The sequence below is a fragment of the Mirounga leonina genome, unplaced genomic scaffold (genome assembly GCF_011800145.1).
Source record: "Mirounga leonina isolate KUSES-001 unplaced genomic scaffold, KU_Mleo_1.0 Mir_127, whole genome shotgun sequence".
Classification (NCBI taxonomy): Eukaryota; Metazoa; Chordata; class Mammalia; order Carnivora; family Phocidae; genus Mirounga; species Mirounga leonina.
In genome coordinates this window covers 67788643-67932821 of record NW_023270316.1, presented here as the reverse complement: position 1 = coordinate 67932821, position 144179 = coordinate 67788643, and the positions used below count along the sequence as shown (strand labels likewise).

The 144179-nt window shown below is 38.2% G+C and overlaps 1 long non-coding RNA gene across 1 annotated transcript; it reads right to left on the bottom strand.

Moving 5' to 3' along the window:
- Positions 1 to 24818: 24818 nt before the first annotated feature.
- Positions 24819 to 114340, bottom strand: LOC118009519. Its single transcript, XR_004678957.1, has 3 exons — positions 113568 to 114340; positions 25934 to 26009; positions 24819 to 25024 (listed from the first exon to the last, which is right to left on the bottom strand). It is a non-coding gene; the product is annotated as an uncharacterized LOC118009519 (long non-coding RNA).
- Positions 114341 to 144179: the final 29839 nt, after the last annotated feature.

The following is a 144179-nucleotide window of genomic DNA, read 5'->3' as shown; positions in this document are numbered from 1 at the left end:
CTTTCCACAAAGATTTCCAGAAACCTGACTCACATCCAGAAACCCAAACCCTGTGGGCGGGCGGGGGGGGGGGGACTACTACGTCACCACTTCCGCCTCGCCAGGCCAGCAAACGTGCAAAAATGGAGAAAGACGCACACGCCAGCGGCGACTACGTCCCCGAAAGTGCGCACGCGCATGGCGAGGCCCCGCCCCTCACGTACCCCACCTCCCCCAGACCCGCGCTCCCGCCTTGGAGAGGCGCGCGCCACAAGGCAGCCCTCGCTGGCACCGCCCGGGGCTTCCGCCCCGAGGCCCGACGGTCGCTGTTCGGTTCCGGTCCTAGCTCCGCCCTCACGCGGGAACTCTCCAGAAGTCTTAATATCCGGGACCAGAGGCTGGCGCCAGCGAGCATTTCCGGCGAAGGACACGAAGGAAAGGATCCGGTGACGCCTCTTCCCGTCCCCGTAGTCACCCAGGCTCCGGCTCTCGGTGCGGCAGCGCCATCTGGTGCCGCATCTCCCGCTGCCCGCGGAGGGGGCGCGCGCACCTTTCTCTCGGAACCTTCCAGAGAAATCGCGGCCCCGGCGTTTCTTTCTCTCGCCCCCCGGAAGGGAGGCACCCGAGTCTCCGCCCTGCCCGGTTCCCGCGCAGGAGGTACTTCGCAGGACTCTGAAGAGGAGGAGTAGCTTTGTATTCCCAAGATGGAGAGGAAGCGGATTTCTTTCTCTGGTTTTAAGCCCAGAAAAAATGTTTCTCTGTTTTTGTTTCCACATGCCTTGTTCCTGAACTATTCCCAATCATCCCCGCATGAATTTCTTAGTCTGTCAGGAATGGGGTCCTCTCTTTCCCACTTGGTGGGAAGATGGCTCAGGCTCTGTGGCTTAGATTGTCCTCTGATATAAAAGCTTTTTGTTTCTTTTCACGTACTAAGTCGCTGTTGTAAAAGCGTGCAGTGTACGGGTTTGGAGCCCATCAAGAAGCGTAGAATTTAGGGGATAATTTGTTTTAAAAGCAGGCTAGAATCACTAAATTCTACTCCTGACACTGTTACACTATATGTTAACTAGAATTTTTTTTTTAAGATTTTGTTTATTTATTCGACAATGGGAGAGTCCAAGCAGGGGAAGCAGTAGAGGGAGAGGGAGAAGCAGGCTTTTCCCGCTGAGCAAGGAGCCTGACATGGGGCTCGATCCCAGGACCCTGAGATCATGACCTGAACCAAAGGCAGACGCTTAGCCATCTGAGCCACCCAGGCGCCCCTGTTAACTAGAATTTGAATAAAAACTTGAAATATTAAAACAACAAAAAAAGGGCAGGCTAAGGAAATTTCCCAGAGCCTCAGAGATGCTCAGGCTGAATATAGATTTGTTTGCATAGTAGATTTCTTTTAGATAACCAGAGAGGAAACAATTTCCCCAAAGTCAACAAAATGGAGGTAAATTCTTCCCTGATCATGAATCCTTAGGTGACAACCTAGATTTCCCTGGAAGCTTAGAGGCCTGACAGTATTAGGTAGCTAGCATGAGATTGTTCTTGGTGTTTTATTGGAATGGCATTTTAGCTGAATAAAGTGAGAAAAGTTTCCTTTAGAATTTGTACATTAGCGCCTACTTGACTGCTCCACTGTGCATTTCTTCTGTAATAGAGCAGTGGTTCTTAAACTTGAGCATCCATCAGAAGTCCCTGAAAAACTTACTAAAACAGATTGGCCTTAACCTCCGAGTTTCTAACTGGCAAGGACTGGGAGTAGAGCTGGATAATTATAGCTTTGATAAATTCTCCCCTGATATTTAAGGTGTTGGTACTTGAACCACACCTGGAAGAATTTAGAGTTCAGGATTGCTTTGTCATTAATGCTCTTTGCTATTACAGGACAGACAGTGATGATACTAGAACTGGAGAAATGTGTAGGCCTTTGACCCCTTTGCTGGAAAGTAGTAAGTTAAGCTCTAGAACCGGGAAAGTTCTACATAAATGAATATTCCCACATTAAAGCGACCATTACGTATAAATGTTCTGTATATGATCATGTGATAGAGGGTGCTGTAGTACCAGGTATACTAAATATTTCAGTTATTCTGCAGTAATTTGTGTCCTTCACATTAGCTGCTAAAAGTCAGTAAATCAGAAATTACTAGAATTAAGGACAGAATTGTTTCAACAAACATTCTAATTTTATCCTCTGGAAGATGCCAGGCTTTTTCAAAGTCCTTTTGCATCTCCCCAAGTTCCCTTATTTCTCTGAATCCTGTATCAACTCCACTTAACTTCACCCACACCATGCCATTCACAAATGGACACAATGCTTTCATTGGTAAAAATGGCCCTCTCTTTTGTAAAAATGGCTTACCTAATCTTTTCTGCAGGCCTTTTCCTCTTAATTCTGTCAAATCCTAACTCTGCCACTGCATTTGACCCTGACACAGTACGGTGCACCACACACTGTTCTACTCTTGCTCCTAAGTGAAATACAAATTGTTAGGTTTGTTATGTTCATAGCTGAAATTATTTCTAAAATCAGTTAAAAGTTTAGAATGTTTGCTGTAGTATGACTGCACTTACTATAAAAATAACTGATAAACCTTTGATTTGTAAATTTGTGTATCTAAAGATCAACAAAGACCAGGGCTCCTGGGTGGCTCAGTCGGTTAAGCATCTGCCTTTGGCTCAGGTCATGATCCCAAGGTCCTGGGATTGAGCCCTGCATCAGGCTCCTTGCTCAGTGGGGAGCCTGCTTCTCCCTCTCCCTCTCCCTCTCCTATTCCCCCTGCTTGTGCTAACTTGCTCGCTCTCTCTGTCAAATAAATCTTAAAAATAAAGATCAACAAAGACCACTGAAATGTTGCTTTTGCAGTAATTTAGTAAGGTTTTTATGAATCAAAAACAATTTTAATAACATCACTGAAGTGATTAAAGGAATGAATTCATTGTAAGCTTTGAGGAATCAATCCATAGTCTAAAATGTAATTTATCACAAAATTACATCAGATCAATGAGATTGTACTTTATATGTTTTTATGAAATCAGATACATTAATCACACGTGCTTGTTTTTCTGTATATTTTAGGTCCATCCACTACATTATCTATTTTGAGCTCTATGTCAGACACTGGGTTCCCTAAATCAGTCTTGTTCTAAAGCAAATTCATGGCTTTGAGAGCTCTCTTCATGGAAAAATGCAAGGCTCATTTTTTTATACTTACATATGAATGAGCCCAATTTCATAGATTCATTTTTACTGACAACTCTGTGCTTCTTAGTAGTAACCTGCTGAATAAGTTATTAAGGCTTACTAAATGTGGTATTCATAGACTAAGATTATTGCATTACCACAAATAACTGGGAATTCTAATTCAGTACTCCACTCAGTTGTGTGGTGCCACCAACTCTTGGCACCTTTACAGACTCTTACTCTATATGCACGCATGCAGGCAGTTGGAATTTCCATAATCCTCAAGAAGGTTGCTTTCCTGCCAGTGTATCATTAGTGTTATATTGAGATGTGTTAACTATTCTTAATTATTGCTATTCTTCCACTAACTACCTTTTTTAGAATTATGTAAAGTTTTATATTTGTGAACTGATTACTTTTGTAATTGCCAGGGGTTATCATTTGACTATTTTCTACTTCTCATTTTTTTAAAATTATTACTGTTTTGTCCACTGGACTCTAGTCCTTTTCTTTTCCCCTAAAACATGAATGAACCTCCATCAGAAAAAGGAAGAAAAAAAAAATAAAAGGTTGAGAACACCTGTCCTAAAACCATGGTATTCCCCTAAGAGTCCTAGTACTTTGTATCTGAGTCATTGATTAACCATTTAAACCAAGGAAGGAAAGGCACATGTACTGTGCCTTATTTTAAATGAACCTTGTTACAAATTCACTCACGATAAAGAGGTGTGATATAAAACCCAATTATTCATTAGAAATGCTACCTGTTGTATTTGAGGAGCATTATTAAATAACCCTACTTTGTTGACTAAATGTAATTAGTAATTTATAACATTTATTTATTATGGCTATTAATGTCACCATTTATCATGGCTAATTTTGTCAGTAAGCGTCATGTGAGATGATGTAGTTTACTTTCAATCAAGGATTGGTGGAGTTTGACATAGTAATTACATTTGGACTCCAGTGTCGGATTTGCTTTCAAAAATATTTTCTATCGATTACTTTCAGGTTCCATTTTCTTTTTTTTTTTTAATCTTTTCTCCACTTTCTAAAAACATAATACCTAAATGGATGTGTAATGAGTATCTGTGAAAGAAGCATTTCTCCAAGGAGAAATTTTGAAGTAAGTTGATTCAGCTCTTTCACTGTCTTAACTTCTTTAGGTATCTTTTTATCAATGTTATTTTTGCTGCAATCAATAGCCTTGTTAATACTTTGCATTTTAGCCTAACACTACTGATATTCACGTTTTTACTCCATATTGGGACAATTTTTTTTTTTTTTTGTACACTGGCAATATATAATACAGTCACTGGCAATTGAATCTCTGTAGCCTTAATACTGCCTTTTTATGGTGTTTGAGTGGCAGTTCTTAAACTTTCTAATCTTGGCTTGTTGTGTTTTAAATCTCATTCAAGCTGCCTATCATTTCTTTTAAGTTATTCTTTGGAAGTAAATTTGAACTAATTGTTCTGCTGTACTCATTTTAATGGCTATTATCCCTGATGGTGAGCTACATTTATTATTGTATTGTTAAAATAATAGCATTTCTTATTTGTAATCAATTAAATACAAGACTAACATATCGTACATGTTTCAGTGATAATTGATATAATTTGATATATGGATAAAGTAAATTAACTCTTTTAAAGTTTAAGTACTAATGCAGATCATACATTTATTGTAATAGCACATTTAGAGCCCTTGACATTTGATATGGATAAAATATTTTAATATCTTAAGTTTACTGTACTAGTTTGAGCAATGCCAATTATTAGTACTTTGGAAAAAGCAAAAATCCAAGGTATTTTTATATGACTTTTAAATACTACCACAAAAATAGCCATTTTCTGGTAGATCGTTTTCAGTTGTTACGATAAACTTATTATTAGTATTTCAGCCATGTATGGATCAGAATTAGTCATTTACACTACTGAATTAACTGTATCTAGCTCTTCTTCAATAGCTTTGATGTTTTAGTTATATATAGCCATTGTATCAACTCCACTGTCTTAAAAGTTTCCATACCAGATGAAATACAGTCCTATTAAGCAGATTTCTAATATTAAACACTGTGTTGAGTACAATAATGTCTCCCCAACTATAATTCCTATTGTACAAAATTCTACAAATGTGGATTTGTATACTTGTACTTTTTCCACAAATGTGAGAATTTAGGGTATTGTATTTGTGAACATGAGTAATTTTTCTTGAGGATAATTTTTAAAATTACAATAAAAGCATGGGATCCTGGGAAGAGAAAAAGGAGATAAAATATATAGAAGAGCAAGTGTATGTAGATACTTTTGTAATGTAATCTTAGGAGAAATATAGGGAACTGAGGCAAAGTAAACCAAAGGAGAGGAATTGAGACATGTGAAAGCTTTAGAGGTAGAGCAATGTTCTGCTATGGTCATTTCTAAACTGGTATTAAGTTATCTTAAGCATAAAACAGTGCATTAGAAAATTTTGAAGAATATCTCACAGTATACTGGCATTTTCTCCTTCAATTATCCTAAGCTAAAAAAAGGTAACTGATTCATAAAAAACACTGATTATTTGGTGGAGATCCAAGGGAAAATGCTTCTTATAATTTATATTTACAGCAAGGCAAAAACACATTCATAAGGAATTTTGAAAATTGAACAGTGCAGATTATTACTGTTTAAAAATACTGAAAATGCCAGCAGTTGATTTTCTTTAATGAGTTGTCTGTCATCATTTTAGGTTCACTTATTACTACAATTCCCTAACCCTGCTTTACCTATAAGGTCTTAAATACTTCATTCCTGTTTTCTCTTACAATTAACAGATTTTAGGAGTATAATTTCTCATGTTGATAAGTAATGCTAGTGAAGGGATAAAGTTAAAACAATTCTAATACTTGACAAAAATAATTATAAATATGAATGTTTACTCCAATGCCCTAAATACAGTATGCCCAAAGAATATTGTATATTAAAGAATTATATTTTTTTATTTGAAATGAGTAAAATACACATTCGCCAAATAAATTCTAGGTAGAACAAAGTAATATATGTAAAGAAAGCAAAACCAAAAATCAGAAGAAAATGCAGATGAATATCTAATCTCTAAATACAAAAGAACCTTTTTTAAAAAACTTTCTTATTTTACAGAGAGAGAGAAGTGTACACGTGTGCATGAGCTAGGGAGGGGCAGAGGGAAAGAATCTCAAGCAGACTCCCTGCTGAGCACAGAGCCCAACACGGGGCTCAGTCTCAGGACCCCAAGATCATGACCTGAGCCAAAATCAAGAGTTGGAAGCTTACCCAACTAAGCCTCCCAGGCGCCCCAGGAAAGGACCTTTTTTAATCACAAAAGAGATCAGAAATCAAAGGAAAGACAACTGATAATTCTTCCCAAATAACAGTGTTAAAGTCTGTGTGTTAAAATCTATAAAACAAATAATAATTAGAAGTTTGTCCTTAGTATGTCAATCCATTTTTAAAAACTTAATATATTGACTAATTTTATTTTTCTTTTTGTAGTGCTAGTGCTTTCTGATTTTTCTATAATGAAATGATGCGTAAGAATTATAAAAAATTGTAAATTGCTTAAATCTGCTCACTAAAAAGTCTCTTGGAGTGTATAATGAAATAAAATCCAGTGGTTTATTACTTATAAGACATGCATTTAAAAATTATTCAGAAAAATTACAAATGAAGCAGTGAGCATACTTAAATCATACTAAAAGATGGATCAGTATTAATGTCAGATTAAGTAGAATTTGTGGCAGAAAGCAATGCATAGGATAATTTTAAAATACTATAGTACAGAGATATACCATAGAGTAAAAAAATTAGTTAAAGCAAGGGGAACTGAGACTTTTGGAAGTAGAAAATAGAATTGAGAAAGAGGACAGAGCAGGCTCCAGCAAAACTGATGAATGAATTTGGAAGCCATTCTTAACTGGAACCACTGGTTGAAGAAAATCCAAAGGTACAAGGCTCGTCACTTACTAAAAGTAGAACACTGCATAGAAAGCTTAATGACACAACATACCAATTTCATGAAAAGGACTAACGTTATCTCTGTTGGGTGAACTAAGGAAAATGTGATATGATGCCTGAATCACAAAGTAATGGCTCAGGTAAATGATTTGCATGTAGGTAAGGTTTTGCAAAATCAAGTCTTTCAGAAAATAGCAGAGAGAGGTAACCAGCAGACGTGATACTGGATATTTGTGGTACATTTTGATTAAACCAACTATAAGTTTGTGATGTCTTTTATTTTTTAAAAGGTATTCCCAGGAATGCTTAAAAAGATTATACTCTCTTGTGCTATACAATAAACAAACAGAAAATTCAACAGTTTGCTGTTTTAATATACATCTTCTTAACTGTTAGTCTATTCTCAATTACACAAAAAATAAATGACAGAATTTTTAAAACATAATTAAGATAGCTGGGTGGCTCAGTCATTAAGCGTCTGCCTTCGGCTCAGGTCATGATCCCAGGGTCCTGGGATTGAGCCCCGCATCGGGCTCCCTCCTCCGCAGGAAGCCTGCTGTCCCTCTCCCACTCCCGCTGCTTGTGTTCCTGCTCTCGCTATCTCTTTCTCTGTCAAATAAATAAATAAAATCTTTTAAAAAACCCCACATAATTAAGATAGTAGAATATCTATAGCTGGGGCAGCATACCTAATTGATATATTACTTAGTCACCAAGATACCTCAATAAATTCTCTAAAGCAGAAGCCAGTAATTAGCATTCTCATAAAATGAAATAAACCAGGCCAATGAATCTTACAGTGTGAACCCCAGTGAGACTTCAACATTACCTGGGAACTTGTTAAAAATACAAATTCTAGATCCCTGCTCCAAACCTATTGAATTAGAAGTTCTGAGAGTAGAGCCTATGTTTTAAAATTTAAAAATCAGTGTTTTAACAAGTTCTCCAAGTGAGCCCTGATGGTTGTTAAAGTCTGAGAAGCACCAAACTTGATAAAGAAATGAAAATTTAAACAAAAATCTAAGATTGTTGGAATTAAGAACCATAATTCCAAAAAGGAAACAATACAAAACAGATTCCAGTGAATGTTATCCTGTGAAACTCCTCTGTGCAGAGGTACAGTGTTAGACACGAGGTTATTAGTGAACAAAGGAATAGAAATATAGCCCTCACTGAGTTTTCACTTTAATGGAATTATGTAATACTGCTAAACTTAAATTCATAGCTAGATTTTTATTTTATGAGCAAAACTAATTTTATTAAATAATTCAGAAAATGAAAAAGCAAGAGGAAGACAAGTAAAAATAAAAGCAGTAATAGCAAATGTATTAGAAAATAAGAAACAGTGAACAAATCACAAAACAGTGAATTTAGAAAATCCCAGTAAAAATGAGAAATGATAGAGAAGTTATAACATGTAGAAAACATGTTAAATATATACATATTATTTATCACTGTCAAATTTGAAAATTATGAAGTGAATGACTTTTAGAAAAAACAGAACTTAAAAATTTAATGATATTCTATCAATAACAAAAATTTTGTTTTATGTTATCAAATTAATTATTTCCCCCAAAAGCCTTCAGTTATAAATGGTGCTGGTGAAATCTCTTATCTTTAAGAGGAATAGATAGTTCCATATTTAGAACATAGAGGAAAAAAAAGATGCAGTGATTAATCCATATTACCAACTAGAAATTGGGTTGGAGACAAAAAAGACTATATTTGCAACCTAGAGGATTCTCAGGGGCATAGCTTATTACTTTCATGCCCAATAGTAAAAGTCAATGTAAAACTATAGCAACCAAGAAAAGGCAGAACAAATGAGGATGCACACCCTTCAGGAATGAAGGTTTGGGTCATTCAGGTAAAGAATTCAGAGCAGTCAAGGTTTGGGTAGAGAGTAAGGGGAAAATGGAATGGGTAGTTAAAGACGGAATCCATAGATATTATCTACAACCTTGAGACAATTACAGAAATTAGTATATTTTTTCCTCTTCTTGCTATATGCAATGTTTACTTGTAAACACTTTCTTCCCTTTCTTTTTTATTTTATATACAAGCTGTTGGAAGCTAACACTATAGTCTTTGAGTAACAGAATATTCCGTGAAACTGTGGCCGAGTTTGAGGAGTTAGTTCTGTATCCTGTGTTGAACACAATAACTGTTGGGACTTGGGACATGTACTTCCTCATTTAGGGGAAAGGGGGAGGGCTTCCTTACTTGCAACATGTATAGCTGTATTTTGTTAGTTGGAAATATATTTTGTTGCTATATGGAAATTCAGATGTGTGTAGAAAGTTGCATGTGGAACTGAATGGCCAAAGGAATGAAGTGTGCCCATTATTAATATATTGCCTCTCAGTTCCAAATTCCTCTTCCTTTCCTGTTCTATGAAAATGAATTTGGAATCTTTATTTTTTTTTTCTTTGCCAGCTGTCAATAAGCCTTGTCAGGAGATGGTGCTGGAAAGACATTGCAGGAAGAAGGCGTTTTCCTTTCTGTTTCCATTGGGCTTACTTGGTAGTAGCCTAATGTGTGGTTTCTCCAGCTCCCACTCCTGCATCGCAGACAGCTTTTTCCAGCACACATCTCCTATACTGAATGGCAGTCAGCATCCAGTATATGGCCAGCATAGACCCCCAGAAATGCTCATTGGGCAATTTTGTAGGAGAGTGCCTCCAGGGAGATACTTCCTTATGAAGAGATTTTGCCAGAATCTTAAAGGGGGATTTCCATCAGGTTCTGCCCATGCAGCTCCAGAGTGACTTCTCTGCTATTCAGTGACCTATGGTCAAGCCTACTTCAACCAGAACTGGATCTCACCTGTGTTTGGTTGCGGGGGTGGGGTCTTTCTTGGGGGCTCTAATATCAGCTCTATGCATAATGGCTTCTTCTTAATTCTCTAGTCCTGCATTTTTTAAGAGTTCTATTTACTTTTTATGAGTCAATTCCTCATTACTTGAATACACAGCTCTAGGTAATAATTCTTTAAATTTTTTCAAATTACTATATGGCTTTTCTCTCCAGGTAGTATGCAACCTGAAGAACAGAAAGAAAAATGAACAGAGTCTCAAAGACCTGTAGGACACAGGAACATACACACATGTATTGAGAGCCCTAGAAGGAGAGAGACAGAAAAGAATGTGTGGGTTACAAAATGTGTGAACCAAAGATGACCAAGTACTTTACAAATTTTTTTTTTTTTTAATTTTTTTAAAAGTGCCACAACCCCACCCCCGCCCAGCCCGGTCCCTCAGCCCCACCCGGGCCCGCCCCCGGCGCCCCGGCCCGCCCCCGGACGTGACGAAAAAGCACTTTACAAATTTGATGATGAACATTAATATACAATCCAAGAAGCTCAATAAACTCCAAAGAGTGTTAACCCAAGTAAATTTATACCAAGATACATTATAGTCAAACTGTTGAAAGACAAAGAGAGCATCTTGTGTTTAGCAAGAGAAAAGTGACTCATCACATAACAGTGGAACCACAATAAGATTAAGAGCTGACTTCTCATCAGAAATTGAGGCCAGAAGGCAGGAGAATGACATATTCAAAGAAAAAACTGTCAACCAAAAATTCTATATTTGGCAAAACTACCCTTCAAAAACTGAAGGGAGAATGAAGACATTCTCAAATAAAGACAGAGAATTTGTTGTTACCACATCTGCCTTACAAGAAATACTAAAGCAAATCCTTCAGGCTGAATGGAAATGACAACAGATGATAACTTGAATCCACATGAAGAAATAAAGAACACTGGAAAAGGTAATTACATGGAAAGACATGGAGGAAACTTAAATGCAAATTATTAAATGGAAGAAGCCAATCTGAAAAGGGTATATACTGTATGATTCCAACTATATAACATTCTGGAAGAGGCAAAATAGGAAGATCAAAAAGATCAGTGGTTGCAGGGGTCAAGAGGGGATGAATAAGTAGAACACAGGGATTTTTAGGGCAGTGAAAATATTCTGTATAATATTATAATGATGGACATACATCACACATGGGTCCGAACCCATAGAAATGTGTAACATCAAGAGTGAACCCTAAGGTAAACTATGGACTTTGGGTGATTATGGCGTGCCAATGTGGGTTCATCCTTGGTAACAAATGTATAGCTCTGGTGGGGGGATGTTGATAATGAGGGAGACTATGCCTGTGTGGGGGCGGGGGCTCTATGGTAAACCTCTGTACCTCCCTCTCAAATTTAGGTTGTAAACCTCAAACTTCTCTAAAATGTAGTTCTAATATGGGGGGGGGGGGGAATTTTGTAATTTACTTAATTACATAGGTAAATGTAAAGAACTACAGAAATACTACCTAAATACTTATAATACTATATAAATACTTGTAAAGACAAATATTTTTGTCTTTCCTCTTAAATGATTTAAAAGACAATTGCATAAAACAATAATTACAAGACTGTTATTGAGCTTATATAATGATGTGATGTATGGCAATAATAACATGAAGGGAAAAGAATTATACCTATGTTAGAGCAAAATTTCTATATTTCACTGACATTAAGTTATTAATCCGAAGTAGATTGTGATTAATTATAGTAGATTGTAACAAATTACTGGTTATTTGAAGGCCAAGAGCAGCCACCAAGGAAACAACTAAAAAAAGTCTTAAAAAATGAATTAAAATAGTATACTAGGATGTATCTATTTAACATAAACAAACACAGTTAAAGAGGAATGGAGGACAAAAATTACTTGAGACATTGAAAAACAAATAGCAAAATAGCAGAAGTCCAGCTATATCAATATTTTCATTACATGTGTGTAGATCAAAGGGCAGAGATTGTCAGAATGTATTTAAAAAACATCCAATGGTAGCATGTGCATGCCATTTTATAAAAATAAAAGAGTCAAGATTTTTAAAAGGCAACTACACTAAAAACTTATTTTGTACTAAAGGTTGAAATACCATTTCATTTGTAGTACAGAAACGAAGTAGAACTTTGAGAGGAAAAAAGACATGGTTTCCAAATTATAACACTTTTTCACTCATAATCTTTCTATGCAAAACTTGGTCCCTCTGTGACCTTGGGAAAGGTACTTCTCTATGCCTTAGCTTCCTTATTTGTAAATTGAGAATGATAATTATGGTACTCACCTCACAGGGTTGTTAAGCTTAAATCATTTAATATGTTTTAAAAGACTTAGAAAAGTGCCTGGAAAATACTTGAGACAATAAATATTTGTTAAATAACACTTGAAAAGTAATAATCCCTACTAAAGCATATTTATATATTTTCTTTTAAAATGTTGCACTGTTGCTAAGGTACATTTTCAGTTTGCTTTTAACTATTTGTGTATATTTCTTGAAATTAAAAAAAAACTAGCCTATCTTTATGGTAGAGAGAAAGAAAGGAGGGAAGAGGGGACTAAAGAAGGAAAGAAAGAAAAAAGAATACTAAGTGTTTTTAAGAAAAAGATTAAAAATTTTGACCTTTGTCATAAGATAACAGTACAATGATTTTTCTCACTTTCTGGTTTCTATTGGACTATATGACCTGTTAGGGCCTGAAAATGAAAGTAAGTAAAATAAAAACTCTCATGTAATTCTTAATATTTAGTCTGTGGAATAATATAAAATGGTTGTTGTAATAGTCTATATACTAATATAAAGTTACTGCTATTATCAGCCATGGGATTCACTCAATATTAGAGTTTTGTTTTTAGCTCTCAGTAAACTTCAGATTCAATGTCATTTTCTAACCAAGTCACTCATGTAGAAATTAGCACATACCCTAAGGATTAAAAACAATAAAATGTTAAATATAATAATAGGTGACTTTTTAACTTTATGTTTCTAGGCATCTGATAAGCATGTTTATAACATGATAGATTTGTCATTTAAATTTTGTTTCCCAGAAAACAATCTTTTTAGGTGATTTGAAAGACTATTGAGTTTCTTAATTTTCTCTATGTTCACAAGCTAGAAAAGAGGTTTGAAAATGGTTTTGAAGTCTAATACTCTTAGAGAATTATATTAACCTAATACATTTACTTATAATATTTCTTTATAATGTTGTTTTATTCCAAAAGTACCACCTGTTTTTTTTTTTCAAAAGAAGTTCCATTTAAGCACAAAACATGAAATTCAGATACATCTCAGCTTTGAAAGAATTTGAATACAATTAGAATATAACAAAGTTAGAGAATAGAGAAGGTACCTCAAAATATCATATATTTGGTGTTATGAACTGAATGTTTGTGTCCTCCCCAAAAATCATATATTGAAGCTCTAAACCTCCACTGTATTCAGAGGTGAGGCCTTTGGGAGGTAATTAGGTTTAGATGAGGTCATGAGGGTGGAGCCCCCATGATGGGATTAGTGCCCTTATTAGAAGATGAAAAGACCCCAGAGCTGCTTCTCTCTGTCTTATAAAGATATAGGCAGAAGACAGCCATTTATGAATCAGGAAGAGAGCCCTCACCAAACACTGAACCTGATGGAGCCTTGGTCTTGAACTTTACAGCCTCCAGAACTGTGAGAAATCAATGTCTGTTGTTTAAACCACCCAGTCTATGGTATTTTGTTACATCAGCCTGAGCTGGCTAAGACATGTAGATATTATTTTCAGGTTCTGGAAGCTCAATATAAAATAAGAAAGTTAACCAGCATTATAGCTGATATCCTAAGAATAGTATATATTTCCTTACTTATCTGTCCACACAGCTACACTATAACTTTTAACAATTTTTTTTTTCTCTAACAGAACTTTAATTTGGTTTGGAAACTTAAATTCAAATTCATAGGTCTTAGTGTAGGCTTTTTTTTTTTTTTTTTTTTTAGAGAGAGACAGTGCATGAGTGGGGGTGAGAGGGGCAGAGGGAGAGAATCTTTAGCAGGCTCCATGCCCAGCATGGATTCCCAACACGGGGCTGGATCTCAGACCCTGAGATCATTACTTGAGCTGAAATCAAAAGTGGGACGTTTAACCGACTGAGCCACCCAGGCGCCCTGGTGTAAACTTTTTTTAATGGCCAAAACAGTCCCTCTATAGATTTTCAAAGCATAGTATCTTAAGGACACAGGGGAAATTATTTTAAAGGAAAGAAGATTAGCCTTCGGAAGAAGAAAGGCCTGGGTTTTTTTGTTCGTTTTCCCCTTTCCACAAAATCTAGGGTGGCAAAAAATATGGAAAATGCCACCTCAAAATATGAAAGGACTGAACATAACAATCCTGCAGACCCCTGGTCACAATAAAGAGGTCATTTCACGTGTCATAAAAATTGTTGCCAAATAAAATTGAATAGGTCTTGGCAGTAGCATCCCAGAGAGAACCAATCACCTTTGTGAATATGTAACTAAAGAATCCATTCGTAAGCACACAAGCTATCCACCATTTAAAAAAATTCTTAAAACACCTCATTGTACATCTTTAACTTAAATATATATATATTTATTTAAATAAACATAAATATATATATATTTCAGAATCAGCAACATTATCAGGTAAGTTTTAGCTTGTATTGTTATGCTTTGATTAAACTGAAAGGATCTGGAGACACAAAATCAGGGCCCTTCAAATAAAGCCCCACACAATTAAATGCAATCTTGCGTTTCGGTTCAGATCTTTCCATACCTAATCTGCAAACTGTTGACAACAGCTCAACAGACTTACATTCTTTGTACTGATAGCATATTTTTCTTAATGCCTTGAGTGTTAAGTATTAATAAACTTTTAGGAAGTGTCAGTTCTCTTGGGGGCTACTGTTGCCACTGCTATATTAAAATATGTTTAAGGGGCGCCTGGGTGGCTCAGTTGGTTAAGCGACTGCCTTTGGCTCAGGTCATGATCCTGGAGTCCCGGGATCGAGTCCCGCATCGGGCTCCCTGCTTAGCAGGGAGTCTGCTTCTCCCTCTGACCCTCCCCCCTCTTGTGCTCTCTCTCAAATAAATAAATAAAATCTTAAAAAAAAAATAAAATAAAATATGTTTAAGAATCTTTTATTTCTATGCTACCTCCATTACTTTTTCCAGTTCCTTGCTATAAAGTCCATAAGCTTGTAAGTAATTAATACAAATAAACTTAAAAGGATTTTTTTGGGGGGAGGGTCTGGATTTCTAACATATAGATGTTAGCTTTGCATGAAGCTGAAATCCTGAATGTTGTGAATTTAGTTCTAAAAATGAAAAAGAGGAAAAAGGAAAAAAAAATGGGCCATAGGAGTCATTCTAGAGTTTAAAATCTTTGCAGAAGACCTGGACGTTTTTTGTCACACTGATAAAAATTATTTACTTGAATCCTCTTATTCTGTTCATTTTACAAGTATTGTTTATTTCCAAATTGAAGATATTTTCCCCCCGATAGCCTCTGTGTGTAATCCCTGTGACTGCTAGAAATACTCTTATCTTGTTATTTTTAAATTACATTACTTAGACATGTTTCTTTTCCTCCATTACATTTCGTATCTTTTTAAAATGTCTTTGTGAGTGACATTACATGGGTATTACAAATTGGATTTAAGAGCACTGTGCCAGCGTACCTGACTGAAATTCTGTACTGCCTTCTGCCAATGTATCCAGTTTAATACCATGAAGAGCCGCGAAACTTAAGACCGCTCTTCACTTTAAATCTTTCTAAATTAGTTGCTTTTCAGAGCTACCTTCTTATCCCTTGCAGTCCAAAAGCATCAAAATATCATCCTGTAATGCTTTTTTGTATAAGACAGAGATGATTTTACAGCATTAGTCTAACAATTCCAAAAGTGTCATCATTTTTTGATAATTCCTGCACCTGGGGGCCATTATTGTACCACATAATGTGACTAATGCTCTGTTGTTTCTTTCTGTTTAAACCACAGCCACAAATCGAAGGATAACACATTTTGGCTTTCAGTATTCTCAGTCAGTCTGAAAGAAATGGTCATCTTTTTCTACTTTAGCAGCTTAACATCTCACTTCAAATTTTTCAAACTATTCCATAGCTGAGATCACATTTCTATTGCTCTCTGAGGATAATTGAATGTTACTTGCTTCTGGACTTCATTTCCGTGTTTCCTTCTCCTATGATACCTAGAGCCAGTGTAAATTTGGTGGTTAATGCATGTAAGTGGTAATTTTTGAAGATAAAATATTCAAATTTGGAAACTGAAATCTTCACATTAATTTTAGCTACTTCCTTCCTGCTTTTTTTTAAAACTGAGAAGTTTTAAATATCATCCATAATATTTTTCATGACCTTGCCCTCAAGACTCTGACCTCTATTTATTCTTCAACATGGCTGCCTACATCTCTTCACTTATATGGCCTCGCTTATATTTTTCTCTTTACCTAGAATAACCTTCTTTCATTCCCACATGTCCAATGTCTGTCCAACACTTAGGCCTGGGTCAAATGGTACTTCCTCCATGAAGTCTTCCAAGATTCTCCACAAAAAAATAATGTCTCTTTTTATTCTGAAATTATATAGTACTTTATATATATTTTATATATATATATAATATACATATTTTTATATATACTTTTTTATATATACTTTTAATTTCACACGCTTATTAATTAGGAACACTTTTAAAATATGCACCACTAAACTCTCCAAGGCCCAAGGATCTCATCTTATCCATCCAGGAGAACTAAATTATTAATATTTGTTTGTTGAGTAAAGAAATTATGTAGATAGCAAAACAATGTTAATTTTATGAGTAAAAGAACAAACTTACCTAAATTGGTTCATTTAAAAAAATGATACCATGTTTTATAAGTATGCTATATAATAAGATTAAAATATCAACTTATGAGGCGTGTGGGTGGCTTAGTTGGTTAAGTGTTTGCCTTCGTCTCGGGTCATGATCCCAGGGGCCTGGGACCGAGTCCACTCAGGCTCCCCGCTCAGCGGAGAGTCTGCTTCTCCCTCTCCCTCTGCCGCTCCACCTGCTCATGCTCTCTCTCTCTCTCTCACAAATAAATAAATAAAAATTCTTTTAAAAAATATCAATTTATAACTATAAGTAAAATTATATAAATTTTAGAGGATTTCCTAGCATGATAGTTGGGAGTTGAGAAGAAAAAAAAAAAAAAAAGCCAAGGAAACACTTGTCACCAAGGCAAAATTATATTGAGCATAAGCGTTGCAGGAGCTGTAAAGAATAAATGTGGTAAGATATTGCTAAGGGTTATTTCACTGTGGTTTACTGAAAAAAAAAATTAAATTACCTTTGCTACTTTTGGTCATAATTCTTAAAAAGATTTTTAAAAGGTGTATTTTGACAAAGTATGTAACTACTTGGTGACTTTAAAAAGAATGACTTGGGCCTCCTAACCCAGGAATGGAGAGAACATGAACACATAGGCTCATGCAAGTTTCTCGCTCGGCCCAGGACTCTGTCTCTAAAAGGATCAAAAGAATATGTCATAGATGGGCATCATTATTGTCACTGACATCAACCAACAGCTCTTCTCATCTCTTTTCTTCTCTACCTAATAAGTATTTTCCCGTTTCTTCATCCTTCAAAGCCCAAATCAATGCCACCTGCTTTGGAAGGCTTTCCCAAGCCAAATGAATTACTTTCTCCTTCTGTGCTTTTAAAGCACTTGTCCCTATATCTGTTATGGAATGTACCATGATATTTATGCCTCCTCATCTTCTCTAACTGCCTGGACTCAGAGACAATGTCTGGTTTTCTGTGCAAGTCCAACTGTTGGCACAGTTTCTGGAATTTGTGAAGACATTGGATAAGCAAAGAATTTCCCCTTTCATTCAATTCTTGAAAATTATTAGTCAAAGTAACCTCGGAGAAATGAGAAATCTACCAGGTCAGAGACCCCCTGATTCCCAAATGGAAGTCTTTTGTTGAATTAGGTGGTAAGAGGGTCCACTGCCCTCGGGTACTACCTATTACTACGTAGTCTTTGTTGTGTCCAAATTCCATCCTTTCCTGGTCTGCTTCTTATTTTATTGAGCTTAGAGCAGTTCTGTTATCACCTACCATATTGTATAGGTTCTAGCATGTACACTAAATAATTCTGTATTTTGGCTTTAGTTGTTTTCAGCTTCTTCTCAGTTGTCTACTCTAATTGTTCAGTGGTTTCTTATTCCTCTACATCTTAAGCAAGACACTGTATGCCCTTCCAGTATTCTCACAGTGCAATTCTTCCACTTTACTGCACTCATCGGGTTTTCTCTCATACTTTCTTTAAGCTTCTCTTGGTCATGGTTTAACTGTATATTGCTGAAGCAGTTCCACCCTGCCTGGTATCTACACCCACCACTGTACTCGTTGCTCCAACAAAAAAATACAAAAACCCAACTTTTTATAAAATACCTAACAAATATTCTGATAAGAATACAAACACAAAATAAAACTGACAATAGCTTAATTTTAACTGGAGAGCGAGGTGAAGAATGATGGCATTTTTGTGAAATAGCTATTAGTGACCCAGGGAAAATTGGATCTCAGTACAAATAATAAACAAAATATAACTGACAGCAGCTGAGACTGCACAAGGCAGAATCTGTTGCAGACTATAAATCAACAGAAAAATCAAACCTTGGTAATATTTAGATCATAGAAAATGGAATTTCATAGAAATAATGGCCAAAAGAACAAATTTACAGTGGTGAATCTATAATTGAGAAAACTTACTATGGACAAAAACTATTCTGGGAATCAAATCTTCATGTAATTTATATAGGAAAGTGATAGTAATGGACCATTTCAGAAAAATAAAAAGGAAAATGACAAAAAAGGAAAATGGTGCAATAACTTTGTGTAGAGATTGGATTTATTGGTTAAAAATTAGATTAATGAAATTTGCTCTGGAATATTTTTTTCATTAATGTCAGTATGCTTTTTATTGAAACACTTGTAATTATAAACATGGTCAGAACATCCCCGATTTTAAAATACTGGGTCAAAGTGCCTCGTGTGCCTCTTGTGACTGATGTCCCCCCTCTTAAAATCACTGATGCTTCGCTTAGAAGTCTGTATGTAAAGGGGGTCATATGTCACTAATTACTAGTAAAATGTCAAAATGTATTTATGGGTTTACATTTCTTCTTTAGGAAAGATACTAGTATTTAGGAATATTTTGGGGTCACTATTTAAATGAATAGTTAGTATATTTTAAAGAATGAGGTGTCCAGGAGAAAACAACTGAGACACTAAATTTGCTATGCTGAATGAACATTATTAACTTATAAGCATTAGTCCTGGGCAGTTGTTCCTAGTCACCTACACTATGAACTCTTATCATGATGAGTATTTCTCTGGGACTCCTACTGTTTGCTTTGGTACTTACAGTAAATAAAGATAAAGACAAAGAGAGGCAGCTCAGGCTTGTGGAGAGGTAGCAAACAGGTTATGAATCACCTGGGGTGATTCCCTGCAATGGCAGGGAAACCATTACGTAGCTCACCAAGGTCTAATGACTTCTGTCAAGTTCTGGAAGATGATTAGCACACTCCTGTGGCAATTGTTCATTAATAAAATGCTGGAAAGAAGAGCTCTGAAACTTTTCTTAAATATTTCTGTCCTCGAGATATCGAACATTTAACAGAAATAGTATAGTACCAGAAGTAATCTATCAATTTAATTTCATTTGTGATCCAATCCAGCTTCTGTGCTGTGGTGTCATCTGTCGGCACAAAGCTGCTCTCTGCCACCAGGCACCAAATAATTGAATAAGAATTCATTTCTCAGGTTGTGGAATTTATCAGAAAGTCCCAGATATGAATGACTGTATTAAAGTGAGTGCAATAAATGTATAAGGTTGTCTATTTGCTATATTTATAAGGCCTAAACATAAATTGCAGAATTTACATGTAGCTGTATATTTATCCAAGGGAGATTTTTTAACCTACATTTCAGAAAGATTTATTTGATTATGGGTATACAGTTACAACACATACACAACCCATTTAGTGATGAGGTGTTCCCTAGTTATAGTAGGATTGCATAACCACCAAAATTCAGAATAAACTGAATAAGAGATGTATTTGAGCTTTATTTTTGGACAGAATTATTCTAATGATATATTAAGCTAAATAATTGAGTTTTCCTATAGGTCTGCCTTATAATTTTTATTAACAACCAATAACCATTACTCCCCTAAAAGAAATCACAAATATAACAGTGTAGGAGAGGACAGATATGAGAATTTCTCATTGGGCAGACTAGTCATTCTGATTTAACTGATTGCAAATAGCATAAAGGTCAAGTTTATATGGCATTTGGTCTAGAAAATCTACATATGAAGGAGGGGAGAATGTTAATTTACATACACAGTCTGTTAAATCGATAGTTTAAAAAGATCAAATCCTGCATCCACCAACCAATCTTATATATATCAGTGTTATTCTTTGTCAAAAAGCAAGAAGGGCAATGTAAACTTCAGTGCTACTTCCTATTTACCTCTCTCTGTTAAAAGTGTAAAACGGTTGAATACTTTGATGAGCAGTTTGGCAATATTAAATATGAGTTGTAAATATATGTAAATGTCATGATACCAAGAGCTTATGCAAATTAATAGGGGAAAAACATCTCTGGAAAGCCTTCTCTAAACCCATTGCTTGGGCTAAATGTTCCAAATAGATAACTTACTTGTAATTAAAGGAGAGTCTAGGGGTGCCTGGGTGGCTCAGTCAGTTAAGCTTGGTTTTGGCTCAGGTGATGATCTTAGGGTCCTAAGATGGAGCCCCACATGGAGTCCCTAAGAGGGCTCCCCTGCTCAGAGAGGAGTCTGCTTCTCTTTCTCTCTCTCCCTCTGTCCCTCCCCCTGCTTGTGCTCTCTCTATCTCTCTCTAATAAGTAAATAAATCTTTAAAAAAGGGAGCGTCTAGTTTAATTATGGGAATGGTTTTGAGGAAATTTTAAAGATTTAATGATTTTATATAATAATTAGACATGAAGTTAAAAGAAAAAGGCATTAAATGAGGAAAAAGTGAACAGAAAGTTAGCTTCAGCATGTAGAGGTGACATCTCAACTGGAAGAAAGGTTAAAAAAACCTGCATCAGTAAGGAAACAATAATTACACAAGTAATTCATTATGAATTTAAATTGTAATTGATTTGCATTATTTGACTTTCAAACTATAATATATAGTATAAATTATACAGATTATTTTTGTACTGTATTTATTTTGGTCATGATGAAATGGCAACAGAGTAAATTATTAACTAAACTTTCAGACAAATATTAATTTTCCTTTTGGTCAACAGGTTAAGATACAGATAAAACAGATAAAGAGAGTGCTGCTTGTTTGTGTAAAAAATTGCTATCCACAAAGAAAAAGAGAGAGAAAAGAGAGAGATAAACCAAGAAACAAGACTCCTAACTATAGAGAACACACTGGTGGTTACCAGAGGGGAGCTGAGTGGATGAAATAGGTGGAAATAGGGGGAAATAGGTGATGGGGATTAAGGAGGGCATTTGTCATGATGAGCACCAGGTGATGTCTGGAAGTGTTGAATCACTATATTGTACACCTGAAATTTAACACTGTATGTTAACTATACTGGAATTGAAATAAAAAATAAAAAAATGAAACTTAAAATAAATAAAAACTGCTATTCAGAGAAGAAATCAGCATGTGGCTATTTCTAAGCACAAGTTTAGAGTCATGAATATTCTGTTTCAGTGTCTCTTTGGAAGCTAGGCTTCCGTCTGGCACTGTGCATCAGTAAAGGGATCTGTGAAAGAGCATGGGACAGGGGCGCCTGGGTGGCTCGGTCTAAGTGTCTGACTTCCGCTCAGGTAAGATCCCAGGACTGACACTGAGCTCCTGCTCAGCAGGGAATCTGCTTCTCTCTTTCCCTCTGCCCCTCCCCCAACTCGTGTTTTCTCTCTCTCTATAAATAAATAAAACCTTAAAAAAAAAAAAAAAAGCATAGGAAGGAAGCCACGATCTCTAAAATCCCAGCTACTGGAGTAGTTCTCAAGCATGTTAGATTACTTGGGGATTTGACTTTTCTGTCAGTTGGATGGTAATACCATCGATGCTTGAAATATGAATAGGTGATTTAAACTTTATAATTTATGTTACCAATTTTACCCCCATATAAAACCTTACTAATGATCTTTCTTCCCTTCACTTTTCTTGACAAAAGTATTACAATGTATTTAAACTGGGAAGGTGGAGGAGCCGTCCTTCAAACATTTGTAGTAATCTTCCTGTCATTAGATAACTACTCATCACTAGATGGATTGCTCTTCTGTTCACTTTTGTCCTTACCTAGCGTGCTCCCAAAACATTCACTGAAACTCTCTTCATGATGTAAATCTTTCTTACTTTGGGGGAAAGCTCCTGACTGGGGTTCCTTTACAAGTTTCACAGGGGCAGCTGTGGGAAAACATAACCCCCAGCTCCCTTCCTCTCCGGGGACTCTTCAATGAGGTGGCAGTCACCTCACATATCCTGAGTTCACTACGGCAGCTAGGGTTATACAGTCATGGTTGGAAAGAAACGTGCTGGGATTTGTTTTGGATTTTCCTCGGCAGCTCTGACTGGTAGATGCGTAGAAAGACATGGCTATCAAGGGAGGACATATAAAGATCATCTTCTACTGCTCCTAAGGTGGTAAATGATGTGCTGCCACGACTTGTCTCTTTTGTATCACTCATGACGCTCGTATATACCCCCAGGCATCCTGAGAGTTGGAGCCATTGTGCTGCACCTTGCTCCTTGCTCCGGGAGCTCCTCCTCCTAAGGAGGAATCCTTTGGTAGAGATCCCAGCTCCCATGGATTGGCAGGAATTCTCAGGCTGGTGTCAGATAGCTCCTTCTGGGCACATTTTGAAGTTTCTGGGCATTTAGCAGATACATCAGGAGAAGACATCTGCTTCTTTCTGAAGAGTTGAGATTCCATTCTGATGAGTTTTATGCATTAGAGAATGACTAGAATTATCTTCATTTTTGGTTGGTTCAGCCATTATAATTCACATTCTGTCCTAATCACCCAGGTGAGAAACTCCTCACAAAATGAACCGCGAATTCAACTTACCTTAAGGTTATTTTCCTTTTGAGATTAAATGAGAAATATCTAATGTGTAGATAGTTAAAAATTAAGTGTGGTAGTTGTTTGTAGTACCTGTATTTTTCTGCAGACCTTCCATCGTATACTGGTTACATAACCCAAATGCCCAATGCTAGGACTCAGAGGGGCTTGGGTAGCTGCAGGGCCACACTCTCACCCACCGCGGCCAGTAATGATTCTGTGTTCAAGTCCACCAGGTCTCCACAAGACACGAATGGGTTCTAATGTGGGCAGTGGGCTCTTTTACCTTTTTCCCTCCTTCCAAGAGATGAGGATGCTATGCAGGAGTTCAGAAACGAGATGTGGTCTGGTCGATAGTAGGTGCCTGCCAGCCATAGAACTAACCTGCCTCTGCAATATGACTGGATGCTGTGAGAAGGAGAAGATTTAAGTGGACCCAGAAATATTCCTCTTCCAGGAATAGGCCCTATAGGCTCTAAGAACAGGGGAAATATGAAGAAAAACTCAGTGTAAGCATGGTTGAGAAAGAAAATAACGAGGGGGGTGGTTATTAGACCAATGTTCCGAGGACCTGACATTAGCAGCTTACTGGGAAACATCAAAGCCTAGTAAATATTAATTGAATTGCACAGCAAAACAGAGAAAAGAACTGTATATTTCCTCAAATAAGCAAGCAGGGTGCTAAGTCTCTCTCTCTGTCTGTCTCTCCCTCTCTCCCCTACTGCCTGCAGAGTAACATCCTCATCTTCAATTGTTAATTGTTCCTACTTTCTCTTTTTGGGTACTGGAGTTTCTTTCATATAATACAACTTTTTCAGATGGCTCTGGGTTACAAAGTACTTTTCTTTTATTTATTTATTTATTTATTTATTTATTTATTTATTTTTTAATTCATGAAAGTCAGAGAGAGAGGCAGAGGCAGAGGGAGAGAAGCAGGCTCTGCACTGAGCAGGGAGCCCGATGCGGGACTCGATCCCAGGACCCTGGGATCATGACCTGAGCCGAAGGCAGACGCTTAACCGTCTGAGCCACCCAGGCGCCCCATACAAAGTACTTTTCTAAATATCTTCTATACTATTTTATAAATATAAGCTGTAACATGTTAAATGACCTGGGACATACATCCCATTTCTACATTATTATGACAAAGAATCATGGCTCTGTGGCCTCTGCTCTCTTTCCCAAGTTATACTGTATTCCTTTGGGTCCTAATAGTGAAAAGTGGGGGTACTGGGATTCCTGCCTAATTACAAGAATAATCTAGACTGGGTAATGCATTTACATAAGAAAACATCTCAGCTCATAAACTGTAAGTACAATCTCTATCCATAAAGAAAAAAAATGTTACCATTTGGAGTCACATAAAGGTTAGAAGTCCCTGGAAAATGTGTACCTTAGTTAAGTATCTGACATCATATATGTCAACGTATTTATTTACAGATCTTTTTTAAACAAATGTCTATGAGGTCAATACACCATTGTATTGATGCTTTATATACATAATAAGCCCTAAAGAGGGCTTACTGGTCAATGTATTCTATTAAATAAATAACCTGTATTTAAAAAGTTTAAGAGTTGCAAAGAAAATACCTTGTTTAAAGAGTTACAAGAAAAATAATAATACCTTGAGATATAATTGTCTTTACTTTTCACATTTTTCTTATGTATTTTCATAAGGATTTTTTCTTTTTTTCTTTTCTTTTATTTTTTTTTAAAGATTTTATTTATTTATTTGAGAGAGAACACATGAGAGGGGATAGGGTCAGAGAAGGATTTTTTCTTTTTATTATTCTACAATACAATAAAAGTCATATGCACAAAATATATATTCAGATTAGCAATTTCAGCCTCTTTTTCAAAGATAATATCAAATTAAATCAAAACTTTTGCCTCTTGATCTGTTTCCTACTTGATTGCTTCCTTGTTCGAATGCCCTGAAGAGGTATAACAGAAAAAAATCTGAAGGGATCTGAGCCTAGAATGACTTTATGTAACATTTATCAAACAGCTACAAAAAATATAAACTATAACCTTTGTAGAATTTTTATGTGAGAAAGAAAACCAACAAGATAAAAGAATTGTAATATTGATTTTTCAACCAATGTGAAATAAATTTAGTTTCATGGAATTGTACACCATTTACACAATTAAATAGGTTGCACTTAATTTTTCATTTATTGGTTCATATTTATTAGTTTGCCGCCCCCACCTACTTTGTAAAACCTTTGAATGGAGTGACCTTATTCTATAAAAGGCAAAGATATCAAGTAATGAGATTCATTTTTATGTGTGGCAAACGGAAATATGTCACATTACATTATAATCATGCATACTATATTTAGTTCATCCTGAGGTGAATAAACAAACAAACAGCACGTATATGAACTAACGCTACTTAGGAATAGCAATTTTATTTCAGCAAATGCAGGTTAAGCCCAATTTTGCCCTGAGCTCTTAAAGGGAAAACACATGAGTATTCATCCCATTATAAAATATGTAAAACATTGTTGAAATCCCCATTAGCTTAGGAATCCTAATGGTTGAAAATCTGGGTGTACCTGTATATGCAAAAATCTTAATTTTCCTAAAAGTCACTGCACACCTCCAATAACAATTAGGTTGTATTATGGTGACAGATGTTAAAGTTTTGTTGGGCATGTTATTTAAAGTAAACAGGTATTCTGGGAGATGTTTCAGGCAGCAAAGGCAGATAATCTCTGAATGGTATCTCATAAGAATATCAAATGTTTTAACTGAAATACACTGTTTCTTTATGAGTTCAATTGGGCAAACTGGATTGAGAAAATATCTAGATGCAGGGCACCCTCTTGGCCTGGCTTTACCTTTATTATCTTACCACCAGCGTCCTGGGGTCCTGCTTTCAGCCACCTGTTTCCCAAAGTGCATTGTAGATAAAACCTGTGGGCAAGAACAATATTTGTATATGTATGTATATAATGCATTAGAAAAAAAGAGGACTCATACAATTGTGATCAGAGTAATTAGCTGAGGTTATGATTAAGTTAAAAAAAAAAAGCTGTCCTTAAAAATATTAAGTGAGTAATACTACAGCTGGTACAGGGATGTGACAAAAATCATGAAGGTTGCCTGCCAAATGGGAGAAGCTTGGGGAACCCTGGATGAGAGGCATGAGGGCTGGTGCGTGAAGGACGTGATGCGGTGTCTTGCTTCACTGAGTACACAGCAGAAAACTATAATTAGCGAAAGCACCATAAAAGGCAAGTGCTTCTCCAGTAGTAAATGTTATCTTTCCTAAATGCCGACAAGTTTGTCACATTGATATGAAATATGGAAAAAAGGCAACGTTTTTACTCTGCGACAGAACATAATAGGTGAAAGCACAGATCATTCCAGAGAGAGGACTTTGGCCTCATTTTTATGCAGGAGATTTTGACATCAAAGAACCACTTCTGATATTTATCAGATTTTAGGTACTTTCAAACTTTCAATCAAAAAAGATTATTTCGACTCTACTTAAAGATATGGAAAAGTAATGAAAGAAAAAGGAACAAACTATAGTAGAGACACGTTTCTAAACTTGATAGAGTTATTTACTTAGGGATGCAGACCCAACTAGCACAGATTGTTACATTTTCGATCTAAAACCACTGTTTTCACAGTGATGGTACATATACCTACATATTTTGTAAAGATAAATATTTGCCTCTAATATATAAAAACAACCCCCAAAGGTCCTAAGACAGTATGTCTGAAGTATAATTATTTAGAGGAATTATTTTTAAATGAAAATCACCATTAAATCTCAGGTTTACTCTCTGAATATATTGCCATGTTGAATGTTTACATGACTTTTAATGAGATTATTGTACGTTTATTATCTTATATATTAAATACTGAATAGGAATTTTGCACTGTAGTTTATAAAAATACCGGCTTCCAGTATAACCTCTGATGGATGTCTTCCCTTGTTTAGCGCTTCTGTTTGAAATGGAAGCTTGGATAGTAATAGGGGCAAGAATGAACCAGCCTATACAACTTGTTCCCAATCTCCCTTTCACCTTGGCTTCCTACCACCACATCAGGCCATTTCAGCACATTGCAGCTTATATGTGCTTGGCCAAGTGACTTTGTGCATTATGTTACCTAGTTTTAACTTAATTAAACTTCACATAGGGAGAAGCGAATAAAAAGGATCCTGTAGAGAAACCAGCAAATGCAGACAACGCTGATAAGCACAAGTGAACAAGAAAATGTCTAAGTGGCCCTGCTCCTTATGATGCTAGGAGCTCTAACTCAACTCCATTAAGGGATAAAATTCATCCTATTAGTTCTTACAGGAACCAATCCAGCTATTTTTAGAAATTTTCAAGATCATCTTAAAGATGGTTTTTTACCCATTATCATTAACAAAGAACTTCACTCCTAAGTTCACTTAGCTAATGATAGCATACAACCATCAAAATCGGCCAATCATTTATTTAAAAAATTTTTTTTAAAGATTTTATTTATTTATTTGAGAGAGAGAGAGACAGCAAGCAAGAAAGAGCAGGAGAACCAGAGGGAGAAGCAAATTCCTGCTGAGCTGGGAGCCCAAGGAAGGGCTTGATCCCAGAACCCTGGGATCATGACCTGAACTGAAGGCAGATGCTTAACCAACTGAGCCACCCAGGTGCCCCTAAATTAGCCATTCATTTAAAATAGTACTTAGTTCCTCCTTAATTCCACTATTTTAAAAATTTCTATTTTTGCACTTGTTTTATACTGTATATAATAATTAGTAATAAGTGGCATAATATGTAAATAAACACATTAATATCTGTTGGGGATATATTTCTAAATGTTTCACTAATAGGGATAGGCTATCAAAAATGTTTGGAAAATATGGGTAGTGGGTTGACACCTGCAGTTTGTCTTGTTTTAGTTTTGGAAGTCCCTAATATTCATTTCACATAAATCATATCAAGGATTTAGTTGCTCTCAGTTTTTGAAAGATGGGACTAATGTATGTTTTGATAACATCTTTCAAAATCAACTGTCAAACAAAATTTCAGCATATTGGGTAAATTTGAGTTTAGCTGTCAAACTTCCTCGTCTAATCTACACAACCAGCAAATTCATTTCAGGTCGGCACCAAGATTTTTGCAATTAATCCCACTGCCACCTTCTCCCTGCTGCTTTCAATCAGAGGAGGCGGGGAATTCTACAAGAAAAACCTTAGCTAGATCTGGTCATTTCTTTAAAATACAGCTCATTCTTAGGATCCAAATAAAAAAAAAAACTGAGTGGTCAATAAAACTATGTGGTGGAAACATTCAGAAAAGAAGAGATTTAGATTTATTTTTTTTTTAAGATTTTATTTATTTTATTTGAGAGAGGGGGGAGGGTCAGAGGGAGAAGCAGACTCCCTGCTGAGCAGGGAGTCCAATGCAGGACTCGATCCCGGGACTCCAGGATCATGACCTGAGCCCAAGGCAGTTGCTCAACCAACTTAGCCACCCAGGCACCCCGAGAGATTTAGATTTAAAATGAAAAATCATTACTTTTTTTCTGAGTCAATAAGCAATATCAATTATTTTAATTAACTTAGCACTTCATGGATTGCAAAAGTGCTTTCACATTTTCTATGCTCACTTGTGTTCTTTTTTTTTGTTTGGAAGAAAATAAAATGTGTCTATGGGTTAAGAAAAATGTAGAAAGCTTACAGTTGGAAAGTTCTCCCCAAAGCTGTTTTTATTCACTGAGTTATTACAGTTTCTTCTTAGTGTTATATTCATACTATTGCCAATCCTTTCTTTACTACAGCTGAGTAAATAGTTGGCCAGCCCAGTGAGCTCTGGAGCAATGGAATTTATATACTTGTTCCTTTATGACTGTGCCTGTGGTGCCACCATTGAACTCAAAATCTGAAAGAGATGAGCAGACATCCTCCCCTGACTGACCAAAATCCTATCTTTGGGGAGATGGGGAAACAGATACAAAGAAGGCCACAGCACCCCATCCTCAACTGCTATGCTTTTGCACATGCCATTCTTTCTACCTGGAATGTCCCTCTCCCTCCTTGACAGCCACAGCTCAGGCAGAACGATGTGGATAGGGCTAATAGTGCTAAGAAATCAATATGGGACTGATACCTTCAGTGGCTTGAGATAGTAGGTCTGTTCCCAATGTATTTTGATTCTTCCACAGCATCTAGCTCAGTCGGAGCCTTAACTCCTTATTGAATGAATTAATGAACTCGTCAGTAGATTAATACTCTTAGATCAGTTAAGAGAACACATTGTTTCTACACCAATTGGCTATTTTTACTTCAAATATTTTGAATTATTGTTGGTGCTGCTCTTTTGATGGTTGCTAATCAATTAAGCTGCCCTCAACTAGCTAATTCTCTCATTAAGAAAAATGAAAACTACGTATCAGTTATCCACAGTACTGATGGTCTATTCCTTAAAAGTTATTCTTCACAGTAACAAATTTTGAAAGGAATTTAGAATTTTTTCACCAAAAATAGGGTAAAAAACAATACAGTGAGAGAGATTTAAATTAGACATACAATAATAGGCTCAGAGTTACAAACTTCAACATAGTTTCATGGAATTCAGTGGAAACCTCTTCTCTGGAGGGCACTTATGAAAGCATTCTTAGTGATTTTAATATTTTAATGCTTTAATTGCTGGTTTAAAACCATCAGCTGTAATGTCCACTATAGCCAAACTATGGAAAGAGCCAAGATGTCCATCGACAAATGAATGGATAAAGAAGATGTGGTATATATATATACAATGGAATATTATGCAGCCATCAAAAGGAATGAGATCTTGCCATTTGCAGTGACGTGGATGGAACTGGAGGGTATTATGCTGAGCGAAATAAGTCAATCAGAGAAAGACATGTATTGTATGATCTCACTGATATGAGGAATTCTTAATCTCAGGAAACAAACTGAGGGTTGCTGGAGTGGTGGGGGGTGGGAGGGATGGGGTGGCTGGGTGATAGACAATGGGGAGGGTATGTGCTACGGTGAGCACTGTGAATTGTGTAAGACTGCTGAATCACAGACCTGTACCTCTGAAACAAATAATACATTATATGTTAAAAAAAAGAAGATAGTAGGAAGGGAAAAATGAAGGGGGGGAAATCAGAGGGGGAAATGAACCATGAGAGACAATGGACTCTGAGAAACAAACTGAGGGTTCTAGAGGGGAGGCGGGTGGGGGATGGGTTAGCCTGGTGATGGGTATTAAAGAGGGCACGTATTGAATGGAGCACTGGGTGTTATACGCAAACAATGAATCATGGAACAGTACATCAAAAACTAATGATGTAATGTATGGTGATTAACATAACGTAATAAAATTTAAAAAAAAGAAAATAAGAAGTGAAGTAAAAAAAAAACCATCAGCTGTCTGATGGCAACTAGATGTACTCATCTTTAAAATCGTCCCTTAAAATCCTATTATTCAATGACAACAATACCCAGCATCTCTTTCAAATTTCACATTTTACAAAAAGCCCTTTCAAATATATTTTATCATAGAATCTGTCACAATACTGATGTGATATCCACCACAATGCTGTGCATAACTGTTTCCATTTCTTTAACTGCAGAAGCTGATTATTGATTAAATAATTTGCATAAAGTACTACAAGCATGTACAACACAGAACTTGGATTCAAACTAAACTATACCAATTCCACCTAGGTTATATTTGATCATGACAGTGGTGATTGTGGTGGTGACAGCCTCTAGTCTACAAAACAAGTAGTTCACAGTAAGATAGGCTTTCAGTCTCTAAAATGTTTTACCTTAGTTATAAATATTACAGCATAAAATATCAATTGTTTCATCTGTTGCATTAAAAAAACCCAAGAATCTCATCAGGTACTAAAAAGGGAAGGGATCTGTGCATTTTCCTATTTGTAAATTTTACCCTAAAAACATAAAGGGAATTCTTTATAACCAATAATGTCATGAAGCAAGAGCTGGTAAATAATCAGAGTTATCGATAATAATATCAGCTCCTGAATAGACAGTGCAGAAATAGACCCACATAAATATAATTAGCTGATCTGTGACGAAGGAACAAAAGTAATTCAATTGAGAATGGATCGTCTTTTCAACAAATGGTGCTGGAAAAACTGGACATCCATGTACAAAAAACTGAATTTAGACATGGACCTTATACCTTTCAAAAATATTAACTCAAGAAGGATCATAGACCTAAATTTAAAATGCAAAACTATAAAACTCCTAGAAAATAACATATGAGACAATCTAGGTGACCTTGGCTTTGACGATGACCTTTTAGATATAACACCAAAAGCATACTTGATGAAAGAAAATATTGGTAAGTAAGTTACAAATTCAAAACTTCTGCTCTGTGAAAGACATTGTTAAAAGAATGAAAAGATAAGCTCCCCCAATCTTTGCAAAACACATATCTGATAAAGGCCTGGTAGCCCACATATACAAAGAACTCTTAAATTCAACAATAAGAAAACCAAAAACCCAATTGAAAATGGGCAAAGAATCTGGGCAGATACTTTATGAAAGAAGATGCAGAGATGGCAAATTTTCCTAAGTCTATGAAAAGATGCTCAGCATTATCTGTCATTAGGGAATTGCAATTAAACCAACAATGAGTTACTACCAAATACCTATTAGAATGGCTAAAATCTAAAACACTGACAACACAAGTGCTGGTGAGGGTGTGGAGTAATAGGAACTCTCATGCATTGCTGATGAGAAAGAAAAATGGTGCAGCCACTTTGGAAGACAATTTGGTGGTTTCTTACAAAACAAAATATACTCTTACCATATAATCCTGCAATTGTGTTCCTTGGTATTTACCTAAATGAGTTGAAAACTTAAGTCCACACAAATACCTGCATGAAAATGTTTATTTTAGTTTTATTCATTGCCAAAACTTGGAAGCAAACAAGATATCCTTTGGTAGGTGAATGGATAAATAAGCTGTGGCACATCTAGACAATGGAATATTACTCAGTGATGAAGAGAAATTAGCTATCCAAAAAAAAAAAAAAGAAAAGAAAAGAAAAGAAATAAACTGTCAAGCTATGAAAAGACACAGTGAAGGGGCACCTGGGTGGTTCAGTTGATTAAGCTTCTGACTCTTGATTTTGACTCCTATCATGATCTCAAGGTCATGAGATTGAGCCCTGCATCCTGGAACCTGCTTAAAATCCTCTCTCCCTTTTCCTCTACCTCTCCCCACCTCTCTCTCTCTCTTAAAAAAAAAAAAAAAAAGACACAGAGACAACTTACATACATCTTGCCAAAATGAAAGAAGGCAATCTGAGCAATGTGCATACTTTATGATCCCACCCATATGACACCCTGGAAAAGAAAAAAGTATGGAGACTATTGAAAGATCAGTGCTTGCCAGGGATTCAGGGCAAGGGATAGATGGATGAATTGGTGAAGCACAGGGGATTTTTAGGGCAGTAAAACTATTCTGTATGATACTGTAATGGTAGATATATGTCATTACTCATTTGTCAAATCCACAGAATGTACAATAGAAAGAGTAAGCCCTAATGTAAGCTGTGGACTTCAATTAATACTAATGTTTTATTATTGACTCATCAATTGTAACAAATGTACCACACTGATAAAAGATGCTGATGAAAAGGGAAATAGTGTTAGGGTCAGGGAAGGAGGGAGATGGAATATATGGAAACTTTGTAACTTATGGTCAGTTTTTCTGTAAACCTAAAATTGCACTAAATTGTAAAGTCTATTAATTTTAGAATTTATTTTAAAAACCACATATAAACAATAACAACAAAAAGAACTCCACATTTACAAAGGGTGTGAAGGAGGTAAATAGTAAAAATCAAAAGAAGGAAATCAACTTGATTCAAGACCAGCTTGCATCAAATTTTTATCTTTAGCTGTAAACAAGATAGACTTACAGTATCATGATTTCAGGATTAGAAAATACACATACATATATACTTCTCCAACTCTCCTAGGGGAACACAAAAAGGTATCAAAACAATAATAATTAAATGGATACTTCTTAAGAAGCCCAGCTTTAATATTCTCACGAAAATGATAGTTTTGGGGCGCCTGGGTGGCTCAGTCAGTTAAGCGGCTACCTTCGGCTTGGGTCATGATCCCAGGGTCCTGGGATCGAGCCCCGCATCGGGCTCCCTGCTCAGTGGGAAGCCTGTTTCTCCCTCTGCCTGCCACTTCCCCTGCTTGTGCTCTCTCTCTGTCAAATAAATAAATAAAATATTTTTAAAAAATGATAGTTTTGATGGCTTTCAGGACATTATTTACACTCTCCTGTTTAATTTAGTACTTGTTAACCAAGTTTAAATACATAGAATTTGAGTTCTTAAAAATACATCATAAACATGAGAAAATTCTCTGGACGATTAATTTTTAAATTAGCCTTTTTCCTCATGCCCATTTTCACCACAGTTTAGCTTTTGAGAACAGAAGGATGATTGTCAGACTATTTTGGTATTCAGTATTTATCAATCCATCATTAGAATTCTGGTCCTAAAATATGACAATTATAGAAGAACTTCCCTGTAGACAATCACACGAAGCTTTTCAGACCATAATCCTGGAGGGGATCTGTGAACCTTTTTTTTTTAAGATTTATTTATTTATTTTAGGGGCACCTGGGTGGCTCAGTTGGTTAAGCGTCTGCCTTTGGCTCGGGTCATGATCCAGGGTCCTGGGATCGAGCCCTGCATCGGGCTCCCTACTCAGCGGGGAGTCTGCTTCTCCTCCCTCTGGCCCTCCCCTGGCTTGTGCTCGCTCTCTCTCTCTCTCAAATAAATAAAATCTTTTAAAAACAACAGATTTATTTATTTATTTGAGAGAGAGAGAGAAAGAGAGCGCACATGCTTGAACAGGCGGAGGGGCAAAGAGGGAGGGAGAGAAAGAACCCCAAGCAGACTCCACACTGAGCATGGAGCCTGATGCTGGGCTTGATCCCAGGATCCTGAGATCATGACCTGATCCAAAATCAGGAGTCTGTCATGCTTAACCAACTGAGCCACCCAGTCACCCCTGTGAACCTCTTAATAAAGACCTTTGAAAAGTTCTCAAATCAATGTATTTCTCTAGAGGGCTTGTGCCCAGTGGGTACAAGATCAATTCTATAATCTCTTCTGGTAGTTTTTATAATAAAATAATCCTATTACATCCTACATAAAAATAAGATTTTTTTTTCAAACAGATATTCAACAATATCTGTTTGAATTTGTTAGGCTTCAGTGAGACTTGTTTTCTGTTGCATTGTCAAACTGGTGGTTTGGTTTATGTACTCTTCATCCTATTTATATGTACTATACACAGTCTCAAACTATGAATACTTAATAATATAAAGTAACTAATTTATTTTACAGAACAATTCAGGAGGAATTATTATTTTTAATGCTAAAGCATCTTGTGGAAAAGATAACACATATTGATAAATAAATGATTTGATAAAAAGTTGTATTTGATTTCAACAGTAGTAGACACATACATAGTAATGGTACCTATAGAAGGAAAGACTGAATGGATGAATAAATATATACTCCTAAATTTAATAAAACAGTAAGGGAAGGTTACTAACATTTGTCGAGCACCTACCATGTACTAGGTGCTCTTTGTACCTTATCATTTAACAGCACAACCAACTATCAGTACACAAACAATTACAGATGAGAAAATCGAGTCTGAGAAAGGCTAAGTAACCTGTCCGAGGTTACACAGCTATTATGTGGGGAAGCTGAAAGACAAATCTGGAATGTTTTTTACTCTTATTCTCATGCTTTTATTTGCCCCATGTTGCCTCTGAGAGATGAAGACTGGAGATCTGAACACTTGAAATCATGACATCCTCAAACATGGATAAAAGTCCTCTCTTCTCCAAGTTTTTCTTCTTCTTCTTCTTCGTCTTTTTTTTTTTTTTAAAGATTTTATTTATTTATTTGACAGAGAGAGAGAGAGAGAGACAGAGTACAAGCAGAAGGAGAAGAGAAGCAGGCTTTTCACCAAGCAGGGAGCCTGATGCGGGGCTCGATCTCAGGACCCTGGGATCATGACCTGAGCCGAAGGCAGATGTTTAACGGACTGAACCACCCAGGTGCTCCTCCAAGTTTTTCTTTTAAGATTGTATTTATTTATTTGAGAGAGAACGAGAGAGAAAGAGAAAGAGAGAGAGGTGCAGGGGAGGAGCAGAGGGAGAGGGATAAGCAGACTCCAAGCAGAGCGTGGAGCTGGACTTGGGCCTTGACTCTAGGACTCTGAGATCATGACCTGAGCCAAAACCAAGAGCTGGACACCCAACCAACTTAGAAACCCAGATGCCCCTCTCTTCTCTAAGTTTTGCCCAACAGAAGAAGGCAGAATTAAGAGCATGCCAACAGTCCTTAAAATACTGCAGAGGGCTCTGACTTCCCTTTGGTGCAACACAGCAGATGCACTACAATGTCCAGAGTACCCTGACATGGGCCCCCAACCTAACCTCCTTCTCACAAAAGTTTCTGACTGAGCTTTGAGAAATATTTTCATTTTCAAAGAGAAACTTGTTAATCTACATTTATTTCTAATTGACATAGAACGGAGGTGAGATTTTTTTTTTTTTTTAAGATTTCATTTATTTATCCGACAGAGAGAGACACAGCGAGAGGGAACACAAGCAGGGGGAGTGGGAGAGGGAGAAGCAGGCTTCCCGCCGAGCAGGGAGCCCGATGTGGGGCTCAATCCCAGGACCCCAGGATCATGACCTGAGCCGAAGGCAGACGCTTAACAACTGAGTCACCCAGGTGCCCCGGAGGCGAGATTTTGACAAGAGGGATCCTATTTCTTATACCCCTTGACCAATTTCAGCTTTTACCAATTCATCCAACTTTTCCTGGAAAGATCAGGGCAGTGAAGATGAACAGAGGCACTTTTTTCAACCCTGCCTCCTCTAACCCTCTCCTTCCTGCTCTGAAGGTTTTCTGTGAGTGGTCTGTTTGGGACATTGTTCAAAACAAATTAATTTCACAATGACATAATGACACCAGGAAAATAGTTTCAGTTGCTCTGTGTTTTCTTTTGCTGCTTGGAATTGGCACAATCTGGAGAAGTCAATAGATTTACTTTACAGAAATTGTCATTGTCACTCAACTTCACTAATTCATAATCACAGATTCATCATAGTGAAAATGGGGCACATGGAAACAAACCCTATTAACAGTGAGAACCTTTGAACTCTGATGAACTCATCTGCATAAGGGTTGAAATGTTATGCCAAGCTCAAAGGGATGATCATCCTACCAAAGTAACTCTGACTGACACATCCGTTGAGGACCAAAATGTGCCTCACTAGCTCCTACTTCCCCTCCAGCCCCAGGTGTTTCAGCATTGTCCTACTCTGCGCAGCTTCACCTTTCTTTTGGTGGTTCCAATATTTGAGTCTACATTTGCCCTACTTTTCGATAAATAGGCATTTCTCTGTCCTTATGCTCTGGCTTCTGTCACCCTAGTGCTCAATCATTCCCTTAACTGCCTCTTCTTCCTTTTCCTGGTGTTTAGAGCAAAGCACCACTAACTCTAGAAATTCCAGAAAATTGACCGATGTATGCATTCATTCCCTTGTTCAGCACCACCACAGTGAATGTTAGCAACGCATATCTCCAAACCACATGCCACTGCATCCAAACATGGATAAACAAAATGTGGTATAGACATATGATGGGAGATTATTCAACTTTAAAAGGGAATGAAATTCTCATACATGCTACAACGTGGATGAATCTTGAAGACATTGTGCTACATGAAATAAGTGAGACTCAACAGGACAAATACTACCAGATTCTTCTTATATGAGGTATCAGAGTCAAATTCATAAAGACAGAAAGTGGCATGGTGATTTTTATGAGATAGGCCAAGGGGGAAGAGAGAGTTAGTGTTTAATGTATATAGAGTTTCAGTTTGGAAAGGTAAAATTTCTGGAGATGGGTGGTGATGAAGGTTGTACAATAATGTGAATGTATTCAATGCTACTGAACTGTACACTTAAAAATGGTTAAAGTGGTAAATTTTATATGACATACAAATTTACCACAATAAGAGATAAAATACAATTTGAAAAAATAAAATAAAAATACAAGTGGAAATTACTAAATGAAGAGATTCACATATCAAAGCTGATTGTTTTATCAGTACAGAAGTTGAGGCCATAGGAAATTAAACTTTTGATTAAGAAAACAAAGCTAGTGGGCGCCTGGGTGGCTCAGTCATTAAGCGTCTGCCTTTGGCTCAGGTCATGATCCCAGGGTCCTGGGATTGAGTCCCACATCGGGCTCCCTGCTCGGCAGGAAGCCTGCTTCTCCCTCTCCCACTCCCGCTGCTTGTGTTCCTGCTCTCGCTATCTCTCTCTCTGTCAAATAAATAAATAAAATCTTAAAAAAAAAAAAAAGAAAACAAAGCTAGTTATTATGGAAGAGCTCAAACTGGAACCCCATGATCCCATGACCCTCCAACCAGAGTCTTTCTACTGTCCCAGAGTTACCTCCCATTCTTTTTGGTGATAGTTGACATTTTTGAAACACTGTCATTAGAAGAAGAGGGTGTTGCTAATCTTCCAACAACAATATTAGTGGGTTTCCAGTTCTCAGCACTGCATTACTTACAGCTGGATAATATTCCCAGACATGCTCACACAGTTTGACAGCTGGAATAAGGTGTCTTGACCCAACATGCCGACTTAGTGAAAGGGCCAGATGTTAAATGAGGACAAGGACCAGTTATCTGATCCTTTCAGTCCTGCTAATGTGTTAGTAAACCAGGTGTCCAGAGTTGTGCAACATATTTTGATGAGGAGTGGTCACAGTAGGCTTATGAACATAATGTGTGAACCCTAGCACCTCTGTTGCCTCTGTGGGACTTCCCTCTCTCCCATCCTATCTTGAATGAACCTGCTCTGACATTAGTCCTCATTTGAGACTCCTGCCAAGCACACAAAATCCTGGCATGTGACGGCAGTGATGGTCTGCAATTCTATTTGTCAATTTTCGTATAGCTTCAGATACTTTCCTTGTAGTTAAAATCTTGTAGCACTGCAGTCTGCATCTGTGACTATTACCCATCAGTAATGGAATTATATAAAACTTCCATGTCTGGAAGCTAGGCATCATGTGAATTATTTTATCACTGTCTCTAATTTAAATATCAGTCCTACAACATGAGCAGGATTAGTTTCATTTTGAAGATTGAGAAACAGACACTCAGATTAAAATGGTTTTATCAAATTCCTTATAAACAACTATCCAGACACTCTTAACTTTTACTTCTCACATGTTCTAATGATGGCTGGACCTTAAACCTTTCTTCAGCGCTCTTAACTCTAGATGGTTGTTCAAACTTTTCCCTATCTAGACCAGTGCTTCTCAAACTTTAATGTGAATGGGAATTAGCTGAGTATCTTGTTAAAATGCAGATTATGATTCAGTAGGTCTGGGATGGAGCCTGAAATTCTGCCTTTCTAACATTTTTCCAGATGCTGCCAATGCAGCTGATCCCCAGACCACAGTTTAAGAAGCAAGATTCTAGAACTATGCTTTCCAATACGGTAGCCATTAGTTACATATGGCTATTAAGCACTTGAAATATACTAGCCTGGACTGAGATGTGCTACAAGTGTAAAATACATACCAGATTTTGAAGACGTACTTTAAAAAGGAAAGTGTAAATTATTTTGTAATTTTTACACAAATTACATGTTAAAATAGTATTTGAAATATGTTGGGTTGAATACAATGTATTATTAAAATCAACTTCACTCATTTCTTTTTTAGCTTTTTAAACTGACTATCAGAAAATTTAAATTTGTGCATATGGCTCACATGGTATTTCCATTGGACAGTGCTGCTTTAGTGAGTCCTCCTAAATTTTCTTCACTCGTTCAAATGTTATTTACTTCTAGGAACAAACTCAAGTCACCCTTCTCTAGTGTCTTCCTTGTGTTCTCACTTCAGATGACCTCTGAAGATGTGGCCCATTTATCTTTTAGCACACATTGCCTTATGTTGCTAAAGGTCACATACCTACATCATGCTGTCTAGGCAGAGTTCCTAAAATCCTAACCTTATATATCATTCTTCCTTGTAAAAGATCTTATCTTATTCCTCCTTGTATTGACTGGAGAAGTACTTACCTTCTAATAGATTCTTGATGATGACCATTGAATAAATTATGAACCTGAAAATTTGCTATCACTTTGTATGCCTCAACGTGCTTATTAGCACACTGCATTTTAAAAAGGAGGGCCCAGAGTAAGGTATGGGTCAATCCCATTGATTGATCACGGTGTTCTTAGACTGCCTGGCCTGCTGTCCTCTCTGCTGAGGGAATTCCAGTAACTGTAATAGAAACCTAATCAAAATGTAATTAAGAAGGCAAACTACTATAAAAAGCCATCATATAATGCATTCCAACAAGAGATTTGGGATTATCTGCACCACTGCTTTCCTCCTTTAGGATAATTAAAAGTTGATTGAAAGAGAATTGCTTAAAAACAAAGCAGGTGACCGCTTCTCTTTCAGTACCAACATCATTATTGAAATGAGGAACTTGAGAAGGCTCTTGGCTAGAGGTAAGGGGCAAATTCCCAATTTATGTCAAACAGGATTTAAGAAGCATTTACTCACTTCAATTTGAGATTCCAGGATCACTGTCCCTTTGCATTAAATGTACTGCCTGGTAAATCTTCATTCATTCATTCATTCATTCATGCATGCATGCATGCATTCATTCTTATTTTTAAAAAGATGTATTTATTTGAGAGAGAGAGAGAGAAATTCATTCTTATTTTTAAAATAAGAATGAATGCATGCATGCATGACTTGGGGGTGTAGGGCAGAGGGAGAGGGAGAGAGAATGTCAACTAGACTCCATGCTGAGTGTGGAGCCTGATGTGGGGTTCCATCTCATGACCCTGACACCACCACTTGAGCTGAAACCAAGAGTCTGACTCTTGCACCCCCAGGCACCCTGCATTCATTCATTCTTCACTCACTTGCTCACTTAACCAACAGAGTCACTCCTTCAACAAGAGACTTGCTGAGCACCTACAATATGCCAGGTGCTGGTGACCCCAGGATTCATAAGGCAGTCCAATGCAAGATACAGACACAAATAACATCTTAAATAAAAGGCAGTTTCCAGATCATTCTCTTGCCCTACTAATTTCTGAACTAAATTTGGTAATTTGTTTTACTTTTCTGACCAATCATTCATTCATCAGTGTCATTATGTAGTTGGAAAAAAAAATTTAAGTCCTCAAAGCATTTTGAAAGGGCATTAAACATGTCTAGTTCTGAAGATGTTTTGAGGGCTTAAAATTATTTTTTCCCAAACTGCAAAAAAAAAAAAAAAATGGCACTTGTATAACAGAGCAATATTATGGAAAAGAGTCCTTTACAATTTAACATATGTGACTTCTATAGTCTAATTAAGTTTGGAATTTTGTATTCATTTCCTTTTTAAGACCTGCGTGGCTCCTGTCAGTAACATCCTCCTTTAAGAGCTTTCTTATTTGTTCTCATTTCAGCCATCCTAAAGCTACAGAACTTCACTGCAGATGTCTTAGGGCAGAATCCATGTCTCCAGAACTCTGGCTTGTCATTCACAGGCATCCATTCGCCTTGACTTCCAAATGTGAAGGTCCAGCCAGTAGGGAGTGTCTGGAATAACACTGTAGACTTTTTACTTTAAAAAACTTTCTCTGTCCAAATTTTACCTTATTTATATTTAAAACAAGGGATGAAATGCCAATTTGAAAACTCATTTTCAATAAAAATGTTCATTTGCATGTGTTATATGCATGTATCAGTAGATCGTGGTGGGATCCTATATCTCCTACTAGAATATAAGCTTTGGGGGGGTGGGCAGGGAACTTGTCTTTTTCCACATTGTCCTCAATAAGGTTTTCTAAATTGAATTGGTATCTATGACAACATATGTGAGGCATGACAGAAGAGAGAGGCATTTGTATTTCTAAATCTCATTCACCACTGTCATCAGAACAAATTTAACAGTCTTTCTTTCCAAGAAAAAAAATAATCTATTTGATATTCCACTGTAATCATATTCTGTGAGAACAATGATTCCATTCATTTTTCGGAAGCCACACATGGCTGTGCATATGAGGAGCTCCCTATAGTCAGGCTCCACATATGACAGTCATTAATCTAGTGATGACATTGGAACAGGAAAAAATTAATTTCTTGCCCTGAGATAGATGGAGAAGAAAAAAAAGGAAAAATAAAATCTATTATTTGGACAGCTTTAAGCTCTGACCTACTTAAGAAACCTAATGCAATAGTGATGCTCATTCATTAATTAAAATTCTTTTCGTATGCATTTTCTATTAATTGTATACTTTATATTCATACTACACATTAGGCTCATATGTCCATATTACTAATATTAGTAATTAAAAATCCGCCAGCAGCCTGCTGACCTTCAGCAACATGGTTTTGAATCATAGGAAACTAATATTGCATATAATTTGTCATCCATGTTGATTTTTTTTCTCCCCAAAACTTAATCAGCATTAGTTCACTTTATTTTAGTTAAAAAGCAACAAAGCCAAATGGTTTGATGCTTTTCATTAGCTTTGCGTCCAGTAGATAGATTTTAAAATTTGGCATAAAAAGATGAATTTTTAGTTATTCATGCATATGGATCAAATCTCCTTTGATATTCAAAAAATAAAAATCAAGAAATGGTATTCAAAAATAACTTTGCATCAGTATTTAAGTCATTGTATTATGTCTTATGTTTAACCATTTGTTTTTGCCATCATTTTCTCCAAAAAACCAAAACATTATTTCAGACCTGAGATTGGATAGACTGGGAGTCATGATTAGAAAGAGACCCTATAGCAGAAGACATGAACAGACATTTTTCCAAAGAAGACATCCAAATGGCCAACAGACACATGAAAAAGTGCTCAACATTGCTCGGCATCAGGGAAATCCAAATCAAAACCTCAGTGAGATACTACCTCACACCAGTCAGAATGGCTAAAATTAACAAGTCAGGAAAGGACAGATGTTGGCGGGGATGCGGAAAAAGGGGAACCCTCCTACACTGTTGGTGGGAATGCAAGCTGGTGCAGCCACTCTGGAAAACAGTATGGAGGTTCCTCAAAAAGTTGAAAATAGAGCTACCATATGATCCAGCAATTGCACTACTGGGTATTTACCCCAAAGATACAAAAGTAGGGATCCGAAGGGGTATGTGCACCCCAATGTTTATAGCAGCAATGTCCACAATAGCCAAACTGTGGAAAGAGCCAAGATGTCCATCGACAGATGAATGGATAAAGAAGAAGTGGTATATATATACAATGGAATATTATGCAGCCATCAAAAGGAATGAGATCTTGCCATTTGCAACGATGTCGATGGAACTGGAGGGTATTATGCTGAGCAAAATAAGTCAAACAGAGAAAGACATGTATCATATGACCTCACTGATATGAGGAATTCTTAATCTCAGGAAACGAACTGAGGGTTGCTGGAGTGGGGGGTGGGGTGGGAGGGATGGGGTGACTGGGCGATAGACACTGGGGAGGGTATGTGCTCTGGTAAGCACTGTGAATTGTGCAAGACTGTTGAATCTCAGATCTGTACCTCTGAAACAAATAATGCAATATATGTTAAGAAAAAAAAAAAAGAAGATAGCAGGAGGGGAAGAATGAAGGGGGGGAATCGGAGGGGGAGATGAACCATGAGAGACAATGGACTCTGAAAAACAAACTGAGGGTTCTAGAGGGGAGGGGGGTGGGAGGATGGGTTAGCCTGGTGATGGGTATTAAAGAGGGCACGTTCTGCATGGAGCACTGGGTGTTATGCACAAACAATGAATCATGGAACACTACATCTAAAACTAATGATGTAATGTATGGTGATTAACATAACAATAAAAAAATTAAAAAAAAATCCTTAGTTGGCAGAAATAAAAACTGATTGTCCTCTCTGAAAAAAAAAAAAGAAAAGAAGAAAAGAAAAAGAAAGAGACCCTATATTGCTTAGGAGATTGGGAATGAAAGAGAATTCTATGGCCTCATACCCTTGGGCCAGGGATCAATTGTTTGTAGGAGAATGGGAGATTCCAGACCTGCATCAGAGATGTGGTTGTGAGCCCAGAGAATCCAACATTTTGGAACTAGAATGTTTTTTTGAGGACTTAACATTTTTTTATTTTACAAGGAGAACAACAACGAAATTAAATACTTGCCTAAGATCACAGGAATTTTTAATAGCTAGCTCCTGGTTCCTCCCCAGGCCAATTTTCTGGCACTGGAATACACTAAGAACTTAAGAAACTTATGCATTGAGATAGTTTTATTTGGCAAGGGAGGTTTTCAACATAATTCAACAAATGCTTATTGAATACTTTCTACTAAGTAGGGCTAATGCAGCCCTAAAGCACCAGCCCTTTCAAAAACTTCTTCCCATGTGCACACTGGAGTGGGTCAGAAAGAGGGAGGAAAGCTAGATCGGAGTTTTGGAGTTCCAAACTTCTTGGGGAGAGGGTGGAAGGACAGTGGAACATAGGGATGGTGATGGGCAGCTGATAGAGGAATGGGAAGAGGTCTAGAGATGCTCAAGGGTGCAAGGGTCCATTTACTAGGGATAACGATCTGATATGTGTGTCACTAGAAACTATGGCCAGTGACTTTCAACTAGATTGGGAGTGATTCTTTAAACTTTAAACTCTCAGGACCTAACCTAAGCACTTTACCATCCAGTCTGCACCCACAACCTCCAAATTCTCTCTTCTATAATAACTAGACTCAGCTGATACCCATCTGCAGATTGAGCCCCATGCCAGTCTTGCCTAATAAAGAAGGATTTAAGGAGCCATGCTCAATTCTAAGGGGTCATAGCCTAAGTTACTACATTTTATGAACTTGAGCCCCAAATACCAATAACTGTTTCTCCCTGGTCCTGAGACCAATTTACTTAAACTGCCCCCTACCACACGTGTCCCAATCTCTGGCTAAGATTCCTATGTCAGGGATCACCTGCTCAGGATGTCTCATCTCTAGAGAAGGGACATCTCCCATACCCAAGGTTGACAGAATCCCCAGTGGCAGCTGCCTGGGCTCTTCACATAACACCTGCTCCTAATTCCTGTAATGCCCTTCCATCCAACACAAAAATGCCCATTATGTTCTCAGCCTTGCAGAGAAATCACGGGCTTTAGTTTTAGGAAGACCTGCCTATCGAGCATGACTGGAGAGGTCTCATTTGAAGTACTGTCTCTTCCAAGGCTCTGTCTACCTTAATTATCTCATTTCTGGTTGCACAAAAGCTAAAATAACCTCTAGGAATATTATTTGCTAAAGCAGTAAAAGTTAGAGTTTGCTTTTCACCAGACATTAGTAAAATATTAGGATCACTTTTTGAAATTAGTTGTTACATGGTAATAAAATATGCATAACATAAAATTTGACATTTTAACCATTTTCAAGTGTAGAGTTCAGTGGCACTAAGAGCTTTCATTTTGTTGTATAGCCATCACTACCATCCATCTCCAGAACTTTATTAACTTCCCAAACTGAAACACCATATCCATTAAACGCTAACTCCCCACACTCCTTTCCCCATAGCCCCTGGCAGTCTTCATTCTACTGTGTCTGTGAACTTAATGAGTCTGAGTAGCTCATAAGAATGGAATCATACAGTTGGTTAAGCATCCCACTCTTGGTTTTGGCTCAGGTCGTGATCTCAGGGTCATGAGATCAAGCCCCACATTGGGCTCAGTGCAGAGTCTGCTTGAGATTCTCTCTCCTTCTCCCCCCACCCTCCCGCCTGTGCACTCTCTCTCTCTCTAAAACAAACAAATACATCTTTTTAAAAAGTGCCTTATTCTATAGACTTCATTACATCATGGTTTTGCTCATGAACCTAAAGATATAACATAATGAAATGTCTGTAACCTATATACTATTATTACTGACCCTTACTCTAATGTGTTTCTACATTCTTAGTTAAGAGAATTATCAGAAGTCTTCCCATTTAGTCCTACAACCTTTATTCTACGATGTGGTGGGTAGTGCAGTAGGCATTGCTAAAACATAGATGAATAAGATTTGATTCCTGCCCTCAAGAAGCTCAAAATCTAGTCAGGCAGAAGTTGAATGAATGTTGATGATCATTAGTTGATAGATTTGATCGCCATATCTTATGGATAGAAGAATAAATGAATGTCTGAATAATGCTATGTGTTCTACACCTTTTCTTCAATAACCTGCCTTTCACTCATGCCATCTTTCCACTGAACCCCAGCCTCTAGGGCACTCCTGAAATGGCCATCAAGGGGCTCATAATCTTTTCCACCCTGGCTGACATCAATGTCCTTTTCTGTTAAGCCAGTACTCACAGAGTTTCTTGACTTTGACCCTCAGATATTCTGTACCCTATAATGCCCTCACATGACCCCCTTTGAATTTTGTCCTCCCTAGAACTATTGCACAGTAAGAGAAAACACCCAGTTTATGGGTGTGAATGTCCCTGGAACATTTGGTTTGATGATAGAGACAAAAGGATAAAGGATAGAGGACAAAATTCTGATTCAAACTGTCTTTGAATGTCCCTGAAGGGCAACTCATTGTTGTGTCCTTAGTTAGGCTCCACCTCAAATGAATGATTTTTGCCCATTAATATCTTTTTGTTCATTCATCTATCATATTAATAGTATATTTTATTATAATTATTTGTTTATGCATCTATCATCCCTATTAAAACCAAGGTCTTCAAATGTAGAAATAGTGGTGGTGTCATAGAACATGAGAGAAAAAGTTTTAGCTTTTTCATAATTTCCATCAGTAACTTCTACCCCCCCATATGAACATAACTGATATTTTCTCAGCCTTATACAAATACTGAATAAAGATATTTTCAGAAACACTTTGCTAATTTTTAAATTGACCTGTAACATATAATATAAGTTAAAAAACTTCACCTGAAATGCAAACATAGCTTAATGACAAGTTTCTTCACTCCTAAATTGTCATCTCTAAACTTCTGGACAGAAATCCTGGAGGTACCACCAGACAGGAGCTGGGTCTTTTCCTTCTTTGGATTACTAACTTGTAAATCTATGCCAAGAAAGCAGGAGCCCTTCTTAAATGTTTCCTGAATAATTCATAATCATAATACATCTGGATCTCAAGAGCTTTCTTTCCTTTATAACAAACTAAGGAAATAGTCACGATTTGCCATGATGTAAGAAAGTTTCTGGGAGTGATATCTACGAGGAGGGAATTTCAATTGTGGGAACTTCAATTAAAAAATCATCCAGTGGTTTCGCTTTCAACTTCCCTTCAGAAACAGCCTCATCCTTTTCATATTGTGCTTGGTTTTATTTAAAGCATACGGACCCAACTACATTTATTTTTGCCTTCATTGATTTATTTGAAAAGCAGCAATTAAGAAAACATTGCATACCAGCCTTTAAGGTTTTCACATGTTCTATGAACCCCCCTGCACTGATAATACTCACAACACTGGGACTAGACCCTTTCTGTTGGGGAGCCCAGAAGCTTCCAGAGAAGGACATATCAAATTCTTTTCTTTAGCTAAAATCAAATAACATTTTAGAATTTCAGCAAAAAAAATCCTACTCCTTTTTATCTTTTATGGACACTTTTCTAATTTCATTAGTTACTTAATAACATTATTCACCAATTTCCTTATTAATAATTAAGAACTCACTCCTAGAAGCTCAGGTGAAGTTAATTGGCTCTACCCTCCTCGTTAAGCTTTTGGAAGACACCATGGACAAAGAATCCTAAATCGCTGGGCCTTGACAACCACAAACATTTTCCCCAAGGCCTTTTTATGTAGCAATTTAGATCAAAAGCAACAAAGTTTAAGAAGGCAGCGCACAGTGATTACTGAATTAGCAATGAGACAGGGAGACATAGAGAGACACACACAGAGACAAAGAGACTCTCAGAGAAGACTTTTCTTTATAATTAGAATGCAAGCTAATAAAAGTGGAAGGAATGGATAGAACTAACAAAAAAAAATCACCATTCTGCAATTCTCCATTTTAATAAATGATTCCAACAAGATCAGGGTCAACAATGGATGCTAAAACCATTGGCCAAAAGGTTGTCATGAAATTGAATGTTCGCATGATCTCAAATATTCACAATGCAGATTATTTACAAATTACAAATGGAAAATGTGCCCTGACATTTGATAATCATCATCTTAACTAGATGATCAGACAGCCTCACCAAAAGGGAAACCTTCTGACTTAATTTGCTTCCTGATATGGTACAATAAATATACAGTATTACATATGTAGTTTTCTTGCTAAAAATGTTGTCTATATCAAATTATGAAGAAACAGTCATACACATTCAGAGTGCATTCTGAATGGAATGTTCTAGAAGATACTGATCTGAACTCAAAAAAGTCTGTCACGAAAGAAAGAAGGAAAGAAAGAAAGAAGGAAAGAAGTATCAAAAGCAAACGTTAAGGGCGCCTGAGTGACGCAGTCAGTTGAGCGTCCAACTCTTAGTTTTGGCTCAGGTTGTGATCTCCAGGTCATGACACTGAGCCCCATGTCAGGCTCCACGCTCAGTGTGGAGTCTGCTTGATAGTCTCTCCCTCTCTTTATGTCCTTCCTGCTTATGTTCTCTCCCTCTCCCCCACTCTCAAATAAATAAATAAATCTTAAAAAAAAAAAAAAAGCAAATGTATAGTTTAAATCTTGATTGGATCCAAGATTTTTAAAATCTATGAAAAAGAGTATTAAGACAATTGAAAACATTTAATTATGGACTATATTAGATGATAATCTATTTAATTCTCATATGTAGTTGATGGTATTTTGGCTAGAAGAATATCTATCTATATATAGATATAGATATATTATATAAAATTAAAAAGTCTTTATCAATGAGTTGCTAATTCTTAAGTAACTAAATAGTTCAGCATAAAAATGTGTATTTATATTTTACATATGTGTATGTAGACACATATATACATATGTATACATATATCCACATACATAGAAGAAAAGCAAAAAGGTAAAATGTAAACTTGTGTAGGTGAAAGGTATATGGTTTCCATATTTTATTTTTTCAACTTTTCTGTAGGTTTAATTTCTCAAAGTAAAAAGTGGGGAGGAAAAGACACAAGATATCAACTTTTGACCAAGAGATTTATAATCAACTTACTGTAATAAAAATTATAAATTGCCTTAAGGGGCAAAAAAAAGCCTGGTTTCTCCTGGCTCTCCTATTTAATAGATATGTGATCTTAGATGGATCACTTAGCTTAGAAATAAATTTCTCTAACCTATAAAGTAAGGAGATGATGTTCATAAAAAAAGGACAAAGAAACCAAAGGTATCACAAAACTTGTGTTTTAATATCTTCCTTTATGTACTATGGTATGAAAGGGGAAAATGCTGAAATTATCACTCTCCTCTCCTCCCTTTTCTTTCTCACAAGTAAAATGTGCATCAAAGGAAAATGTGACTAGCACCTTTCATTTTTTAATAAAACAGGAATTCCACAACTCTCATCTTGTGGTTGATGATTGCCATGTGCAGCTCAGGAGATGCTGGAAGATTTAAGGTAGAAAAACTAGAAAATTGCCACCTTATGATCATTTCTATTGTTGCATCACAATAGAGAATAAAGGTTAAACTCAGTTAACCATTTTTTCCCGTGTTCCAAAGAACGTTTTTTATTCTGCTGTGGCGAGCAAACCTTGATTTCTGTTGCTAGGAAACCTGGAAGGTTCTTTTAGTCCTCATGGAAACCATGCTTAATGCAATCACTTTGGCTGATTATTTATTGGCTGTTTGGCTTGATGCCAACGCAAGGAAGGTTTACTTCAACCTTTGCAAGGTAAACTAGTAGCAGCAAACTGTGCTAGTGTGGGAGCCTCGGGCAGGCTGCCCCCAAAATATGCCAAAATGGCATATGGATTATTTTGAGTTAAAGTTACTTAAGAAATAGCTAGTGCAAGAATACTCTGACCCTCTTTTGTCTCCAGAATGAAAAAATAAATCTCCCATGTGAAAGGTACCCTCTCTGCACTGGGAGGTACAGAGATATCTTTATCATCAGAGAGAAGGAATTTAGGACTGAAAAAGCCTATAGAAGCAAACCTGGTTACTTTTGCTAATTTACTACCTTAGTCCAAATTCAGTTTAGAATTCCTTACTAATTAAAGCTCCCAAACATAAGTTTTCTTTATCAGTGCCTCACAGATTTATGCTTCTTTGTCTAAAAAGCATAAAAGTTGCCACCTTGGTCACTTCTTAGGTTCCACAGCATGTGCAAATCAAATTTGATTTTATCCTGTTAATTTGTCTATGTCACTTTTCTCTTAGACCAGTCAGAAGAACCTTGAAGGATAGAGGGAAATTTTTCCTCTTCAATACTAGCCTCAAGGGCTTCTTGGGGGTCAGAGAGGATAGAAGGACAAAGGGGAAATACCCCTCCCTCCTTCAAAAAGGGGAATTCTACTTTGATCTGCTTTAATGTTAGGCTCCATTTGAAGATAATGTTTCATTGGAAGGTAGGGAATAATTAAAAAAAAAAACAGAACAAAAAACAGTTTGAAAAGCCCTGATTGAATCTACAAACAAACGAATAAAAATCTCTGAAGACTAACTTACCCAAAGTTACATAGCTCATAAACACCAAGGCTGTGGATTAAACTGGTCCCTCTGACTTTAAATCTTTCCATTATCCCACACATTCTGTTGCTAGGATTGAGCAAACAACGTAACTACACAAACAGTAGCAATGTTTAAAGATAATATCAGAGTATTACAAACAATGCTCTATGCTAATGGATTTGAGAAATTTGACAAATGGATGATTTTCTGAACAGTGCCAATTAAAATGTGGTCAGCTGACTGGTCTGCAAATTATTTGTGACCAGTCTGAGATGAAGTAAGTACAGAAATTGAGAGTAAGTACCTAGAACAAATGAAAGCATTTTTTATACCATTGCAACATCAAAGCACATAATTTCATATTTTACAAAAATATTGGTCTGCAATGAATTAAGAAAGTCTGTCTTAGAAAACTATAACTTAACAAAACTGACTTAAGAAGAAATAGACTTAAGAAGAGAAAAAAAATGGATGAATGGATCAAAATCTATCCCCCTAAAAAATCCTCCATTCCAAAATGGCTTATATGCAAATTCTCCCAAGCCTCCACTGAATGGATCATAAATTTTATATAAACTCTCCCAAAGATCAGAACAAAAGGAAAAGTAACCCGATTCATTTAACGAGGCCAGTATAATTTCATACCTGAACTAGAAAAGGACACTACAGGAAAATAATAAAATAAAATCTTACAGTCCAATCTTTCTTATGACCATAAATACAAAAATACTAGATAAAATATTAGAAAATCAAGCCCTGCATACATTATGATTAAGTATTCAATCTGGATATCCTATTAATACATCACAATATTGACAGTTTAGAGGGAGAAGTAACAAATCATTAACAAATGAAGAAAACCAAGTACAGAAAAACAAACAAGCAAAAATTCATAAAAAGAGAAAAATTACTAGCACACTAGAAAAAAAGGAATATTTTTAAAAGGTATCTTTTAAATCTGTCATGAATGTTAACAGCAAAAATAAAACAAAACCATGCTCTTTAAAATCAGGAATGAGGGGCGCCTGGGTGGCTCAGTCATTAAGCATCTGCCTTTGGCTCAGGTCATGATCCCAGGGTCCTCTGCGGGAAGCCTGCTTCTCCCTCTCCCACTCCCCCTGCTTGTGTTCCCTCTCTTGCTGTCTCTCTCTCTCTGTCAAATAAATAAATTTAAAAATCTTAAAAAAAAAAATAAAGGCTATTTAAAAAAATCAGGAATGAGAAAGTTTTCCAGCTATCATTGTCTCTTTTCTGATGGTACAGATGGGAATGGAGGAAGAGGGAACAGGTATACTGATTAGAAAGGCAGAACAAAACTTTCATCATTGACATTACTGTCCACATAGAAAAGCCTAGAACTTATACAAATTATTAGAACAAACAAGGAATTTTGGATTTTATTAAGATACTGTGTATAATATAAAAATACTATTTGCATTAGTATAAAAAAGCAACAAATAGTCAGTAATATAATTTTAGAAGATATATTTTATATTAGTAAGTTGATAAGCTGTCTAGAAATAAATCTAATAAAAGTGTGCAATATTTCTTAAAAAATTTATAAAAGTTCTTTGAAAGACATAACAGAAGACCTTATTAATGGAGAGATACATTATCTCCATGGATGGAAACACTCAATATTGTAAAGATGTCAATTTTCCCCAAATTAATTCATAAATTCAATATATTGCAGTCATCTTCTCGCCAAGATTTTTTTGAAGATCTGGACAAGCTGATTCTGAAATCTTATGGAAGACTAAAAGGCCAACAAAAGCCAATAAAATCTAGGAGAAAGAAAAGTAGTAGGAGGAAAGGATGGAGGAAAAAGATAAATAATTTATTCATAATAAGACTTTTGATAAAACTATTGCAATTTTAAAAGTATAGAAAAATTGATCAATGAGAGTATCTAGAAATAGATCCACAAATATAAGGAATTTTGAAATATGACACGTGATATTATAAAACAGTGGGGAAAGGGCATACTCTTCAATGAATCATATGGGATAATTGATTATCCATATGGAAAGAGATAAAATTAAGCCCTACTTCATGATACAAAAATTCACATTCCCAGATGGGCATGAAGACTGAAATTAAAAACAAAAACGAAAACCTTAGAATAAAGCATGGAAGAATCCTTAGCATATAGAACTAAAGAAATGTTTTCTTTTTTCAAAAATCATAAAACACTAATAAAACATAGAAAGAAATTAATAAATTTAACTACATTAGAAAGTAAATTTTAATCACATTAAAAATTAAAATTTACTGTAAACAAAGTAATAAAGCAAGTCATAGACTGGGAAAATCCGTGGGAACAACATATAAATCCCAAACTCTATAAAGAATCCCTACAATAACAGTAGAAATGTAAGCAAAGCATATGAACAGGCAATTTAAAAAACAAGAAGCACAAACAGACAATGGCATATGAAAATACACTTAACTTCACTAGTTATCTGGGAATTGAAAAATAAAACAGTGAAGTACCATTTGAAATCATCAGATCAGCAAAACATAATCTGTTGACACCCAAGTTTTGGTGCAATGTTACACATTATGTGGGACTGTAAATTAGTGCAACCTTCTTGGGAAGCAATTTGCCAATATTTGGTAAAGTTTAAATTGGACTACGGTTCAGCAATAGTACCTCCAATTTATTGAGAGTCTGCCTCAGTAAACACTAGACATGCATGCTGAGATGAACGTGCAAGCATGTTGATTATATTCTTTGTACTACAAAAAAGTGGGGAAAAATGCCTGTCCTTGAATAGATTAGGTTTTTAAAAGATGTTTTTATTTAAAGGAATATTAAACAACTTTACAGCTAGATTTATCAATATTCACACTGATAATATTTCAAAAACATTGGGTTGAGGACAAAGTAAATGGAAAAAAGATATATAAAATACATCACTTATGTAAATTTAAAAAACATGCAAGATCATATATATATATACATATATATATACTTATGAATAAGAACACATGGTAAAAGTTCTAAAAATCATCTGGGAATGATCCATGCCAACTGAATTTAGGAAGTACCCTCTGGGAAAGGAAGGGATGAAGGTGGGGCTTTATTATAGCTTTATTATAGCTTTATAAAGCTTCAATTCTTTAAAAACAAACACACAGGTACGCCTTGATGGCTCAGTAAGTCAAGCATCTGCCTTCGGCTCAGATCATGATCCTGGGGTCCTGGGATCGAGCCCCGCATCGGGCTCCCTGCTCAGCGGGAGTTTGCTTCTCCCTCTGCCTGTCGCTCCCCCTGCTTGTGCTCTCTCTCTCTCTCTCTGACAAATAAATAAATAAATAAAATCTTCAACAAAAATAAAATAAAAACAAACACATGAACTAGCAAGGTCTGTTTCCGATAACACTAACACCTAAACATCTTGCTGATTGGTACCAGTGTCATATTATTTGTTGTACTTTGGATTGTTTATTGAAAAATTATTCGTTCGATTATGCTTTTTTAAGAAGAAGAGATGGGGATCAAAGAATCGTTCACACTCAGGGACACAGAACCTCACTCACCCGAAGTCCCTTTTCAGCCTTGAGCGCACTGCTGAAAGGACTTTTTAGCAGGGCACTTGGCCAAGCCTGGCCACTGGCTGGCAATGGATGGAAGCCACTCTGCCTTCAACTTACAACAGTGACAGACCAGAGGGCACCCCCCCGCCCCGGGCCACTAGGAGTCATCATAAGGGCTTACCCCATGAGGTACCCACTGGGGCTTCAGTGGCTTGGAAAACCCAGGTGTTTTGTTTGATTTTCATTTTGTTTGTGTTCGTCTTCCCCTGCAGGTCAAAATAGAAGCAGGAAGGAAGGTGAGCAACAGGTCCTTCACCAGGCCTTGCCCAGAGAGAACCTGCTGGAGGGTACGGCTGAGCCCTCTGCATTTGCTCCTAGCAGCGGGGGCTCTGTCCACTTCCTCTCTCGGGAACACTGGAAGGCCTGATCTAGTGTGAATGAAAGGACACAGTGGTCTTGAAAAGATTCGTGGCCAGATACCACGGCACACAGGAAGTTATAAGAGAAAAAGCACTGTGTTTCAGTTTCTCCCACTGACCTTTTGTGGGTGAGCTTTTGGTGAAACAGCAACATCTTCTAAATGCTTGGAGGGATGGTTTTGTAACCTGGAGGAGAGATGCTGCTTCTAAATATAATTGACATGGCTTTCCTGCCTCAATTTGGGGTATCCGTTTTCCACCACATAATCTTCCTATTGTCCACACTGATTCCTGTTTGGTTTGGCAGCGTTGCCTGCTGGCAGGCTTCCTCGGTGCCGAATTCTCCATTCTCTGCTGTTCAGGGATTACTGAAATAACAACCAGCTTTCCCCTCCCTCTCGGAACAGGAGCCAAGTGTGACACAAATTGTGAAATTTGTTTCTGGTTACCAGGAAAACTTAAAGAAATCTCAACGAAGCAAAAAGGTCGACAAAATTCTTTCCAACATTTGAACAAAAAAGGTATTTTTCGGGGCTTAGATTTATGGAAGTCGATTCTCCAGCTCCCAGCCAGACTTTCAAATCTCCTATTCTCTGCACTACATTATTTAAACACACTGTAAATAGCCTCAGTTGCTCTAATAGTAGTTCCATATTGTGCAAGACGGCCAAGGTCTGAAGACCTTCTTGAATCTGAAAGGCAGAAGTTCCGTTTCTGGCACATAAACTTGAATTAGGGCTATGGTAAGACTGCCAATGAATTCCACATTTTGACAGCTAGACAAGCAGGTCATTTATTTGGAAAGACTCTGAATCCCTTCCCAGAGTAAAATGCAGTCCTTTATACCCAGCAGGGTTAGAAGAAAAGCTTCTTCACGACTTGATCAGCATCCTGAATTTTAGGGTGTTAGGAAAGTACTTCTGATGACTCGGAAATGCAGGAAAGAGGGAAAAACTGGTCCTGGAAAGAAAGCCACCTGGAGGCTCCTGCCATGATATTTTCTAACTTCTGTATTGAGAGAAGGTTTATATTGTTTATTGAACATATTATCTACTTGTGACGATGCCCCAAGTCTGAGAAGAAAACACAAAAGGAATGAAGAGAAAATGGGATATATGAAGCCTCCTGGATAAAACTTATAAAACCCATGGGCATCCATCAAACAACCATCTGAGTAAATATTATGCACGAGGTCCTGTGCTAGGTTCTCAGGGGATAAATATGTCTAAGACTCATTTCTTGCCTTTAAAGAGTTTAGGGAAAGCAGGCTAGATGGGTAGAGGGAAATAGTAATGATCTCTTTGTGTATGTGTTCAAATAGTAGTGGTTTTAACCAGGACTGGGAACCTCCACACTCCCCTGTTGACCTGCATCTGCTCTGTTCTGCTTGCTGCTTATAGGCCTCTGTCAATCACTTCTGGACCACTGGGCTCTAGCACTTTTCTCCACCATGACAAGTAGGGAAACTCCTTCTACTTCCCCAAACCAGCTTTTTTGAAGGAATGTTAATGCAGAACCATTGGGCTCTTAGTGGCATAGTTCTTTCCACTCTTAACAGCCCTCCCCTTCTAGGGTGCCCTGTCAGGTCCTCCCCTAGTTCCAAACAAAAAGACATCCCTTTCTTAAGACGCTTGGTTTTCCTTTGGCAAAAAATTGCAAAAATAAAAACACAAACCAAAAAAAAATAGTATGTGCAAATTTGCTATGTAAATAATATCTTTCTGTGTGTATTCTTGTTCAGTGCACAACCTGATTGGCCAGCCATGGTGATCCAACACTACAAGACTGGAAAGGAGCCGGGTCAGAGGAAAGCCAATCACAGCTTCCCCCTAAAAACATCTACTCCCTGCATCATCCAAGCCTTGTTGCAGAGACTGGACTATCCTTCAAGACTTCTCCACAGAGACTTACTTTAGGGATCCCATATTTTTTTCCTCCTGTCTAGCCCCCCTTCTGGAAATAAACCATACACCCTGGCCATCAGACAAACCTCTACATGCCTTAATGCAACTGTCTCATTCAAATTCTGCCTCAAAGAACTCCTGGGCTGGGCATCCCCCAAACTGGGGGCTGGACTTTTGAGAGCACATGAAAGATCCAGAACAGTGCTAACTTCAGAGGTTCACCTGGACTTACCCCCAAATAATCTGTTATTCAAATAAAGCAGTTAATAAATAGCCTAAAACTTTTCTTCTGGTCATTTTTCCCTCCAGGTCAGAAAGAGCTCTTCTGAGCAACTTGAAAGTTCAAGTTGAGTTTATTAAGTATGAGTCCAAATGGGTCCTTCCTCTTTTTCTCAGTAGTGCGCTGAAGAGAAAGGACTCTGCTGGATACTGGCATGCGTTGGGGCCGAAGGTTAGGTACAAAGATGAATAGAAATGGTCCCTGCCCACAAGTAGCAAATAGGAATAAGCACACTTCACATTTCTAGCTTCCAAATTATTTTCACTTGTATCAACACCCATAACAGCTTTGAGAGGAAGATATTTCAGGTGGGACCGGCACTGAATCCTCTGCTCTAAATCATATCCTTCCCCGTCAGTGTAGGCAGTCTCCACAGTTCAGAGAGGACAAAAGCGTGATTAGTGTCCCAACAGTAGTCCTAACAGACTTGTGGGCACAAAGGAAGAGAGATGATGTCTTAAGGGTGAGGTGAGGTGAGGCAGGTGGCGTGGGCAACGGGGAAGCTTAAGGTGGGCTTGCAATTGGCAAGTCTGAGGGGAAAGAATTGGTGTGAGGAATGGCCAGAGCACAGCCAGACAGAAGGGAAAATTGCAGGCCACGTTGAGAAATAGTCAAGTGTGGCTGGTGTGAAGGGTATGCAGGGCACAGAGACTTTGAAGGAAGAGTAAGATAAGGGAGGTGGCGTCAGTCCAGGCTGCTGAGCGTAAATGAGGGCAGGAGGCACAGACAGCCAACGGGGGTGGGACAGCTCAGATCTGGGCTTGGGAGGAGTGATGTTAATTTAACAGCCGGGTGAAGAAGGAATTGGCAGAAGGGACAGAAAAGGAGACAGAGACATTTCCAGATACTATCCAGGCCAAAGTAAGAGGTGGGGATCTTAATAGGGTAGTGACAGTGGGACCAGAAAGCAGGGAGAAGTATAGATGACAAGAAATGCACCTTATCTATGTTTTTGGAGGTTCAGAAGAGGACTTTTAAATGTTCGTAAATATATGCATTAAGCAGTCACATTCATTTGCACTAGTGGAATCCTTTTTTTTTTTTTTTAAGATTTTATTTATTTATTTGAGAGACAGAGAGTGAGGGAGAGATCATGAGCTGGGGGGGAGGGGTGAAGGGCAGAGGGAGAAGCAGACTCTCCACTGAGCAGGGAGCCCAGTGAGGATCTCCATCCTAGGACCCTGAGATCATGACCTGAGCTGAAGGCAAACGTTTAACTGACTGAGCCACCCAGGCAACCCTGCACTAGTGGAATCTTATTTGTCAGAATCTCCTTTGTGGGAGCCAGTTAGATTTTTAAAAAATTAAGCAGATTGAAACAGAGATACTCTGACAAAAGAGAGGTGTTTGGGTGCCTGGAGCTGCGGCTTCCCCAGGTGCACTCAGGCTTAGCTTGAAAATAAAAGCTGAGGTGGTATTCAAATACCACCTAAAAATTTCAGAATCAGGACTCAGGAAGATGTCTGGTCCCACTGAGACAAACTGGCCTTATGTGCATTTTACATGTTAGGGATTCGGCAGTGACCGAGTCAGTCTCTGAGCTCAAGGACCTTATAAGCTAGTGGGGAGGCATGCAACAAATACATGTGAGCAAGTAATACTATTAGATATAATCAAGTTGTATGAAAAAATAAAATAGGGTAATGTGACTGAAAGCAAAGGAGGCAGGGCAATCTGAGGAGGTGTTATTTGAACTGTGACCTGAAAGACAAGGAGTAAGTCCCACGTAGATCTGGGAGGTGTAAATTTTAAACAGCAGGACCAGCAAGTGCCAAGCCCATGAACCTGGAATCACTCAGTGTGTTGGCGGTTCAAAGTCAAGGCCCATGTATCTGGGGAATGGTGAGTGAGTGGGAAAAAAGTGTAGGAGATAAGATTCCCTCCTCTGGCAAAGGGAGATCAGTAAGACCTTATGGCTGGGGGGTAATGAATGTGCTTTCATTCTCAATATTTGTGGAAGCTGTCAGGGGAATGAAATGATCTGGTTTGCACTGTTACAAGGCTCGCCCGGCTGCTATGTGAAAAATGGACTTGAAAGGAACAAGAGTGGAAGAAAAGAGGCCATTAGGCAAGAGAGGGTGCTGATAGGCTACAGTGGAATCAGTCAAAGAGCAGGCTTTAACTGAGTTAGAGATATATTTTGGAGGTTGAATTAACAAACTTACTAATAGATTTGAGTGGGATGTTACAGAGCAAGAGTAATCCACAAGAACCCCTACATTTTGATCTTGAACCATTTGGTGGACAGTGGTGCCATTTACAGAGGATGAAAAAAGCCTTGGATGGGAGCTGATTTGGCCTAGGGCATGGGTTGGGAGGCTGGATAAGAATCAATAGTTCTGCTTTGACTCTTAAGTAACAGAGATTCAAGAAGAGATGGGGAGCGGGCAGTTGGAAGCTGATGTTCCAGAATAAAATTGGGCAGGAGATACTGATTTTTAACTTAAAAGAGCAATCAATAGTATCTTTGGGTGCTTACTATGTACTCGGCACCACTGAAAGAAAAATGTCTTCCTTTGTCAGAAAAGTGCTTCTCCCTGAGAACTCCCTGAATAGTCCAGAGCTAAGGCTTTGCCTTTGGGCAGGATAGTGAGATGGAACACCCACCTGTTTCTGAGAAGAGACTTTCCAGGGTAACCATCTGGCATCCTCTGCAGAATGCCAGGTCTTTGGCACAAGTTTGTCTTTAAAACAACAACACAATTAAGCTTCTGTGAAGCATGGTGCTGTGTAAATCCACCGTGTTAGAGATACCATCTTGACATCTCGGTATCGTTCCAAGAGAATCACACGGCACCCAAACAAAGGCCTTTCATTGTGGCTTGTGTTTAACCTCAGATGAAAATAGCTATGTGGGAAAACAAATTTCTCATAGGTTGTAAGTACTGTTCAGACAATTAATACTTACTGGGTATCTATAGGATCTTCAAGTGTTAAAGTTCTTAGAAACAACTCTTGATGCTGCCAGTCCTTAAATGAATCAGCTTAATGTTAACAACGCAGTACTGTCATTATTTGTATTATTTATGTTGTGTTGTATTATTTAACATTTTCTAACTCTTCAGAGGCAGCTATGCCAAGCATATTAAAGACACATTTCTTGTTAGAATTAGAGAAAGAAAGAAAGAGCTGAAATCTATAGGGACAGGTAGTATGCTGATAGTTTTAGGAGTTAGTAACAAAAGGATATTAGACAATTACAAATTTCTGCTTCCCCCGCATAAATTTATCATTCCTGGGGTGCCAATCTCAGAAATCTAGACTAGGAGAGTTTTGAGAATTGTTCATTTACCTATCAATCCTTCCATTCATTAATTCACCACAAAGGGAGTATTTTCAGTGATGGTGGGGAATATTTTCAGCGATACACTTGTCAAGGAAAGAGAAATGGTATCCACCCTTAAATTAGTTCATGCTTTAGTAATTAATAAGCAATTTCCTGGATATCAACAAGTAATAAAATACGTAACTATATGAATAATTGAAGTGTACCTACACAAGGAAAAGTACAAAGTACAGTGAGAGCACATAACAAAGCACCAGACCTGGGTGGGGACAAAGGGAGGGCCAGGAAAGGTTTTTTTGAGGAAATGATGTTTCATTTGAGACCCTAATGACAAGTAAAAGTGAACCAGGAAAAGGAGCATTGGGTAAGGAGTGAGAGGAAGTAGCCCTAAAGGAACTGTGGACCTAGATGTGCAAATTAGATACGTCCACTAAGTAGAGCCACATGACCTGAATTTATCAGTGCCATTAACATAATGGAACTACAGACACAGAGTCCTTTTATTCTTTGTTTACTCTACTCTATTTCTGGGTTTTTATTTTGTTTTTTTGTTTTGCTTTTATTTTTCAATTTAGACCACCTAGGGTAGGCCCCTCGCTTCAAAACCTTGTTGTGCCATCTTGGGTTGATACAATAGCACCATAGAATTGTAAGGATTCAATGAGATGATAGTGCCTAGCCCAGCAACCAGTGCATATTAGGTGTTTAGTACCTTTGGTCCTCTTCTCTTTGCACATAGGTAATAAATGTACACACAATGCCTATAAACTACATAGCACAGGGGTGACATCAGAGAATATTTAGTAGATGCAGATGTATTTTACTCAGCCTTGAATAGGTGACAGGTTTTTAAAAAGTGTCAGTGATGCAAGAAATTGAAAGAAGGGGAGGTGTGGAGAGCCATTATATTATGATGAAAGGTTCAGGAACAGGATGGTATGGCCAGGGAAAATTCCAGTTAGGTCACAGTGCAAGATAAATGGGGGGTTGAGTGAGGAATGAGGCTGCATAAGTATGTTGGAGTCAGATTATTTTCAATTCTGAATGATAAGCTAAAAAATGTTTATTTTATTTTACAAGCAATAGAGAATCATTTAAGGTTTTGAATAAGAAGAAAGAATTGAATTAGACAACATAATGGTACAGAATGGATAGGGTAAGAGAAGCATTGAGAATAGTTAGCAGACTTTATCTAGGCATAACTTAGGGTGAGTGTAGCAAGAAGGAACAGGTGGGAAGGGATTATAAACCAAGAGCTGACTTTATCTGGTAATGGGGGTTATGTGAGATCTGAGAGGAAAGGATTATCTATAAATCTAAGTGTGGAGCTGAAGTGGATCAGTTAACACCAGTGGGGATGTCAGCAAGAGCCGCTGTTTTCAGGGTCTCCCCTTTCCTGACTCCCCAGAAAGAGCTGAAGTAGGACTTAGCTTTAGAAATTTTATCCTAAAGGATTATGGAATGTCGGAGGGAAAAATGCTCACAGTCTGCTGAAATAAAGAGCTAGAATTTGGCTAATCCATTTGGGCTACCTAAAAAGATGAGTTTGGCAATCATCCACATAAGGTTAATGGTTAAAACCATAGAAATCCATGAGATCAGAGCCTTGGACCCTAACACTGAGAGGATAGGAGGCAGAAAAGGAGGCAACTATAAACTGGACAATTAGGGGAATTAGGAGACCATCTAAAGACTGTACTGTTATGAAAACAATGAGGATATTTTTTAAAGATTTATTTATTTATTTTAGAGAGGGAGAGAGAGAGTGAGAGAGAGCACAAGTGGGAGGGGCAGAGGGAGATGGGGAGAGAGAATCCCAGACAGACTCCCCACTGAGCATGGAGCCCAACCCCAGGTTCAATCTCACGATCTCATGAGATCATGACCTGCACTGAAACCAACAAGAGTTGGACGCTTAATGGACTGAGCCACCCAGGTGCCCCAATGAGGGCTTTTTAAAGAGTTTGATGTGGCATGATGGAGGGTGTTGTTTTGAGAATGTCAAGTGCTTCATGGAAAAAGAGAAGTGAGAAGTTAACAAAGAGCCAGGAAATAAGGAAAACAAAATATAAAAGTATTGGTACCTTCCATGAGAATAGGATCAGTGGGAGGTAGAATGTAAGAGGTTAGGCATTAAACAAATGTATCTGTATATGCATATACATGTGTGTGTACGTGTGTGTACATACATGTACACACACACACACATTGGCCCTGGGAAGACACACACACACACACACACACACACGGTTGCCTCTAAGAAGGGGAACTAGATATCAGTGGGACAAGGATGAAAGTAAGGCTTACTCTTTTTTATACCCTTGTGTTTTTTGGATTTTATACAAAGCACATATAGATTAATTCTATTAAAAGTAAATAAAATTATACCTTTAAAAATTGGTTGATGGTGAGGAAGATGAAGAAGTGAGTGCTGACTCTGCTTTCAAAAAGTTGGACTGCTGGGGCACCTGGGTGGCTCAGTCGTTAAGCGTCTGCCTTCGGCTCAGGTCATGATCCCAGGGTCCTGGGATTGAGCCCTGCATCAGGCTCCCTGCTCAGCGGGAGGCCTGCTTCTCCCTCTCCCACTCCCCCTGCTTGTGTTCCCTCTCTCGCTGTCTCTCTCTCTATCAAATAAATAAATAAAATCTTAAAAAAAAAAAAGTTGGACTGCTAAATCAAATATAGTGAGATGATATATTGCTAATTTTTATTTATAGACAAAGAAGAAGCATCTGATGGGGAAGTAGCACATGCAAGACAAAACAGATGATAGCAGAAGAAGCACCATTCTGACAAAGCGGGTCACGCTGTGTTTAAAATCACCACTGAAATGATTAAACCTCCAAAAGAAGCATCTCTTCCTCAGAGATGAGCAAGAAAGAAAAGACAGGTGAGCAAAGATAAATAGATCTTTTGCAGATGAAGGATTGTCAAAGGACATCTCTGACTCACGATGAAGCTAAGTCAGTGGATCACAACCTAGTAGGCCATTGTCACCACTGTAGAGGAGATAATTCATCCCTGAAACTGAGAGGTTGTGCTGGGGCAGAAGAAAAGGCACAAATATTTATTGAGGGCTTGTATTAGTTTCCTTTTGTTGCATAATTAGTCACCACAAATTTAGCAGTTTAATATGGTGTCCGTTCCTTATCTCACTGTTCTGTAGGTCAAAAGTCCATACAGGCTCAACTAGGCTCTCAGCTTAGGTTTTCATAAAGCCAAATCAAGGTGTTGGCCAGGTTGGGTTTTTATCTTGAGGCTCTGGAAAAATTTGCTTCTAATTTATTTGGTTTTTGAAGCATTCAGTTCCTTGCAGCTCTAGGACTGAGGTTCCCATTCCCTTGCTGGCTGCCAGAGAGGCCTCTCTCTGATCTTTGTGTGTGCTCCTCTCCATCTTCAAAGTCAGCAGTGGCTCATCAAATCCTTCTTGCATTTGGAATCTCTCTCTGACCTCCTCCTCTGCAAGCCAGAGAAAAGTCTCTGCTTTGAAAGGTAACTGATTTGTAACCTTGATTACATCTGCAAAATCTCTTTGTGATGTTGCATAACATAATCACAGGAGTAATACCAAGGGGTGGAGATCATGGGAGCCATCTTAGAATTCTGCTTATCATCAGAAAGAATTTTTGAGTGCTTACAGAGAACCAAGCACTATGTTAGGTTATAAGCATTACCTTGAAGAAGCCCCGTGAGTGTCTGGCTCTTACAGAGTTTATCTTCTGGGAAAACAGGTAAGACAATGAATATGTAAAAATAAAATGAGGTAATTCAGACGAGGATATGTTCTCTTAAGAAAATCAAGCATGGTGTTGTAAAAGAAACTGGGGGTGTGAGTTCTTCTATTTGAGATTAGGCAAGTCCTCTCTAAAATGGCAGCATTTGAGTTGACTTCTGAATGATATAAGGAAGCACTGTTCATGGGAAGAGCAAGGAGATGGTTTCCAGGGAGATGGAACTGCAACATTTCAAAGGAAGGAAGAAGGTTGGCATATATAATGAGGAACATAAAAAGGGTTGATGTAGTTGGATTGAACATTTCAATTGTTAGTCAAAATAACAGGATATTCTAAAATGACCCTCCCCCAGAAGCACTGACCAGCCATTGACAAATTTTATACCTGCTCAACTTCACTTCATTATTTAGCATATTTCTGTAAAAGTAAGACAGATCATCCTTAAAAATATATCAGTTAACTCTAACAACACATATTTATTAAGCAGTCTGTATATGCCAGTCACTACTCTAGTTCTAGTAATAAATCAGTAAACAAAACAAACAAATGTCATTTTGACACTTACATTGTGCCACTTACATTCTAGTGGGAGTGATACAAGAAACAAAACAAAACAAATATAGAGTATGTTAGACTGTAAGACATGCTAAGGAGAAAAAATAATATAAGGAAAAAGCACAGCAAGTTTTTTCCACCCATCTCTCCACTAATTCCACTATTCATACATCCACTCATATATGCATCCACCAATCCTACATTGACATATTGCAGGTCACACATTGAGGATACAAATTAAATAAATGGTAAGACTTCTTCTTCCAGCTATGACAGAGTTACTGCTACCAAATTTGTTCTCTTGACATATTATAAAACTGGAAAAATATATACATATAAAGTTTTCCCTGTTGAATAGCAGTCAATCTTTAGAAAAGAAAACATGAGGTGAGCCTCCTGTTTGTCCTGGTTTCCCACTGGGGCATGTCTTAGACTGCAGTGTAGGGAGACAGAGCCCAAGCAGACTCAGTGATTTTGCTGAGCTGTAGAAACTGGTATGAATGGGCAGGACTGCTGAAGCATCTGGGACTTTCAGGGAAGGATCCTAGAAAGTGGAGATCTGAGGACAGCAATAGCCCTAGGAATCTGTGTACAGGTTTTTGGTGACTCCTTGGCTTACGGCTAGACTATGCATTCAGAAGGAAAATCTTGTGAGTCCTGAAAGAGAATGACTGCTTTAGGGCTGAGGGCAGAACAGGAGATAGAAATTATGTAATGCTAGAAGACAGAATTCTGGCCCAGTTAGAATGGCAGACATCTCTGAGAACCTTGGGAATTTAGTTTCAGACTCCAAAAGCACCACACCCTATGAGCAAAGACCATACCCCAGATAAGAGCCATATACCTTAGGACTAAAGACAAAACTGGCCCACACAAGCCCTGATAAAGAACCAAAACACATTTCACAGGACAGAGAGGATTCCAAGTAATTTGTTTGCCAGACAAAATATAACTCCCTCTAATGAAAGACACTGTAAACCAGATTTCTTACAATGTATTATCCACAATGTCAATGTTGAATGTACAATTAATTACTATACATGAGAATTACTATACAAGAGAAAGAAAATGTAGCATAAAAACCAAGAAAAAAGAGAGCCAAGACAGACACAGAAATTACTCAGATGTTGGAATTAAGAAAGGATGTTAAGCAAGATCATATAAATATGCTCAAGAATTTAATGGAAAAAGTGGAACTACTGAGTCTACATAAGGAATATCAGTAGATAAATAAAAGCTGTTAAAAATATGGAAAGGCTACAACAGGTGTAACATTTGACATGAAAAATCTAGATGGGCTTCAAAATAGATTGTAGACTCCAGAAGAAAGAGTTTATGAAGACAAATCCATAGAAATTACCCAAGCTGAAAAAGAAAAAAATATTTTTAAAAAATGACCAGAACCTCAGGGACCTATGAGAAGAGATCAAGTTTTCTAACATACATGTAACAGAATTTCTCAAAGGAGAGAAGAGAGGGAAAATGGAACAGAAAAAAAGGATGATATAACGGAAAAAAAATTCCAAATTTAGTGAAAAATATCAACCTACAGATTCAAAAAACTCAAAGAAATACAAAGAGAATGAACACAAAGAAAATGATACCAAGATACAGCACAGTAAACTGAAGATCACATATAAAGAGCAGATGTTGGGGCGCCTGGGTGGCTCAGTGGGTTAAGTGTCTGCCTTCTGCTCAGGTGATCATCTGAGGGTCCTGGGATGGAGCCCTGCATCAGGCTCTCTGCTCAGCGGGGAGTCTGCTTCTCACTCTCATTCTCCCTCTGTGCTCTCTCTCTCAAATAAATAAATAAAATCTTCAAAACTTTTTTTAAAAATAAAGAGCAAATCTTAAAAGCACTCATACTACATATGTATATATATGTTTACCTACAAGGAAACAATGATGTGAATTGATGACTGGCTTCTTATCAGAAATAATGGAAACCAGAAGAAAATGAAATGACATCTTTTATGTGCTAAAATAAAAAGAAATGTCAATCCAGAATTCTATATCTAATAAAGATATTCTTTAAAAATGACAATGAAGTAAAGATATTCAGATAAATAAAAGCTGAGAGCATGTCGCCAACAGATCTGCCTACAAGAAATACTAACAGAAGTTCTTCAGCCCACAGAAAAATGATGCCAGATTGAAACTTGGATCTAGAGCGGGGAATAAGGAGAACTGAAAATGACAAAATATGTAGGTAAATACAAAACACTATCTTTTATTACCTCTTAATTTCTTCTAAAAATGATTGTTGAAAACAAAAATAGGGACATTTCAAGTCAGATTATCATATGTATAGATATTAAGTAACAAGGGATAGAGTAGATAAATGTAAACAAACTGTTTTAAGCAAAATAGTGTAATATTGATTTTGCTTTTAATTAATTTCATTTCAGAGATAATCTAATTTAGTTTTTGAAAATTTAGGCTACATTATTTAGAACATTTAAAAATATCTAGCTGAAATTATAGGTATAGATAAAAAGCCAATAGAGATTAAAGAAAATCCTAAAAAAACAAAAACAAAAACAAAAAACTTCCTAAAAAACAGCAAGGATAAAAGAATGGAAGAGCAAAAACAAAGCCAAAACAAAAATAAGCAGAACAAAATGAAAAAAAGAAATGGGACAAATATAAAATAATAAGAGATATGAACCCTACCTTATCAATAATCACATTAAATGTAAATGTACTAAACATTCCAATTAAAAGCCAGAATAGTTAGAACAGATAAAAAAGCAAGTCTCAACTATATGCTGTCAACAAGAACCACACATTAAAGACAGATAGTTTAAAGGTAAAAGGATGGAGAATGTATACTGTGCAAATAATACACATAATAAAGCTGGTGTGGCTATATTAATATTATCTGAATTAGACTTTAAGACTAAGGATATTAGCAGAGATAAAGAAGGAACTTCATAATCATAAAAGAATAAATTGATCAGGAAGATAAAATGAACTTAAACATGCATTCACTTATTAACAGACTTTCATAATGAATGAGCCAATGATTGACAGAACTAATACAAATCTATAATCATAATTGGAGATTTTAATACCTCCTCTTTGTAATTTACAGAATAAACACACATATGCAAATTAGTAAGTATAGCAATTGGGAAGATGTTATTAATCCACGTGACCTAGTTGACATTGTAGAACACTATACCCAACACTTAAGAATACACATTCTTTCAAGTGCACTGGACTCTGTTTTAATGCATTTCAAATGACTGAAATCTTACAACATAAGATGAAACCAAAAGTCAATAACCATAAGATATATATATATACACATTTATATATATATATAACAATAAAATATCTAGAAATGCTCCCAAATAGTTGAAAATTAAAGAATACATTATAGCCTATGAATCAAAGAATAAATCGAAGGGAAAACATTGGAAATATTAGATGCAAACTGATAATGGAAAACAACGTCCCAAAATTTGTGAGATGCTGCTAAAGAAGTGGTAGAAGGAAAGTTATAATATTAAATGTTTATATCAGAAAATAAAAAGATGTAAAACCATTAAGCTGAACTTCCATCTTAAAAAGTTAGAGAATAGATTTCATTTGAGCATCTTCACTACAAGTACTGGAAGAAGAAAAAAACAAGTACTGAAAGAAGCTAAATTAATTTTATTTATTTATTTATTTATTAAAATTTTATTTATTTGAGAAGAGAGAGAGAGTGAGAGAGAGCATAAATGGGGAGGAGAGGGAGAAGCAGGCTTCCTGCTGAACAAGGAGCTGGATGCAGGGCTTGATCCCAGGACCCTGGGATCATGACCTAGGCCAAAGGCAGCTTAACTGACTGAGCCACCCAGGTGCCCCAAAGCTAAATTAATTTTAGAAGTTAAATTTGTAGTACAAGAATGGAAGTGCTTTTTGTTTCTTTCACCATGAAGTGAAATTAAAATTTTTTAAAGTTAGATAAAGAAGAGCAAATTATACCCAAAATGAATAGAAGAAAGGAAGTAATGGTAATTATAAAGAACAAATAAAATGAACTGGAAAATGTGTAAATAATAAAGAAAATTAACAAGTCAAACACTGTCTTTATGAAAGAATAGTGAAATTGGTAACAGCAAAAAGAGAGAAAACACAAATTACTAACATCAACAGTAACACAGTGGATATTGCTACATAATAATGGGTAATAAGAGGGTAATAAAAATGACATTATAAATAACTTTCTGCCAATAAATATGATAACAAAGAATTGACAAAATCTTTGAAAAACTCATCTTACCAAAACAGACTAAAAAAGTCATCGGAAATCTGAAAAGTCAATATATCTTAGAGAAACGGAATTTAGAATTTAACAAAGAAACCTTTCAACAAAGAAAACTCAAGCTCAGATGGTTTCACCAATGAATTCTATAAAATATTAATAAAAAAACCCCAATTCTATACAAACTTTGTTAGAAAACAGAAAGAGGGAATGCTTCTCAACTCATTTTATGGGGCCAGAATAACCCTATTTCCAAAATCTGACAAAGACTTTACAAATAAAGACTAATATCCCCTATGAAAATAGATACAAAATCCAAATTCAGTAGCAAATCAATCCAATAGTATACAAAAGGAAAAATAAACTGACCAAGTGGGTTTTTATCCCAGAAATGCAATCAGTGCAATTAATCAGAGCAATTTACCACATTAAAAGAATGAAAGAGGGGGGGATCATATTAACCATCTCAATATTTGCAAAAAAAAAAAAAAAGCTTTTGACAACATTCATACCCTTCCATGATTAAAAATCAGCAAACTAAGAACAGAAATATACTTCCTCATCATGTAAAGGGTATTTATGAAAATCCTACAGCTAACATCATATGTAATCGCAAAATAGTGAATGTTTTCTCCCTAATTTGGGGAGCAGAAAGATTTATGTTCTCATCACTTTATTCAGCAATGTAGTAAGGTTCATAAACATTGTAATAGAGCAAGAAAAATAAATAGGGCCATAAAGATTGAAAACCTCCAAGTAAAACTGTCTTATTTGCAAATGGCATGATTATTTATGTAGAAAATTCTAATCAGTCTATAAAAAGGCTACTAAAACCAACATGTTAATTTAGCATGGCTCCAGAATTCAAGGTCACTATACAAAAACCAACTTCATTTCTATATTCTAGCAGCAAAGCAGCTTGAAATAAAATTTTAAATGAATTTTAAAATGTCATTTCCAATATGTCACACCATTCACAAACATTATTTGAGACCTAAACACAAAGTTAACACCATAAATCTTTTAGAAATAAATACAGAATATTTTGCTACTTTGAAGTAGGTGGAATTAGCTTCGAAAACCTGCAAAAAGCCCTAAACATAAAAGAATTATAAATTGGACCCCTTTAAAAATTTTAAAAGTCTGCTAATGGAAAGACATTGTGGGGGCACCTAGGTGGCTCAGTCGGTTAAGCATCTGCCTTGGGCTAAGGTCATGATTCCAGGGCCCTGGGATCAAGCCCTATCCCCCTCTCACTCTTTCTTTCTCAAATAAATAAAATCTTTAAAAAAAAAAAAAAAGGAAAGATATTGTTAAGGACGTAAAAAGGCAAGCCACAGACTGGGAGAAAATATTTATTTGATGAAAACACACATATTTATAGTAAAAGGACAAATAAAAAATGGGCAAAAGCCTTGAAACAGACACTTCATAATGGATGTTATTAAAGAACTCACAAAAAGATGTCCAACGTCATTCATTATCAGGGAAATGCAATTAAAGACACAAATAGCATTTCACACTGACTAGAAGGCCTAAAACTTAAAAAAAAAACATACACCAACAGTTGGAGAGGATGTGGAGTAAATGGAGTTCTCTTTACTGAAGTAAGTCACAACCATTTTGGCAGTTTGGCAAAATTTTAATGACATAAAAATAAAAATAAATATACTGCACCACCAGTAAATCCATTCCTAGAAATAAAAATCTATGCCCACACAAAAGCTCACTCAAGAATATCCATAGCTGCTTTATCCATAATAGTCCCAAACTAGAAACAATCCAAGCAACCCAAACCAGAAATAACCCAAATGTCCTTCTACAGAATGGATAAACAAATTGTGGTATATTCATACAATGGAGTACTAATCAGCAATAAAAACCAAGGAACTACTGAGGCATGTACTGAGAAGATAGTTTGTAAATGTTTTTGAAAACAATCTACTTCTCTTTGGACTCAGCTCCAGTGTTGGCTACCCTCAGCGAGATTTTCCACACTCACTGGCCTCATCACAGGCAGAGTCAGGCACTGCCTCTCATGTTCTTCGGTTGTGGTATCCCACTTGTGCTCATCTGTATCACTGTGCTAAAACAGAGCATTGTGAATATATATTTTCTTTTCTCGCAGAACCAAGAGCTCCTTGAAGTCAGTCATGGTCTTACTCATGTCCGTATCACCAACATCCTGTCCACCATTGGACATAGTGTTTAAACTCAATCAATACTTGTGAAAGATTAAAGGAACACTACAGATGCACCTTTTATCTCCTTTGAGTTTCCTAAGGTCAGTACTATAGTTACTCAATAATGTCCGTTAGGTAATAAGTGACTCTCATTACCTGGATGGAAGAACTGGACAGCTGGGTTAGTTTCTACTTCAATATTTGTTTTTATCACCAAGAGTGTGGCAGATTAGTTGGGAGCTGGATTAGTAACTGTGTAGCCTGTCAGAATCCCTGCAGTGGCAGATGCCATCCTGTTTGGCTGGAGCATGGTGGCAGGAGTGGGAGGTGAGGTAGGCAGTGTCATCCTGAGGACAGCAGTTACTATTCTGTTGCTTCCTGGCTGAGGGGGCAGAGCAGAACTCTTTTTCCGAGATCTGAGCAGGAGCAAGCTTGGGTACAGAAGTGAGCAGAGGACGGAAGCTGGGTGAGACATTTTAGTCTCTTTGTGCTTGAGGAGGTGATAAGAAATCATCTTCCCAGAGATAAGGACAGGGGTAGAAACCAATTCTGTCCCTAACTGCAAGTATCACCTTAGCAAAAATTGAAAAAATATACTCTAAACTTGAGCATACAGAATTGATAATAGTGTCTAAGAACATATTTAAGAAATTCTGTGAATTCTGTTGGTTAGAAGGCAACTTCATTTACCTTATGGTACCAGAAGAATTCTTAAATGCATATTCCATTCAGAGTTATCTTAAATTCCATTTTAAATAGTTCTGTTCTGATTTGGCCTTATATATTGCTTCTCATAGAATTTAAATAGGAAAATTTTCATACAGAAGGCTCTTGGCATAATTTAGGGATAAACTGTAACTATTTCTGGGAACAGCAGAAATCAGATGTGATAACACCAGAAACAGGGGAGGAGGAAGAGAAGGCAATGAAAGGGAGATTTTAGGGTAAGAGTCAAACTGTCTAATATTTTCATCATCTTAACTAAACAGGGCTTATCTTCCTTCAGTACCCTGAGCTGCACCCTCAACTCCCAATCAAATATTCTATTCTCTCTAGCTGATGTTTAGCCACACATAAATCCGATTAAAGAAAAGGCAATAAAGCATGGATGACCAATGAATAGGCTTCACCTCAGTAGATGAGAAAGCACTTGGTGAAATCTAAAACAAAATAAAGCTGTTATCACTTCCATCTCTAAAGAGGAGCTTTGGCTCCCAGTGACTCTCTAATTTTGGAATGTGTAGGGAGATATTAATATTAGGAGGATCATATAATTTTACTGGCCCACTCCACAAAGCCATGGTAAAAAACATGTCACCCACTCTCCCTTCTCATCTTTGCAAGTAGTACTATATGACACCAGGCTGAGTATTGTCATCACCAGAAGAAAGAGTATGGATTAGTCCAATATATATCCCAACTTAAGAATGGCAAATCTGGAACATAGCAACTCACTTGTATTTGAGGCCATGTTGAGAAGTCTATATTTATGGTTATATGTTTGTCTATCTGTAAATTACTGCATTGACCCTGCCTTAGGTCCAAAAAAAAAAGGAAAGATGGCCATCAAGACCAAAAGATCAATAAATTTAAACAATATAATTACAAAATTGATTCTGATAAAGGAAAACAGAATAAGCCCATTGCTGCCTTCATCACTATTCTTCTTTATTATTAGAATTATTAAACCACCTTATTTCACAAACTTTCCAATATTTCAGTGTACTTTTCTGCCTAAATCTAGACAGTGCCAATTTGGCATTTACTTTTCCATGTATAATTATTAACTTTTGAATGTCCATAAAGAACATACTATAGTGTAAATCAGCCTAGGTTTATTTTGCATAATTTTAGACTATTTCTAAGACAGTAGTTTTTCAGTTTAATAGGGTAATGAATTGGGATGGATATATTTTTTCTTGTTTCTGGATGCACACATGCACATATATACACACACATTTCCAATGTTTCCCTTTTATGTATTCCTTAAATTAAACCAGGGATGCCTCTTCTGTATTCTTTCTCCTTTGTACATGGCACTAGTAAGTTTATTCATTAATGAGTAGCCTGATCACTTTTCTTCCAGCCATTTTTCCCTCCAGACCAGAAAGTTGTTTTTAAGCAACTTCGAAGTTCAAAAGTATTAGGTATGAGTCAGAATGGGTCCTTTCTCTTTTTTCTCAGCATTGTATTGAAATGAACCTGTTCTAATAGGCATTAAGGTAATTAACTTTGGCTTCACTCAGCAGGAACCTCACATAATCAGAGTCAAATTTGGCAAAACTCACCCCATTCTTATGCAGAAGGGGCACCTTAGAGAAATCAAGACCCTTTGAAGGACTGATGGAGGAAGGTTAAAAAGAATGTATCCCTTTTTACTACAACAGCCACCCTGAACCTACACAACTAAACTAATAACAAAATTACCAAGCACTGTTCTTACATGTTGTCGTATTTAGAAGTAAAAATAATGTTACCAGTCAGAAGTTTTTGTATGTTCCAGCTTGTTTGTTAGAGATTTCTAGACAGAGCCAAAGTTGTGGCTTGGGCACTAATAAATATCCAAATGCTTCATGGTGATTTTTATTTGGCTTTCACTTTGTCAAACTCTAGAAACTAATATGCATGTGTTCTATGGAAACACTACAGTTTCTAAGTTAAATCTATTTTAAATTAAGTAAGTGACATATATAAGAATTAGTGATGATATTATAAGGCATTCTTTTTTTACATAAGCACATACCCTATAAATGGGTACATTTATATGGGTAAGAATATAAAACAAACAGAAAAGAAAAACTGCTGAGTTCTAACGTCATTTTCTGAACTCTCCAGAGTCAAGGAATTACTGGACAAAAAATCAATACTGTCTCATTGCCTCTCTCCCTGGCCTCATTCTATCAGAAACACTATCTTGTGTTGTAAATCTTTAATTTGCTTCTAATGTGGCAACAATCTCAAAAGGTTTGCAGTCTTTTAGGTAAGTAATACAGGCCCAAGATCTTTGGTTTATGAGTATAAAAGGAATAAAACGCACATCAATGACAAATGAAAGCCTTTCTTTATTGAATCAAATATAACTATATAGCATGTTCTAGCATTCCCTGTTTTTCTTTCACATTTATATAATTTTTGTATATTTGCAAAAGTCTTCCAGCTCGCTTTTATTCTCTTTCTCACAGCCACCCCATGAGGTAAGTTGGAGTAGCTTGCTTTCAAGGGAAGGTGCCAGAGGAATCGAGAAATGAAGTGAGTTTCCCAGAGCGCCCCAGCTAAGCCTTGGCTGATCCAGATTGCAAATTCCCCGTCCCTTAGTCCCTCACTCATTAGCCACTAAGTCCCAGCTCCTCTCATCTCTTCACACCCCAAGAGCTTCTTACCCTCAACTTATTTTAATGAAGCCCACGAGACCTCCTTTTGGCTGGTTTTCAGGCCTTTTTCTTATCACTCCACCACTTTCCTAGCCCCTAGGAAAGATTTACTCCAAAGCCTAGGGAAAAGTTAATTTGCTGATACGTATTTCTAATTGGCCTGTTGTGGCCACTGCATATTGCTTTTCCCTTCAGAGGTGCTGATTATGTGCCTTTCCTACAGAGACTCAACATATCCACCCTCCCAGATGCAGGATTGCTTTGGACTAGTCCCTCATGACCTTTACTTCCTTTGACTTGCTAATAGAGTCTTATCCAAGGGTGTAAAGTGTGGGAAAAATTAAATAGAGAGGAAGAATTTTTGTAAACACCCAAGTCTGTGGAATTTTATCTTGTTCTTCATAGTACTAGATAACGCTCCAGCCGACATCGCTACCTGCTCAGACACAAATTTTCTTATACATATTCTGTCCTGAGAACCTGTGAGTCCCACGGTCCTAATCTTTCTTCATCTTCTCTCATCACTCTGTTGGCTAAAATATGGTAGATGCAAGTAAGGAATTTCTCTCTCTCCTAACACCTCCCCTATCCCTTGTCTTTCTGTTGTAGATAATACAATCCTAGACTCCTTAGGTAGAAAGATTCAGATCCTCTTAGGCAAAAATGAACTCAATTGCCATTCATTATGAATCCCTTTGAGATATAAACCTGCATTTTAAAAAAGGTGTTCCAGTCTTTGTAAATCAGATGCCAAGTCCCTGCTGACATCCCAGTGTGTATAATATACTGGTGGAAATGATCAGTAGTTGGTCCAGTCCAAGGCAGTGTTAAATCACACTGATTTTATGAGCTTGGAACGGCACTTACTTGGTATTCTCTTTCTTACACAATAATCCTTGGCTAGCATAAGCACTAGGGATTTATAACACCACATGTAATTTTAGTCACCATCGAAAGTATATTATCCTCCTTTTATGGGAATACCAGGTGACATCTATCTATACAAAACCATTTATCAAGTTCTCAAAATAACCAGGCATTGAGCATTGTGCTAAGTTAAAACCACAATTACCTGGTCTATTTCTAAAAGCAGGTAGATATTAAAAAGTTTGATTTTAGCTTTCTTTTCTCAGAGCCCTTAGAATATATTCTTTGTGTTCTTATGTTGGTAGATAGTATATAAGAGATATGACTTGTTTGGTTGATGACTGAGGAAGTGTTAGCACTTTATGCCATAATGCTGACTCCTACACCTCATTGTACAAGATATGTCGATACAGCTATGAGCTTTGGACTGAAAAATGCTGAAGCTAGGAAATAAACTGGACTACTTGTGTTTGCTTCTTATTTTAATCAAATCTCCATGTTAATTTAAACATATCTCACTATTGGTTGCATTTGACGTAGCTGAAGTTTTAGATTTCTAGAGTAGAGTGACAAGATGCTAGGGGCTGCTAATTTTTACTTTATTTCTTTAGATGTTTATACAAATATGAACACTTCCAGTATTCAAAATGCCATACTCAGAGATCAGGTTAAAATCTTATCATGATGTCTGGTGAGCAGATAAAAGTAATTTGTAGTAAAAAATTATGGTTACAATAGTGAAAAGAAAGAATGCAAGAATGCTGTCATGGTAACACATATCCACGAGATCTGAAGTAAAAAGAAAATCATCCATCACAAAAGTCTAAATAAAGTTTGTTAGGCAATGGTCACAGTAAAATTCCTGATCATACTGTTGCTGCAAGAAACCAGTTTTGTCATTATAATGACATTGTTGCTATTTGCATTTACCAGCTTAATTTACCAAATGGTGCTCACGGACGCAGGCTGATTGTGATACTGTCAATCTGTAGCTAATACATATAATCAGCACATTATAGGTAATTTACTTAAAGCAAAAGAACATATGAGTTATTGAGGCTAGGCTAAGACATCAACTTTTGAGCTCTTGTACAGTCATTCCTGGGCCCATCCTCTTGCTTACTCACTATGGAATATGTTCCTGCACATTCTGGCATTAGTGAGCCAGTTAATCAGCAATATTCAGCACTATGTTGACCAGTTATATTATTTGGAACCTTGTGCGTTAGTCTGTGCATCCTGTTAGAATGATATATTTTATATAGATTCATATTCAGAAAATCATTAGTAGGCTAGCTTCCATTTCACTGTCTCTGTATTCTACCTACATATCTTTATATCCACTTGGATGCAGTTAAAAAGAAATTTTGCTCCTGTGTAGAAGTATTTTATCCCTTAAGCCCAGAAAATGGGTTGGAATAATAATGGGAGCCAAAGCTTTTGTTGCTTTTTGGAGGAAAAAAGATATTGGCAAAATAATTACCAAATTGTATTATTTCTCTTCACTGGTATATTTTTATTTTCCACTCTTATTATTTACAGTTTTACTCTGCTAGAAAAATATATTTCAGAAAGCTGTAAATCCATCAGCTACCCACTTTTCTGCAAGGATAAATTCTCATTGTTTTCTATGTAGCAATCATTATGTCACAATGTCCTGTATTCCAATTTTTTTTTCATTTCTATTTAAGAGGCAATGAGCAAGGCATGATGTCTTTCAAGAGCATAGTGATCATTCACAGAACTGAATAACAATCAATGAAATGGTAACCCAAGACCTGAATAAACATAAGCATTAGTGCTAGAAAATGTCAACCCCTTGCTCCAAAAGGGCAAAAATGTCACTGGACCTAAGCTGGTATGTTTTTATTTCATACAATGAACTTATCCTGAAATTCTCCAAAAGATTCATTTAATTCTTATTAAGAGGCATGTGTTGAATTATGAATGACACCGATGATAAAACAGTGCTTGATTATGTCAGCTATATTATTCAGCAATGTCATTCATTGCATTTAACCCTTCTGGGCATTTAGAAAGTCCTTACCTTCTAATTTCCTCTTGTCATCCAAATGCAGCATAACGCTATTTACCAAAGAATCTGATGGTTACCTTTAATCATATGATAACCTTTTTTTTTTTTCTTTCAAAGCACATAAATGGAAGTTCTAAATGAATGCTAGGGCTTTATAGCAGATTATTGTAAATAGTACCATAGATCATACCCCATCTGCCTTATCCATAAGATGAACTTAAAGTTCTTAATACAAAGAATGTACCTAAGACAAAGAAACAAAAAAAATAGTGACCTCTAAATATATATATATATTTTCATATATATTACTTAGTCATTATCCAGTTTAGTGGATGTTAAATTGTGGAAAATATGAAAAAAAAAAAAAAGCACATTCTTTGTTTAATGTCCTTCACAGATTGCTTCTGCAGCTTCCTGTTCTGTGTTGAGCTCTACATGAATGACGGGCACAATTTTTAAAATGTAATCACTGCACAGAACAGGTCGGTTGTGTTTGATTGCATCTTCACAATAATTTTATAAAGGAGAGAAGTCAGATGTTACTATATACCTTCCTCTCTGGCTGGTTCTAAGTTTCATTATTCAACCACGTTATGTAAAAAACAATTGCAGAATGGAAGGGTTTAGTCTGACATGCAAGGTCAGGTGGAGTGGGTGATGTAATCTGGGAGCAGGATTCGTGGTGGTGGGGTGGTGTTGGGAAATAAGCTGGCCCAGTGGGGAGCTCATTTTCACTGCTGACCACCCTCCTGGGGCTCCCAGTCTGAACTCTGTACACAGGGTTTTCAGAAGGACCCAGAAATGACAACAAGACCACATTTGTTTGCATTGTTCAGTCAGATGGATTCTTCAGATAGTCTAAACACTACTCTTTTGTCTTTCAGAGGACAAAACTACATTTAATAATTTAATGATAGTTTTTCATAGATTGGAAAGGATTTTCGTTAAAAGATGGCCACCAGATAAACATGACTGTTTTAATAATCTCATTTCCTTCTTACTTTATTTCAGAAAATTAGGCATCTAATTGTACCTTATTCATGTTATAACCTGAATTATATCCCTGACCCAAGAACTCAGAGTGGCATCAATCCATAGCATCTGAAAGCTTTTGCCAAGACATGTCAGAACTCCTTTAAGGAACAGTTCACTGCATACTCTAGACTTAAACAACATCAGTGACCTCACAGTTAAAATATGCCTTAATGATCCAATGGTAGAAGCAGTTCGTTAAATACATGGAATAGTTCTCATTGTTACCAATGGGCATTTCCTAGAACTTTTGAACTGTTTCTAAATGCATAACCCCATGGTGTTTTCAAAGTTTGATTTACAAAAGAAACAGACACCTAAAAGATTTTCTATTCCAAAGCCTTCTCTTTTCTTTCTTCCTTCTTTTCTTTCTTTTCCTTTTTTTTCTTTCTTTCCTTTTTCTTTTCTATTCTTTCTTTTCTTTTTTTTTTTCAGAAGTTGGATTGGAATAGATACCTCAAAGCTATTTTGGTCACCAAATTCCTTCTTTCTCCGGGTCTAAAATCCTGAAAGGAGCCGTGATAGGTAAATCAATTTAACATACCGCTTTTACATGGGACCAAAACTAAATGATTTAAATTACTGTTGTCTTTCTTTAAACATTTACACACACACACACACACATTCACTCACTTCCTTTCTCCTATTTCTCTTTCACGTGGTTGGATTGCCCCTCTGACAGAGAGAAAAACAATGTTCATTGGGCCCCAGGGAAAGTAATGTAGCTGCAAATGAAGGGTGGAGCAAGGTGGTGAAACAATGGGTGTGCTCTGAGTTGGCCTCAGGATATCCCCCGGGATTTCTCCCTGCCAGCGCCTGGTAGAAGCAAAATGTACAGCGGAGGGCAGGGAATGGCGGCTATGAGCCAGCTCTCTTGGAGATAAACCATAAAAGGACAATCGAGAGGTATTTTTTTATTTTACCATAAATTATAGAATAAAACAAAGAGGATGAGTATCTCGAGATTTAAGCCCAGTTCTTCCTTTTTTCTTTAGAAAATGCTTCCCTAAGCTCAAAGAAATTTTTTACAGTGCCCATTTTGTGAACTCTCCATTCCATGTACAAAATGTGCTGAAGAATAAATAGTACAGCAGAGCAAAGAGCAGACAATGGAGCCAGACTGTCCTGAGTTTAAATCCTGGCTCCTACCATATCCTGTTCTATATCCTTTGTTTAATTTTCTTACTCGATAAGTGAAAATTAAATACCTACCTCGCAGAGTTGTAAGAAAATAGATGTAAACACACTAAGCACAGATCATTGCTCATAGTAAACACCCAATACCTCAACTGTAGTAGTAAACAAGATCATAATGATTGATTGATTGTAGCCCTGACACATGCCTTCTTCTTAGCCCTCCATTTTTTTTTTGGCGGGGGAGGGGCAGAGGGAGAGGGAGAGAGAATCTTAAGCAGGCTCCATGCTCAGTGTGGAGCCCAACTCAGGGCTCAATCTCATGACCCTGAGATCATGACCTGAGCTGAAATCAAGAGTCAGACCCTTAACCAACGGAGCTACCCAGGCCTTCCAGCCCTCTCTTTTAAAGAATATGAGAAATAGGATTTCTCCCTGTGCTCCTGGAAAGGAGCATTGGGAGCTTCACCAACTTCACTTGCCATTACTTTTGTTGTGATTGCATCTGAGATAAGGAAATCATAAAATTCATTGTCCAAACTAGGACACTTTTGAGAGCGAAATGGAGTGCTAATCCAGTGGGACACCAGGGCAATAGGCATAAACTGGACTCTCCTTGGAAAACTGGGATTAGGACACCCTAATTATGGGACTATTTAGGAACCTGAGATCCTAAGCCTTCTTCCTGTTTCAAAGCCTGAAACTGGAGGGAAAGATGCTAATTTTCTCAAAAGTCTATTCTCCTATTTGAAAAAGAGTAAGAAATAAGTGCACTTGCTATTCTACCCAGATACTCCATTAAAAAATAATTAGTCAAGACAACAAGGCATTATTATTGCTTTACTACGCCTATGTCAAAAATACTGGCTGGGTCATCAGGACTCCTGGGTTCACTGACCTGCTTGGCAGCTAAATGGCTGAGTTATTATAGTCAGGGGTCCAGTTATGCCACCTAGACATTCAGGGAGTTGGATCAGGGACTTCTGAGCTCTCCAACAGTTTAGAATTCTGTTTTTAATCTCCTGGAGCTCCAGAGTAGTGCTGTGTATCAATTTCAGTAACACTATCTTTTCTAAACTCAGACTTTGCATCCTTCTGAAAGTAGCATTCAATTCAGGTTGTGAGCAACACGCTCTTCCTAAAAGCACCATGAAGGAATGAATACTACTCATTTATCTTTATTGGGAGTATATTCTGTGCCAAACACCATGGTTTCATTTAAGCCCCCCAGCAACCCTCTGTGGTAGGCACTGTCATTGTTTGGTTAAGAGGGGAATCTGAGATACAGAGAAATCAAGTAACTAGTCAAGGTCTTGCAACTAGTAAGTGGTAGCGTGGCTGTAAATGGAGAGAATGGGACTTCAGAGTCTGTTTTCTTAACCTTGTGCCATTAGAGCAGAGAAGAGACAGCAGAGGCCTCCAAATTTCCACTGCTGAATTGCAAGAAGCAGAATTTATTTAGAATTTAGAGAGTGAAGGAGTCATGTCTGTGGTCCACACCCTCAAATTGCTATCTTCTGGCCTACGTTGTCCATGAGAGCAAACTTGTCCTCAGTTGGATAAATATCCACAAGGTACATTTTAACACACAGCTGTCTGGAAAATGCTCAGTTTCCAAATCGTAACTTGAAAGTCCTGAAATATAAATATCATTCTGATTGCTCTTTTGCTCATTGGAAACTCATTTGGAATTCTCACAAATGTGCATTGAACACCAACATGTGACGAAACTTTCAACTTGCATGACATTTTCTACCAAGCTTCTTAGCAGTTAATGCTTATTATTTTGCAGTACATTCAAGGCTTTGATAATTACTTTGCCAAAGACCAAAAGACAGTTTTTAATCAACTCACACATTTTATCATATGGAAAGAAATTCATAGAAGTTACAACTTACACTAACCCACATAATTTGCTTTCAGGAAATAATTTAAAAACATGAGTTACATTGATTTGAATTACAGAGCTACATAAGATTCACATGAAATCTAAAGAAGATGGGTCTGAGTTTTGCATTTTGATTCTGGCAGGATCGATTATATTAACAGGTAAAAAAAAATTGTATTCATGAAACATCACATATTGAACTCAGTTTTGTGGACTCCTTCAAATAAGAATTTGATTTGCTTCAATCATAGTGCTAGTACTATCTTTAATTTTATTTTTTTTAGATTCAAATTTGTTGATTTTCAACTTTTCATCCATTCATTCGCTCACTAATTCATTTTATTTAGCTAACCTTTTTGGAGCATCTAATGATTTCTTTCTATACTTCCTCTCGTCATGCTCTTTTACCAAGTTCTCAGGTCCTTGAATAAATCTGTGTTGCTTCATATTTGTTATATTTTACCCTGATTTGAATGCTGGATTTGGAAACTTAGTGCGAGATAGATCCTCCTCCAAGGTTTTATAACTATAAATTTGGAAATACTGTCTACACAGGATTCACTTCCTGAAATACAGTGGTAACTCATTTATTTGAAATACTTAGGTTAAGATATGATTCTGACCTGCAGAAGTTATATTAGGCTGACATTCCCATAGCAGTTCAAATCATAGATTCTCCCCAACTTGATTGTACTGTTGCCACTGACTCTTTATCTAAGTGTCGCCTATAACCTGACTCTCTCCAAAAATCAGGCAGGGGTAGAACAGGAGGGATAACGAGATAGCAAATAACAACAAAATCAATAATAATCATATAAAATTCTGATGTGCAGATAACATTTCATATAATAGCTTCTTTTCTGTGTTTCTAAAATGTAGGACTGAAATACAGCAGTGCTATATGGTCAATGAGCAATGCAGACAGTGGGCGGTAAGTGCTCACCACACAGTATTTCTAGCAGGGGGAAGCCCTGCAACCAATCATCACCACCCCTCCAAAGACATTTGTCTTCAGACATTTGTGGAGGTCAGGTATTCTGGAAAAGGCAACCACTTCTCCTTTTCCTAAAGTCAGAGATTACACACTGACTGTGTTTGAGGCAGAACCACCTGAGCCTTTAGTCAGCTCTCAGTTAACAAATTCATTCATTCTGCAAATATTTGTAAACTGGACATTTTTCTAAATTCTGGAGGTAAATAATGAACACGGCTGAGATGCTCCTTGACCTCATAGAGTTTCTGGTCTGAGGGGAAAAGAAAATAAACAGACACAAGTGAACAGATGTGACAATGATACATGATGACAATTGCTACCAAGGGGTACAGAAGGTGTTGTGATGAAGCGTTGGAGAGTAACCAAGAGGAGGCTATTTAAGGTATGTGTGCAGGGAAGAGGAATTACAGTGGAGATCAGTTTTGGGAACACTTGGGCAAAGACCATATTGAGATGGGGGGGAACAGGTCCAAGGCCTTGAACTCTGCTATTTGCCGGGGCTGTGCTGGAAATGGGGGATTCAAAGGTATCCAAGAATAGCCATGGTCTTTGCTCTCATGAAGTTCACTGTCTCATGGCAAAATACGGTTCCTGCCTTTAAGGAACTCATGAATGGTAGAGAAAATAGTCACGTACGCAAGTCATTGCAATGTGGCAACATTCTCCAAGTATGACCATCATGGCAACAGAAGGAAGGGGATGATCCAATCTCCATGGGCAGAGCAACCAGTCAGAGAAGACTGCCCCAAGGAATTTGTCCAGGGCCACCTAGCTCATTAGTGGCAAAGCCAAGTCTCTAACGTGGGTTTCTCAACTCCTTATCCAGTGTTTTTTATTGTTTTTCATTATATTCCCAGTGGAACACACAAAAGAGATGGGAAAAATGAGGCAGCTAAGAGAACATTCATTCCCTGGACAAAGCCAGGAGGAGCACCAACAAGATATTAGAGGTGGCACACTTCATATTTTCCAAGTATAGTATTTCTATGCTGAACTTTTTTTCTTTTTTTTTTTTTAAGATTTATTTATTTGACAGAGAGAGAGACAGCGAGAGAGGGAACACAAGCAGGGGGAGTAGGAGAGGGAGAAGCAGGCTTCCCACTGAGCAGGGAGCCTGATGCGGGGCTCGATTCCAGGACCCTGGGATCATGACCTGAGCCGAAGGCAGAGGCTTAACGACTGAGCCACCCAGGCGCCCCTATGCTGAACTTCTTAATCACTTCCAACGTCCCACCCAGAGCCCCCATAGAGGAGATCAACACATTCCATGAAAATGCATTTACTCAGTCCAGTCATTGATCCAAAAATCTTTTTTCCTAAAACACTAATTTGTACAGGTGTTTAATTTTTTTCTTATCTGAGTATCTGTAGTAAGACACCTTCTCTGGGGGTCTTGCTTGGAGGGAAGGGTTTCAAGGAGGCTTGGTGGGTTGTATTGCTGGTTTCCGAAAGCTGTTGTCCAATCTGCCATGAGTTGCTGTTTTCAATTACAGTGAAAATTATGCCTCTTTGTGCTTCTGCCTAGTTTTCCCCTAACACACCCACAGGGGTGAGCGGTTTCGTTTCTTAGGCACCATCTCTCATTTTTGATTTCTCAACACTGGGTCCTGTTGTGACCAAAACTCCAGGCCACGGCCCATTTCTTTCTCCTTAAACCTCAGTCCCCTTTGGAAAACAAATGAGCTTTCAAAAAACCCTGCAATTAGAATATAAATGCAATAATTTAATAGCTTCTGATTAGAATATAAATAACCTCCTAATAGCCCATGCAAACAAGGGTGTTAGTATATTATGCATCAGGGAGGGGCAACGGCACTAATGGCCGTGCCTTCTCCTTCACTCACCCTCCAGCCTGGCAGTTCCAGGCCATGCTTCTCTGAAAACAGACAGCCCTTCCTTCTCTAACTAAGCACCAGAGATCTGGAGTCTTTGCCATTTAATGATGGATTTGGCAGATGGGGCTTTCTTATTCTTCAAATAAATGTCATTTTGTCAATTACTCATGAAATCCTTCAGACAGCAGATCCGTGGGTTCCATGTGGGTTTGTAAATGTCCTGCTCAGCAATATGATTTGACGAAGGCCCTTATGGCAACGGGAGGAAGTAAGTACATCAGGGTCCTGGTTGGGACCGATCCCAATCTCAGATCAAGAAGAGAAGAGTGGGAAAAACACCCTTCTGGACTGTGAATGGAGAAAGGCAGTTGTTTTTCTTTTTTTTCCCCTTCAAGCCAATTAAGGAAAGCAGGGAGAGACACAAACTTTATTGAGTGCCTACTGTATTTCTGGAACGAAGCTGGATGCTCATTTTCTCTCATTTGATTTTCAGAAAAAGCCTGTGAGATATTGATTATTATTCCCATACATAGAGATAAGAACGTGAATTTCAAAAAATTTGAGTCCTTTGACCTTGTAGCTTTCTGTACCAAAAACGTAGCCTGTCCTAGAAAGCTACCAGAACAGAAATGAGCAGGATTGTAATATTTTTGTTATGCTAATGTATAAAGAAAGCAAGGGAAGAATGGAAAAAGAGATATTGACTTTAAGAGTTAATTTCAAGACACAACTATCACGTAACAACAACAGACACAACTATCCCCTAACAATGAAGTGCTCATACTATACCCTAGGTGCCTCCAAAATAGTAATTTATCAGTTTTGTACCTTTCCTTCTTTCCTTCTCCACGATCCCACTGAAAAAGTTGGTATAGAATACTCAAGAAGATAGTTAAATGAATGACTGAATTAAGGAATCAATGAGGGCTACTGAGGGTTTGATTTTGTTATGGTGACACAGGAAGGAAGGACTGTAGTCTGGAGAGCGAGCTTGGGAGTTCAGAGTTATGAATAAAGTCAAAGCTTAAAAAATAAACACCTGGATTTAGACATTATTGAGAGGGGGGAGGTATGACTGGAGGCAATGCAGGCAGAAGGCTTGTACACTGGCCAATTTGAGAACACAGTAGAGACATTTTAAGAAAAATAGAGGGGATCTAAGCAGAAGTCTGGGGGCCATCAGAGGATCCCCTGCCAGGAAGAGCAAGTCTGTGGGCGGAGCGGGCAGGGGGCTGCTTGGGCAGGTTACTAAGAACCGAGAGATTCTTGTGCTTTAGGCACCCCACAGAAACTCTATTTTTTGTGGAAAGCTTCCAGACAACTCTCTGAGGTGACCACTGAGGTCTCTCTTTACAAGTTAATACACAGAAGCTCAGAGACCTTAAGTAACCCATCCTGAGTCCCACAGCTATTAGGTGGTGCAGAGTTAGTAGAATCTGGCTGACACCAGAGTCCCTGCTCTGTCTCCTGCTCTGTGTTCCAAAAGGCTGTATAACAGTGGGGGCGGTGGGTTTCCCCCAGGTACTGCCAAAGGGCCAGGAACTCTGAGAACAAACAAACAAACATAAACTCTCTACTTGCTTAAGTACAAATAAAGCTGAGATCAAGGAAGATTAGATTGGGACTGAGGCAAGCAAGCGGTCAGGGTGAACTCACACACAGGGACAGAGTTATTGCAAAGAGTAAACATTTATTAAGCAATTACCCTGAGCTCTTAACCTGGAAGCGATGATCACTGCTTTAAACTGGCTTAGAAAGAGAGCCCGATTTCTTGGTACATATGTATACATACATCTATACAATGTGTATTGCTTGTACCTTGAGATTCTCTTGAATGCCAGTAAACTAACTTGGGTACTTTAAATAGAGCATACACACACACTCACAGAGGGGATGTTTAGGGAAAGCATGAACATCTTCTTTGTTTGATTCTGAGCCCAATTCAGGAAGATTAATCCTCTTTCAGAAGCCTCTAAGCAGTCCCTAGAGGAGAAGAGAATGCTGAGTATTTGCCTCCTTTGCCTAAAACCTCCACCGGGGAAGTTTCCTACCCTCTGTGCCTCCTTGAGAGGGAAGACCTGCAGGACTTGTGTTGGCCTCCCTTGGACCCTGCCCTGGCCACAGCTGCCTGGACTGGAGTTACCCTCCCCCCCTCCCCCCCTCCCCCCGCCCCTGCACAGGCAGCCATTCTGTGGGCTGGCTAAGGATTTACAGTGTGGTCCCAAATAAAGGCAGGCTAAGCCAATCAACACTCTCTTGGGACTGTGAATTGAGAAAAGTATACTTGAAATCAGCTTATGCACGGGGCACAAAAAAGGAAATAGCTTTATTATTTTTTTCTCTAGCCAATGCCTCCTTGAGAGTTCCCTTTTGTGTTTCTCTAGGTGATATCTCAGGCAGACACCATAGGTTTCTACTTAACTTTCAGTTATTTTAAGAAGGCTTTATCTCCTTTTTTAGTAATTATGATTCACTTTCATATATTAAGAAGTGCAGCACAGTCCAATTTTAAAATTTCAACCTCACATCTAATTCAAAGCAGTCATGTACCCCTAAACTCCCAGGTGGGGACTAACTCAAGGTGGGGGCCCTGTGGTAGGGAAGGGAAGCCAGGTCTATGTTTTTGCTCACTGTTGCTCTTTGTATCTCCTTCTCTCTCTTCCAACCCTGGTGTACTGGGGTCTCAGAGCAAGGACAGAGGAAAAGGACAGACATTTTGTTTGTGGTCGGTGCTGCTGTATTTTGGTTATCAGTAGCGTCTTTCTGCTTCTTTCCCCATAGGGCACATCTGTGGGTTTTTCACACTGCCCATCACTTATCCAAGGCAATGCACTTCCTGACCTCTTGAGACACTTTTTCAACCCCGACCTTTGGCTTTCAACCTCACAGCTTCTCACTTCTAGGCCCTCCCCACAGGTAAGAATCTAGCAAGGGAGAATTTTCGGACAGCTGTTGTGGTACATACTTGAAGGTGGGGAAGTCTCAGTTCCCTGCCTAACCCCACAGCTGGGGTCTGCTGGTCCACTGGTCCTCCCTGCTCACTTGTGTGCCCTGGCTTTTGGAGTCAGCCTTCACCTTAGCAATCTCCAGGCCAGGAGCAACAGGCCCTATGTGGCATGTAGGTCCACACTGGGTGGACTCACTTCAAGGTTTCTCAAGAGCCCTCCTCCTGCACAGTACTCTGGTCACTCTGCTGTCTTGGGCCTTTGATTCTGGAGTTCAGTGACTTCTTGCTGGGGAGGGCCATGTCAGTGTCTCGCATAGCTTCTTGCATTTGATTTAAGGCCTGTGTCAACAGCTCACACTACACAGCTTCCTACACTTCTCCAATATTTTCCTAATTCAAACTACCCTTTTATATTAGTGATCTCTCCTACCCTTTCTCCCTCCCCCAAATAAATTCTGGTCTTCTGCTCAGAAGGCTCAGAGAGGCTGGATGAGGTGAAGGTGGGAGTAAGGTTCAAAAGACTACACTAAGGGCTGGAGAGAGGAGACATCTGGCTGCCGTTCTATATTCTCTCTGAAAATCAGGGATTCTGTACCTGTTAGCTTCGGTTTTGAGGCTTTAGCAAAAATTCTAAAAAATCAAATGAATAAACAGAGAAGCCTACTGGTAGAGAACAGACAGAGATAAAACAGATAATATCAGAGAGCAAGAAGGTGAGCTAGAGAAAGAGAGACAGAGAAAAAATGAGAGACAGATCATCAGGCCATAGAAGAGGGAGAGAAGTCAGTTCCTAGAGTCAATAGCTGAAAGCTTTCCAGTTCCAGCTGTTCTCCCATCCCCAGCTTATAACTGACTAAACAAAACAAAACAGAACAAAATCCCACTAGCAATTTACTTGAGCAACTTGGGTGAATCTCTGTTCCAAAGAATTGTGACTAAAACAGTGAGAGTGCCTTCTGGAATACTCCACTTCTTCCCAGGGAATTTCTCTGGACAGATCAGAGGTCAGCCATTCTCTACCATACTTAGAACTAAAAAAAGCAACCAGAACTCCACAGACCTCCCCATTTGGGTGCCTGAGCTGTTCCTGGGGTCAGGCTGAAAAAAAAACCTCCAAAGAAATAGGAGGAGGAACAGTCATTTTCTGACAAAAGGTATTTTAAGGTCTTCCCTAATGGTGTCCGTAAAACTGAGTGATTGACCATCAAATTATTTCAGAGCATGTACAATATTCTGTATGCTGTGCACAGCAACTTAAATATGGGCTTTTCTAGGAATAATGACACTCAAGGGTTCAGATGGCTCCAGCAGAACAATATGCATGTGATAGATTTGCATTTTAATCATTAGCGAACAAAACCCTCAGATCAGAAATAGTAAATTGAAGCACATGGAGATTTTCTTTCTGCTGAGAATCTTGCCGTGGCTTTATTACAAATACTCTGTTTCTAGCTCTTTGTGGTAAACTGCTTGCAAAGACAGAGGCAACCATCTTTTGCATAGTGACCCCGCCATTTCTTCCATGAAGAACTAAAGTCTAGTTCCCTACCCCTTGACTCTCGGCTGACACTGGGACTCATGTTGACCAATAGAATGTGGTAGAAGTTAAGTCATATGATCTGCAAGCCTCTGCCTTAAGAGGTCTTGCAGCTTCTACTTTCTCCCCCTTGTGGCCCTGAGACCATGAATGGTTAGCCTCCTTGAGGATGAAAGACTACGAGGGGAGAGAGGCCTGGCTGACAGCTGGGTCCAGGAAGTGAGAACATCTTGGGTAGTCCTCCTATCCTACCCAGCTGCTAGATGACTGTATGTATTGCTCAGGACCAAGCAGCAAAAGAACCACCCCACTGAGCTCAGCCCAGATTGCTGACCCACAGAGCTGCTAACAAAGAAAGAGTGTATTTAAACTGCCAAATTGTGGGGGTTTTGTTACAAGGAAATAGGTAATTGACACAAAGTTATACCATTTTCCTCGTGAGCAGGTAGGCTGTGCAGGAGGACGTGGGACAGCCATCAGAGTAACTAGCCAGCCTTAGAACTGAAGAAGCTCCTCTCGCCAGGTTATGTTGTGAGGAGCTTGTTGTCATGAGAGAACATTTTATTATTAAGCAATGGGAAGAGCAGGAGTTCTGCCTCCTAAAGCTATGGGAGAGTGAGATTTCAGTGGGCTGGCAGTACTTGCTCTTTGGGCTGTTTCATACGTGAAAAAGTTTGCCTACAGACATGCCTGGGAGAAAGAGGGCAGAGTTTCAAGCCAGGGTGATAACCTAAGATGGATCTTATTTGCATGGATCAGCAGTGACATCACACAGAACTTTTCACTTCTCTTTCTCTTCTGCCAACTATTGCAACTAATTGAGAATTCTGGGACTTAAAGCTGGAGGATATAATACAGAGCATACAACTGAGCAATAACAGACACCAGCTATTCTCAGAGAGATGGTGGGGACTTTTAAAATAGACAAAAAGCTTATCAAAGCAAATGTAAAATGGGTTTATCCCGTTAAATCCAATGGCAAGAATAAAACCTCATGTGATGATTGGCATACACAAAGAGAGAGTGTTCCAGGGGCACGGTCCTGTTCTTCTTCATTGAATAGCTACCCTGGAATGCCACTGGTCCTTACCCAACTAATTTTCCTCCCTGACTGAGAAAAATAATCTCCGTGCTATTTATCTAAAATCTCAAAATGAGATATGGTAAAATAAATACCCTGTTGCTCTTCTTCTTGCATCTCTCTATCAGGGGTCCCCCTTGTAGAAGAAAACATTCTGCCTCACAGCCAGCAGATGTGTGGAGAAGAGTGTATTCCGCATTCATTCCATATAAAGGAATCCAAGGACTCCAAGAAGTTCTGCCCAAGAATACTTCAAACTCCCACACATCTTGGCTATGAGCTTCTCAGCACCTGCCTTGGCTCTAGGGTACTTCTGTAATGGGACAACTCAGGCACAACATCTCTGGGGATAAAAATGTTAGTGCTTACTTTGTACTAGCAGACAAACGATTTTGCTTTTGCAATAGGGGTGAGACACAGGTGTCAAGGCTTCCATTTTGCACCTTTGAAATCATCCTCAAGTTCAATTTTAAGAAAATTAATTTTAGATTAACTGCAACTACTCCAAAATTCTAGCCAAAGAGTGGGGAGGGAGAGCTGCGGGGTAGGGTGTTGAGATGTTACATTCTCACAGAACTCTAACCAATGAAATGTTACATGCAAGTGCTTCCAAAAAGTAGAAAAATATCATCTAATACAATGATTTATTTATTTGTTGACTTTTAAACAAAACTTTGAAAGAGCAATCTTCCATGGGCAAATAAAAAATTCAATGGTAAGGAAATTAAGGATATGAAAGAAAGTTCTTCATACATAGTGGTTTCTCATTTTGCATTTAATAATTATATGGAGAGTATATTCAATATTTACACTTAACAAACAGCTCCCATGGTGCACTCATCGCAATTATGCCCAGTCCAGGATGAGAGTCTAATAGCTCAGACCCTAAGTGGTCATTCAGAAGCCCCCTATCTCCCCTATTCTTCCCTAGCCTAAGAAATTATTTGGCCTGAATCATTTAGTTTGCCTCTAGGAATTGATTAATTCAAATATTTACCCAAACTCTATTTTTTATAGTGACAATGACAGTTGTATTAGCCAGAAACTATCTTGAAGGACCTTGAGCAACAAACCTGACATAGCTAGCTTAATGAATCATGATGTGATTTTGTACCCAAGATGATGTAAATGGGAACGATCTAGCAAAGATTTTGGCCCCAAAGAATTCAGTCATGGCGTCTGGCAAAATACTATCCAAGAGCTCTTCCTGACATGGACATCTTCATTATTGGACATCTTCATTATTTTCATTTCTAATTATTTTCACTTTGTTATATAATATTTAGTCAGGTATTCAGTAAATATATTTACTTCTTTAATACACTGTCACTTCATATGTGGGATAATAAGAGGACTCTTCTCAGATGTAAAGACAAGCTCTGGTTCCATCTGCTATGTGATCTCAGGGAAGTAAAATAAAAACAGCTGACATAGTAAAACCTCATTCTGTGCAAAGAGCTTACAGAGTACTTTATAAGCCAAGTTTTACTTTAATCTTTACAATGGTCCCATTAGGCAGACAATATTATCTCTATTTCCAAATGCAGAAACCATGTCTCAGATGGTTGAGTGATTTGCACATGCTCATCAGCTGATGCAGAGGCAGGATTTGAACCCATATCTTTCAGACTCCAGTGAGATCTCATGTCAGCTGCTCTAAGGCTAAATCTCAGCTCTGCCACTTACCAGCTAGGTAGACTTAGAAGTTATTTCGTGTGTGCTTTTGTTTCCTGTTTGTAATACAGGAAGGTACTTTTTAGTCCAGAATACTGGGAGGATTGAATGGGACATATTATGGAAAGGGTTTCCCATGTAGTAGTCCCCAATTCCTAAGTAAAGGCTAGTTCCTTCACTTTCCTCCTTGCCTGGGCCTCAGTTTCCCTCTCTGAGGAAGGCCTTAGAGCTGTAGAGGTTTCAGAAAGCAGCTGGTATGGTCTCTTTCAATTTATAGATAAGAAAATGAAGACCTACAGAAGAAACTTGCCTCAAATCACAGCTAGTTAGTGAGTAGTTTGTGTTCTCATACTAGTCATTTTCATTTTGTTATTGGAATGACACTCAGACCTAGTTTGATCAAATTACCTAGAATCCAGATAACTTAGATTCTAGATAATTAGCAAAATTCTAGTTATTGTATTTTGTTTGTTTCTGGATTCTAGGCTACCTAACACACTTATTGTGTATATGCTACTGTATAAAAGGGTCTTTAAAGTTGTTATTTTCTTAGTCTGAAATGCACTTCTCTTAACTTCATGGCTTTCTGCTTCTCACCTCTCAGGCCTTAGCTCAAATATAACCTCCTTGAGAGGCTTTTCCTAGTAGTCTTAATCAGGCCTCCCCACCCCCCACCACCTCAGCCAGTTACTTTCTATCATGTCATCTTGTATATTTCCTTAGAGGCCATTAATACAGTCTCTAATTATTGTGTTTATAACTGACCTGTTTACTATTTCTCTGGCTACACCAGAACATAAATACCATGAAAAGGATCTCATCAGCATTTGTTCTTTTTGGTATCCCCAGCCCTAAATCAGAGCATGTCACCTAATAAATAGGTTCAAAAGAAATACTGGTTCAATGAACATCTCTACCCATCCAACCATCCACCTCCCACCCATCCATCAATCCATTCACCCATCACTTTTCCTTGAAAGATCTCAAAGCACTTTAAAATACAGATGATGGCTTGATAATTTAGGTTTCAAGTGAAAAATAAATATGTAATTGCCCTTGGGGGTCAGGGCAAAGAGGTCATAAATGAAATCCATGTTCCATATTCAAATAGAAAGTAAAGCCAGTACATTCAACTGCCATGAGCGACTGACTTTAAAATACTTAATCGGAAGCAGTAAGAAGTTTAAAAACCTCCCTAATTAATACAAGCAAGAAGAGTCATTATGAAATACAGCTTGTCTGAAGTTTTATTTTTAGCACAGTGGTTTTAATTCTTTCGAAACACGTTGCCAGGAAAGTTTCATGTTCCTTTTTCTCCTATTCACAGAAATTCTTCTCTGCCACTTGAGTGCCAAGTCTGGAGACTCGCATAAAGTGTCTTGCAGCCTCAACAGCCTGTTCTAGGGATGGAGAATGACACTATCTCTCTCCCATTTGCCCAGTAGGTGTTTCTTAATTTGGCTCTATACCTGAATGTGAAATGAGCGATTAAAAAAAAAAAATTCCTTTTAATGTTGAAAGTCTTTGGGGCATTTATTTTTCACTCTTTACCCTAGAGAACCCTGAGGGTTGAATTCTTAGAGTAAACTTTATTCTAAAGAAGAACTTAGGTAAAAATAAGATTCAGTAATGGGCATGGCAGAAATAAAATAGAAGAGGCAATGTGACAGATGGAGTAGATTATACTAAGGATAATTTTGAACTTGTTCATCTTCATAAATATTGGCTTTTGTCACAAGTTTACTTTACTGAGCAACTTTCTTGTTTTTTTTTTTTTTTAAAGAAGTCAGGTATGTAGGAAGAAACATAGAGCTTTAGAGAGAGACTGTAGATCTGTTTTTCTTAATAACAGAATGTGATCTTTATCATTGACTATTTGGGTATGTACAGGAGTCTCATAATTGCTATTGTTTTAAACCATTCCCCAACACAGTTTCTTTCCAAAATAAAAGTTCATGCACTAAAAGAGTGGTGAAATTTCTAGAAAGTAAAATGTAAGCTTTCCATAACTCTTTTGATATAGTAAGTTTCAATGTATCCAAAATTAGCATGACTATCATTTCAGTTTGCATGGGATCGTTCCACGTCATGCCTCTAATCCAAGCATAATTATTCTAATCCAAGCATAAATATTTCACTCTCAAAAGTACCTGGCTTAGGGCGCCTGGGTGGCTCAGTTGGTTAAGCCACTGCCTTCGGCTCAGGTCATGATCCTGGAGTCCCGGGATCGAGTCCCGCATCGGGCTCCCTGCTCAGTGGAGAGCCTGCTTCTGCCTCTCTCTCTGCCTGCCTCTCTGCCTACTTGTGCTTTCTCTCTGTGTGTCAAATAAATAAATAAAATCTTTAAAAAAAAAAAAGTACCTGGCTTAGACAATAAATTATATGATATGATCACCCTAACAACAGTCATTTTTAAACTTTGCGATCCTTTGGTAAAGAAGCAGTGTCTTTCTAATCTCTTTCCCTAAAGCCTAACATCATGTCTGGTACAGGTTTAAGATGCATACAAATTCTTTGACATTGGTCTCATTTAGAGGTGGGTTCTAGCTCCCTTTTTCTTGAACGTTGGCCAGTCTCTGACTACTTTGGACATTAAAGTATGTTGGAAGTCATTCAATGTCCATTTCAAGCCTATCTTTCACCCTCTTTCTGGGTTCCTAAACCAGTCTTTTTTTTTTTTTTTAAAGACTTTATTTATTTATTTGAGAGAGAGAATGAGAGACAGAGAACATGAGAGGGAGGAGGGTCAGAGGGAGAAGCAGACTCCCTGCCGAGCAGGGAGCCCGATGCGGGACTCGATCCCGGGACTCCAGGATCATGACCTGGGCCGAAGGCAGTCGCTTAACCAACTGAGCCACCCAGGCGCCCAAAAATACATAAAATCTTAAAAAAAAAAAATAGGCAAAGTGTTTGAATAGGCATTTCTCTAAAGAAGATATACAACTGCTCAACATGCACATGAAAAGATGCTCAACCTCGTTAGTCATTAGGGAAATGCAAATCAAAACTTTTCCCTATAAGATACACTCCCCATTCACTAAGATGACTACAGTAAAAAAGAGAACCAGTAACAAGTGTTGGCCAGGATGTGGAGAAATTGGAACCACATACATTGCTGTGGGTTAGTAAAATGGTACAGCCACTTTGGAAAAATAGTTTGGCAGAGTTATCTTATGACCCAATAATTTCATTCTTAAGTGTGCAAATATGAGAAATGAAAACATATGTCCATGCAAAAATGTGTACATGAATGTTCATCATTGTCAAAAAGTGGAAATTATCCAAATGTTCATTACCCAATGAACTGATAAAGAAAATGTGATATATTTATATAATGGAACTAGTACCCACTGTTTAAAACGGAATGAAATACTGCTAAGTACTACTGCATGGATGAACCTTGAAGACATTATGCTGTGTTAAGCCAGAAACAAAAGCCTACATATTGTATGATTCCATTTCTATGAAATGCCAGAATAGGCAAATCCACAGACACAGAGAATAGCTGAGTGGTTCCAGGGGCTAGGGAAGGGGAGAATAGAGGATGTTTGCTAATGGGAATGGGGTTTCTTTTTGGGGTGATGAAAATGTTCTGGAACTAGCAGTGATGATTTAACAATGTCAGAAATATTCTAAAATCACAGAATTGTACACTTTAAAAGGGTGAATTCTATGGTATGTGAATTATATCTCAAAAAAATGCAATACAGTCAGGTAGAAAGTTAAAATATAATTTACTGAAAATAAAAACAGGTAAATTTCTGTGAAGTATTCTGCCTGTGGTGCAAAAACTGTTAGGTTAATTCATGATTTTACTTTGGTTAGTCAGAAGTGAAAGTTCTGGAAATACTTCTGCCTGGATTTTTGCATACTGCTAAGTCTTCTGCAGCTGACTGAAGGGAAGGAGGCTTTGATCCAAAGAATATTTTCCAGAGTCAGACTTTGGGGTTTCTTTTCTGACCTACTGCCGATACCCATCCTATGGCCCTTGACAAGCCACTCCTCACTTGAGCAGGACTCATTTCTCTCTTTGTAAAAGGGACTGGTTGCTCTGTCTCTAGCCCCCTGGAGCGATGCTGAGAATAAGAATACACAAAATAACTGCATGGCATTTTATAATTCTGACTGCTTTGGAAATACAAACTAATACGATAAATCCTTCTTTCTTATAATTGACTTTAATGGGGCAAGCCGACCTAATCCCTAATGTCTTTCTAAATTCAGATGCAATCATTAGCGAGAGGTTAACTCAAATTTAAATGTTATTCTATAGTAAATAAATGATAATAATAAACTTTCCTTTTGCATTGCATGAGCTAAAATTCTGGCTAAGTATTATGCAACTGAAATCTGACCTGCAACAGTGGATGGTTCCTTCAGAGACGAAATGTATTTATTGGCAAGAATTGATGGCATTTTTCCATACCAATTTTAATACATCAGTCAAGGAGGCTAATATATTACAGTCAACAATTAATGACCTGAGAGTCTGTAATAAATGGAGACTTTGCAAATCCCTGTTTTGCTCTCAAATGAAGACATTCTGTCTTTGCAAATCCCTGTTTTGCTCTCAAATGAAGTATTCTGTCCTCTCCCAGCCCATTCCAACCCTAAATTCCCTAGGTGGGAGTAATCCTTGAGCATCTGCGTGCGTGCATGCGTACGTGTGTGTATGTGTGTGTGCACCAACCCTTTGAGCAGCATGAACTGTGAGCTTTATTATCTTTGATTCCTCAGAATTCTGTAGAGTGATGAGCAGTCAGTAGACTTTAATGAATAAGTAAATGAGTGAATTAACAAATGTAAATTGCTTATAAATTTCCACATGAACACAGGCATAGCATCAGCCAGAAGGAGGTTCCTGAGTTTGTTCCCAGATTGCTGAGTGGTAGCACAGGTTTGAAGTCTTCAGGGAAATGCTGGTGTGGACCCCATGGGACACTTGCAGTAACACACTTGAAAATGGGAAACACATGAAACAGAGGTTCTTAGCGTGGAAGAATTCAAGCAAGTTAATGATGCTGTTCACTCTTGGTCCATGCCAGCCACACTCCTGTTTTGCCTTGCTCTTCTCCCACCACTCTATTTACATTCTCAGCATCTTACTCCCACTTTCCTGCTTTATTTTTCTCGATAGCAATTATCACTACATATTCTAAGTATTTATTTATTGCCTGTCTCCCCTCTTGCCTTACCAGAATCTAAATTCTGATTTTATATAGTCTGTTTTTCCCCTGCTCTATATTTCATGCTAGAAATAGTCCCTGGAAATAGCAGCTGCTCAATAAGTATTTGGAAGGAAGGAAGGAAGGAAGGAAGGAAGGAAGGAAGGAAGGAAGGAAGGAAGGAAGGAAGGAAGGGAGGAAGGAACGAAGGAAGGAAAGGAGTAAGACAGGAAGAAGAAGGAAGGGAGGAAATGAAGGAACGAGAGAAAGAAGGAGGAAATGGAAGAAAAAAAGGAACATCAATGTAAAATGTATATATATAAAGATCTTGCTATCTTTATATATGTACATTAAAAGAACTTTTAATTATCCTCAGGATAATTTAGATTCCTGTGGAAACCCATACTCCCAAGGGGATTTCAATGAGAAGACAATGGCCAGGACTTTAAATCCCAGTTCTTTCAGACCAGAGACCCCTGCGGGTTACCTGAGAAGGGCAAGTGTGCCTAGACCAACCCTGTACTGATCCCGCAGTCTCAAGAACCCTCCCTAGAGCACTCTGAACCCTGTACCTCTCCAGTGAGGGTCTTTGGTGTAAACATGTTAGGACATGTTCACGCCCTGGGGTGATAGAAATTATAAGGTCTATTTAGCTCGAAAACATGCTTAACTTATGATTCCATCACTCCTGCACATCTGTTCATTCATTCCACAAATATTTATTGAACACCTGCTAAGTGCCCAGTCCTATGCCAGGTACTATGTATTTGACGCTGAAGAAGTCAACCAACACACACCTCACAGTATTATCAGGAAAAGGACACAGGTAAGTACTAAAATATATGTTAAAATACTGGAAGCACAGGGAGGTATCAAAACATATAGCAGAGGCTCTGAAAATGCAGATTTAAAGTTCAAAATGTAGACAATATACAGATATTCCAAATATTTCCCTGACTTGCTTGGGGGATATTCTGGGGAAAATTAAGCAGTTATTTAACTTATTCTTACAACACAGGCATGTAAACTTCCTTTAGAATCCTTAATTTGCTTTGAAAGTTTTAGACCTAACTGTCTAAAGGTCACCTTGCCTCTTCACGTTACATATGCAAACATACCATAATATTTTGATGTAAGTAGCTAAGCCCGCCATTTTACATTAGCCCAATATAATGTGAAGGTTTCCTCCAACCTACCTATACTACTTATGCCAGTAAATCACTTCCTTGTTTTTTAAGATTTTATTTATTTATTTGAGAGAGAGAGAGCGCAAGAACGGGGAAAGGGGAAAGGGAAAGGGAGAAGCACACTTCCTGCTGAGCAGTGAGCCTGGTGTGGGGCTTGATTCCAGATCCCTGAGATCATGACCTCAGCCGAAGTCAGACACTTAACCAACTGAGCCACCCAGGTTCCCCAAATCTATCACTTCTAATTACTGTATTTTTTTCTGTAAAAAAAAAAAAAAAAATATATATATATATATATATACACTATATATATATATAGTATCTATTTTTAAGTGGTAAAATATACAAAACATAAAATTTACCATTTTGACCAGTTACACATTCACATTGTTGTGGAACCATCACCACCACCCATCCACAGAACTTTTTCATCTTCCCAAACTGAAACTCTGTCCCCTCTCAGAAGTAACTTCTCATTCCCCCCTCCCCCAGTCCTGGGAAACCACTGCTCTGCTTTATGTCTCTATGAATTTGACTACTCTAGGTCCCTTATAATAAGTGGAATCATACATTGTTTGTCCTTTTGTTAAGTGGATTATTCTACTTAACATAATGTCTTCAAGTTTCATCTATGTTATAGCATGTGTCGGGATCCCGGTTTTTTAAGGCCACATTATGCTTAGTTGCAGGTCTACCACATTTTGTGTATCCATTCATCAGTTGATGGACATTTGAATTGTTTCCACCTTTTGGTACTGTGAGTCATGTTGCTATGAACAAAAGTGTACAAATAGGATTATTATGTTTCTATAGTGCTTTTAACTTTGCAGAGTACTCTTAGGTCTACAGTTCATAAATGCTGTGGAAAATAGAGTAGATAGTACTTTCCCCTTCTGGCACATAAGAAATCCAAATTGTTAAAGTTAAGTCACTTGTTAATTTAGGGACAGTTTCTGCCTCTTAGCCTGAAGTGTCTTTTTCTCAACATACTTTTTCTTCTTCACACCAATAATTTTTTACCAGCTGAAGACACCAGAGATGCAAAGGCAAAAATATCCTCACTGAGATGCAATTGGAGGGCAAATCAAAAGTCTTATTTTACTTGGGCATGCCAAAAGAAATTAGTAGGTCCAAAGTTTGGGGGAAAATCAATTTTTAAGATTTGTCTTTCAGGCATCAGATGCAGCTGTTGTTTCTCTAGCAAAATGACATTCTGGGCTAACTAATCCAGACTTAGTGTCCCCCTGATCCCCTGACTCCCTGACCCCCTGACCCCACTCCAACTATACCACTGCTGATAAAATTCAAACTTTGCATATACTATAAGCTGGGAAACTATGTCTATTGCCCAAACAAAATATTTAAATCTTGATTACTCACAGGCTTAAATCATACCTGATATGATTTCACATTCTGTTCTTGGATAACCATCTTCATTAAATTCCAGAGATGCCAATGCTCTGTTTGAACAGAGCTTTTGAAAAGTTGAGAGGTCCTCTGAGGACATTTGAGGGAGGAGAGTAGAGGCTAGGTATGTAGGCGGGGCAGGGTCAGTGACGGTGTGTGCCCAGTGAAGGTTCCAGCCCAGGTAGAACCAGGATTTTTCTTGTAACTGATTCATATTTGTACAGTTTTTTTCTTCGCTAAATTCACATGTTTCTTTATGTCAATAACATTAAGTAAGATTTTGTTTTCTGAAATAGCACTATTATCTGTGCTAGTTCTTATAGTTTGTCACTGTCTGAAAAGATATTTCTGACAGTTAAAACTTCTCTAATTGTTAAAATCTCTCTAATTAGAATAATCCCACATCAGTGGGAGTGATCCTGAGTCCTGTGGTTTTGCCTGGCTGTCTGCTTCCTGCCTTCACTTGCTGGCTCTGACCAAGCCTAGGCGCTTGCGATGTGCAGTTCTTTGATGGTAACTCTTGCTGGTGGTTCTCACTGCTGTGTCAGGGAGGTAGGACACTAAATAACTATTCAATTTGTGCTGTTAGTTCATAGATGGTATTGCTTCCTTGGTAAGGTAGCCAAATTTAGCAAATAAAAATATACCTAGTTAAAATTGAATTCCAGATCAACAACAAATAACTTTTTATAAGTATGTTCCATGCCATATTTGGGACATACTTATACTAAAAATTTATTTGATGTTTACCTGAAATTAAAATTTGACTGGGTGCCTTGTATTTTATCTAATAACCTTATTTCTTAGATTTCTGCAAGGAAGACTACTCAAAGAGCCAGAGCTCAGAGTGTCATTAATAAAAAACAGAATCAATTGCTCTTGAACCCAGAAAGCAAGTTCAAATGTCAGTAAGTGTAATGGGGTCTGAGCCTAGGGATTTGGAGTCACCTAAATCGGATACCAAATCGCAGTGTTGGGGTTACAAGGAAAGAGATACAGAGGATTTGCCTCTCAACTTCTGGTTCTCTTTTAGAAACAAATACTGATAAAGTCTACCTTCCCAAGTGATTGATCTGAAAATCATGGTTCGTAAAGACACTCAAGGGAAGAGGAAGTAAGAAGGTAAGACAAGCTCTGACATATACTGAATTTTGTTAGTCCTGAAAATTTAGGCGTAATAGGGACTCTACTAGGGAGTATATATATGTGTGTAGGGAAGGGCGAAGGAGGAGAGAAGAGTAATATAACCTCCCAGAAAGAAAAAAAAAATCTTATTATATTCTAATATACACACAGGCTCACAAATATATCATCATTAATTTATTTATTGCCCAGGCCCCAAAACTGTTTACCAGAGATTCCCAATCAGTTTGAAGTTATCATGCTTGTTAACTTGATTATATGTAGATGCTCTATTGCTTGTATGAAACGAAGTTAAATTTTGCTTTATTTTGAAAATTTTGTAATTGAAAGACTACCAGAGATGTTGTCAAAATACTGTTTGAAAGCATTAATACTCTTCTTAAACAGAATTGCCCAGAAGAGGTTGAAGTCCAATTAATGTGTGAGACTAGTCAAGGGCACAGGATAATCCTGATTTGCCCTCTGGCAAATCACGGGCCTTTGCTTGACCTTTACATGTCTCCCCATTTTCCTAAGCTGATAAACAAAGTGTTTGCTAATGTACCTCAGTGTGTCCTGGGATTGGGTCAAGTCCCTGTTGAGGATATAAGAAGAGGAGGATGGAATGACTATTCTTGAGGTCCTTCCAATCCAGTTTTATTGAGAAAACCCTCACCCTCTGTACCAGATGTGGTCCCTATGCTTTCAGCTGCTTTCCTGGAAACAACAAATCAAAATCTGTGGAAATAGGACGTATGCCATGCTCTATTGTACTCCCTCAAAGCTGCCTCAGAAGAGATCATAAATGGGTAAAAATAAGCTCATATTCATTAATTTGAAAACTGCCACAATCCTATCATGGATAGGAGACAAAGTTTTCCCAAAGAGGAAATATAATAACCTTATGAATGTATGAGAAAAAATTAGTCTCAATAGCAGCAAACAATAATACTACAAGTTAAAATGAGACACTGTTTTCTCCATAAAGTTAGCAAGGTTTTGAGAACATAACAAATTCAGGGTCAGTGAGAGTGAGACGAGGTGTTTATTACCTTCCACTGTTGACGGTAGTTTGAATTAAAGCACGTTTTCTAGAAAATAACATTCTAATATCAAATAATATTGCTTTCAATGATAGAAATCTTAGAATATTCCTAGTAAAGGATCCCAGATACTGTAGGAACAAAAAATTGAGGCAGCATTTAAAAAAATACAAATGCTGGGGCGCCTGGGTGGCTCGGTCGTTAAAGCGTCTGCCTTCGGCTCAGGTCATGATCCCAGGGTCCTGGGATCGAGCCCCACATTGGGCTCCCTGCTCAGGGGGAAGCCTGCTTCTCCCTCTCCCACTCCCGCTGCTTGTGTTCCCTCTCTCCCTGTCTCTCTCTCTGTCAAATAAATAAATAAAATCTTAAAAAAAAAAAAGCGTTTGCCTTCGGCTCAGGTCATGATCCCAGGGTCCTGGGATCGAGTCCCACATCGGGCTCCCTGCTCAGCAGGAAGCCTGCTTCTCCCTCTCTCACTCCCCCTGCTTGTGTTCCCTCTCTCACCGTCTCTCTCTCTGTCAAATAAATAAACAAAATCTTTAAAAAAAAATAAAAAATACAAAAATACAAATGCTATAAACTAAGTAAATGTTTCGTTGCTTGGAGATAGTTTATTACATTTTGTATGTGCAAAAGAGGAAATATTATGCATCAAATATTTGTCATGAATTTTTTATTATGAATTTTAAAAACATGGGAAAATGCCTTAGTCGTATATTTAAATAACAAAGATCAATGCAAATTATATAGACTTTGGGATCAATTATTTAAAAATAGTAAAAAAAAACTGTGAAGAAATATACAAAATGTTAAAAATGGTTATCCTTAGGGGAGCACAATTATAGGTGATTTTTTTCTTTCATTTTTTACCCTTTTCTATATTGCCCAAATGTTCTATGGCAGTCAGAAAAAATATATATACAAGTGGTCAGCTGGATACCCAGAGCATGGTTCTAGGAATAGAGACTATGAAAATGTTTACTCGTTTATTCTTCAAACCTACTATCTGTGTAAGTTTGGGGTAAATCACTTAACTTAAGAAAACATGAATTTTCTCACCTATAAATGGGGGCAATATTGCACTAGACTTCCTCCTAGCTTTGTTATGATAGTCAGTTGAAAGGATGAATATGAAGAAATGCCTTCTAAATCATAAAATACTTTAAAAATCTGAAAGATGAATTGGGGTTGATCTTAGGACATATTTCTCTGTGGTGACTACTGGTGTGAGGGTACAGTCTGTGTCCATGCAACATAAACGAACCGCACGGCTTAACTGAGGACCAAACTCCTAACTCACTGGGAGCCTAGTCCAGGCTCTTTCTTTGCATGGGTTCCTGTCCATGGTGCCAGAGAGGGAGGGAGGCCATAGTCTCAAGGGATGGGGGAAATAAAGTGGGTTGGCCATGTGGGCCAGACCATAAAGGGACTTAGAAAGTCAGGCAGAAAGCTTTACAGATTTGACCTGGACTGTTTAGGATAGAGCTATGTTAGGTGTTGTTTCATTTGCTTTGGGCCTGTGTCACAAAAGGCAGCTGGTCAGGGGACATTAGCCTAAGAGTAGCCAGTTTGCTGGATGGACTTAAGGGTCAGGTGAGTGGAGATAGGAGTCTAGCTAGGTCCGAGTTTTAGCAGTTCCTGAGAAAGGACATGATATGTCTGGACAAGGCCTTGGTGGGAGGAAAGGTGGGTACGTCATAGAGATTGCTCAAGGAAAGAATTGTGATAGATGGAACACAGAGGATACAGAAGGAAGCCTCAAAGATATCACTGATATGTCTCCTCTGGGAGACTGGAGTAGGGCTGCATTTCTTCGCAATCCCTCCTGAGAGAATATACAAGGTGACGATGGCCAGGCTATATGTGACTACAGAGGTCTGACACACTACCTCTGCATCAACTAGCCCAGGAAGCCAACCACAGCCTCCACAGCAATGGCCCAGAGCATTCACGACTTCACCAAGGACTGTCAGCTTCCCTATTTTTAATCCCTGCTTCCAACTCAGGACTAATCGGCCAAAAATGCTCCTCTAAGCAATCATGTAGGAAGCCCCACTTCTAGCTAGCCCTCCTCCAGCTTCTGCACGCCAAAAACCTTCAATGGGGTCACACCCTGAGACTTCTCTTTTTCCTCCTGTAAAGCTTTCCCACTCCTCTGCCTGCCTTTGAATCTCTGCCAAGTGCATGTGATGGTGGCTGACTCTCCTGCTATCATAAATGCCAAATAAATTACTTCCATTTGTTCTCATTTGGGTGGTCTTCATTTATTTCCACACTCCCATATCAGCCTTCAGCTCAGCCACTCTTCCCAATAGCAATATCTAGGGAGGCAATTTGGTGAAACTGAGGGAAGGCATCACTAGGAATCACTTCTAGCCCCCAAGCGGACTCTGTGGCCTTGGGCCATCTCTTAACCTTTTGAGCACCTATCTCCTGAATCTTTAAATGAAACTTGTTTATCAAGGTGGTGAACTTCTGGTCTTCAAGAAGACCTAGCCAGTCAGAGTATATAGAGGCAGTCCAACAGATCCTTAACTATCTACAAATATATTTCCCTCCCTGTAATTTCTGAACAGGGAGAGAGGGACAGAGAGAGAGAAGTGGGAAAGTAAGAGGGAGGAAGGAGAGCAGGAAGGAGGAAGGCAGATGGGCTCTCAGATTTCACCAAAAGGGAAATGAGAGGCCCATGATTCCAAACTGCCTTGAATGAGATCATCAGCTTCTGCTGTACTTGCCTAAGCCTGATGCTGCAGCACTGTTCTTCCTCCAAGATAAGTCTGACCTCGCTCCTCTGATGGCAGCCGGACAGCTTATAACAGGAAGGGAAGTGTCTATGTTGCCTCAACAGGAAGAATGGGAGCTAGGTTGTACAGACAGTGGTGGCTGTCCCAGTCCTTTCAGAGACAAAACATAGAAATTTCTTTGACCCAAGAAATCACAAGTCCTTTCCCCTCAGGACCTGAGAGGACAAGTGCTGAGGATGCACTAATTTTTCAACACCATACCACCATTCCACTGCCCTTTCCATCAAGTGAAACTACCCATGGAGGCTTTTTGCATTCTACCTATTTCCTCTTTGTGGCCCATTGTCACACATAACACTACACTCAGTAAGGATTTAGTAGCAGATCCATTCAATGAGTTTTTACGATTGTTCAGTTTTTGGTGTCATGGTGAGAAAGAACAAAACACCAAGGGTTCCATATAAATAGCACATGTCAGTTGAGGTTTCCTTCTGAGACTTATGGAACTGTGTTGATTTTGCATTGGGTGAAAATTCCCTCTAAGGCATTCCCAGCTTGCTGCAACTGTTGAACTTAACAATGCCGTCTCTCACCTCGAAGAAATCCAACAGACCTGGCTTCAGTGCTGGCGCTCTGTCTTATACATGCTGCTGTTTGGAGCAAGTCCTTTGCCCGCTTTGAACCTCAGATACCATGCTTTAAGTCACCTTACTCCTCTTGACCAAAAAGATAACATGAGACTGTGCGAAAGACTGTTGATAAACTATGTTGTGAATGTCCCAATGATGAGAATAAAGGAGGGCCTGAGGGGGTCCCTGTTATTGGGCCAACATTTCAAGGTCAAGTACCAATCAGTGAATCATCCAACAACACAACCCAGGCTCCTCAGGAGCAAATTCCTGCTTCTTATTTAAGGTCACTGTTTGATTGTGTTTTTACCTACTACTCCTTTTGGGTGGGGTTTAAAACAAGAGAATACCTGAACCCCTGGACATTTCATGCAATTTATGAAAAATCTTCAAAGTAGCAACCCTGTGGCATTTTTCAAGGAGTGTATGATCCCCAAAAAAAAAAAAAAAAAGTCAAGAACTTCTGATCTACTACTACAAAACACTCAGGAGGCAATCATGTTAAGGACAAAAAAAAGGAAACCAATACACAGATACTTAATCTTTGTATGGTCAAGAATTAATGGTTACTTGTGTACCTCTAAGTAAGTAATAAGCACATTCAAATTACCTTTTAACCAGCAGCTAAATGAAAACAATATTTTTTCTACCAGGTCCCTTCTCTTGCCAGTTTCTTTGTACTGGTTAATCCTGATGGAAAGACAATGCCTAACAGAATCATTTTAGACAATGGAGTAATTACTACCTTGAATATTTTTTTGTTACAGAAGAAAGTGTCTCTTTATTTTGGCTCTCCTATTTTTCTTTCAGTAATGAGGGTAAGTAATGTTTAACCAACTAGAAGCTTGCTGGCTTTCAGAGGCAGCCATTGAGAAAGGACTGATCTGAAATGAGAGAAGAGGGAACCATTAGACTAAAAATAAAATGAATTCCAAGCTTTGACTCTCTCCAGGGTTCTCTAGAGTGTCATAACTTATGGTTAATGAGGGTCCCCAGGGGGAAGGTCATAAGTCAATGTCACTCTCCTGGTTCAGTGCAAGCCATTGAGCTAAATGTGTTGGTATATTTTGCCCTTGACCACCGGGACATGGAATAAACCAAGGCATAAAATAACCTGACTTGCCCCTGAAGGAAGAGAAGCTTCTGCTAAAATGAGACTAAGCCATGTGGTAAGGTCTAAACATTCCTTTGACCCCAGGATTTTTAGCAGAATTTCTCGGAATGGCATGCCACAGTTTGTTAATCTCTAAATGGAGGAAATCCTTCCTAATCTCTAAATGGAGGAAAATTTATACATCTCCTCCATGAATCTTAGAAGAAATGGCCAGTGCTTCTGGGAATGCACTTGGTGCTACTATTTTAATGTTACTAATATGTGGATCGGGACTTACTGTATAGAATCACACCATTTATGGGCTGGACATGATCTTAGATATTATATTAGTGTAGGAGTTACTGTACTGAGCTAGAAAGAAGATCCTTGGAAATATTAATAGAGTATTGTGGTTAAGAGCAAGGCATCTGTATCCAGGTTGCTTGGATTTCCATCACTTCACTTCTCTACCTCAGTGACCTCATACACAGAACACGGATAATTAAAGTACGAGATTCAGGGTGCCTGGGTGGCTCAGATGGTTAAGCGTCTGCCTTCAGCTCAGGTCATGGTCCCAGGGTCCTGGGATCGAGTCCCACATCGGGCTCCCTGCTCCTTGGGAGCCTGCTTCTCCCTCTGCCTCTCTCTCTCTCTCTCTCTCTCTGTCTCTCATGAATAAATAAATAAAATCTTTAAAAAAATAAATAAATAAATAAAGTATGAGATTCACAGGATGTTGTGAAGCCTAAAGTGCCTAGAGTATCTGTTAAACTAAGTGCTAGGTAAAGTTTGCTTATATTATCAAAGAATTTCACATAATATTAGTTATATGGTTTAAAATTTGTATGAACCACAAAAGAACCTTTGTATGTTTGAAAAAATGGTAAATCATATATATGGGAAACATTATCTATTCAGTTTACACAGTGTTGAGTGAACATTCTTGAACCAGTTGCAACTGCTAGAAAAATATTCTCTCTCCTATAGCCTTTGTCCCAGAATTTGGGAACTAAGATTCATCTATCCATTCAGCATCTATTGAGCGCCTACTATGTGTCAGCCACTGCTCTAAGTATTGGAAATACAGCACTGAACAAGAGAGTCAAAAGTACCTGCCCTCATGAAGATTATAGTCTGATGTAAAGAGTAAGTTTTTTGGTCTATTTTTTTCATTTGAGGTTCAGAGAATCCAAAGTGCATGTCAGGTTATTTTATGCCTTGGTTTACTCCAGGTCCCCATGGTCAAGGGCAAAATATACCAACACATTTAGCTCAATGGCTTGCACTGAACCAGGAGAGTGACATTGACTTATGACCTTCCCCCTGGGGACCCTCATTAACCATAAGTTGTCTAAAGTCACACAGCTAGTCCTAGATCTTGTGATCCCTTATCACATCAGACTTAAAAAAAAAAAAAACCTTGCTTACCATGCAGCTTTAAAAATGTTCAGAAGATGTATTTGCTTGTCAAACGAGCTAATACAGAAACAGAGCAGCCACATACATACACCGGCTGTTTCACATCTAAGTCACGTGACTTTCCAGCTCCTTGGGGCCACCACACGTCCCCCTCTGCCTCTCTTGTCATGTTCACCACACCATGCCATTTCTGTGACCTCCACTTAAGAAACTTCTGAAAGCTAAAGTGATGAGTGAGGACAACAGTGATGATAAAGAAAGGAGGATTTTCACTATGGAAATATTAAAGGAGAGACAACTTCATCTTGAGAATTTCAAGCTTCATACTCCATATTAGGTATGCTTCCACACCTGTTGAGATAAAATTCTTCTGTGGTTTTTATCTCTTTTCCAGACCTTCCAGGTTGTACCTTAACATGTTCAGAAATACCTACCTTGCCCTCTCAGAACTTATGGAATCAACTTAATTTAAATTCATTTTCATTTTCTTGTTTATATAGATATATATAGGAAACTGGATGAATAGGCAGTTAAACATGTAGTTTTAGGGGTGTGTGTGTGTGTGTGTGTGTGTGTGTGTGCCCATTTATCTTCCCAACTGTTGCATTTCTTCATTTCTAAGACATCATTCTCTGAGACAGATCATGAGATTTTGTATGAAGAAAGAAAAATATCACTCAAACTATCACTTGCCATCAACTGTAAAATTCATCCCGATTTCAGAGATGCAAAAATGTGAAAAGAGCTTGATAACTCTTCATTGGTAAAAAAGTTCTTCATATAATCTGTTACAAAATTATCCTTTTTAATGGATTCTGAATAATTGTTGCACTGAAACACTTTGGACTTAATTATTTCAAATATCCATCAAAAATGTCCCCTGAGGGGCGAAAAAGTACAATGCTAAAACGAAGTCTGTACAAACTAAAATATTTACAGATGAAATGATGATGTCTTAGATTCACATCACAAAAATATCTGAGGTGGGCACCATGGGATTGTACAGATAAAATAAGATTGGCTATGGGTTAATAATTGTTCAAGTTGGATTGCAAGGTACAGGAGGGCTTAGTGTACTATTCTCTTAAAATTTCAGAAAAAAAAATTTCTGTCTATAACGTGTTAGTAATAGAACCTCCCATGAATAGGATTGGGTCTTCTTATATGAAAGAGGTTCGTTTTATGCTCATGGTGGTATGTTCCAGATGGAGACTGTAAAAAATATTCCTGGGACTGTGAGTGATGAGGTGAGTGGAAGGTATGGTCATTGCTAGTCCTTCATCTTCTTTCTGAATATCTTATTTTGTTAAAGCTATCTGGGTCTTACCTTTTATTACAGTGAGAGTTGGCTAGTCTTTGTAATTGCTTCTAGCCCCAAAAGCCACCGTGCTACTTTACATCAGTATTTGGTCATCCTCAAAGGATACACAAGGTTGGTATCGAGGATAATTAAAAGCAGCAACAATAGCAATTTAAAATTTAATTGAATGTTCCAGTCACTATGCTAAGTGGCTTACTATGCATGAGTTTATTTCTCATGACAACCCTAACTTGTTAATACTATTATGATTTTATTTTTACCCATGAGGAAACAGACTGAGAAAACTTAAGTGCATTTCCCAAAGCTGGCAAGTGACGGGGCCTGGATCTAACCCTAAGCATGTACTTGAAACCATACTAGGTATTGCCTTCCTTCCTGTAATACTGGATTAAGAGTAATGGAAATCACAGCCTGCTGAGAATCACTTGCAGACAACAACTAAAGACAGGCTCAAGCCAATAATCAGCAGATGCAGATGCGTGAAAAAGAGCACAGGCTCAGGAAAGCAACTCTTGTAGAAACAAATCAAAAGGAACGCAGAAACCTCTCCCAAGTAAATAAACATAGTCCTAGCAGTGGGACAGGCAGAAGAGACCAGCTCATGGATGGTTTCCATTTTCTCCTGAGTCTTTAAATCATTTCAGAGTGCACTCATACTTCATCAAACCTCTCATGCCTGGGTTTAGTTATTCTGTTTACACATCATCTCCTGGGCCTCACACGGTCCTTTTAGACTTCCTCAGCTTGTTCCACTCCATCCAGAATCTTAATGCTCATTAACTATCACGATATGAAGAAATTTTCTTTTATGACTCTGTCCCTGTGGGGCCCTAACTGTCCAACCACTCTTTGTTACAAAATCTAATCATTATTCTCAATCTTGTAGAAGATCTCAAAGATCTCTCCTGCCCAGCAAGGTTAAGTACTACCCTCCTCTCCATATTCACCCACAGGTGCCTCAGTAACATTGAAATAAATAGATCTTTTGGAGTGGAAAGTCTTGAGGTCATCATCTGGATTGGCCCATCATTTGGACTTCAGGGTTTGAGGGTAGTTCAAGGATGGCACGTGTATTCAGAAGCAATGGAAGTCACACCGGGGATGGGACAATGATGAGAAGCTTGTACTAGAGGTAGCACAGGGTTTGGTATAGCATTTTACATTTGCATCCTCCCCTATGCTTCTAACAATGTCACCAAAAATCACATCACCTTCTTTGTCTACACCATATGGAATTTACCATCAACCAAAATCCTAAAGCCTTATTTTACAGGTACAGGTTCTTCCAATGTTTACTTGATCATCTATATTTATGTCAAAGTAAATAATCTTACACTTAACCACTGTTAAATAGTCTAGGTAAATTTAGATCATCATTCTAACCTGTTAAGATGTGTTTGGATTTCGATGATGTCAACACACTAATGTATTAATTCCTTTTGGCTTTATATCCAGAAATCTGTTTAACATACATTTATCCAAGACACTGACAAAAGTATTTATTAGGATAGGACTAAGAACAGAGTTTTTTATAAGCCATCAGACACTCCCCCACCAGTTGCTAAGAAGCACCCTCTAAGTATGTTCATTCAACCAGTTATTAATCTGCTTAATTGCATTAATTCAGCTCATATTTCTTAATCTTGTCTCCAATTATATCATGAAGAAATTACACAATGCCCCACTGAAGTTCATGAACATTTTGTCTGTTGCATTTCCTTGAACTATTGTTTCCTTCTAATTTGGCCAGATTTAATTTGGCTAAAAGCAATTTGACAAAAAGCAATTTGGTCAAGAAGACAATTTTCTTAAAACAATGATCTAGATAAAGAAGAATAATGCCAATCAGTGTGGTTTCAAAGTTGGTCATTTTTGTGTACTATTGGATAGAGTTGCGACCCATTTTGTACTTTATGTATTTTGTCAATATTATGGTTTTTCTCAATAGTTTGATTTTTAAAATTTCTAATTCATTTCCAGCCAGTTGTTCCTATCAAGCATTGCTATTATAATGCAGACTAACTGAAACAATGTAACTGTTCAGCAATTAATTAGAAGAATGCAAATGCCCAACAACTGGTGGATTGTTTTTTAAAAATATGCTAAGTTCCAAATACCATATGGTAGGTAAAATATCACATGTAGTCATAGGAAATACATATGGAAGGCCGTCATACACTAATGTGGAATCATCAATTGACGCTATTAAGTGGGATTATCTTTAAAAATGTGTTCTAGTTTGTATTATAATTTTCCATAATAAGCATGTGTTGCTTAAAAAGTCTAAAATAATACATAAATCACAACTGTAGTCAGTTGTTCAATCACTCTATTCGTTTCAAGTATTTAGCCCCTTTTGTTGGATTCTTGTTCCCTAAGCAAACCTTAATTGTTTAAACACAGTGTAAACAGAACAATTGTTTGAAGATGAATTCTGGAAACTGTAAAAGAGTGTTTAAAGATATTTATAGTGCTGTAAAGCTGTCCCATGCTTCATCACTCATACTTTAACGCATAATGATGGAAGATACTCATTTTTAACTAATCTGTTGTGTTGACTAATTTGCTTTTGACCAAATTACTTTTGGCTAAATACATACTACCATCGACCAAGCCAGTAATACATTAGAGAAAAAAAAAACACGACTATCCCAATGATTTTCTTTTAAGTGAATCTATCCTGGATTCTAGGGATCCACTGGCATCTCCTTTGGATACTCTGCAAACCATTCCTTTAATAACCTATTTTTTAGAATCTTGCCAGCTTGGCAAAGTTTAGCAGTATGTATAAGTTCCTTTTGAAGCTGTCTGAAGACACCAATGGGGGAATAACCTCTTACTTGAAAATAAATGTTGAAGGTGCCTGGGTGGCTCAGTTGGTTAAGTGACTGCCTTCAGCTCAGGTCATGATCCTGGAGTCCTGAGATCGAGTCCCGCATCGGGCTTCCTGCTCGGCAGGGAGTCTGCTTCTCCCTCTGACTCTCCCTGCTCTCATGCTCTCTCTCTATCTCATTCTCTCTCTCAAATAAATAAATAAAATCTTTAAAAAAAAAATGTTGATAAACTCAGTGAGGAGGCTATCCAAGCACTCTGTTCCAAGTACTTTATACTGACCTGTTTCAAGGAAATTGCTCAATTTCTCCACCCTCCCATGTCTCTACCAGTAGGAATTCAAGAATATCACATACATTTAATTTCTCCCACCCATAGTTTTCCCATGCTACTTTCCCTTGACCCACCTGCCTGTTATTACTATTATTTTAAAAATCAGTGTGATCCAGGGGCCACAATTGCTGCTTGGCCCTGCTCTTCCCTCCTGGTCTATACTTTTGGCTGTTTGAGAGGGAAGGTGTATAGGAGTCACCAAAAGCTCCTGTGAGTTGCCAGCGAACCCTTCTTAATCCTTCTAAGTGTGGCTTCCAGGCAAATAGGTGATAGGTTGTACTTTATATGATTTTGCGTAATGTACCATATTACCTAAAACAAAATATTTAAATTATTTTCCATCTTCTCTGTAAAAGGATCCAGTCAGGATCATTAACTTTTAAGTTGTTGCGTTAGCCTTCCTAGGGTTTGTTTAAAATAAAATAAAATAAAATAAAATAAAATAAAATAAAATAAAAAAATTACATCTTTTTTTGTGTACCATGGGATAGAGCAAGTCTATTTGTTCAATAGACTTGCACGCCCGTGGAATCTCAGTGAAAGCCTGTAGAATGACTAAAGGAACTTGCTTCAGATGGGATATGAAATCATCGCAGCTAATTTCCTATTCCTTCAGGCTTTCATTTATTCAGTAAGAAATGAAAAGTAAGAATAACAAAAATAAAGGAAACTATTAGCTCTAGAGACAAATGAGACATTCTTTATATGTGAGTTCTAGAATGGCGGTGATTTCATCAGGGTTTGGCTGTTACAGTGACAGAGAATTCTTATTCCTAGTGCCTAGAATTCTGGTGCCTTTGCCTACCTTTTGGGAACTGCCCTGCAAGCATTCCTATCAGAGTCTGAGCATAACTATGGGGAAAAGACCCAGGGCTGTCAAAGATGAAAAACACAAGAACCTGAGTGAATCTTTCAATGGAGAAATGTCATTTTTGATAAAAGAAAGAGAGAAATCTTGAAAAAAAATTTTTTTTCTGGTCTCTGATTAGGTTATTTTTTCCTGAACTGCCAAAGGCAATATATTTTACCCCTGTTTCCACCATTTTCTTCCCCCACCTCCTTTTTTGTTCTTTTAATTTTTTTAGAACAAGAAAAAGAATTACAAAGAATGGCTGTGATGTAGTGACTGGTTAATGAAGCTAACACACTGCCTAAATATTTATTCTCACGTACGGGGTATTTGGATTGCAAATGTGTAGAAATGTTGTCAAGTTAAAAATAACTCTGTGAGGCAATGGCACACTGGAATGCTAGTCCAAGCCCACTGCTTATCCCTCTGAGACTAGCATCCTGGGTGTCCTGGCTGCACAAAGTAAACAACCTCAGCCTCACTTCCTTAGGAATCTTCACCTTTTTTGCTTGAACTGTTTTAAAAACGTGTGCCGAGACGAGCAAGAAACAGAGCAACAAGAGGAGGAGAAAAATCCTCAGATAGCCCCTCTTGGTTCCAGAGACCCCCACATTGCATGCCTGGCGGGGAAATTTTCTTCCCTCCAGACCAAAGGTAGCTTCAACATTCTGATCCTTGGAGTGAATGAGTACCTCGCCCAAACTGTGTGCAGCTAATCAGTAATGTGGTTCAAAGGGTAGGCTCGTGGAAATACCTGGAGCCAGGTGAGGCAGCTTAGTCCTGGAAGGGAGAAAGCCTGGAGGAGGGGAGATGGCATCTAGGCCAGCCCCCCCATCGCCCCGCCCCCGCTCCTTCAGACTTCAAGTGGGGTGCCCTAGCCCCTCTGGGCCTCATCTCAGCCTGTTGCATCAGGAGGCAATCTGTATCACAGGACTGTGCCTTGGGGGCTGATAGATCAATGTAAACCACTATCCAGAATGAGAAAGACAATAATGAGCAAGAATCTGAATGCTTTGTGTGGATGCTCATTGGTGCTATCCCTGAGGAGGGCACAGGAAGGGGCTTAGGGACCTCAGGGGAAGTTTAAGATGCCCACAGTATCTTAGTCCCTAGGGAAGAGATAAAGGCAAGTAGGAAAGTAGGAGAAACATCTGGACAAAGATTTAAGAGAAAAGAAACGGTGTAAATATAGTGGAGGTCTTTTCCTGAATGGTCTCCAGAACACAGAAAGAAGGTTTAGCATCATTTCTCCCTACAACAGAAATATTTTACAGTGACACCTTCTTAGATATAGATTATTTACAGAGCTAAAAGCAAGGCCTTGGGGTCTGATCAAACTTGAACCAAAACACTAAAAGTTCCTGTAAATTTCTCCAAAAAGATTGGGTTTCATTAACATTAGACACATAACTGTGTTATATACTGTTGAACTTGTTCTGCATCATTTTCTGTCTGACAAACCACTGGCTCTTAGTCTGCACACTGTAATAACTTCCAGCTTCCCAACTTAATTTGCCACAATCACAGGGAACTGGTCTACACACAGCAACACCTGACCGCAGCAGATTTTCGAGGTCTTGCAGAGCAGTGCTAACAAAATTGTGGCAACAAGGGTTGCCCTAACCCCCTCTAACTCCCTCCCGTGCCTTAGCAAGCACCCAGCCACACTTGTGATAAAGACCCACAGACCTGGACTGATATTTGGTTACAATTCCACAGGGCTTTTCTCTCTACAGAATTAATCCTGCACACACACCCATTTTTCAAGTGGCAAAGATAATTCGATCCCGTTTTAAAGGACACTGATTACTCTGAAACCAGAGAGAAAACCCAGCCCATCCTGGACACTTCCACACAAGTTGAAAAGTACAACAAATCGACGTGACTATTTCATTATGGAAGAATTTTTTCTTTTTTTAAGCAATGGCTCTTTTTTTTTTTTTTTTTTTGTCTTTTTAAACCAAAGCTGTGTGCATGTTTCACAGTGAGCTGTTACTCTTAAAGGCAGCAGAAAAGGCAGCATGTTAAAGTCTCACATTAAACAACAAAGTTTCAAGGAACGTCCTCAAATTACATTCACAGTTTCAAAGTTCAAAAATTGTGGCAGAGCGCTGCTTACCTTACAGTCCCAGGTCCCAAGAGGTCTTTGAGTCTAAAGCAGTACATCAAATGGGCAGGATTTATTTTCTCGCATAAAAGTCTAATCTGTCATAGCACCCAGCTCACCGGGAGGAACAAACCTCCTCTTCCTGAACACCAGTGAGGGAACCAGAAGAGTTCATGTGGGAAGTGGCTTCCCTGGGAGCCTGTCACAGTCTGCACATGCTCTCTGTGACGGAGGTGCCGAATCAACCTTGGCGTGAGGCTCACAAAGCACCTCATTGTGAGGTCCTGGCCAAGTCTTGGGGGAAGGAAAAGGTTATAAAAAATGGGCTCTAGCCAATCTGTAGCCAGTTTTGTTGGGATGGGCCTCTCATTCATTAAAAATAGAATTATTTTTCTGTTAGCTTCCCAGGGAACAAGTAAGACTTGTGACAACTCACCAATATGTTGAGATAAGAGGAAAAGCTTATCTCTCAGAACTCTACTCTGCTCCTGGCTTGTGTGAAGGAGGGCTCTGTAGTTAAAGCTCCATCTCACCTCTTAGAAAAGCATCTACTCCTTAAGAACTGACAGGATGTTTTATCGGAAGGAAGTTCACAATTATGGGTGTACAATAATGTGTGCTAACCAGGCCCCAAATGTAAATCTACTGCATCTGTGTCATAAAATCCATCTGTGACATTGACATAATCTCTCAAGTGGGCTTTTCCACATCAAGCTAGCTAGAAGTCATTGTGAAGAGCAAGTACGTGTCCCCTCGTGGGACATAGATGTACAAGGACCAGAAAAACACTTGCTTTTACTTTCACATCCACCTGCTCCAATGTGCCACAGAAAAGAAAAGAGGTATTGGGCGGAAAAAAAAAAAAAAAAAAAACCGTCAAAATAATCAAACCTCTTCAAAATCCATAGGGTAAAACGTGAGCCATGATTACTCTTGGCTTAGAGTTTGATGTCATTTGGCCTTTCTGCAGCCCTTATTAGGACTCCAGCCTGAGCAGTCAATGGTGAGCAGCTGCTTCTGGGCACAAATAAGAGAGAAAGACAACACCTTGAAGTAGACAGTGGGGCAAAGAGACCCATGTTCAAGTTCTGGATCTGGTTATACAACGAGCTCTAAGCCTAGGAAAATCTTGAGGTCTCTCTGGATCTCAGTTTCGTTTTCTGTCAAATGAAGGAGTTGGACTATTAGTTCAGGAATGGAAAAATAAATGCAAAGACTCAAAGTGCAGTTCACTGGGTGGGCTAAGGTGAGGTGGAAAACACAGGTCTCTATTTTGGAAGTAGCTATTATTCCACAATAACTATTCCTAATTTGTTATGGGATGAATTATGTCAAATCTTCTGACTTTTAAAAAGAAGCTAGAAGTTCACATTTTTATGTGAACTCTAAGTTTTGTAAACCTCCTTACTCAAAATGTTTAATGAATACCATGAATACCAAGCAAAATCTATCTGCTGATTAAATTTGCCCTGCAGGCTGCCAATTTGGGACTTACAGACTAGATGATCTTGAGTCTTATCCTGCCAGAAAATGAATAATCCAGGGAAACTGGCCTCTAGAGAAACTTTTCAGCATGTTTAGCAGTCAAGATAGGACTTAAAGAAGAGGCTGCCTGGTACTTCTGTGGTGAAATTGGGGATCCTCACCTCCCTACTTCATAATGGTGACCATGGCTGATGACCTTACATGGCAGATTTTTTTTGGATAGGGCTGGTGTAGCATCCATGAGATCATTAGCATTCTAAGAATCTGATGAGTGAAAAAAGACAGAACCCACACAGGAGAGAGATAAAAAATATTGTTCCAGTAATATAAAAAGCAACCAGATGCAATGCTACCAGTCTTATCTCAAGACTGAAATATTGAAAGTAACAGCAAAAGGTCCAATAGGGCTTATGATAAGTAGCTATGTTTTGTTGAGGGAAAGAAAAGGTTTATTGACTTGCTCAATAAAAGAGAGATGTTGGGGTGCAGGGTTGGAGATGTGTATAAAACAAAGTTGACTAAATAATTCTGTTCTTGGTCAATAGATAAAACTAAAGTCAGGAATACTCAGTCCTCAAGGTCTGACCGGTACAACCCTTCCTGAGCCACTGGATGAGCTCTGACTGGGTGTAGAATCCCTCTTTGTGGATCAGGACTCATCCTTATTGAGAGAGAGGAGTGCTGACTCACCAGGGACGAAGGCCAGAGCCCTGCAAACATGCTCAATAAATATTTGCCCTGCCCGATGAACCCTGGCAAGGAGACTGTGGACCAAAGACCTTTCAAAATGGGTAGGCAAAGCCTTTGATCTTTCAAGACTTGGCTGCAGTCTGAGTCATTTCATCCCAGGGAATTTCCCTTAGCCTCTCAGGCTGCCTTTATTATAAAGTATCCTTTATTTTACTCTTCGTTTAGTACTTAAATTGAATTTTGATTTTTTGTCTACTTGTCTTATTAAACTAATACTCTCTCACTCACTTTTTTATTTCTACAACCTAGCATATCCATGCTTGGCACAGGTAAGGAACTTAGTAAGTATTGGTTGAATGCATTAGTAAATAGAAAACTAATGACTAGGAGAAGTAACATGTACATTATAAATGCAGTGAAATTACAGTGATAAGGCAAGTCTTTGGAAGAAAATTTGGTTTAGATATGTATTTTTACAAGGATTATGTTTTCCCAAATGTATTGCTAATTTTTTTTCAATTTCATTCTATTAAGGATTTTTAGTTTGCATTTGTTCAAAATAATGTTCCTTATTACAGCAGTTACTGCCCTCTGCCATAATCCAAGCTTTCTAAACATTTATGTTTCCTACTACCATCTATGGGAATGTTTTTGGTCAGTAATGAGTGTACAGCTGACAGTCACCATAAACTGGCCACCCTCAAACCTCATGTTGCTTTCACAAATGCAACAGAGGGAGTGAAGGTAATTCACTTCGCTCTGAGCAGTTTCATGGTAACCAATGACAGCAGCAACACATAATGCCACCAGGGCTCAAGAGACCAGGGAGTAGAATGCATGGAAATTACTCTTTTACCATAGCTTTGGTACTAACTGGAGAGAGCCTCCACTGTAAATTTCAAAATAAAATTAAAAATAGAAAATAAAACAAGATTTCAACTGAATTAAATTTGTTTTGACTAAAAGATTCTATGACTATTTGAGAAATTGATGAATACAAAGAAATAAAGGAATGAAGGAAAAGCAATGTAGGTTATTGTTATTCAAGACTGCATGGCTAACCACCCCGACATAGTAGCTTAAAACATCTATTTTATTATCTCTATGGTTCTGTAAATTGGGCGAATCTCCTTATCCATGTAATATTACCTAAGCTGCAATGACCTGGGGGCAGATCATTTGTTTTCTCTTGTCTTTTTTGATAATAGACAATCTAACAGGTGTGAGGTAATATTGTGATTTTGATTTGCATTTCCCTGATGATTAGTGATGTTGATTACCTCTTCCTGTACCTGTTTGCTATTTATATGTCTTCACTGTAGTAAGTCTATTCAGGTTCTTTGCTCATTTTTATTTCTTTATTTTTGCAATTGAGTGGCATGAACTCTTTGTATATATATTTTTTAAGATTTTATTTATTTATTTGACAGAGAGAGATGCAGTGAGAGAGGGAACACAAGCAGGGGGAGTGGGAGAGGGAGAAGCAGGCTTCCCGCGGAGCAGGGAGCCCGCTGCAGGGCTCGATCCCAGGACCCTGGGATCATGACCTGAACCAAAGGCAGCTGCTTAATGACTGAGCCACCCAGGCGCCCCAAACTTTGTATATTTTGAATATTAACCCATTATCAGATACATTGTTTGCACATATTCTCTTCCTCTCCATGATTACTTTTTAATTTTGTTTATAGTTTCCTTTGCTGTATAGAAATATTTTCGGTTGATGTAGTCCCACTTGTTTATTTTTGCTTTTGTTGCCTTTGCTTTTGCTGTCAAATCCAAAAACTTATTGCCAAATGCTGATGTTAAGGAGCTTACCTCTGATGTTTTCTCTAAGAGTTTTATGGTTTTAGTCTTACTTTCAAGTCTTTAATCCATTTTGAGTTGATTATTGTGTATGGTGTAGGATAGGTGTCTAGTTTTATTCTTTAGCATGGAGATGCAGGTGTCCCCTGTTTTTCAAAAGTTCACATTATGCCACTTCACTTTTACAAAAGATCTACATTAGTACTTGTTTTCACTAAAAAAAAAAAAAAAAAAAAAAAAATCCAAAGAGGATTTTTGCCTTTATGAAAAAAAGGTGAAAAGCAAAAGTCGTGTTCAGTATTTGTTTTGCAGCAAGCCCTTGTAGATGCAGCTCATAGCCTGAGCAGTGAGGGTGGCCCCGCCAAGCTCCTTCCCCAGAACTACACTCAGCATGTCAGCATCAAACGGCCATAGCTTTGATCTGTGTCTATCTATGAGCATCTGTGTTTTATCTTGACTTATTTTGTGCATCCATTAGCAAGATGTGTCCTAAGGTATCAGAAAAGCTTAAGAGAAGTTAATTTTGGGGTCTGGGAATACTTGAATTTTTTTTCATATAAATTAATGGTAATTGCTTCTTTGACTTATGCCATTTAGCTTATGAAAAGGTCACAGGAATACTCTACTTCTGGATAACAGAAAACAGGATACAGTTTTCCTAGCACCACTTACTGAAGAGACTTTCCTTTCCCCATTGTATATAGTTAGTTCCTTTGTTAAAATTAATTGACCATATACACATGGGTTTATTTCTGGTCTTTCCATTCTGGTCCATTGATCTATGTGTTTGTGTTTATGCTAATACCATACTGTCTTAATTACTATAGCTTTATCATGTAGTTTGATCAAGAAATGTGATGCCTCCAGCTTTGTTCTTTCTCAAGATTGCTTTGGCTATTTGAGATCTTTTGTGGTCCTAGACAAATTTTGGAATTGTTTTTTCTATTTCCATGAAAAATGCCATTGGAATTTTGATAGAAATTGTATTAAATCTGTAAATTGCTTTGGGTAGTATGGACATTTTGATGATATTAATTTTTCTAATACATAAACATGGGATATCTTTTCATTTATTTTTGTCTCCTTTAATTTCTTTCACCAATGTTTTATAGTTTTCAGCATCCAGATCTTTTATCTCCCTGGTTAAATTTATTCCCAAGTATTTTATTCTTTTTGAAGCTATTGTAAATGGGATTATTTTCTTAATTTCTCTGATAGTCCATTGTTAGTGTATAGAAATGCAACTGACTTTTGCATATTGATTTTATATCCTACAACTTTACTGAATTTGTGTATTAATTCTAACAGGGTTTTTTGTTTTATTGTTGTTTTTGGTGGAGTCTTTAGGGTTTTCTATATATAAGATCATGTCATCTGCAAATTTTACTTCTCACTTTCCAATTTGGATGCCTTTCCATTTTTTTTTTTTTCTTGCCTAATTGCTCTGGCTAGGACTTCTAGTACTATGTCGAATAAAATTGCTGAGAGTGTACATCTTTGTCTTGCTCCTGATCTTAGAAGAAAATCTTTCAGTTTTTCACTAGAGAGTACAATGTTAGCTGCAGGCTAGTCATGTATGGACTTTATTGTGTTGAAGTATGTCCATCTACAGTTGAGAGTTTTTATCAAAAAGATGTTGAATTTTGTCAAATAATTTTTATGTACCTATTGAGATTATCATATGATTTTTATCCTTCATTTTGTTAATGTGATGTATCATATTTATTATTTTGCATGTATTATACCATCCTTGCATCCCAGGGATAAATCCCATTTAATCATGGTGTATGATCCCTTTAATGTATTGTTGAGTTTGGTTTACTAATATTTTGTTGAGGATTTTTGCTTCTATGTTCATCAAGGATATTGGCCTCTAATTTTCTTTTCATATAGTGTCTTTATCTGGCTTTTGTATCACATAATGCTGGCCTTGTAAAATGAGTTTGGAAGTACTCCTTCCTCTCCTAATTTTTGGATGAGTTTAAGAAGAATTGGTATTAATTCTTTAAATTTTTGGCATAATTCACCATTGAAGACATCTGGTCCTAGGCTTCTCTTTGTTGAGAAGTTTTTGATTACTAATTCAATCTCTTATTCATTATTAGATTGTTCAGATTTTCTATTTTTTCATCATTTAGTCTTGGTAGGTTGTATGTTTCTAGGAATTTATTCATTTCTTATAGGTTATGTAATTTGTTACATATAGTATGTAATTGTTCATAGTAGTTTCTTATAATCTTTAGTACTTCTGAGTTATCGCTTTGATGTTTCCTCTTTCATTTCTGATTTTGTTTATTTAAGTCTTCTTTTTTCTAAGTTAATGTTAAATGGTTAGATAAGCTACACCATGGTATTGCTACATGGGCATCCATTTTGTTTGGCCAGGTGGACTGCAGGGGTCTTAAACTGACATTAGCCCCTAAAAAAGTGAGGCTGGGGCTATTTGTTTTGCCCTAGATAATAGTTCACAGAGTCACAAATAAAGGTGAGTTCCTGATATGACTCCCCCGATGGTCCTTGTGATACAGATCTCCACCTCACAAGCCTTTCCCTTCACATGCCCCTAAAATATGCATTTATTACCTTGTTATTGTCCTTGTGATAAGCTCCCCCATAAAGCTTGCCAAAACCCCATTCTTTTTTATATGAATTGGCCTATCTGGCTTTAGATCAAGAATCCCAAAGCACTCCACCCTCGGACTCTCATAAAAGCATGTGTCCCAAGTCCTGCCACTCTCTCTGCCTGCAACTGTCTTTTTTTTTTTTTTTAAGATTTTATTTATTTATTCATGAGAGACAGAGAGAGAGAGAGGCAGAGGGAGAAGCAGGCTCCCAAGGAGCAGAGAGCCTGATGCGGAACTCGATCCCAGGACCCTGGGATCATGACCTGAGCCGAAGGCAGACGCTTAACCATCTGAGCCACCCAGGCGCCCTGCCTGCAACTGTCTTGACCTCCCCATGTGGCCCCTCAAGGCATGCTATGTACTTCTTCCACAGTCTCTGAGCAACAAACTTCTCCATTTCAATTCCCTTGTGGTCTTTTGTTGACCCAGGTTTACCATCCAATATCCAGGGGCTCTACTTAGCAAATGTTAATTTTAAAAGTCACAAATGTTAGTCTAGCTAAATTCATCAATTTTATCTTTTCAAAAAATCAGCTTTTAGGGGATCCTGGGTGGCTTGGTCAGTTAAGCGTCCGACTCTTGATTTCAGTTCAGGTCATGACCTCAGAGTCGTGAGACTGAGCTCCATGTCAGTCTCTGCACTAGACATGGAGCCTGCTTGAGATTCTGTCTCTCCTTAGGCATGGAGCCTACTTGTGATTCTGTCCCTCCCCACCACTTGCGTGCACACACTCACACATTCCCTCTCTCTAAAAAAATAAATAAATAAAATTTTTAAAAATCAGCTTTTAGTTTCATTGATCTCTTCTGTTGTTTTCCTGGTATCTATTTAATTTATATCTGCTCTGATCTTTATTTCCTTCCTTTTGCTAACTCTGGGCTTAGTTTGTTCTTCTTTTTCTAGTACTTTGAGGTGTAAAGTTATGTTGTTTAAGATCTTCCTTTTTTCCTAATGCAGGTAGGCATTTATCAGTATAAACTTCCCTCTTGGAACTGCTTTTGCTGCATCCCTTAAGTTTTGGTATGTTGTTTTTCCATTTTCATTTCTCCCAAGATTTTTTTAAACTTCTGTTTGGGTTTCTTTCTTGAGCCATTGGATGTTCTAGAGTGTGCATTTGTGTATTTTCCAGTTTTCTTCCTGTAATTTATTTCTAGTTTTATACCACTGTCATAAGAAAAGCTACTTGGTATGATTTTAGTCTTCTCAAGTTTATTAAGATTTATTTGGTAGCCTAACATATATATTTACCTTTACCAGCACGCTGTGTATTTTCATATGTTTTCATGTTACTAATTAGTCCTTTCATTTCAGCTTGAGGGGCTCCCTTTAACATTTCTCATAAGCCTAGTCCAGTGCTATTGAACTCTTTCAGCTTTTCATTGGAAAACTCTTCATCTCTTTTTGTGTGTGGTGTAAGGAAACGGTCCAGTTTCAATCTTCTGCATGTGGCTGTCCAATTTTCCCAACACCATTTGTTGAAGAGACTGTCTTTTTTCCATTGCACATTCTTTCCTGCTTTGTCGAAGATTAGTTGACCATAGAGTTGAGGGTCCATTTCTGGGCTCTCTATTCTGTTCCATTGATCTATGTGTCTGTTTTTGTGCCAGTACCATAACTGTCTTGATGATTACAGCTTTGTAATAGAGCTTGAAGTCAGGAATTGTGATGCCACCAGCTTTGCTTTTCTTTTTCAATATTCCTTTTGCTATTCAGGGTCTTTTCTGGTTCCAGACAAATTTTAGGATTATTTGTTCCATTTCTTTGAAAAAAGCGGATGGTATTTTGATAGGGATTGCATTGAATGTGTAGATTGCTCTAGGTAGCATTGACATCTTCACAATATTTGTTCTTCCAATCCATGAGCATGGAATGTTTTTCCATTTCTTTGTGTCTTCCTCAGTTTCTTTCATGAGTATTTTCTAGTTTTCTGAGTACAGATTCTTTGCCTCTTTGGTTAGATTTATTCCTAGGTATCTTCGTTTAGTACTTTTTAATATCTTCTCTTTGCTGAAATTCTTACTTTATACATTTATTGCTCTCCTGACCTTCCTGAGCATTGTTATGACTGTTATTTTGAACTCATTATCAGATAAAGTACTTATCTTGATTTCATTAAGATCTGTTTCTGGAGATTTATCTTGTTCTTTTTTTGAAACATATTCCCATTTCTTCATTTTCCTTGACTCTGTGTGTTGGTTTCTATGTGTTAAGTAAAATAGTCACCTCTCCAGTCTCGACAGGCTGGTCTCATGTAGGAGTAGATCCTCATCAATCTGCCTAGCCTGAGCTTCTGGTTGCCCCTCAAACCTTTGTGATTTTACATTCCACTGTCTTTGTTCTTAGTGCTTCCCAATGGTTGAGGGTATACCAAGAGTCATTTGTGTTCCAAAGACGAGGATCACAGTCATCACCTTGATACATGGTGCTTAGAAGCTGGACCCTCAGGCAGCCGCTGGAGAAACATGCAGTTAAACTCCTTCCAGGGAGAAACTGAGATATGGGTGATTTTTTTCTGTTACCTCTGTGCTGAGACCAGGTATACTGCTGTGGGGGTTGCTCCTATACCTGTTTAAAAACTGCTTCTTTGCTGTAGACCTGTGGGATCCATGAATGCAAGCCCTGTTGGCTATCAGAGCTAGGTGATTTGGGGGTTCATCCCTTCGGTGGCAGACATAAAGTTTTGGGCACTAGATGTGTGAACATTCTCCTTCCAGAAAGATACTTGTGACATTCTTCTTCCAAAGAGATACTGGAAACTTGGTTTTACTGTTGAAGTGAGCCAGAGGGATAAGGTGGGGAAATGCCCATCAGCTCTCTGGTGCTCTTGGGAGGACCACGGAGAGCACCTAAATGCATGTTAATTAGAGGCCAGACACTAGGGCAGAAGCTTGTAACATATGCAGTCAAATCCCTTCCTAGGAAAGACTGAGAGATGGGCATTTTTGCCTGTTCCCTCTGCATTGAACCCAATGGGGCTAACCATAGTGAGTGCTTACACATGCATTAAGATCTGTTTCTTTGATGCACATCATATCCTGATAAGGAGTTAATATCCAAAGTATACAAAGAACCCATACAACTCAATAACCAAAAAAAACCCACAAACAGTACCGTTAAAAAAATGGGCTGGGGAAATGAATAGCCATGTTTCCAAAGAAGACATTTGGGTGGCCAACAGGTACATGAAAAGATGCATTAATCATCAGAGAAATGCAAATCAAACCACAATGAGCTATTACTTCACACCTGTTAACATGTTTGCTATCAATAAGAGATGATAAGTGTTGGCAAAGATGTGGAGAAAAGGGAACTTTTATGTATTGTTGACAGGAATGTAAATTGGTACCGCCACTCCAGCAAACAGTATGGAGGTTCATCAAGAAATTAAAAAATAAGACTACCATATAATTCAGCAATTCTATTTCTGGGTATATATTTGAAGGAAATAAAATCACTATCTTGAAAAAATATCTGTACCTTCATATTCACTGCAGCATTATTTACAACAGTCAAGACATGGAAACAACCTACATGTCCATTGATGAAGATGAATGGATGCAGAAATTTTACATATAAATATTTACATAAATACACATAATTATAATATTATATATATCAGATATAAATTGATATAAAATTATATATATATATAAATCCAGCCATTTGCAACAACATGGATGGATCTTAAGAATATTATGCTAAGTGAAATAAGTCAGCTAGAGAAAGACTAATACTGCATGATTTCACTTATATGTAGAATCTAAAAATACCCAAGCTCATAGATACAGAAAACAGATTTGTGATGGCTAGAGCTGGGGGCAGGGTGGGGGTGGGAGGAATGGGTGAAAGTAGGTAAAATGGGTGAAAGTGATCAAAATGTATAAACTTCCAGTGGTAAGACAAATAAGTTCTGGAGATGTAATGTACAGCATGGTGACTAAAATTACTGTATCATATATTTGAAAGTTGCTGAGAGTAAGTCTTAAAACAAGAAAAGAAAATTGAAATGTATGTGAGGTGATGGATTTAACTAACATTGTGGTAATCATTTTATAATATATACATACATCAAATCATGTCATGCATCTAAAAATACAATGTTATATGTCAATTATATCTTAATAAAACTGAGGTAGAGAAACTGCTTCTTTGCTGTACTTTTGTGATACTTGTGAACAAAAGCCATGTTGGCTTTCAGAGCTAGCTGTTTTGGGTCCCCATCCCTCAGAGGGAGCCTTAAAAGTTGGGGAGCTTGATGTGTGATCCAAACACTGTGCTCCTCAAAAAGTTCCCTCCCAACTGAATGGTGCTGTGCCGTGGGGAGGTTTATGGTGGGAGCGTGTCCCAGCCTTCCTATTCATTTTGGTGTGGTAATTTTATCATGTAGGAGTCGCTCAGCTAGTTTCTGGATCTCTCTCAGAGGGTATTGCTCCTTGTGTAGCTTTAAAATTCAGTGCATCCACAGGAAGAGGGGGGTTCAGGAGCCTTCAATATTGCCAGGTTGGTTCCTCTCCACAGTACTTTTAGATCCGTATTTTAGAGTAATGATTCCCCAACCTTGAGGGAAGAGTGAGCCTTAGGGGACAGAGATAGCAGGAATATGGTGGGAGAGGTAAAGGGGCAGTCAGGCAGTATTACCTCGGAAGCATTTCTAAAGTAAACATGTCAGGGTTCCATCTTTAATTGGCTAAATCTATTATTTGATGGGGAAGGCAATAGGGGGGAAAATGTAGGGATGCATTTTGACAAGAGCTCTCTAGATAGGATGCTGATGTGCTCCTCAGTTGAGCTTAGAATCCTGAAAGAGATACAAGGATGAAATTTATCTTAAAAATACAAGATTATAAAACAAAAATAAGCAGAAATGAAAAAATAAGCAGATACATATGAAAAAGAACCATCTAGTCAAAGAGAGAATTAATCAATTCTTAAAAACAGAATAGAATCGACAGTTAAACAATATTTAAAGAGAAAACAGCTGAGATGTTCCCAGAGACATTAGTTCTTATATTCAAGTTATATAAAGTTCCTAGCAGGATAAGTAAAAATAAATCCATACTTGACATAAAATCTTGGGTTAAAATCTAGATTCTCTCTCCTACTAAATGTGTCATATTTCAAGTTACTTTATTTCTCTAAGTGCGAGTTTTTTTTATTAAAGTAGTGATGGGACCTGCCTTTGGCAAATTTTTAAAGGATCGCAAATTCTATGACACCTTTCCTAACAAAAGCTGGGGTCTATGTCCCCTACTCTTGAATCTGAGCAGCCTTGTGACTGCTTCAGCCAGTGGAGTTTGGCGGGATCAATGCTTTGTGATTCCTGAGGCTAAGTCTTAAAAAGTCTTGCAGCTTCTGTCTGGTGCTCTTGGCACAGTTGCTCCCCCTTTTGGGATGCTACCTCTCAGAACCCAGCTGCTGTGCTCTGAGGAGCACACATCACATAAGGAGCTATGTATAGGTGTTCCAGTCAAGTCTCAGCTGAACCCAGCTTTTATGTCGTCCTAGGTCAGATGCCAGACATGCGGGTGAAGAAATGTTTCGTGGATTTCAGTTCCCAGCTGTTAAAGCCATGTCCGGCTGAGGCCTTGGGCATTGTGAAGAGCACCTACTCATGCTGTGTCTGTTGGAATTCCCAATTCAGAATTCGTGCACGTAACAACACTGTTGTTGTTTGATGTCACTGTTTGGGATAGTTTGTTATGAAGCAGTAGATAACCAGGGCACTACACTGCAGAGCTGTTGTGAAGGGACTGAATGACACAATGTATATGACTACCCGGCACACAGCTTCATTGAATTCATATTGGTTTCAAGGTATAGGAGGGACATCTACACAGATGTTTCCAATTGTAACAGTATTAGTAGTGGATCCCATGCACAGTTCCCAGCACATCTGATGTGCCCAGTACTGTTCTCGGTGCTTTACATGTACTTAACTCATACAGTCCTCGGAATAATTCCACAAGGAAAGCCATGAGTGATGCCATTTCACCGAGGAGGACACAGAGTGCCGCAGAGAGGCTAAGTCTCTTGTACCATTTCCACAGGCAGCAAGTCGATGGACTGGGTTTCGAACTCAGGCAGTTTGATGGCAGGGCCCCTGCTCTTAGGGACACTGTCCTGGGAAAAGAGTGAGCTGGGCTGGAATTGGTCACTTGGGAATAGTGGACCATAAGCCTTGGAAGTAGATTGTCTCAGGAGTGGGTACACAGTGATAAGAGAGCTAAGTGTGGGCCCTGAGAAATCCTACTAGCAAAGGGAAGGGCCGAGAAGACCGAGAAGAGTGATCCAAGAGGGGAAAGGGTGCATGGCAGGAGTCCAAGGAGGGAGCAGAATTAGAAAGGAATTTGGAAATGTGTCCATCCTTCTCCTATGGGGCCCAGTCTTCGGGGGCGGAGAGAAGTACAATACCCCACCCAGGAGTTTGACTTGGATGCTAAGCATAGACCTGAGTGTAACTATAACTAAGCCCATAGCGAAAACATGAAAACTCTGCTGATGTATCCAATTAACATCTCTTCTTCTCATTAAAGGCTAGGATCCCTTTTCCCAGGAGAGCTCCCAAGTTTATTTGAACAAGGAGAGATCTAATTGTTTCTAAAAAGTATAATCTTTCTGGTTAAAGCCCAAGACATGCCAGACACAGAAAAGCCAATTTGCTCACCCCTTTATCCCTTCAGAGCGATGACCCTAGAAAAGCTCTCTCTCAGCACACCATGAGCCAGCGCACTGACAAGTTTACCACTCTGAGCTTCCACTTTGCTTATTCTCACGCAGACTACCTCCAGAATTAGTCCCCCAAACTGGGTCGTGTGGTTGGAAATAAAAGAATGGTATTCTCTTTTTATGTATATTATTAAGGATCGTGTCTGTGACCCGATTCCTTCATCTATAAAAAGGAGAGAATTCAGTGATGATGAGCTCTAAATGGGGGGTGAGGTTCTGAAGGGAATTTTGGCTGGGGACAGGAGAGTAGGACTTGCAACCCTGTGCGTGGCAGACAAAATTTACCAGTTTTGGGTGAGATTTCTGGGTTGGGGACTGCCAGGGGTTAGACGTGGGCAGGGTATCATTTTAAAATGGAAAATGTATTTTAAAATGAAAGTAGGCCAAACCTTCTCATTGCTTGTATGTTTTCTTTGTAAATATTGCCATCTCGAACACTGATCATTCGGTTTAAATATGCTCTTCGAAGTCAATGACATGACAACACCGTGGTCTCAGACCTTTCCCCTGGGACCATCCTTTCCTCCCAGTCTCCTCAAAATCCTTAAACTCCCAGGCTTTTCAGTCTCCCTGAACAGCTCATTTGCTATCACAGGAAAGTAGACTTCTGCTTACAGGCTGCCAGGGCAAAAGAAATATTTAGATCCCCTTTCGAGACATGAGCTCAAATTTGCTCTGAGAGTTGTTGCTTTTGCTCTCTTGCATTCAATGACCTGCATGGGGCTGTACTCAAGTGTTTTCAAGATCCTGGTGTTGGGGGGTAAGGTTGAGGGGTGTTGCAGTGATCAGCAACATGAGTTTTTACCCCTGTGTGGGGTAGCTAAACCTAAAACACACACACCCCTGTGTGTGTTTAGCAAGTTTTTTCACTTCTCTGGGCCTTGATTCCCTCATCAACAAAACAAGATAATAACATTGACCTCATCATAGGGCCTTTGTAAGGATTTCACCTAATGGAAATCAACAGTCCCACACAATGCCTGGCAAAGAGAGGGTGCTCCATCTGTAGCAATCTCCAAATTCCTATTGTCTGCCTTGGTCCACTCTCCTCATCTATCGCTTCCTTTCTCTTAGCTCCTTCTTCCTGACATCAAAGGACAGATTCCTCATCATTCCTCCTCCAAACAAATGAGCTATGTGTGGGTAAGTAGAGCAGCCCTCTGAGAGAGTAAAATGGGGAGCTTTAAGCAGCCCTTCGAATGACACCCCTAAAGTGACCTCAGCTAAACTGTCCCAGGCAGAAGAGGTGGAGAGATTCTGTGAATTAGTGTGTGCCCTCACTATACACCTGAAGGGGGTCTCTCATGAGTGTCCCATTTCTGTGATACACAGTTCCTATGCTGTTTAAACAGGCCCTAATTATCCCCGCCTGCCTTTTAACTCCAGAGTAGCTCAGTGAATTTGGAGGCCTTCCTTTCCATATTTGCCTTCATGGACTCAAGTTCACCAGCGAGCCTAGTTCACACTAGAGAAGCTGCTGTGGGCTCTTCATGTGGCTCATCAGTATGTCTTCACATGGCTGGCCACGAAGACACAGAATCAAGAGGCAGTTTGCTAGCATTTCTTTTTCATTTGTCTAATGAATCAAGAATAGGTGTACTGTCCCAGCCCCAGAGGATCCCACATGGGGAAACAACAGCTCCCAGATGGGCAGAGCTCTGAAAACCCATGGAAGGTCTTTAATCAGTTTGGTCTATCCTAAGGTGACTAAAACTCTTGTTCTTTTTCTATCACAGGGAGTGGTGATTAGGAACATGTGTTTGGAAATCCAAAGACTACTTCCCACAGTTTTGAATTAAGAAAATTAGAAAACTATGGGTACCATGGATTCTTCCGTTGGGATGGTTATAACCCCACCCAGCAATTTCTGAAATCCAGTGATATGATATTTGATATTTGATACTAGTTTTCACTTTCAACATTATAGCTGAGTCAGTTAAAAATATTTATTTTTATTCTAAGCATTATATCTTCTACAGAGTTTGCTCTCTAGGTAAATTCCATTTTATCTAAACCTCTTAGGCACTGGTATAGTCAACCTCAGATATACCAATGCATTGATTTTTCTGTTCAAGTTCTCTTTTTTGTTTTTAATTTTCATGTAGGACTAACGTCCTCAAAGACTTGTCTTTCTTTTATTCAGTTCATTGTACTTGAGATTTAACACAGAGTAAAAAAATATTGATCTTTTGATATCAAGAAGTGTAACTGACAATAGTGTAACTTTCAGCATAACATCATTCATTCTCACAAAAAGGAAAGTGCTCCTCACGTGCGAGGGTATCATGCATTCAAGTCGAGGAAGCATGAACTTTGAGCTGTGCTGACCCATTTCACAAGATCCTCTGGTGATCAAAAGTAAGCATATGCAAGACATCCAGCTGGACCAAGGGTGCAGGAAGGGAACCAAGGCAACAGGCCCATGGGGGATCAAACTCGGCACCCCTCAAACACTATGGGCTCACACACTGAGCATGTGTGTCCTTGCCCCAGAGCAAAGTTTTAGGTGGTTTCTTCTCTATACATGCTCTGTGTCCAACCCCAAGTCACGTTTTCTGCTGAGCTGTATTTCCTCTTCGGCAGTTTGTAAGTCAGCTCTAAACGCAGGCGTTCCCTGCTCTCACTCACCCTGGCCTAATCTAGGAGCAAATTGCCTTGGTTCCATTTGCCAGCCACGAGTGCTCCAGTGGAGTGAGCACTGCTGGGCATTCTGCCTGCGTAAGACCAGAACATGGCACTTGAAGAGGAGCTTCTGCTACTGCTCAGGAAAACCACCTTTCCAGCCTTGTAAAGCCAGCTTCTGCCCTATTTTCAGTCCAACTGGCCAGAAAAGAAAGCCATATAATCATGGAATTAAAATTCTGGAATCACTGTACTGTTGGAACCCCATATAATCCTGATTATTTAATCTAACTTCTGTTTCTAGATGATTGGACACTGAGGTACACCAGCCCTGAAAAGATAAGGTTCTATCTTATTTTAAAAGGCTCCCATATGAAAGAGATATGGGAAATCTTTCTACTTTTCCCTCAATTTTACTGGAAATCTTAAACTGCTCTAAAAAAAAAAAAAAAAAGTCTTACACACACACACACACACACACACATGCTAGGTGACCAGCGTGGTGGCTAGAATGGAGGGAATAGAAGAAACCTCCTAGACAATAAAGCCAAAGAAGTAATATGGCGGGGGGATGGGGGGAAGAGGGCTCTTAGAATAGGAGTTTCCTTGTTTGCCATGTGACAGATAAATTTTATGTTTGCTGGGATGAACCTTAGTCTCTTTATCTAACTTTGACTCATTTATCAGATCTCAATATAAACATAAATTCCTAAGGGATCCTCCTGATCCCCATGTAGATTAATACCCAAGTGATACAACCACTGTGTCCTGTACTCCTTCACAACACTTAATATGAATACAATAAAATACTTTAGAAACTGTTTGCTTAATGCCTGTCTTCCCCCAAGTACAGATGAGCTCCGAAAGGCCAGAGCTGTGTCTCTCATGTTTATCCCTACATCCCAATGCCTAGTGCCTGGCATCTCTTAGGCACTGAAAAAGTCCTTGTCGAAAGACCATTGGGTCCATCAGACAGCAGCAGAAGAAAATATGGCCACTAGCTATGCCTTCAGCTGGTCTTTATGCTAGGATATTAGCAATTAGCTCCTCTGTTCCTTATCTCAGGGAGATACCAGGCCCTAAATAGGTACATAAGTAAAAACAGTACTTATTTCTTGTCACACAATGTCCTCCCCATGTGAGTGGCTCCTTTTCAGGCTACGCTTCTCAGACAAAGGATGCCTCTGCAATGGTCCACATCCCACAGAAAAGAGAAGCCCAGTGTGTGGTAACCACTTCATGATGTTGGAGATCCAGACACCATAGGAAGAAGTAGCCATTTTAGATCAGTTTGTTGGCCCAATTCCAGCTTTTATAAACCAAAATATGCCCAAAAGCCTTTCTCAGATTAAACTTTGCCTGATGCAGTGCTTGACAACAGTGACTGGAAATCCTTACAGTTCAAGAACCTCTAATTATAGAGTCCTTAAATCAAAGACACGCCCTATTGGTATTTCTTTTTTTTTTTTTCTTCTTCTTCTTTTTTTTTTTTAGCATTTCTAGAGCCACGTCTAGAAAACCAAGTTTCTTGTGTTATTCTGAACCACATATATTTGAGAACAATTTGAGGAATGTCTTGCTAAAGCCTGACAGATTTGTGATATATAGTTTCCTTTTTTGCACTGGTTGTTTCAAAAATCTGAGTAAGGTGTTTTAGATTTAGCAGTTAATTGTTATGATAACATTTAATATGATGATTCTACAAATTGCAGTAACTGTGGAATTTTGTTTGTTTCCATGCTCAGAAACACAGTCTGCGTTCTGAAGTATACTTTACAATTTATTCGAAAGGTTTTTTGATTTGATTTGATTTCTGTTAAGTTTTGCAAAGGACTTCTGGCCAAGAATGATTTCGACCATGACATTTACAGCCTGGAAGGATTGTAGTTGCTCTTCTTGAGGATGAAAAGTAACCTTGTTCCCTGTTCAGAGGGATTTAGGAGATTATTAAATATTCACCAGGCTTTCTGACATCCCTTTTACTCTGTATTTCAGAGCGAGCAAATTCACATCATTCCATAAGATAAAGAAACTCATCGTTGATGTGAGAAATTATTGCCATCCTAATATTTTCTGCCATATTACCTTTTCCATGGAGCCCTCCCAGGGCAGGCATGGAGGTTGTGGATTCACAGTATGAAAAAGGGGTCCAGCCACATGGAAAGCTATAACATCTCCCAGCCACAAAAAGAACAAAGAAAATTTCAGTCCCATACACATTTAAGTTTGTTTGACTCCTAGAAAAAAAAAAAAAAAAGATTCCTATCCTCTATGGCTCGGAAAGTGCTGTGTGTGTCTCTGCCTTGATATGACTATAGTCTATCTCTTCTGAAAAGCTGGAAAACAAGTCTCACTTATTTTGAACAGGATGGAAAGAAGAGAGGGGCAGGAGGTACCTTTGACAGAATAATGGAAAGGGCACAGAAATCTATCCAGCCAAGTCCCACCGGAAGAACAGACCCTCCATCTATTTGGAACACATATTTTCTGTATGCTCCAAATAAGTGTATTTGATGCATGTGGCAGGTGAGTGTGAGGGGGGAAAGTGGATGGGAGAGGAATTCAATGCAATTTACTAGCTCTGCTGGGCTGATTATGAGCAGAGAGATTCTCCCAATGGGGGCTCTTCCATTTCTGGGTCGGACATACTTTGAAATATACATATCAAAAGCATCACAAATTCCTTGTAGCAAACCTTACAGCAAAAAAGTCTCCCTTAAATTGAAGCTTTTCACCTCTGACCCCAGAAACCGTTAAATCCCTCGCTGCTGCCAGCATGTAGTGGAGAATACTGTCCACCCTGGTTCCATGAGAGATAACAGATATCCCCTGCCCTCAGCCCTGGCTTTTCCCAAGGAGACATTAATTCAGACTTTTCCCTTACTTCTTGTAAAGAACCCATAAAGATGCCTTGACCACACAACAGAGAGATGTTCAAAAGCCAAGAAAATGATACTAAAACTACTTTCTGTACTTTTTTTCTTTTTCTGCAGTTTTTCAAGCCTCTTCTCAATGCCCATTCCCCTGAGCTATTTTCCTGAATTACCTCAAGTACGAACGCTTTGTCCTGGCTTTGAACATTTTTCATCAAAAAGAGACCATTTTCAAAAAAGAGAGTAATAAATATTCTCCTAGGCACAAGATAACGCATTTTTGAAAAGTGAAAGACACACCAGGTTTTAACATATGAATTGGCTCCATATTTAGAATTCGTCTCGAAGTAAGTTGTCCAAGAGACCACAGCCGTGTTTCCACACTGGCAGCTTCACAGTCTGCCCAACAGCGTTTAAGAAAAAAGGTAGGACAGGATTGCTAGCCCTAAAAAACCACAGTGGAGACTATTCTGGTGAAAAATTGCATTTGCTTTGCTTTCAGGGAGCCAAAGAATGTGATTAGGACTTCAACAATTTAAGTTTTATAGTTTTGACAGTGTGTAGATATATATCTAAATATAATTGGCCCTCACATATATATTATATATGTAATATACAGGGGGTTGTTATATCTATCTACACTGGATTTTTGTGTAATCTTTGATTAATTAATTAATTTCCTTTCTTGTGTCACATATCCAGAAAATGAAGGATGTCCATAAATGCATTAAAGGGAAACTTGGTACACAACAGAAATTGCTCCCTGTGTCGGGCCCTGACAACAGTACATAGACATGGGGGCATCAAACCAAAGATCTGAAGAGAACCTTAGCCCCTTTCTAGTTCTATGTTCTAGGCATAATTTGTTTAACTTCTGTCAGCCTCAGTTTATTTATTTACAAAATACAGCAAATAATTCTGCCCAGATCATAGGATAGTTACAAAGATTGGAAATAATACAGCTAAAATACCCAACTTGGTGGCTGCCACATGTGGGCTCACTAAAAGAGTAGTTTGACTTAATACTGATGATCATCAGTGCTCAACATGAGTATTGCCAAGAGTGAGTATGCAGTTCTGGTACATAAAAATATGCTTGTATGTGAGTGACACTGTGAGGGCTTATCCAAACTCTGACCTTCTGTGTCCTTGACTTACAGGAGGATGACTGCTCATCACAGGAGTACAGATTGGTCCCACCACAGCTGGGACACGCACTGCGGCTGGCAAGTGGTAGCATGCTCATTGAAAGCAGAAACCAGTTGAGGTACCTGCTGGTTTGCAAGCTCAGAGGAAGGCCTGTTGGTCCCTGGGTAGTCTTAACCTAGGCCTCCAAGAACTCTGATCCAAAGCACATTCTTAACCATGTGATTTCTCAAGAGGGACTCCTTCATCACTTCCGAGAAGTAATTGATTTTACATGCCCAAGCACTTGACAAATGCTCCCAATTTCCCATCACAAATTTCTCCATCATGCATAAGGCACCTACACAAGTTGTCCTTTGATATTACACTGGCCACCCAACTAGCTGGAGATGCCTTCTAAACTCAAAAAACAATTCTGGATAAGCACCAGGATCTGAGTGTCCTATGGGGATAAATCATGCTGACTGTCACCTTCAGTCTTACTGAGAATGGAATGGAGATATAAATCAACCAATTAGTCAGTTGATCAGTCCATACTACCAGTCAGAGCTGGGATTAGATGCACCAGGAACATCACCTTACACAGAGCCAGGTAAGGAGTGTGAGCAGTTCTTACTCATTCCACATCCTCTCAGTCTTGACCCAGTACTTAGCAATGGGCTTCAAATTGCTCCCCACTCCACAACCTGTAGGTCCTATAATCATCTACCCAACTGACCCTCTAAGGCTTTAGCTAAACCACAGCTTGCTTATCTAGGGCTGTGATATCCATCCTAACTTTTTCAGACCTTTCTAGGGCATGGATTCCATATTTCATTCTCTCAATCACTGGCGAGAGTCTGACTGTGAATGCACTGGTGCTCCAGAACCACAACATAATAGTTATTTTACTGTCCACAGTCTCTGTGCCTTACGTACTAAATTAGAATTCCTTATATTAATGCTTCTTGAAATAATATCTACTCTTTGGATATGATCTTGTCCTGAGCTTCAACTCTGCCTTACAGAGGCCATCTATTGTAGGTGGGTTTATTCTCCCAATGCATGCACCTGACTTCAGTGAACAGGGCCTTTCCTGACCTCAGCTCACTAAGCCTTTCCATTGGCCTTTGGTCTCTGCCTGTCCCCCATAGGTCTGAGCCTGTCTTATTATGATACTGGGTGAGTTACCTACCTCTCTAAGCAGCTGTAGATAAAAATTCTAATCATATCATCATCACTTATACAAGGTTCTGCTTACAAATTCAGGTAGCTTTCTCTAAACACCAGAACTTCACATCTTCATTGACAATAAGTTAAGTCTCCGTCACCAAAAGCTTCCCTAACACAGTTTACATATCCCTCTCACTGCTTTTCTTCTTCATTGTATCATCATTTCTAAGTCATTCTCCTTAGAGTATCAGCTCCCAGAATGCAGGGCAGGGTCTAAGTCATCTTTCCAGCTCCAGCTGAAACACACAGTAGGTACTCAATAGATGTTCACTGAACAAATGCATGAATAAGGTGCCTTTCAGATCTCAAATTCTGTAATTCTGAAATCTATCAAATGACTCATCTAATTCTGAAGTCAATAAAATGCCAGTTGGTAGAGCCAAGGATTATATATACTTTGTCTCTTTATTCCTACTGCTTTTTCCATGACAATGAGTGGTTGCTCTGTCTCTGTTTTATTAATTTTAACAACTAAAACAAAACAGATGCAGCTTCCATTTATTGAACACTTGCTTTTAGCCATGTACCATGCTGAGGACTTCCACACATCCACTCAGTTAATCCTCCACCACATCCTACATTATCTCCTTTTTAAGCACTAGAAAACAGTGATGTTTGCTTTCTACCCATGCTGAGAATCAAAACCTATTGGGTGAGGGAGAAACGTTCCCTTTCTCCAGGAGTCCTTGTGTAGAACTTCTTTTTCAGTTGCTATTTGGCGCAGGGCTCAATCCCTGAGCACTCAAAACTTAATACTGTTCTCTCTTTCTATACCAGAAGCAAACCAGAATTGAGAGATGCAACCAAGATAGGGAACTGGTGTCCTAATTTACTGCAGCTAAAGATAGGAATTCTGATCTTACTGTCTCTCAAGCCATGTGGCAACCTTCAGTAGTCACCAGCTACAGTCAAAATTCAAATCAGATCATCATTACTTGTATAATGTCTGGCATACAAACTGCAAATACCAAGAGTTGCTAAAACCCTGTCCCCACCCCATCACCACATACCTCATCACCAGGTGACATTCAAAATCCATTAGTAGCATTATGCTTCTTCATTTTCCCCTCTACTTTCATTTTCTGATTAAAGGAAGCCAAAACACTGATGTACTCCATTCCAAATATGATGCAGAAGCCAATCTAATGAATTTATCCATGGATGTGGACATGTTTTCTTACCTATGGAAAGCAATAGGCTAAAACATATTCATGCAAACACATTGCAGTTGTCTTTCATTTGGAGTAAAAATTTGGCACAGCATACAGAAGCTATATTAAAATAATTAAATGTGATAAATAATTTGAATGAAAGAAAAATGCCTATTGTTAATAAAACTAGAAAGGAGACAGGCTCAAAGTGGAGTGAGATTTCTATTCTCTCTGCAACATGGCAACATTTTAAACAAGATAATGCCCTTTCTTCCCCTTCAGTAAACAGCTATCAGTTCATGAGTCACTCTGTAAGCATTCAACAGCTGGGCTCATAAATACCATACACCATCTGTTGCCCAAATTTATGAAATTCTGCCAACGTCACTTCAGGATTAAACATTTCAGCCTTTTCTTTTTCCTCCCTTGGAACAAAACTAAAAAGGTAAGATGCGGGCATAGACTTGTAGAATTTTATAACAGGGACAAGAACAAACTAAGACATCTTTGTGATAATTTATTCTCAGCAGTTGTATTAATAACTTTTTTCTGGTTAAGTAACAATGATTATGCTTTTCCAAAGGAAAAACTCAACAAATCTTTTTTAGCCCCAGTTTAACCAAAATTATTTTTTATCTGAGGCAACGCCAGATGATTCACTTAGAATTACCAAGATTTTCGGGTGCCTGGGTGGCTCAGATGGTTAAGCGTCTGCCTTCGGCTCAGGTCATGATCTCAGGGTCCTGGGATCGAGTCCCGCATCGGGCTTCCTGCTCCTTGGGAGCCTGCTTCTCCCTCTGCCTCTCTCTCTCTCTCTGTCTCTCATGAATAAATAAATAAAATCTTAAAAAAAAAAAAGAATTACCAAGATTTTATACGTGTGTGTGTTTATAACTGTGTTATATATTATATATGTGTATCACATGTAACTACATGTTATATATTTTATATATATGTGTGTGTTTATATATGTGTGTATGTATACACATACAACAGTATGTATATGTAACAGTAGCTAATATCTGTGAGATTCTATATTTTTAATAAAAATATCCATGACTAAAAAAAATATATCCATGACTTTATATGCAACTAATTCAGTCTTCGATTTGGAATGAATGTGATTTTTATGGCAACAAAAATAAAAGAAAATAAAATCACAGCAGAAACTAACTTTATTTGCTCCCTGCTTGAGTATTTTGCCTTGAGTTGTCCATCCAACTAGCTAGTTGCCTTGACTGATTTTCTTTGTTTTGGGAATTCAACTTGATTTGAAACATGATCTTATGCAAAGTGTATGGAGCGACCCGCTATAGGTCATGTGCTTGGAAAGCACTGCCCAATTTCCCTGGTACTTGGAAGGATGACTCTTTCTTCTCATACTTTGCATACACCAGGTTAAGTCCAACTGAGGAACACAGAATATGAAAACAGAGCATTCTAAAAAAAAATCAATGTAAAGATTCTGCAACCTGTAAGGAACCAGATCATATCTATTTTGCAATTCCTCTGCCCCACTTCTCAGCCACTCAAACTGGACTCTTGGTCACAGTTTAAAAAAATAACTGCTTATTATAATTCACATAAAAAACTCACCATTTTAAGGTGTACAATTGAGTGGTTTTTCATATATTAACAGTTATATGTTCATCATCACTAATTTTAGAATGTTTTCATCACACCAGTGAACATTATCCCATACTTGCTTCTCCTCAGCCACTGGCAATGGCTAATATACTTTCTGTCTATGAATTTGCCTATTCTTGACATTTCATATAAATGGAATTACACAGTATGCTGCCTTTTGTGTTCAATCATTTGACTTAGCGTAATGTTTTCAAAGTCCATCTATATTGCAGTATGTATCAGTACTTCACATTATTTTTATGGCCAGATACAATTCCATTGTAGGGCGGTACTATATTTTGTTTTTCCAGTCATCAGCTGATGATTATTTGGGTCATCTCCAGTTTCTGACATTATGAACAATGACATTTTTGACATTATGAACAATGATGCTATGAACACTCAAATACAAGGTTCTGTGTGGATATATGTTTTAAATTCTCTTGAATCTTTACTGAGGAATAGAATTGTTGGGTCATATGGTAATTCAATGTTGAACATTTTAAGGAATTGCAACATCGTTTTTCCAAAATAGCTGCATCCTTTCACTTCCCCACCAATGTTTGAGGGTTTCAATTTCTCCACATCCTCGCCAACACTCGCTATTGTCTATCTTTTTTTATTTTAGCCATTCTAGTGGGTGTGAAGTGGTATTTCAATATGGTTTTGATTTGCATTCTTTTTTTTTTTTTTTTTTAGAGAGAGAGAGAGTGCATGTGCAAGCAGGGTGTGGAGCTGGATGCAGGGCTCGATCCTAATCCTGAGTAATGACCTGAGCTGAAATCAAGAGTTGGAAGCAATTGAGCCACCCAGGCTTTGCATTTCTGTAATGACTAATGATGTTGAGCCTCTTTTCATGGGCTTATTGGCCATTCGTGTCTCTTCTCTGGAGAAATGTCTTTTCAAATCCTTTGCCCATTTGTAAATTATGTTATTTGTAGTTTTACTGTTGAATTTAAGAGTTCTTTATATTGTTTAAATACAAGTTCTTTATAGTACATATAATTTGCAAGTATTTTCTTCCATTCTATGGTTTATCAGTTCACCTTCTTCATGGTTTCCTTTGAGGCAAAAAGATTTAAATTTAGATGAAGTCCGACTGATGTATCTTTTTTCTTTTGTCACTTTTGCTTTTCGTGTCATATCTAAGAAACAATTGCTTAACTCAAAGTCATAAAGATTTGCTCCTACATTTTCTTTTAAGAGTTTTACAATCAGTCCTATGATCCATTCCTTGTTCCCTCTTATTTATTAGCTTAGCAAACTATGCACATTGTTTTCACATTTTTCATTTTCCAAGTTGGAGTTTGCTGATTAGGATGGTCAGACACACCTGTTTAATGATGCCATGTAGTTTGAGTCACTACCAATTTAGTTCTGCTTCTAGACTGTCACATATCCTACTGTTCCCATGAAAGAAAGCAAACCAGAAATACAAACCCCCAAATAAATGTTTTTCCTTTTCACAGAACATTCTTTCAAAGAAAGCACTATACTTTTTCTCCTAGATTTTGAAAACAGTGAAATTTATATATGATTTAAAATACCACTACTGATTCTATTTCTAGCCTACAATAGTTTAAGGATCTCTGGCAATTAAAACATGGAGCTACAAAATTGGGGTGTTCAATATTTTAATCCTTCTGTCTCCCTAAAACTAAAACAAGAACTGCAAATACAAAGTACTGAAACATATTCATGGTATTCAAAACATCAGTCACATAGTTTCAACACCAATTAGCTGGAAAATTGTCTCTCTTTCCTTTTTTTATTTCTTGCTTTGCCAGAGATCTAGCTAACAAATTACTTTTTCCTGTCCTAGTTTCCCTATTGAAAATAAGGACACTGATATTTATTTCTTCCTCATCTCAGGGGACTAACGCTGTGTTTGAGAAGCATTAGCATGTTTTGTCTCAGAGCCTCAAGAAAGGGACAGCATGGACAGCCCAGAATGTCACTAGTACAGTGAAGGATCTCATAGTATGGGTGATGCACGTTCTGATCATGAACAGCAGACTAATTTTTCCAGTGCAACAACAATATCTAAGAATACTATGCCACAGATAGGGGTGTTAATCAGCTTCTCTACCTTACCTTCAAAAGAGAATCTGCTTGGAACTATGTATTTGGAAAAATCACAAAATCTTGCCTTTTGTGTGAATTCTGCAAATTGGCAAATCATTTTTCCAAGCTATGACTCCTCTCTGCTCTATTCCTAAGGAAATGCTCTTAGCACTGCAGTTGAAAAATTCATCTTCAAAGGAAGAACTCCTTGGTTATACTCTTGGTGATGAATGCAAACCACAGCATAGCAAGATCTATAATTTACTGTAGGATAGGAAAAAACAATACACTATATTACATATTCATAATTACATATTAATTTATTTACATCTTTAAACAAAGAGCTAATCCAGTGAAATGATCTACTTTAAGTCTGATTTGATTAAATAAAGAAACTAGAAGACTGGAAAACTCTCTATTTTATTGTTGTGTTTTTATATTGCTTTCCTATTTTCAGGCAGTTGAAACCATAACAGCAGAGAGATTATATCTCATGAATCAAAAAAAATGAAAATATAGCTGGGTGCATGAGTGAGGGAGGTATTTATGAGTTTTATGTACTATGTCTCTTCATAATATATAAATAAATTGTGCTGGCTCATATACTTTAGATCTGGAAAGTCCCCTGAGTTTCTTTGGGGTAAAGTTGCTGTGAACAATACAAAACAGATTTTTTTTCTGACATCAGTTACATCTTATAGTCATAAGCTCTATAAAAAGAACAAAAGAAGAAAACTATTCTAACAGATAAGTTTCATTTAGTTCAGGAAGATCATTTAATGTAAAATGTGTATGGAAAATACAGAGGGTTGTGAAGTCTGTTCTCTGCCCCATCCCTAAAAATGAGTGGGCTTGTTTTGAAAAGTACAACTCTTACAGGTAATTCTGGTCACCTGAATTCATTTTTGGTTCTAGCTCCTGAGAAATATTACTAGGATTTAATTTTTAAATCTTTGATGATTTTCAAACATCAAGTTTAATTTAGTTTCATAAACATTGACTCTATTCAGTACTTGTCTTGTTTAATGTTCAAGTATCCATTGTATTTTGGTTTTATTCTCACTTTTGGGGGGTCTGCCACCCTTTGGTGCCATGGTTCCATTTCTCTCAGATGATCTTTTATGTGCCAGAGAAAAGTGGAGTTGTATAGGCACAAAAGGAGGAGTATTTCTTGTTCTTTCAGTCCTCTCTGGCTTCATTTTCTGTTATCCAAGGAGCAAGCCATCAAAAATTAATGTTGAGAGATGACAAGTATCTTGGCTATTCAAGTCAGTAGCAAAAATAATAATTTTTTCATGGACTTTGTACTTTCATAAGTGTGAATTATTCATGAAGTGCCAGTTTGGGTAAAAGTCAGCTCAGTGATAGATTTGAGCCGGTACCAGAAAATTTGCTAAGGAAAACGGCAATAGAGTAGAGCCTCAACATATAGTCGTGCAGTTAAAAAGCATCTCTACTCCTTTAGTCTTGAATTCAGGTTCTTAAAGTTGGTAAGTTAAAATTTCAGTAAGAATCAATTATTTTCTAACCTGAAAGTGAACCTTGGTATTGAATTATTAAAGATGGTAGCCCCTAGGGATCTACCAAGAAAGAAGAATGGCATTTTGCCCAAGAATTAGTTCACTCTTATTTTCAATGTCTCAAGCAGGGAGACAGACAGAAATCCCAGAGCAAGCACCAAATCAGCCCTCCCAATGTGCATTCAGCCCCACTCTCAGAAACAAGGAAAGGGGATAGTCAGGGCCACAGTGGGTGTATTCCTCTGGTTGCAAGGAACAAATTGGTGACAACCATTCATACTGTCCTCCAGAGGATGCCCTCCACCTAGGATACTCTAATTTGTCTCCAAGTAGCAAACATCCTATATAGGCCTTCTTTGTTCTTGGCCCAAGCCCCTGAAAGGAAAAGAGCCACCACAAAAAGTCACATGAACTGATTATTCCTTTGCAAGTGATTTCTTCGAGATAAGCTTAATCTCATTGATCTGACCCCAGTGACATATCTTAAGTAGTCCAGAATTAAAATGATCAGCAACTGTGAAGAATGAAATTCAGTAAGCCAGTTCTAAACAAGGTTTACTGGACGGTAGAAATGAGGAAGTGCAACCAGAAACACTAAAAGGAAAATTCAAGCAGATGAAAGAAAGGGGACTAGCGGGAGAGAGTCAGTTCCAAGTTTTCAACTTGGAGTCACGATTGACGGACATAAAGAAATGCTCTGGGAAAACCGTACAGTTTAACAGATGAGGTGGGAGTGGGGACTGTCATCAAATGTTTCAAAATACAGGCATGTCCTGCATGAAATACACACAAACCAAGTTTAAGTCACTAAACTGGCATCTCTGCTGTTAGGGTCCCTTATCCTAGTCCTTATTTTTTTTCTTCCTCTTTTTTCTCTTCTTAGTGCTTTGTTTCTCTTATTAATTTAGGAATTTTCCAAATTGTTGTATTATGACTCCAAGTCATGCCTGGGGATATATCTCAAAGGAAGGAAAACTGGAAATAAATAAATTATTCTAATGCTTTGGTTTGTCCTTTATGCTATTTATAGTCTCTTCTGGGAATAAAAGTAGAGGGCTCCACCAAGGGACTTGGCTTTTTTCTCCCACACATCAAAGAAGTCAAAGACATGTTGGACATTACTAGAAAACTAATATAAATTAGACATGTTTCCACCTCTGTGCAAAACCATGGTCCTACATACCTACATCTCAAGCAAAGCTCACAGAAAGCCTAGACAAGGACAGTTACAGAAAGACAACAGGGGAGAAAGCCATGTGGCAGTGAACCAAAGCAACACATTCTAATTTAGTCTTTCGAAGGGTATGACTGGAGTCAATACAGTCACAAATGGTGCCAATGGTGCTTTGGTGGGGAGGGGACAACATTCTTCATACTAAAGTTTGTATCAAGGAAGACCACCTGGCCAAAACTCAGCCCCTCTGCATGGCTTTCAAGATCCTTTCTAATCTGGCCTCTTCTTCCCTCTCCAGACTCAACTCCTCATCTCCTGTCCCCTACTCCACACCCACTAGACAGAAGTTCCAACGGTCCCGAGCTCCAGACATGCCACGTCCTCTCCCAGCTCCTGATAACATCATTCCTGCCATCTCAGTTAGTTGCTGTTTCCTCTAGGACATTCTCCCTGTATCCCTTAATCAGCAGAGATATTGATATTCCTTGAAATAGACCTAATTTAAGGTGTCTTCTCAGCCCACGTGGGTACATGAGCTCAATTAGGCCAGCCAGATTCTCTCCTGGGAATTTGGTTTGGAATCTAGCATAATAACCCATTTTAGTTCATACTAGAAATAAGGAGAGAGGTAAACTCAGTTGGGTTGCCAATGTGGGGCATCCATATTCTGCCATGTGCATGAAGACATAATAATGACAACAACAACAACAACAACAACAACAATAATAATAGCCAGCCTCCAGAGAATGAAAGAGGTGCCCAGAAAGAAACAAATGTTCAAGAGCACATGGCCTCAGGAAGATGAAGAACAAGAAACCAGCTGCCTTTCTTCCGACAGCTCTATATACGACCCATTTGGTTTCCTGGGAATTACCTCTACCCCTATATTAAATTATCAATTTCTGCTACCCTTAGTGAGTTTCTGTCACTTGCATCCAAATGATTCCTGACTCAAACACTCCTCCTGTGTGTGCTGATGGCACTCTGTCCTTCTTCTAGCATTGTACTTGCTGTGTCTTTGCATTTGCTTATTTACTGACCTGGAGTTTTCACTGAGCTTTGCCTCCATTGGGACAAAGATTGTATGTAACAGGGTCACAACGTGTGGTATGGAGTATTGAATACGTAAGAAAATAAATATTTGTTAAATGAATGAATGACTTCTTTTTTAAAAAGCAATTTATGTATTTGAGAGAGCGAGAAAGAGAGAGAGAGAGCACAAGTGGGGGTGGGCAGAGGGAGAGGGAGAAGCAGACTCCCCGCTGAGCAGGGAGCCTGGTGCAGGACCTGATCCCAGGACTCTGGGATCGTGACCTGAGCCAAAGGCAGACGCTTAACCAACTGAGCCACCCAGGTGCCCTGAATGAATGACTTCTTACAAAACTCCTTCTGATGCTACTTGGCTTGGGTGGACTATGGAATGTTCTCAATTCTCTCTCCTCTGTGGCTGTCTAAGTTTTCAAGTCATAGCCCCAATTGAACAACTGTCCAGTGTTTAACAAGAGGGACAAAGTCTTCATATAGGGAGTTGTTGTCTAAGAATTCTTAATGAATTTTTTGGAACATGAGCTTATCTCACATTAGAAATCTATGGAGGCCAGGGCGCCTGGGTGGCTCAGTCAGTTATAGGTCTGACTCTTGATTTCAGCTCAGGTCATGACCTCAGAGTTGTGAGATCGAGCCCCATGTGGAGCTCTGTGCTGGGCATGGAGCCTGGTTAAGATTCTCTCTCTGCCTCTCCACCCACCCCCTCCCTACTTGTACTCCCTCTCTCTCTCTCTAAAAAAAAAAAAGAAAGAAAAGAAAAAGAAAAAGAAACCTATGCAGGCTTTCATATTTTTTCCTTAACTTAAAAATAGTAAAAATAAAGACCAGTCAGAGAGATTCTGAGTGTCAGAGGGCCTCAA